The sequence below is a fragment of the Macaca nemestrina genome, chromosome 14 (assembly GCF_043159975.1).
Source record: "Macaca nemestrina isolate mMacNem1 chromosome 14, mMacNem.hap1, whole genome shotgun sequence".
Taxonomy (NCBI): Eukaryota; Metazoa; Chordata; class Mammalia; order Primates; family Cercopithecidae; genus Macaca; species Macaca nemestrina.
This window is the reverse complement of record NC_092138.1, coordinates 14,997,294-15,123,896: the sequence shown is the minus strand read 5'-3', so window position 1 is coordinate 15,123,896 and position 126,603 is coordinate 14,997,294. Positions and strand designations below refer to the sequence as shown.

General features: G+C 40.1%; 1 protein-coding gene and 1 long non-coding RNA gene across 16 annotated transcripts; one reads left to right on the top strand and one right to left on the bottom strand.

Moving 5' to 3' along the window:
* Positions 1-37,332: 37,332 nt before the first annotated feature.
* Positions 37,333-118,310, bottom strand: LOC105498744 (RAS and EF-hand domain containing). Of its 8 annotated transcripts, none has more exons than XM_071077626.1 (19): positions 117,733-118,280; positions 87,493-87,639; positions 84,051-84,141; positions 77,494-77,589; positions 74,067-74,144; positions 71,289-71,404; positions 69,068-69,136; positions 67,353-67,437; positions 66,312-66,400; positions 62,702-62,936; positions 62,261-62,398; positions 61,998-62,145; positions 60,222-60,303; positions 58,867-58,981; positions 54,792-54,911; positions 52,294-52,370; positions 41,319-44,720; positions 39,939-40,036; positions 37,333-39,050 (listed from the first exon to the last, which is right to left on the bottom strand). In XM_071077626.1, the coding sequence occupies exons 1-17, from the start codon at positions 118,170-118,172 to the stop codon at positions 44,615-44,617; spliced, it is 2,232 nt and encodes a 743-aa protein (XP_070933727.1). In that variant the 5' UTR covers positions 118,173-118,280; the 3' UTR covers positions 37,333-39,050; positions 39,939-40,036; positions 41,319-44,614. The 8 variants fall into 8 exon arrangements, with proteins under 8 accessions (XP_070933727.1, XP_070933729.1, XP_070933728.1 ...); XM_071077628.1 differs by having other exon boundaries at positions 37,336-39,050; positions 44,433-44,720; positions 117,733-118,310; XM_071077627.1 differs by having other exon boundaries at positions 37,336-38,563.
* LOC139358094 (uncharacterized) lies at positions 118,233-125,662 on the top strand. Of its 8 annotated transcripts, none has more exons than XR_011612386.1 (5): positions 118,233-118,370; positions 120,059-120,194; positions 121,823-121,889; positions 123,242-123,316; positions 123,406-125,662. It is a non-coding gene; the product is annotated as an uncharacterized lncRNA (long non-coding RNA). The 8 variants fall into 8 exon arrangements; XR_011612385.1 differs by lacking the exon at positions 118,233-118,370 and adding an exon at positions 118,372-118,725 and having other exon boundaries at positions 123,406-124,494; XR_011612387.1 differs by lacking the exon at positions 120,059-120,194 and having other exon boundaries at positions 118,236-118,370; positions 123,406-125,661.
* The last annotated feature ends 941 nt before the right edge of the window (positions 125,663-126,603 follow it).

The following is a 126,603-nucleotide window of genomic DNA, read 5'->3' as shown; positions in this document are numbered from 1 at the left end:
CATAGATATCAGAAAGTGAACATGGTTAACCATTTGTAATCATCAGAAAATAAGAAAGGAAAATAAATAAAATAAAATAGAAATGGTAGAAATCAGCACTTGAATCATAACACTTGCAGTTATGAAAACTAGACTAATAACATGTATCAATCAGAAATTCTTGCATTACAGTTTTTAAAACTTCCCTGAAAAGCCACAGGAAAAAGGCACCTTTTATTTGAACTATGGAATGATCTTTATTGCCAACAATATACTTAGCCTTCCAATGAAAATAAATTAGTCCTATGAAAACAATGTCTATGAAAACATGCTTAAACGTCATACATTATACCTTGATACATTATATTTTCAAGGTATAGGAACCTATAAAAATGTGCCAATATGGTTTTCCTTAAGTGTCATAATTTACATGATCTTATTTATTTAAGCAATTTCAATCAACTCATTGAAAGCTTTGAGTGGTTCTTACTTCACCAAACCAGAGGACAAGCATATGTTTCAAGAAGCCAGCGAGTGACAAGCCTCCAGGAAGATGCACCACAGCATCACAGGCAGCTGTCCTCACATGTCTATCTTGGCATCTCACAATTCACATCACTTGCCCAACTCCTGGCAAAAGTCTACTTTTACGTGGAAACGAATCTCTATTTGCTCCTGATCACACAATTAAATAAGCTGGCCATTCCCAAATAATTCTGAATGTTTTCTCAAAAAGGTTATGCTTTCCTAATTTTGACTCTTAGGAATTTCCTAATTGTACCAAAAGCAAAGATGGTGTTTTCTCTTTTAAAAAGTTGCTCCAGAACAATCATTTTCAGCTGAGTTACTATATCCGGTAGGAAACTACTTTTTGCCATAACATTGCCAGAACCTAAACATGTTTCCCACTATGAGAAGCAATAGCACTGAAATGAATGTCATCGTGAACAAACACAAAAAGATTGAATGGGAACAGTTTGTATAAAAGCATACACTGGACATTTCTAACCTAGTCATACAGATTAAGAGGATGCCCATCGATGTAAATCAATTCAAAGGTTGAATCTGACTTTCTCGTCCCTTGAGGAACGAGTTGCAGGTATTGGCTGGCCTTTTGTTTGAGTTTGACTGTTACTTCACACTGTACTTGTAATTTGTCTTTTGAAACACTAAAACATATTTCTTTTCCAGTCAGGTTTATTGAGGCATAATTTATAGCCAGTAAAATTCACCCTTCTAGTCCTAGAAGTTTTCACAATTAGATACAGTCATGCAGCAACCACCAAGGTCAAGATTAAGAATGGTTTCATCATACTGAAAAGTTTCCCAGGCTCCTCCAAAGTCAACCACTGGCCCCTGGCAACCATGACTATGTTTTCTGTCCCGATAGTTTTGTCTAGAAAGTCATATAAACATAATTAGAGAGTGTGTAACATTTTGAGTTTGGCATCTTTCACTTTAAGATTCATCTATGTCGGCTGGGCGCCGGCCAGGCACAGTGGCTCACACCTGTAATCCCAGCACTTTGGGAGGCCAAGGTGTTTTGGATTGCTTGAGGTCGAGAGTTCAAGACCAGCCTGGCCAACATGGTGAAACCCCCATCTCTACTAAAAACACAAAATTAGCCGGGTGTGGTGACAGGTGCCTGCAATCCCAGCTACTTGGGATGCTGAGGCAGGAGAATTGCTTGAACCTGGGAGGCAGAGGGTGCAGTGACTCCACTCCAGCCTGGGCTACAAAGTGAGACTCCTCCCCGCACCCCCCACCCCCAGAAAAAGATTTATCTATGTCCTTATGTGTATCAGTCATTCAAGAAGTGTGGATTAGGATATTTTCCTTTAGGGTCTCTCTTATTTTCTAAAGCCAAAGACAATACGAAAAACCTGAATCTGGCCATTTATAGTGTTATCTGTAGTTATGAAGATAAGGATGTAAGTATGGCTAGTTTCCTTGGCATGCCAGGGTAAGTAAGGATAAATACTCTTAGGGCATAATCATAATATGTGGTTATCACAGGCACTAAATCTCATGCTCATAAGATCTAAGCCTTGATGAGTCAAATGATTAGGCACTAAATTTAATCCGGAGACACCAGGCAGAGCTTGGATATGGTTTCCATTATTTTTTCTTTATTGTGATGATACTGTCATATATATTGATGACTTCAGAGTATAACACGTTAGATTTCTTATCTGACCTGTCTCTCACAAAATGAATTACTGTTGAAGCAAAGGAATTAGCAGACAGTCCTCTTAACAGGAGTAGGGGACAATGGATAGAGGCCCCTGTTTCTCAAACTTGAGTCATTCAAGTGCCACCTTCATGATTTGGGTTCTACCCACACATCAAATCAAATTATCATTATTTAGCATTTTATATTGTATGTTTCACAGTTTTACTAAAATAAATGTCTTTTTAAAAGGACTTTTTCTCCTACTATGGCTAATAGAAAGCCATTGTCAAATATATAAGGTAACTATGAAAAATACAACAATTTAAGAGCTCTACTTATGTGAGTCCATGTATCACCCCACATCCTGCTGAGTTCTTGAGTATGAGGAGGGGAGTGCACACACACACACACATATGGTTTTAGAAACACTGCAATTACAGTAGATGTTTTTGGCTGAGCAAGGCAAAGGCCAGTGAGATTCAGCCACATTCTCCCTCCATTAGGTTACAGTTGGCGTGTGGTCTATATCTCCTTACCTTAGATGAAAACATGAAATAAAACTTTGGCCCCAAAAGACTTAAAGAATTTATTCACCAAAGGACATATTCATATTTCATGCTAGTATAATCTTCTTATATAGCTGAGGGGTATTATAGAAATCTGTGCAGAGAAGCATCATATTTTCTAAAAAAAATGCGTCATTGGAATCTCTTCTGACGCATGGTCACTGTGCCCTTTGACAACTAACCTTCACAATGTTAATCATCTCATCTGTTGGAAAGGGACTAAAATGCTTGTTCCATTTACTGTTTAATAATGCTATCAAAAGGATTAATGAGAGAAAACCTCTAGAATACTTTAAACTCTTTCCAAAAAGACAGCAGTAAAACAGCAGGTGCCTCTTGTGAACACACATTTGTCTTCTTCCCATAAACTCATCCTGAAGGACATCAGACTTCCAGCTTATATTTAATTGGCTGATTATGTTGTCACTCTTGAAGCTCCTTGCCAAGTTACAGGGAAGAGTTTTCTTGGAAACTGTAGTTTCCAAACTTTCTCCAGCTATGCAGTTTAATTACATCAAGCAAAATGACAACAGAGCTCATAATTAGCCTGGAGATTAATTACTGCTGAATCAGTCCAAACATCACAGCTACCAAACTCAACACAGGTGCTTAGGCAAAGAGAAAAGAGTTTTCTCAATACCCAGCAGAAGGTGGACATGGAAGATGTACTTTATGACTGTCTTCCCATGAGCTTAAACACACAACCTGTGCAAAATGCCTTGTGTCTTTGTAGCCAGGATGTCCCTAAGTATTTTTAAAAGAACCAGATCCAAAAACACTCCAAACAGTGACACCATCAATACTGTAATGCACAATGACTGAAACAAATCTTTTTTTCTATGCAAATTTCTCAAACCTAGAGCTCCCTTTCCCCCTCTCATTTCTTATCTGATTATTGAGGAGTCTAAAAATCCTACATCATTCTTCTACTGCTTTCAGAATTAAAAATGAAAGAGCAATAGGGAGATGTGGTTCAATTGGTATAAAGTTTCAGTTATGCAAGATGAGTAAGTTCTAGAGATCTGCTATACAACATACTGTCTGTAGTTAACAATACTAAATTGTGCGTGTTGTAATTTAAGAGGGTGGATCTCATGTCAAATACTCTTACCACTGAACAAAGGGACAGAAGGACATTTTTGGAAGTGATGAATATATCTGCTACTTTGATGGTGGCAATGGTTTCATGAGTGTATGCATATGTCCAAGTTCATCAGATTGTATACATTAAATATGTGCAGCTTTTTGTTTGTTTATTTTTTGAGATGGAGTCTCGCACTATCTCCCAGGCTGGAGTACAGTGGCACGATCTTGGCTCACTGCAACCTCCACCTCCCGGGTTCAAGCAATTCTCCTTCCTCAGCCTCCCAAGTAGCTGGGATTACAAGCACCCGCCACAACGCCCAGCTGATTTTTTGTATTTTATTTTTTAGAGATGGGGTTTCGCTATGTTGGCTAGGCTGGTCTCAAACCCCTGACCTCGTGATCCCCCCACCTCGGCCTCCCAAAGGCAGTTTTTAAATATATCAATTATACCTCAGTAAAGCTGCTTTTTTTTTAAAAAAAGAGAAAAACAAGTGAAAAACCTGTACCTTGTGTTCATCCTGTGGCTCCTGAAAGTGAGTAAGCTCTGGAGTGAGCCAGCACGCTCCCACACAGAGTGTTGAAGCACTGCCAGATCAAACACCCTCAAGTCAACAAACACCCACCTGGAGCCTTCTATTACCTCTCGGAGAACTACCGGAAGAAGAAAAGGTTGAGTTAGGAAGGCAGAAAAGAGGAAGCTGGTCTTATTTACAAATGCTGCCCTTTCTTATTTCCTTTTACCTACAAGTCATTTGAGATACCTTTAAATATATGTAAATCTGGGATACAACAAGGACAAACTATATCCCCAAGCGATTTTAAGGTGCAACTAGAGTTGATAACGGGTCTGGAGGAGCCTCAAAGAGATTGGCCACATTATATAACTGCTTTCGATTCGTAGGAACAGGCAGCCACGTAGTGGAGAAGTAGGGAGGAAGAACGAGGCCAGAATACAGGAAACAGAGAGAATGAAGAGACACAAATCAGGATCCCAGAAGCTTGTCTACAAAAGAAATTAAAGGTGTGTAGTAATACACAAATACGTGATTCTTAAACCATGTAAGAAACAAGCATGTTTGTCTCTGAATTAGAAGTTGATGAGGATTGCGAAGAAGCATTTTTAATGGGTTTATTGGATACAGGGGTTGTTGGTTTGATTTTCTGTTTGCTTATTTATTTGTGCATTCAGAGGACTGGGGATTTCTTTGTTATTTTTAAAAACCTAATATTGACTAAAAAGAATAAACTGTGTTCATGCATCCCAAAGGGAAATCCATGGAAAGAAAAGAGGAAATGAAATGTGGAACAGACCTTGTGGAGTGATTTAAATAAATGAAATGTCTGCAAATGCATAGGTAGGCCTAATGCTTGTATCCTAACCTACACCGAGACGTGAGGGAAGCGGCTGCAAAGCCATTTGCTTGCACAAGACTGGAGGAGAGAGTACATGGCTGCCAGGAGAGGAATGTTGTCAGAGCGACTTCAAATGAGCACAGCCAAGCTCTTCAACGCTGAGAGGCCGACCACTGTGCAACCAGCCGCACCACCATCTGCCCAGGCTGCCTTCTCGGTGCTGGGCCAAGTCAAGAGCAGTTCCCCCACCCCACTTTGGAGGAACCAGGGCAGGTAAGGCTCTAGAACACAGTTCTGCTGAAGGAGTGCAGGGGTGGGAGGCCCCAGAGACAAAGACCTCCTGAGATAGCCTCGGTGTGTGCAAGCACATATCCCCACATCCATGTGTGTCCTTGCTATGGTAGGAAACAGTGCTCGATGAGGATGTTTCTCCTGTCCCCTTCATACTCAGATCTCCGGATTTCCAGGTGGGATGGCTCAGGTCTGCTTGGTGTAGCTGTGATGTAAAATCTGAAGCTTATGCATTCAAAACTCAACTCTACATCTTACTTACTGGCTAATCACTGGTAAATCATTTCATTTTTGTGAGACCCAGTTTCCTCACTTGTAAAGAGGGCAGTGTAGAGTATTAGAGGCCTCTTTGTCTATCCATACCATTTTACAGCTAAAGAAATCGGGAACTAGAGAATACAAAGTAAATTCCCAACTTCACCCAGCTAACTGACCGCTATGCAGAATCACCACCCAAATTTCCTGGCTTGAGTCATTTTCTTCCCCAACTGTACTCCTCTGCTTGAGTATCTCTCCTAACTCTTTTTCAAGAGATGATCTTAGGAGACAGTGAGAGCTTATGGTTCAAGATACTCGACTGACTACACACATCATCCTCCACTGCCTCCCAAAAGCCTATTGGATTCATGGAAAAGATTTTTAAGAGGAGAAAGAGGATGGGAAGCGGGGAAAAGTCACCAGCTATAAACCATAAAGTCTGAACAAAATGTGGAAGGTAGAAGGAACATTGAGATTGGATTGAGGGAGAAAAAATTTCAAAAGCAAAAATTTAAAAAACTGGTTTAAGTTAAAAGGGGTACCCTCAATAAGAACTTTATTAAATATATAGTATATAGATTATGCATTAAATAAGGTACATAATATTACACTTTAATATTAAATTTATTAAATACATGTAATTTGTATATAATATGTAATATGACATATATTAAAGTTTACAGACATGATAGACTACTGTGAAGCCTTTCTAATACATAGTGGTGAAAATATATATTGGCATGAAGGGATGTCAATATAATGTCAAAAGGAGAAACTCAACATTAAAACTGTGTGAATAGCCGGGCGCAGTGGTTCACGCCTGTAATCCCAGCACTCTGGGAGGCCAAGGCGGGCAGATCACAAGGTCAGGAGATTGAGACCATCCTGGCTAACACAGTGAAACCCCGTCTCTACTAAAAATACAGAAAATTAGCCAGGTATGGTGGCACGCACCTGTGGTCCCAGCTACTCAGGAGGCTGAAGCAGGAGAATCACTTGAACCCGGGAGGCAGAGGTTGCAGTGAGCTAAGATCGTGTCACTGTACTCCAGCCTAGGCAACAGAGTGAGACTCCGTCTCAAAAAAAAAAAAAAAAAAAAGGCTGTGTGAATTACATAAATCTACTTGATGTGTGCATGTAATACACATTTGTGTAGTAAAAATGCTAGCACTTACACAGTAAATGTAATGCCTATGTAAATGCCTACAACACTGCCATTAGCACCATTATAAACAGAAGGAAATTGAGACACAGAGAGGTTAAGCAATTTGCCCAAGGTCACAGAGCTACAGTAAATAAGTGGAAGGTCTAGGGCACAAATCAAGGCCACCTGCTCCTGAGTCAATGTCTCACAGGTGACTCTCAGCTTGTCAGCAGAACACAGAGAGCTCTGAAAGAGTACCCACCCAAGTCTGACTTCCCAGAGAGGTGATGGATGAAGCATTTCCATTTTATTTTTATATTTCCCTATTGTTTAATAGCCTTCAATAAGAGTCCTTTTTTTTTCATTTTGTTTTTAAAAGTATTATACCATGAAATTGGCTTTTTTCAATGCACGACTCTATGAATTATTACACATGTATGGATTCATGTGAGCACCAGCGTAATCAGGATACAAGACTGATTCATTTTGCCCAAAAAACTCCTTCTTGTTCTCCTTTGTACTCACACACTCCCCTCATCCCGAACCCCTGGCAAACACATGACTTCTTGAGGAGATTATGCAGTATGTAGTCTTTTGAGATTGGCTTCTTTCACTCAGCATAATGCCTTTTACTTGAAAATTTATCCAAGTAGTTACATGAACTCATCATTTGTTTATTTTTTATTACTGAGTAGTATTCCATCATATGGCTGTACCAGTTTGTTTATTCATTCACCAGCTGAAGGACATTCAGGCCGTTTCTAAATTTGAGTGATTATGAATAGAGCTACTATCGGCATTGGTTTCTGTAGGAACACATATTTCCATTTCTCTTGGGTAAATACCTAAGAATGTGCTTGCAAGGTGTTATGATAAGTGAATATTTAACTTTATGCAAAACTGCCAAACTGTTTTCCAGAGTTGCTGTACCATTTTGCATATCCACCAGCAATGGATGAGAGTTCCAGTTGTTCTACATCTTCATCAACACTTGGAATCTTCAGTGTTTTTTTCATTATAGCCATTCATGTAGGTGTGTAGGAAGAATCTATGCCTTTTTAAATTAAAAAGAAATGTAAAAGAATTGTACACCATTGGCAAATGTAAGGCAAAGAGTTTATATCCTAAGCCACTAGTAGATGGAAATATAAATAAGAATTATATTACAAATTTTATTAGTTTATTAAATATTTTAAGCATCTAATATGTACCTGCTGTGCTCCTCATATGCATTAATTTCAAAGCCTTAGGGATGTTCATGTGCTTTATAATTTTTCTTTTAATTTGTCATTCCTACTTTCTATGTATTTACAACGTTCTCAGTTTGTTTTTATAATCCAACACTAAAATGTAATAAAAAAGAATAGAGAACAGAAAAGGTAATATATTTAATTCTAAATAATTATTATTTATATTAATAATTTGTTATTCAGGAAAATATTTTCCTCTACGGATATACAAGTTAAGATAAGAGGAAGCTCACACGGAGTTTACTCAGTTATAGAATTTCGGCTATTTGCTCCACCTTGAATCCTTATTTGTTTTGTCATATATCAAAAGCATTGTAACAGGCGGAAGAGTTTGTTTACTTCCTACAAATGTCTTGTGAATGCTTGACAATGAGAAATTAATTAGAGAAGATATAAAGGCCAATTGATTTTCTGGCTGCCAATTGTCCACTTCGCAGATTATTTATGGAGCCAGAAAGAAAATAGAAAAAAAGGTAAAGAAGTGTGCCTGGGCTAGAAGGCAGCAAAGGGGCTGCCCAGGAAATCAATTACAGTCATCCCTGCTGGTTCAGGATTTCCACTGAGTCTTTGCCATGTCCTCCTTGCCAAACCTGAGCCACACGGGCCAAGCAACTATGAGTGGAATGCATCAGCATCCAAGGACCTCTTTCTCCCAATTTTGTGTAGATTTCCAACAACATCTTCAATGATGTAGAGAGCAGATGCAGGAAATCACCTTTGCAAATCAAAACCCGTATTACAAACAGGCTGACCAACATGGCCCTTGTCTGAAGGAAAACGGGAAATACTCCCGGAAATTACATTGACCTAAGGAAAGTACTATATTCAAGGAAAGACTTGCACTTCTACCCTAGAGCAGTCTCATGATGGTTCCTGACCCCAGTTCTTCTAAACCACTTCAAATTAAACTAATTAGTTAGAAATGCTTTTCGTAATTCTTTTGTGCAGGGTCCTAATTTTTGAGGAGTAGAATTTTAAGTTTGGTTGGATATATGATTTTATATTTTAGTCTAGATTTCACAGATAAGATACTGAGGCCTAGGGAAGGGAAATGGACTTGCTTTAAGACAAAACAATGTCAGAGCAGAATCATGACAAGAAAAAAAAGCTTTCGCATAACCCCACAACACGGATCAAATTTATTTTTTCTGCGTATTTATTATGCCTCCTGAAGGAAAGTTATTAAAATACATTGCTTTGGGAGATTACTGTCATCATCTATGACAAATTGCGTTTGTTAATGACGTTTCCTTGCAGAAATACCACTCAAGAAAGAAAAAGTGGGAAGAGAAGGACAAGGAGGAGATCAAGGAGGAGGAAGAAAAGAAGGAACAAGAGGAGGTAGAGAAAGAAAATCCTCAAAATGCACATTAAAAACTACTACAAAGTGATTGGGTCAGACTGCTTTTTGATTAAAGTTGTTTTTAAGAATAAGCTCTCATTCTTCATGAGTCCCAGCTGATTCTAAAATTTTTACAGTTTCATCATATCTTAATTGTATTCTAGTATTCATGTCATATGAAAAAGATGCATTATACAACTGCAAATTAATTTCAATTCCTCAATCAAATTTTAAAGGATGAAATTCAGCCACTCTACTTTGGCCATTATTATTTATCCAGGAACAACTAATGTGGAATTGGCCTTCAAAGTGAGTGAGAATGAAAAAGGATCCAAGAAAATGGCTGAGATTTCTGGAAGCAAAGATAAGTAATGGATTTTCTGTTTCCAAAGAGTTCATTTCTTGGCTCTATGAAAATACATTTAAGTTCGTTTATGAGTACTTAAATTCTATCTAATACCCGTAGTTAAGGTATCCCCAAAAATAATACATCCTGATGTGATCTGGCTTCCCTGGGTACCAGCAGAGTGACCTCAAATGCTGGTTAAATTGCCCTGGTTCAGCCACCTCTCTTTAAAACACCTAAATGGATACTTTTAGTTTAGGATTTCATAAGTAATAATCATAACTAGTAATTATTAAGCCTTAACGTTGTATCATGCACTCTTTTAAGTGAATAATGCATGCTAGTTCATTTAATCCTTGAACCCTATAAGGTAGATACTACTGTTATCCCCATTTTACAGCTAAAGAAACTGAAGCAAAGGAGACTAAGATACAGATGGTAAAAGTCTCACAGCATATATACAAGTGGAGCAGGCAAATAAGCCTGTGCTTGTGAAGAAACAAAACCCATTTATGGGTGAATTATGTAGGGTTTATTAAAGAGTTAATTTAAGGACATACATGAATAGATAAGGATTTTCAGTAAATTACAAAGTGTTAGCATGGCTAAGCATAGTCTGGGTTTGTTGTTAATTTCACTTCACTAGGCTTTTGTTAGAGCTATTAGCAAAAAGTGATTAGAAGCAGATCTTTATCCTGGGTGACACTCCTGTCTTCTTGCCTGGTGCTAATTCTCTCTCTCCTGCTTCTAGTAGTTCAACATCTGATACTCATTCATGTCACCATTGTTTGGACAGGTCTTTCATAACCAGTATCTATTGAGAAGCATTTTAACTCCTTTCTATTATTGCACAAATTTCAACCTTTAAAAGAGAGAGCTTTGTTGTCTTAAATCTAAAAATTTCATGTGAATTTCTATTGCACTAGCTCCAGGTTGGTGCAAAAGTTATTGCGGTTTTTGCCATTCCTTTCAATTTGCACTAACCTAATACATACTTCTGTCTTCACCAGCATTACATGTATAATTCCTTTAACTGCCATGCCCTCTGCAAATGCCTGCTGAGAAACTGTGAATCTCTTCTGGGTTTTATGGGTCTCCCTGGCTTTGGATACTCCCTGAGTATCACTTAGTTTAAGGGCCTTACATATACCAGAGCCTCTTAAACTCTAGCGTTTCTATATCTCACCTGCGGATTTCATTGAACTGCAGATTCTGGAACCTGGGATTCTGAATTTCTAACGAGCTCCCAGGGGAAGCTTATGCTACTTCACAGACCATACTTTGAGTGGCAATGACCTAAGAGATTTTTCATTCCTTCCTTACCAATTTCTTGTATCCTCCTCCCATTTCCTGCCCCAGCTACAATATCCAGGTTATATTATTTTCACATGCAACCAGTGTTTTCTTACCAGGTTTTTGGATTTTTTTCCCTCAATTTCTATGGTCACTAACATGTATGTTTCTATGTTCTCCTAAGGACCATATAATCTAGAAATTTTCTCAAGGTTGTAATTCGGGGTAAGGTATAAGAATAAAAAACCACCTCTGTTGCCCTTAGAAATATTTAATCTATAAATAGACAGGCTGTGAAGTTGCTCTCACCTCATTTTGTATTTATCCTCCTCTAGCAGCTGAAAGTAGAACTCAGAGGAAATGGAAAATAGATGAGGGGAGGGCATTGCCCGAGACAGCTTTCATCAGTAAAGTACCAAAGTAATTACTGCACCTGACAAATTTCTACTCCTTGTTTTAGCCCAGTTTTAATAAAAGAAAGATTCAACAATGGTTTATATTACCTGGCATTGCCTTTAATTTTATCAAGCTCCAGTATGAAGACTCTCCACGTTTACACTAAAACTGCTTTTTCTCCTGAAGTTCATTTGTGAAGGCAGCCACTGGGGCTTTAATCATCTTTTCTTCCATCTTTCATTTCTAACACACTGTGATTGATAATGGCTCTCCCAGGCCCCCCTGTGAACCAGGCAAATTCTCCATCATGTCAGACCCAGGTAGTCAGTGGTAGAGAAAGCATCCACTAATTAAGAACAGAAAGGCCATTTCAAATACTCTGGCTATAACGAGTTAGCATTTCACATTCACGGTGGGCTGCATTCAAAGGTAAGGTCCTCTGACCCGATGGACCTGGCTATATTTCACCAAGCTTGGGAACAGTAGGCAAACCCTTGGCATTTCAAAAGTTCTGTTGAAATCTAAGGTAATGAAATGCTGCTTGTGTCTGAGAGCTCAAAGCCCTTAAAATAACCTTGTCAGTATTAAGCAGATCACAGGAGTTCAAATCTCAATCACTAAGGTGCCATTGTCTCAAGGAGCACTTAGGAAGACCTTGAAAATGTTTTATACCTCCAGGATAACTCTTTTAACATTGATGCTACTTAAAAAGTTCATTTCCTATTACTTTCTATAAAAACCTATAGATGATCATTTTTTGGATCATTTTAAAGGAGTCTGAAAACTCAGTCTAATTTGTAGGCAAGATATTTCAAAATCTATATTGCAGAAGTATGAGTCAGTAATTGAAATGCATTTGAAATGTGACTTCTATGATGTGTATGGCATAAAAATACTCAAATGCACCTCATTACAAAATGCTAGGACACAGTGGAAGTGTACCTAATATGTTCTTACAGTGCTGCTTTAAGAATTGTGGCTGATGACTGATGTAAATCTTCTAAACCAGGAACTGGCCAGATTCTAAGGCAATGCCTCAGACCTCTGCTCTCAAAGTATGAGGTTCAGAACTTTGCACACTAAGGATAGAAATGACCCCCACTAAATGCTCACCTCCAACCAGGCAAAAAATAATCTCCCTATTCCTGAGGTCTGATAACAGGTGTTTTAGTGAAATACCGAAGAATGAGATAGGAACTAGACAGATCATCTCCAAAAAATCCTGCCCAGCAAGAAGAGCAGGAGCGTGGGATGGCCACAAACTGGAGAATCACCAGAACAAAGAACTGTAAGGATGTTAAGACAGAAGAGGCAACAAGGAGTTGCTTTCATGGGACTGATGATCGTACTTTAAACAAACACTCATTGGGGAACTATTTGGATAAGGCCCAGAAACTCAACAGTTGATATTCGACATATATACCTGGCCAAATACATCTAGCAATTTATGAGTGCCTTGAATTGCCTTTGGTTTCTGCTTGTGAGCATAAATTAAAAAATGTTGGTAAGCAAAAAATTGCTGATTTGTTATAGCTCTGTCTTCCTGCAGCACTTTATTCTCTCTATCTATGCACATGCTAAATCTTCCCAGTACTTTCTTGGGACCCTCAGAGACGTCTTGCCTGGGTTTCAAACACAGATTTCATTTGTTCTTCCACTTTGGCAGCCCCTGGCATGTCAGGTGTCAGCAAAGCTGTCTGAGGATGGCTCTGCAACCCGGAAGCTGCTACTGTGCCCTCCTTGAAGACAGCCACCTCCACTAGCTCTTAGTCTTCCAGGAAACCAAGAGTGGTTCATGCCCTGAAGATGACAGGACAGCCCTGCATGTCCTTTACTCTTGTTTGAGCCATGTTCCATGCAGAAATGCAGAGGTGCTCTCTCTTTCCTTAGGACACAAAGCTAGTGTCAGGGACTGAGCTGAGGAGCCAAACCTTCTGGCCACCTCCACCTCTGTATCTCTGCATTAAGGTATTTGAAGCAAAATCATTCCAGAATCCAAGTGCATTTGTGAAATGCATATATGTAATGTTGAGCTTGAGATTAAGAAAGTGGCTTAAAATTTTCTTCTTAGAGCTTAAATTTTGGGAGAGATTACCAGAATGGAAACTAATATGCAGATCAATGGACATGTTTTCAAGGTTAGTGGACAGTTCTATTTTGAGTAGTTTGCCACATTAAAAAAAAAACTAGTCTTCAGACAATGTAAAAATAAAATAAATAGAGTGCCATGGAGCAAGGAGTACAGCAACGCTTAGCAGGGCCACATGCAAACCAGACGAGAAGAACATATATGCTTTTGAATCCTATTTTCTTTCTTTTATAATAATGTAGAAAAATTTGCAAAAGAATGTGAATTTTGAAGTGTTCCTTGAGGCAAATGTACTGTACATTTTCATATTTGAATATAATGTTAAATGTATTCTGTACTTAAATTCTTTCCTAGGTAACAGAACACAAGTCCATACCTATGCAAAATGACAGCTCTCCCAAGACAGACACTATCTCTGGAGAGTGCCAGCACCCAGCCTTCAGCTGGGATTGCCCTGTACTGACTGGCAGGATATTCACGAGTGAGCAGGTAGTGAAGGATACTGGGGAAGCAGGTAAGAGTTCTCCCTCCTGCCCATGACAGAGAGGGCTCACCAATATGTGGGCTTTTCTACAACAAAAACACCTACCTATTTTCTAAAAGGTATTTAGTGACTGAGACAAAACCTAAACATTTCTTCTGACCTAATTATACATATTCATAAACAAATCCCCAAGAAAAAAGACCCTCTGTAAAGCAAATGCTCTCTCCCCTCTCCCCCAGCAAATTTTCTCATCTTCACTTGAAATGAATGTGGTATTAACAGTTGTATTGTTGTATGGAGAATCTGAGCATAAAGAGACCACAAAAATAAATAAAGTGTAGTCCAAGAATTCTCAAGAATGGACACCATGAGACTATTGACCTCTTGGTAGCTTGAATCATTATTTGCAATTATTACCCATAAATTTAATTCTATGTATCCACGCCTTTTGCCATGTGACTTAGAATTCTTGCCCTGCTGCAGTTGTGTTGAGCTTGACCATGTAATTGTCAATGGGTTGTGGGTGAGAGATAGTGAGAGAGTCCAAGGCTGAGGCCTCTGGTGGTGCTTTGTTTCCATTTGCTCTCTTGAACTCTTGCCATTTGCCATATGAAGGGGAGGCTCTGGATAGTTGCCGGTCCAAGGAGGATGAGAAACTCACGGAGCTGATCCAAACCCAACATGTGCCACAGCCTGGGTCCTGGAGCCTGGATCCCAGAGTCTAGACTCACCCAGAGTGCACAAGACCCATAGACCTGTGAGCAAATTTTAAGGATGTTCAAAATGCAACACTGTTGCAGAAATAGCTGAGTAATACATTCCACACACCTGCTCCTGGTATGGATGTATGTACATACACATGGTTCTTCACTACAAGTTGTTGAGTTCATAGAGTATAACTGGAATCTATTGATGATCTACCTAAAACAGTCTAGAAGCATCTTTCTAAATTTATGCAGCAGTGGGCAACATCTTGCTTCTTTAATTCTACAGCACAAACTTGCAAAGTAGTACAGAAATTTCCCATATAATTGTCTGTTTGTTTCCACTTTGTGCCAGGATACAAATTTTCTTCATCTCTCTCTTACTAGCTGATCATGAGATTACATGATCACTTAGCACATCAATTCTTCAAAGGGGGCAATTTCAATTACATGGAAGCCTCCCAACATTGTCATTAAGAAGGAAACGTAGTAGGCGGCAAAATCCCAGGCTAGACAAGCATATGGGAGAACTAATGATTACCTCCAAAGTCCACATTTCCTTAATTATAGCATCATGTTCAGTAAAGTTAAGGCTTTGTCAGTCGTCTGCTAGAATCTCTGAGCTTGAAAGGTTTATGCATTTATGGGGGATGGGAATCTGTATTATTTAAAATTGATATGTTGTACAAGGGGAGGCTACCATCAAAACAGAATGAAATAGATTACACTGCAGTCTTCTTTTTTCAAATAACACATTCTTTTGAAAGAGAGAAAATAAATAGAAGAGCAAATCATCTCTTTCATCACACATTTCTAAATCCTGTGCTTTTATGGTACCCAAGCGGAATTCACTCTACAGAGTGTACATTCAAACATGACACAGCTTGATTGCTAACCCTGACAATTGCGTAGATTAGTAACAACTCTCCACCAAAAAAAAAAAAAAAAAAAAAAAGCAAACTCAATGATGTTTCAAAACAATGTCTAATTTTTTTTTCAGGGCCCAGATAAGATAAAATAAATAATTTCAGCAAGTGTTTCTTGAGCTAGATGTGAAAAGCTATGCCCTTAAATGGAAAGAAATACTCTTCTGTGATGATTTTTTTGTCTCTGAAGGATAAAATAAATCTAATCTAATCTTTTACAAAACTACTTTATTAAGCTGGGTTCAGTAGCTCTATAACAGAAAGGACTGATGCCTGGGACTGGGGGATGGGAGGAGAGTGGGGGTGAAAGAAGAGAGGAAATGCATCCTACTGAGAATGATGGACATGAAAAAGTTATTCGGTCTTTTTTTGTTAGTTCCAGGTGACCCTGTCACTCAAATGGTCCATATTTTCCTTCTATGTTTGTGAACGGAGTAGGAAATGGGAGAAATATTTGCCAGGGAAAGGATTCTAGCTAAAGCAATATTAGACAGTGCAGTTCAATGGAAAAGGATATCAGACTGGGGCGGAGACACCTTGGTTCTTATCCTAGTTTCACTCTTAATTTTCCCTGGAGCTTTGGAGATGTCAGAGCTTTTAGAATGACCAAGGTTATTAGAATGACAGAGATTCAAACCAGCTTCTGGGTCTCCATTTTATCACCTGTGAAATGAATAACACCTAAACTACCTACTTCCACTGGGTGTAGATAACCAGTACTAAAAAGACATGTAAGGCAATGCTATGCAAACAATATTATTCTTTCCACACCTCTATTTGTATTTATGATTTGATCATATATTTTATTACTAATATGGTATGTAATACTGGCCAAGAGGCGAATGAGTTACTCTAAATTGTTCTAACTAATGCTTACCAGAAACTATTTTTCAAAAACAGATGTCAAACAAGTTTTACAATCTGCCTCAATTTAGATTTCTGGAGTCATTCTCCCAAACCATTCACCATGTGTCTAGTTACCACAAATGGTTGTCATATCTCAACTATTTACCTTCTATATTGACTCATGCTAGTTTCCTTGCCTAAATCCCTTCCCCATCATAGTCCCTGACAAAAGGTCTTTGGAAGGTATCCTCTCTCCTAATACACACTTCTTGAATGCTTCCCTATGTCTTATATTCCCCTTGCTCCCCAAATCCTCTCAGCTTCTCCTGCAGTATCCTCTTTCAGTCTTCCCTATGAATGTCACCAGCCATCTATCAGGACATACCAAACTTACTCCCACCCTGCCACCCACCCACCCACAGAATAACAGAGGTTCAGACCAGCTCATTCCATGCCCCCTATACACGAGTGCTTTTGGCTTTACCTGGTACCAATGGAGGCTTCTGCAGACTCAGTCTGGGGAGAAAGAGTGGATTCTACTTGGGAAGAAGAGTGTGATTTAACTCCGTTCACCTCCCTCTACCAGCTTTACTAGAAGGGGTGAAGGGGTGCGTGTGGGGGGTGGCAGTTCTTTCTAAGAAACCCAGAGGCAAACATAGCTGGTCTCCATCCTAAGTCATCTTCTGGAGACCAGTTGGCCTGGTATATCTGAAGACTGCCCTCCCTACCCACATCCAACCCAGGCAGCAACTCATAGGACTGATCTTGTAAACCTAACTTCAACCCAACACCCAGTGACAATTCCTCCTGACCATATTATTCTGAAGGTTCACTTGCTGTCTTTCTGGGTCAGCTTTTATTTGACAGAAATCAGTATAAACTCCTGGAGACAGCTAAGATGATGACTGATGCAAAGTTCATACCATCTCTCTGATTACCAGGTTTCTGCCCTGGGAGAGGGACTGGGGGATTCATTTCATGCCTCTAACAAGAAATCATTTAACACAAAGGTGTGTGTTTCATAGGAAGCACAAGACCACAATGAATTGCACATATAACCAAAGTTTCACAAAGAGAGAAAGAGAGAGAGAGAGAGAGAAAAAAAAAAAAAAAGAGGAAAAATACCTGCTTGTGAATTCTAACAAGAGCCCTTGATGAATTGAGAGTCCCAGTAGATTCATCAAGGGTGTGAGTGTCTCAGAAGAGTCTGGATAATGTGATTCACCTTATCTGACTCTTTCCCATCGAATTAATGGAGGATTTAATTTAGATTGTGAATATGTAATCGAAATATTCTTATTCACAGAATGATCCCATAAAAATAAATTCATTGCTACATCATACAAATCTGAGATAGACAACTCTAAACCTTTTTATCGACCTTGTGCCCATCATCATAGGAACAAAGAAGGCAAAAAGAGTATTTCTGTATCTTTCTCAGAGAGTGGAAACAGATGCTTTACGCACAGGCATTCCATAAGTACTACCGTCTTCACAGATACGTAAATATAGGCTCAATGGTGAAGGGGTTAATTATCTCTTTACTATCCCTGTTATATACTTACTTTGCCTTTCTAACTTTGTCATTTCATCTCTCTTTTTTTTCTACTACAAAAATTCAATCTTTGGAGTCCCGAAATACAAGAATCTGTGAGGCACTGGCAAGTGTCCTGGACTTTCAGGACTTGTTTTTAATGCTTTAGGATAGACTCCATCTGAGATAAAACTCTCCGATCCAGACTTGATTGTTAACCACCTTCAACATGTGACCCTGGGTACATCACTTACCCTCTTGCTGCTGTGTTTCTTCATCTGGAAAATGAAGGCACCGTAATGAGGCTCCCTGTCTCAGAGGGCTGTAAGGAAGGGTCATGATTAACTCATTTCCCAGACGCAAAACCAGAATCATACCACACAGTAATAAAACAGAAGCAATGAAGACACAGATATTTTAGGATTCTTAAACTAATGAGATGTATGTATTTATTTAGCTTTCAAATGCGATGAAATACATATTTCAAAACTTGGGTATTACTAAACTTTAAACTGGGAGGCAGATACTCATGGAGAGAGCATAGGGTCGGGCATCCTAGGATTCTTTTTTTTTTTTTTTTTTTGAGATGTAGTCTTGCTCAGTCACCCAGGCTGGAGTGCTGTGGTGCGATCTCAGCTCACTGCAAGCTCCGCCTCCCGGGTTCACGCCATTCTCCTGCCTCAGCCTCCTGAGTAACTGGGACTACAGGCGCCCGCCACCACGTCCGGCTAATTTTTTTTTGTATTTTAGTAGAGACGGGGTTTCACCGTGTTAGCCAGGGTGGTCTCGATCTCCTGACCTCATGATCCGCCCATCTCGGCCTCCCAAAGTGCTGGGATTACAGGCATGAGCCACCGCGCCCAGCATCCTAGGAGTCTTGACCTCACTATTGCCTTCTCCTCACCAGCTGACTGCATGAGCTTGGGAAAGATGTTAACTCCATCAGTCTTTCATTCTCCCCATGTTCATTGGATATGCTGTCGCCAAGTTCCCTGCCATGCCAGCAGCTCACAAATTTCTATTGTGGTGAAGGGTCTTCTCCTTTCTTCCATAAACATCAGTAGACATTGCTTCCTTTTACCTTATGGCTCATATTTCAGTGGCCAGGTATGCAATGATAGACCAGAATTACATCTATATATGCCAAGTTGGGACCCTTTTTGAAATAAAATATTTTGTTTATCACATTATAAAATAAATTCCAAAATAAAATTATATGGAAATGTTTTTAGAAAGGAGGCAGTTTTTGACAAAAATTTGGTCGTTTCCTTCATAGTTTTATGAGAATACAAATTAATATATTCTTTTCACCATTCATATTTTAATAAATACAGGTTTACAGTATATATACCATATTAGTCTGTTCTCATGCTCCTCATAAAGATATATGTGAGACTGAGTAATGTATAAAGGAAAGAGGTTTAATTGACTCACAGTTCCACATTGCTGGGGAGGCCTCACAATCGTGGTGGAAGGCGAAGGAGGAGCAAAGTCACATCTTACATGGTGACAGGCAAGACAGCATGTGCTGGGGAACCGCCCTTTATAAAACCATCAGCTCTTGTGAGACCCAGTCACCATCACCAGAACAGCACAGACAAGACACGCCTCCATGATTCAATCACCTCCCACCAGCATCCCTCCCACAACATGTGGAAATCATGGGAGCTACAGTTCAAGATGAGATTTGGGTGGGGACACAGCCAAACCATATCACATACCTATTGCGAGACTGTCTTTGTTTTTAGAAATCCTTCCTGGCCTGGCCAGCAAGTATAAATCTATTTTATTCGTTTTTAGCAGCTGTATTATATTCCACTATGAGCTTCTACCATAATATGGGCAGCCTTTGGACACATTTTTGTGTCTAATTTTTCTCAATCAAAAATATTCTGTTCAGGGCCAGGCGCGGTAGCTCATGCCTGCAATCCCAGCACTTTGTGAGGCCGAGGCAGGCGGATCACCTGAGGTCTGGCTAATACAAAAATTAGCCTGGCGTGTTGGTGCATGCCTGTAGTCCCAGCTACTCAGGAGGCTGAGGCAGGAGAATCACTTGAACCCAGAAGGCATAGGTTACAGTGAGCCGAGATCGTGCCCCTGCACTCTAGCCTGGGTGACAGAGCGACACTCTACCTCAAAAAGAAAAAAAAAAAAAAAAAGTTCATTTTAGATCATGGGCATATAGGGTAGGAGGATAGTTACCAGAGGCTGGGAAGGGTAGTGGGGAGCTGGAGGGGAGGTGGGGATGGCTAACGGATACAATAAAATAGAAAGAATGAATAAGACCTACTATTTGATCACATAACAGGGTGACTACAGTCAATAATAATTTAATTATACATTTTGAAATAAAGACTGTAATCGGATGGTTTGTAACCCAAAGGATAAAAGCTTGAGAGGATGAAGGCCCCATTCTCCATGATGTGCTCATTTCACATTGCATGCCTCATGCAATGTATCCCATAAATTATCTCATGTACCCCATAAATATATACACTTACTATGTACCCACAACAATTTTTTTAATTAAAAAATCACTTTTAAAAAAAGTATTGGCCAGGCGCAGTGGCTCACACCTGTAATCCCAGCACTTTGGGAGGCCAAGGCGGGCAGATCATGAGGTCAGGAGCTCGAGACCATCCTGGCTAACACAGTGAAACCCCGTCTCTACTGAAAAAAATACAAAAATTAGCCAGGTGTGGTGGTGTGCGCCTGTAGTCCCAGCTACTTGGGAGGCTGAGGCAGGAGAATCGCTTGAACCCAGGAGGCAGAGCTTGCAGTGAGCCGAGATCATGCCACTGCAGTCCAGCCTGGGTGACAGAAGCAAGACTCTGTCTCAAAAAAAAAAAAAAAATTATCTGTTTAGAATATCCTTATACCTATATCTTTACACATGTAAATGACCATTGCAGAATAATTAACTCAAATTAGTAGCTTGAAATCATATTTTGGGATGTGTTTCAGTTTTTAATAAGCCTACATGTCAGTATGCACAACTTACTCAAATACGGCCCAACACCCCATCCTATAAGGCAAATGAAGAATGTATAAAACGTAAGTTATTGTAGATGATAAAAACTTAATTAGCCATTTGCCTCAAAACCATTATATCTTTCTAAAAATGTCTGCCTCCTTTGTTTGCTATAAATATTCATTTAAATACATAAAATATACGAAGTAGCATTTTGTCTGCATCCCATCAAGCAAATTCATTGAGGCGTAAGGGCTGTATAAGCAGTGGGGCGGAAGACCATGCTATTACATGGATAAATGCTCCAGAGTTACTGAAGCAAGACAGAAACAATTGCAGGAACATGGGGCTCAGAATACGCTGAGGCAACCATGTTTGTGGGCAGGGGGAAAAGGAAGGCGGTTGCTCAGAAATAGGAAAACCAGGGATCCCGTGATATTCCATAAAATTAAGTTCCAGTATTTAGCTTGATTCAGATAAATCATTCCTGTTATGCCATCTGCCTATCAGATATTTTACATTCATCAGGAAGCCATGGCCATTTAACAGACGTATATAATGGGACGCTTTATAGGATGATTTTCTTTTAATCACCCAAAGGTCTAATAGGGTGGTTGGCCTGCTTCCCTAATAAAATTTAAATAGCTTTTGCCTCAGGTCAAAGTGAAGTCGTCTGTCCTAAGAGGAGTTCATCTGTGACATGCATAATAGCTGCCCAGTCTCAAGAGGCCATTTGAGATTACTGCTTCTGTCGGGAAAATAAATAATCACCACACACACACACACACCAGAGGCATTGCAAGCAGCAGTTCACTAACCAAAGCAAATTGCGGCCTATAGTCGTGTCTTTGCCCTACTAAAGCCCCAGAGAGCAGCACAACCTCCTTGTACATCCCCCTGGCTTGGCACACCTCCTGATTCTTCCGTCTCCCACTACAGAGGCAGCCCTGTGGAAGAGCCCCAGCCAGATTCCAGCAGCTCAGGGACTCTGCAGGCTCCGTTCTTAGCTCTCAAGCCCTCAGGCTGTGGCCTTATATCTCCAGTGTGGTTCTGTGGCTTCCCTCCCATTTCCTACCACGCTGCAGCTTCATCCAGCCTTCTGTTGTATTTTCTGTTTGGCTTTTAGTGGTGGCTTCAACCTTAAATTCTGACTTGGGAATCACCCCTCAGGTCCATTCTCCAATGCTGAGCCCAGACCCCAGGTCCCAAGGCCCTTATCTGGAAGGAAATTGGGCCTACCAGGTGATGAGCATCTAACTGGTTAATCACATAATAGAAGTGTGTATGCACACATACACACAAGTTAATACATGTTTCCAACTATTTATGGTTGAGTCTGCCCAGTTACTTTTACAAGTAAAGCTCAAAAGACTTCCCCTGGACTTGCCTCCTCTGCCTCCACATCTTGGATCCATTTTCTCATCATGAATATCTTTCTATCCTTGTGGCATTAAAGTAATAGCTAAGGCTGCTCTAGTACATTTGAGTTCAAGTCCAGCACGAAAAAGTCTCTATGTCTGTTCCTAAATTCCAAGGAACATATTTGATTGTATTTTACTGACTTTAAATCTATCTCATGACATCATGTAAACCAATTGTTGTGGGCAGAAAATTTTTAAACAATGATACCTCCAAATTTCACCTGAAGCACATATATTTTAAGGATTGGAGAGAATCTCCGAGGAAACTCTACCTATGTTGCTGGAAGAAGAGAGAATAACTGACCAATTGCTTTATATTTTTGTGCCAATTATTTAGATTAAGAAGTAGTTCAATCCAACAGTTCCTAAACCCTCACAAAATCAGATAGTGAGAAGCCTTAGCAATTATCTAGCTCCTAGCTATTCAAAATGTTCCTCATGGACCAGCCACAATATCATCACCAGGAAGCTTGTTAGAACTGCAGCATCTCAGAAACCCTGGACCTACTGAATCAGAATCTGCATTTTACCAAGGTGTCTAATTTATATAGTAAAGTTGAAAGTTAATGATACAGACTTAAATCTCAACGTAGAGCTCTGGAAACTGGGGTGAAGCTAATGAACAGTCTTGCTCAAAGCCATACAACTATTAAGTGGGTGGAACTGGCACCAGAAATAGAATCTAGGTCTCTTGTCCTTTAGACATGGTTTCACTTCAAGTTGACATTACTTTGCATGATGAGCTTTCTTTCTTTCAATTATAATGTTTTTAATTATGTTTTAGTTATCAAGACATGCAAATCAGGGTATAAATCATTATGCATTTAGCATAGTGGTTCAGAAATACAATCAAAGAGGCCTGAATTTGAACCTCAGGTCTAGTATTTGCTACCTCACAAATTTGGGAATGTTATTCAACCTCTGAAAATACAGTTCCCTTATGCACCTGCCTCAAAGATTATTCTAAGAATTGAAAGAGACAAGGCATCTATGTATATTATATATGTTTGAAACTTCATTAGCATCAGAGCACATAGAGCTCAAAAACATTATTGTTATTATTTTCCATAGGATAACATTTTTCATCATTTCATTTTTCTTCATCCATGTCTTTTTAGGGATCAGCAATACAAAATAGATAAAACTGATTACCTCCCATCAAGGAGGATATACTCTATCAGAAGAGATAGAGGAGCTACAAATTGAGCTGTGACAAACCCAAAGCCATCAGCATGAACATAGCACCTCCAAAGCACAGAGAGGAAGCAATTAATTTTGTCTAGAAAAGGAGAATAAGACTTCACAGAAAAAATTACAAGAGCCTGCCCCTTGATGTGAGCCTGGGAGTTCTTCGAGGTATTCCATTTAATTTAGTTTTTGAGGAATTAACAAGCCATTTGGTGTTAACAGTTGGGAGCATTAAAAAGTTAATAAGATTGTCTCTCCATCAGGATCATAGAATCCTAAAATGCAGAAATGACAGTGATTTATGATGGAGGCTGAGATGTCTGCCGAATATTTCCCCACTCCCTTACAGTGAAGTGGGCACCTGTCATTGGTTGTCAGGGACGAGCTGGGGGCAGAAGTGATATGTATGGGTTCCAGAACAAAGTCCAGAAGAGAAAGTCCAAGAACCCTTAGTCCACGTGGTGCACTTACAAGATGGTAGCATTTCAGTGACTGTGAAGCAGAGTCACCCACGGCCCAAGTCAGACAGGCTGTACAAATGAGAAATACATTCTGGTGGTGTTAAGTCATCAGATTTGGGGCTCACTTGTTGCCATAGCATGATGCAGGCAATCCTGACTTAACATCTGATGTTAATGTTCATGGAAAGTGACTCTTCATTTTACAGTGGACGGAAGGATGGCCTAGAAGAAGGGGCGGGGAAAGAGACTGGCCTCAGATGAAGTGGAGGACCCGGGTTATCGCTAAACCTATCTAAATTTTTTACTAAGTAGCAATGTATAATAATATTTTATCTACTCACACGACAGTATTTTTAGAATGTAATCTTGAAATCCTCATAAGGACATGCACTCTGGTGCGGCCCATGAAACCTCAGCCTGTCATTGGGTCATAATGCATTTCAGTATTACAAAAACAGTTATGAATTGCCTTAAGCAAAACAAACCCATCTGTGTGTCTTTGCATGCTACTTCAAAGCCACCCAACCATCTAAAACCAAACTTCTGAGGAATAAATAGGCAACAAGGTTGAGTCCCAGAGAGTGTCATTTTTAACCTCCAGCATATTTTTGCAGCTGAGTGGTAAACTCCTCCCAAACATTTCTAATGGGAGGCTGACAGACTTCTAACAAAAGCAGTTCCAATGTGCCACTATAATAACCTACTTCTTTTGATTGCATTTATTTTTAATGATTATTTTCCCTGTATGCCAATCCAACCTATGCTGCCAACCCAGAGAGGGGGGGAGGGGAGGAAGCCGAGGACCCAGTACGTTGTCTTGGGCTGCACTGCCACCTAGAGGTAGTAGGATAACCAACCAACTGCTGCCAGGCCAGCGGCAACTGTGGAGTTAACAGGGCACCTTTCTTCCACTGCATGGGGCTGGGTAAAAGAACCTACATTGTTCCCTCAGTTTCACTTAAACAAAGCCGATTATGAAATCAAAAAGCATGACCATGGGTATGTTCGTGAAAATTATGATTGGCCTGAAAGTGGGAGGTCCTTTAAGGAATGGTTGCGAGGGACAACTGGAAAACGGTTTTCTCTGCGGTTCTTTTTATTACAGAGGTTGGATTTGATTTGCAGCTTGAACTGAATTGGCAGAAAATCATTTAGAAATGGAATGTTACAAAAGTCTGAATAGGTCCATATGGTCAGAACTGCAATTCGATTGCAAAAATGGAATGTATTTGAAAGTTACTAGGGATCAACTCAGAGCACAAGAAGTATTGTGGGGACAGAAAAATGGACAAAGCCAATGACAACTTGTTGCATACTTAAGTTCTGGAAATGACAGAATTGGACAGATATATTCTTGATAACTGTCACTATCTTGAGGGCAAATTCAAAAGCCTTCTTGTTGATAAGGTCTTTATTTGGCTTTCTCCTCAGGCAATGTCAGTGTGTGCACAAATGCAAACCATTTTAAATAAACATGAGACATTTGTATTTGATGAAGAAGTTATTGCAACAGTATTAATACAAACACAAGTTCAGGGAAAAGATAATTTCGGTAGGCTTTTGCAAAGATAATGATTTAGTCAACATTATTAATGATACTTGTGATAAGAAACAGGCAAAAAATGGAAACAAATCATTCCTGACCTCAGGGATTTTCAACTGCAACCTCTTCATGACATTTTAAGCCAGTAATAAAGGCTCCTCCTTGAACTTAAGGAGCATATGTACATCAGTAACGCATTCCAGGGACTACAGACCATGTGGCTGCCTTTGTTTGTATAAATTCTGTGAGAGCGAAAAATGATGTGGAAAGGACAGCAAAGCAAATCCACAGAAAAGGGAAAAAAGTATTTTGCAGTGCAAAAATTTCAGAGCACAAAATTCAAAACTAGGCAAATTAACAATCTCACTCCTTGGAAGACATGGTCGTTTTCAGAAGGGCAAAACTTGCCACAGTTAACTGTTTGTATTTTTGAGGACTCACTAGGGTTCTGGTGCCGGCTCAGTTATATACTCATTTTGTCCTGAAACAAGCACATGTGATGAGTCCTATTGTATTTCCATCTTACAGAAGAGGATTGGGAGGCACAGAGAGGCTAAGCAAACTTGGAGGTAAAGCCTGGATCCCCACCCAGGTAGGTAGTGTGTCTCCAGAGTATTTATTTGAGTCTTCAGTCTCCTAAGTTGCTAGGACTACAGATGGATGTCACCACGCCTGGCTTTTTTTTTTTTTTTTTTGGTTTTTTTTTTTTTTTTTTTTTTAGATGAGTTCTCACTATATTGCCCAGGCTGGTCTCCAACTCCTGGCCTCAAGAAATTCTCCCACCTTGGCCTCTCAAAATGCTGACATTACAAGTGTGTGCCACCAAGCCCAGGCTCAAGTCTGTACTCTGAAATACTAAATTTAACACTGTCTCCTTAAAAGATATTTTCTATAGGACAAGTCAAGAGACTGTAATGCTTTTTTCTGTGCAGTTGTTCAAGATGGTGTCTCCAAAAGGTGATTTTATGAAGGTCATTGCTTGTATCTGCTGCCATTCTAAAGACTTTCTTTGCTTCTTGGATTCTAGTTCAGGTCAGATCAACTAGCTAGTAACAAGGGCCATAAACCCTTATCAGTGTTCTTAGACCCAATGTTTGTTTCTCCTGGATCCTTCTCTGCTTGGACCTGAACGAAGCCATTTTTCAGTCAACCCATGAGGAATTTCCTTTTCTCAGCCAGCATTCCTGTATACTTCCCCCTCCCAGGCTTGGGCAAAGGGGACTTTTCTGAGGTCAATTCGTGTACCAGGTCTGAGGTAGGTGTTCGATAAATATTTGAATAGAATCAATGGAGGCGTTTCCGAAGCTTAATCAAGCCAGAGGCATTTTTCAATATTGATGGGGTCCCCAGCAGCACTTCTAACCTCTTCCTAGGTCCCAGGTGGTTGAAGACAGAAAGTGGTCAGTTGGCTACAGGCATTCATTGTTCCTCCCAAGGTGCCCTCTGAGAGAACTGAAACCCTGAAAAGACGCAATAATAAGATTTAAAAAAAAAAATCAGCCAAGGGAAATAAGGCTCATCTGCAAATGTCACTAAACTGAATGCCTCTTTGTTGTACCTTGTAGATCCTTCTAGTTAGTGAGGGTGAAAGGGAGGTCCCTATCAATCCTCGAAGCTGCCACTGTTCATACAACATATTCAGTTGGCAATAGCTTTAATTATTGTCTCATGCTATCAGGATATAATAAAATCTAAATTATCCATTGGGTTGGAGAAAAGGAAAATGGAGGAATATGAAATCTGGAGGTATACTCCTAATACTAATCCCATTGGACGGTAGCTTTTGTTCCTCTCATTCAGAAGTATTGACTGAATGACTGAAAAAAGAACTAACAGATCAACCAATGAGGAAACAAGTAAATGAAGAAACCAACATGTCCCCGGCCAATCAAAGGTAAATGTTGACATACAGGTAGCCCTGCTTATACCTCTATGCAATGGACAACCAAGTAGTCCATTTTCTCCTTGTACATAGGCAGTGTCTGGAGCCAGGATGTATAAGCTAACTAGTGACCTAGCTGGCCTGATCAGGAGTGGGCGGCTCCAGCAAGCCTAACTGCACAGAGCCAGAGAGCATTCATAGCCTCGTGTCCAGGGGAGCGTGCCAGCGATGGAAGCCAGAGGTGTGCATCTGCAACGAGTTGTCAAGATAAATGAGGTGTCAAGATAAATGAGGTTGGTGGTAGGTATTGGAAATCAAAAGAAAGAGCCAAGGTGAAGATCCAAGAGGTTAGAGAGCCACAGAAGGTGAGCCAAGCAGATTAGAGTAGGTGGGCAGGAGGGCAGCCTGTGCCAGCACCGGAGACCACAAGTATTTTGCTTGGCTGGGCTTTCTTTTGGTTTTGTATTTCTTTTTTAAATGGGTAATACATGTACATGAAGCCAATCTCAGAAGGTTCCAAAACGGATACCAAGCAGTAATCTCATTCTCACTCTTGTCTCCCAATTCCCCAATTATCCTCTCCTGAAGTTCTTCTGTATCCTTCCTTAGATAGCCTATGCATAAGTAAGCATATGTGTATTCACATCCTTTATACCATAAACCACATCATGGTATACATATCAGTCGGTAGCTTTCTTTTTCACTTGACAATACATCTTAGACATGGTTCCAGAGCAGTATATATAGAGCTGTTTCATTCTTCCTTGAGGCCTCATAGTACTCCATTGTATACATGTACCATAATATATTTAACTCATTTTTAAATGAATATTTAGGTTGTATTCCAATAATGCTGTAATGATAAGGCATTTTGGATATGTGTAGACATATCTGTGAAAGTGAAGTGCTGGGTTACAGAATATATGCACCTTAAATTGTGATAGATATTGCCAAATCACCCCCCAAATGGGTGATATCAGTTAATACTCCAAACTACGCATGTGTATAGAAATACTTCCCAATGCAATTTACTATCAAACTTTTTGCAATTGCCAAGTTAATCATTAGGAAAACTAATATATCATTATGGTTTTAATATGCACTTTTCTTATAATGTATGATATTGAGAAACTTCTTATGATAAAAATTGACAGAGATGAAAATGTATTAGGACCCCTTTAAGAGGCCTCCAGTCGAAGGGGCCAATATTCTGGGAACCAAGAGACCTGGGTTTGACGTTTGAGATACTGTCTCACTGATGAAGCACTTACAATGTGCAGATATATTTGCTCCTCAGGCAGAATTTTGCTGTTCCACAGTGCTGTTATTTATCAGAAACAAACCTGATTAAATGATTTTTCTAAAGCTACCTTTCTGATAAGGGGAAGAGCTAGATCCATGTCCCAGTCAATTGGACTGCACATCCTGTGCTTTTTCCAAGTCCTGGTTTTACTAACTGCTACCTTGGAACCAAAAGACCAGTGGATCTGAGATCAGAAAACCTGGGTGTGTACATCAGTCTGCTACTCACAAGCCATGTGACCTTGAGTAAATAACTTAACCTCTTTGGTGGGGTCTCAGTTTTCTCAACTGATTTATCATAAAAACTGTAGTTGTTACCTGAAAGTCCTTTCAGGTCTCAGACTTTTAAGACTTTGTAATACGGCAAAAATTCTGATGTCTTATTGGTAAAAGAAAAGCAAGTGTCCTGGATTATCCAAATGCATCATCACCTCATCTCCTAGAAATTGAGAGCTGATATATGTAAACACCTCATTTAGAAAATGACTACCACCTTAAGCTCCTTCCTAGACACCACCTGCATTGTGAAGGAAGCACTTTTCTGCTTTTGTTCATCTCTTTAGAACTATTCCTTTATCACTCCTTTTTCTCTCTTTTTTTTTTTTTCCTTTTTCCCATTACCCATGTACAGAGTCACCTTAGGCTAAGGAAACACAACTGAAGAGAAATTAATTTTTTTCTATACTATGGTTCATCTGAGTGTTGTTTCTTTGTTTTTAACATTTTAAAGCAGTCTGCAGCCTCCTCTCCAGCGTAAGGACAGGCTGGTGAGAGGAAACAGAGACAGAGCTTCCCAATGGCCCAAGGCTCCCAGGTGAGCAAATCCCTTTAGAGAATACAGTTGTCATGCTCTTTATCTGTAAGATTCTTTACGAAGAAAAAACAAATCTCTGCAAATTAGTTGCTCACATTTGTATCACTCCTTGACCTAACTAGCACATACTTCACTTCATTTGGTGTTCATTTAGTGTTCTATGCAGAGAGTGAGGAAAACAGCCTGGCAAATAACTAGAAAGAACATCCACTCTGATCATGGGCCAGGTGTCAAGCAATGTGCAAAACACTTAACTTTCTTTACTTTTTAATCTAAATAGTCTTTAATATAGATAAGACAGATGTGGAAACTAAAACTCAAGATATGTTTGTAAGTTGCCCAAGGTCACAGAATTAGGAAGTGGCAGAAGTGGAATTCAAGGCCAGGTCTGTCAGATTCCTAAGCCCATCTGTATACAATATTGGGTACAATGACCTCTGTTCCAACTCAGCAATTCCTAGGTCTTGGAAGTCATCTAGATGTGAATTCTCAAGGGGGATGATATTATCCCCAAGAGGGGAAAATTGTTTCTCTTGGAGGGGAGGGTGGGAGGGACCTTAACTTTTTAAATATATAAAGCACAGCTATGTGCACAGTTCATAAACATACATGTAATATATCTGTGGCATTAACATTTCCTGGGCAGAGGGCAATTAGGAAAATATGTCTAAAAAGAATTTTTTGTGGGAAATTAAAACTTGAGAAACACTGATCTAGACATATCCCTAATGCAGCTCTTGAGTGCCTCGTGCTGTGTCGTGCTGCCTCCTCTTTGTCTACTCATCTCTTTCCATCAGACATATAAACCTCTTCAGAAGGTTATATGTCTTCTGAACAGGATTGCTAAATTTGACATTATCAATCAGTGGGCAGCTACTTTTAAAATTGTAGCCACCCCTAGTTATTTTATAAAGGAGAGGTTGGAAAGCATTCAGGTTGGGCTCTATCAAGGTGTGAGCCCACCTCCAAGTGTCCACAAGGCTGAAGCAGGCTGGCCACCACCATCTGATTGGGTTCCAACTATCTCCTCAACCTGCTCTTGCTGCTCCTTGCTCTTCCACTCTCCCCAGACTTCCACTCTCCTTTCTCCATCTTCTTCTTTTTCATCTCCTCTAAAGTTCATAAAGGAAATGGCCTGACCTTGACTTTAGAGGATGAGACCCACCTGGGTATGTTCACTGGCACAAAAGTTAGGCCACTGTGGTTCCCCACCTCTCTTCACCAGCTCAGCTGTCCTGTGTAAAATAAGATCTGGGGAAATGACTACACCTTAATTCAACCCAACCTGAATATGTAAAGTACATGAAAGAAGCGGGAAGGGTTGATGTTGAAGAAATGGCATATGATCCAGATCTCCAAGGAGCTGATGCTCTCTGCACCCCGTTTTCCCCTAAACATATGTTCAGACAGAACTTTCCTACCTTTTTCTATTTGATTTCTCCAGTCTTCTTCATCTTGGTTAAGGACCCCGAAACAACTCAAAACAGAAATCCTAAATCTTTTCAAAATTCCTTAAGTAATTTAAAAAATTGGCCTTCTCAATTTCTACCTACAGTACTCTAAAGATTACTAATATTTCCTCTCCTTGCAGTTTTTCCTGCAATCAGTTTCCTCACTGAAAGTGGAACAGGTGTATATAGCCATAGAGGTCACCTGCCCTCGACTGCTGTTCTGAAAGTGGAGACACCTGTGGGTAAAGTGGAACGCTCACAAAGTCTCTTAACGTTACTGCTAGACTGTGAGATCCTAGAGGGCACCAGCTGTGTTTTGTTCATCTGGTCCTCTCCTCCTGACTACACACACACACACACACACACACACACACACACACACACACACACACACACACACACACACACACACACACACACACACACACACACACACACACACACACACACACACACACACACACACACACACACACACACACACACACACACACACACACACACACACACACACACACACACACACACACACACCTCAAAGCACCTGGCTGTAGCAGGAATTCTGGAAATGTCTAGTGACTGTAGTAGTTTCCTAGGAAAACAGTAACAAATTATTATGAACTGGGTGGCTTAAAGCAACAGAAATTGATCTTCTCCCAGTTCTGTAAATCAGAAGTCTAAAATCAAGGTGTTGACAGGGCCAGGCACCCCTGAAGACTCCAGGGAGAATCCGTTTGATCCCCTTCTCTTGGCTGTTGGTGTTGCCGGCAGCCCTTGGCATTCCTTGTCTTGAAGACACATCACTCCAGTCTGTCACATGGTGTCCTCCCTGTGTGTGCCTCTACATGTTTTCCCCTCTTCATGTATGGACACCAGTCACATAGTATTAGGGCCCACCCTAGTCAAACATGACCTCCTTGTATTTTGAGTACATCTTCAAAAACCTTGCTTCCAAATTAGGTCATATTCACTGCTAATGGAATTTAGGTTTTGACATATATTTTAGGAGATGTAATTCAATTTACAACAATGCTTTCATTAAAAAATGAGTAAATAAGTACATACTTCACAGAATAAAGGACGAAAACAGGGAAGGAGGGAAGGAAGGAGGGAAGAAGGGAAGAAAGGAAGGAAGAAGGGAGGGAGGGAGGGAAGGAAGGAAGGCGAGTTTTCATAATATTTTAAGTATTCTATCAAGAGAAAAATAGCCATCTCAGCTGGGTTTCCTGAGTTTGTGTTCTGATGAGTCATTATGTGCTTTGTATTCCTTTGTAAAACTGTCTCACATGAACAAGTCTTTTCCCCTAAGTCTAGTGATTAATTTCCTATCTTTATGCCTATTAGGGTTCTTTTTAAAAAGAAAACTACCTGATAGTCAGTGCTGTGCATTAAATGCCATTAGTAGCTTAGGTTAGGATCTTGTTTACTTGTTTGTTCATGAGAGAAATAATTTTATTTCTATGCTTAAGAGACTCACTAGTAACCAAGTCACGTGCATCTAGTTCTTCTTCCCTTCTCTGACTTGAAGCTTAGCCCTATGTCCCTCTGTACCCACCAAAAAGAAAGAAAAAAATACAAAGAAGGAAGGAAGGAAAGAAGGAAGGATGGAAGAATGGAAGGAAGGAAAAAGAGAGAAAAAAACAAAACAAAAAAAGAAAGACAGAGTGGAGGAAAGCAACCCCACACTGTCGGGTTTTGTTGCTTCAAAGCAAGAGGAAGTATGGCATCTTGAACTATCAGTCTGAAGACAAGAGGCCTGGGTCCTGGGTCCGGTTCTGACACCACAATGACAACCACAGGCTACCCCTGATTACCAGCTACTTCACCAATTAAAACAAGTGTGTGGATAATCTCCGAACTCATTCTCAGCACTAGTGCTTGATAACTCTATCCAGAGAGTCTGCTCATGGACTGAATCTATGGAGATGAGAAAGTTTCTCCCCGACTCTGCTCCCACCACTGCCCATTGAATTGGCAAATCAAGAATTAGTTCTTAGGAGAACTGCAGAATTTCCAATAGCCAAGACTAATGGGAAAAAAAGACCCTATAGAAACTATAGTCTTACTAAAACAAGAACTGCAAGAGTCCTGATCCACCCCAAGGAAAAGACCATTGAGATGGTTGCCTTGAATTTGAAACAGAACATTAGCCACCTTACATTGCCATCCCCTCCTTCCAAGCACTTCAACCCGATGAGTTCAGACAGCAGAAAGGGAAGTTGTTTCCTGGGTTTTTTTTTTTTTTTTTTTTTTAAACACACATTATAATCATCAAGTCATGAGATATTTTCTTCTCCAAGAGTATTAAGACTTAAAAGTCTGAGTGATCTATTTTTTGTTTAACTTTTATTTTTATTTATTTATTTTTTAAATTTAATTTTATTTTAAGTTCTAGGATACTGTGCAGGATATGCAAGTTTGTTACATAGGTAAATGTGTGCCATGGTGGTTTGCTGCAACTATCAACCCAACACCTAGGTATTAAGCACTGCGTGCATTAGCTCTTTATCTTAATGCTCTCCCCCCAACTCCACCACCTCCTGACAGGCCTGGTCGTGTGTTGTTCCCCTCCCTGTGTCCATGTGGTCTCATTGTTCAGCTCCCACTTATGACTGAGAGCATGTAGTGTTTGGTTTTCTGTTCTTGCTTGTGTTAGTTTGCTGAGGATGATGGCTTCCAGCATCATCCATGGCCCTGCAAAGGACATGATCTCATCCTTTTTCCATGGCTGGGTGATCTTTAAGACATGCATTGGCTAAGACAGGGTACTGTAGTGCAAAGATTCTACCAGACCTAGGTTTGAGTCCCAGCTCTGTCATGTTGGCCCTGAATTAACTTTGCTAAGCCACTTGACTTGGCTAAGCCTGTTTCCTTCTCTGTTAAAACAGGAGTTATTGCAAGCATAACATGAGAAAACACGTCAAAAGCTTGTAGGACACAGTAAACACTTGGGAAATACTAGCTTTCCTGTCTACAGTAAGAAATAGATATCTGTGCCTTCCAGAATATGAGCTAAGCACAAGTCTGATTGATACTCTGTGGGTGGATTTCTAGCATCCTTTATGATAGACCATCAGCACACGGTCAGTTGTATATGCCTCCATGTATGTTAGTAATTCCCCTGTGTGCTTGATCAGTACTCCCATTGACATTTCACTGAGTCTAAAATCTCAGGAGTTATAAACTTCTCAAAAGGCCATATATGTTTATAGCCATTTGAACAGCTTCTAAAACATTAAGAAGTATGGAGCAGACAAACCAGTGGCTGGTGGGGAAATCCTGTGGGAACCCACATTCTCCTGCTGGTAAACAGCTGGAATTTACTACTGCTTCTATTTTCTCCAGTTGATGAGAAGATAGCCTTTTCTATGATCTTGTGAACTAACCAATATGTTCTTCAAGAATAAGAAGTATACCTTCCTTTTTAAAATTTTCTCTCCAGCAGTTCAAAGACTTCTCTTCCTAATCAGTGCTGTATAAGTGTTTAGTTGGCCAAGTCAAGTTGTGGTCATTTACAGAAATTTAATGTTTGAAATGGCAAGTTGCTCGCTTACTGCTCTCAAAGGATACTTAGGAATTTTTAAAAATCACCAACACACCTCATTAGAAGGTTAAAAAGAAAAATATTAAAGAATAAAACTTTCTTCCTTTAAAAAATGTATGTCACCTAGTAACATGAAAATTGTGACAATAAAAAGATAATCATATATAATTATTGCAGATATTGCAAAAAACAGAATCATGGATCCCCAAAGTACAAATCCACAGAAACTGTGAATATGTTACCTTACTGTGAAAAGGAATGTTGCAGATGTAATTTAGGATCTTGAGATGGAAGACTCTCTTGGATTATTCAGGTAATCTCAATCCCGTCACAAGGGTCCTTGTAAGGGAAAGAAGGAGGCAGGAGTGTCAGGGTCTGAGGAGATGTGAAGACAGAAGCTGAAACTGGAATGACACCATGGCTGGAAGGGGCCATAAGCCAAGGATTTCAGGTGGCCTCTTAGCAGCTGGAAAAGACAAGGAAGGGACTCTTCCTTAGAGCCTCTAGAAGGAAGGCCATTCTGCTGACACCTTGATTTTAGCGCATAAGACTCATTTTTGTATTGCTGCCCTTACGAACTTGCTTTGTTTTAAGTCATAAAGTTTGTGAGGACTCATTAGAGAACAATAGGAAAGTAATACAGATCAAGTAGAAAAATAAGACCTATATAACAGACTAATTTTTTGGCTTTTTGATTGATTCATGGATGAATTGTATATATAAATACACACTATATATATATATATACACACACACACACTATATATATATTTTGGAGCCGGAGTCTCACTCTGTTGCCCAGGCTGGAGTGTCATGGTATGATCTGGGCTCACTGCAACCTCCACCTCCCTGGTTCAAGAGATTCTCCTGCCTCAGCCTCCTGAGCAGCTGGAATTGCAGGTGTCCACCACCATGCCTGGCTAATTTTTGTATTTTTAGTAGAGACGAGGTTTCATCATGTTGGCCAGGCTGGTCTCAAACTCCTAACCTCAGGTGATCCGCTCACCTTGGCCTCCCAAAGTGCTGAGATTACAGGCATGAGCCACCAAGCCCGGTCTATATTGTGTTTTATTTTTGAACCTTAGCAAAATGATCTCATCCAAAGGCCAATGGGTAACTTACAGAATTGACAGGAAGCCTTGACAGAACCCCGTGCGGATTACAAACAATAAGCTTCGGAATCCCAGGGGGTATAGCTAACGCCACGTCCCAGAGAGTCTAGAGTCCAGTCAGGATGTTCCTCGTGCTGGCCTGCCACTACAGCACCATGATGTGAGTGACTCAATACCTGCCCTTCAAGTCTGCATTGTTCCTTTAGAGCTGGGTGCTGGGCGCAGGCATGGTCTGTGCTAAGTCTAGGTTACACACCTAAACCCCAGGTTCAGGAGACAGGCAGAGGCAGTGTTCTTTCCTTTCAGCTTCTCTAGTGATATATAGAGTTCTGCTTCCCACTAATATTCACAGAGAGACTCCCCTTAAAGAAAAGGGTGTCCAGATGCCAGGAAAAAAAAAAAAAAAGAAGTGGCAAATGTCTACCACAGGGTCTGATCATCTGAGTCATTTAATTTCTTATTAACCAATACATTTAAAATATGATGAAGACTCATTTGCCTGTAGTTATTAAAAACACAGGCAAGTGACATAAAAGTGTTTTAATAAAATGCAAATATATGTTAGAGAAAGTTTTCTTTTCTTTTTTGTTTTTGAGACAGAGTCTCACTCTGTCACCCAGTCTGGAATGCAATGGCTCAATCTCGACTCACTGCAAGGTTCTGCTCACTGCAAGATTCAAGTGATTTTCCTGCCTCAACCTCCCAAGTAGCTGTGATTACAGGCATCCACCACCACGCCTGGCTAATTTTTTTGTATTTTTAGTAGAGACAAGGTTTCACCATGTTGGCCAGGCTGGTCTGGAACTCCTGACCTCAGGCCATCCACCCACCTCTGCCTCCCAAAGTGCTAGGATTACAGGTGTGAGCCACCACGCCCTGCTGAGAAAGTTTACAAATTGCTTTCCATAGAACATTAGTCTTCCTCTTCCCTCCCTCTCTTCCTTTCTTCTTTCCTACCTTCACTCTTTTCCTCATTTTTTCCTTTATTTCCTGAGAATAAGCTTAATTTTAGCTTCCTAAGATTTTGTAAGAGACCCTCTGGGTGTATCAGTTGAAAATCGATGGGTTCGTTTTTGGAAACAGGACTCACCAGAGATGGGCAACCTGGGAAGATGAGTGTGAGCTGAGCACTGGACATCCAGCAGCAACATAGGCAGGAAGAGTGTGCCACTTTGTGATTCTTTTATTCCTTTCTTTTCTTTCCCTTCTTTTCCTCCTCCCTTCCCTCCTTCCCTCCTTTCCCTCTTCCTTCCTTCCCTTCCAGTTCTCTTTTCTCTTTCTTTCTCTCCATGGCCAAACACTTTCTCTTGGGACAGCTAAAACCAGAATGCAGTATCACGTAAAAAAGACTGCATTGACATACTTAAATTCCCAGGACCCTCGGTTCTTTAGGGATGCCTAATGGCTGGTATCATTGCTTACCAAAGTCTTGAACTTGATGGAGCTTATGTTGAAAACTAAAGTTTATATTTTTAATTTTTATCTTTCAATTCTGTTTTTCCACACTTTTTTTTTTTTTTTTTTTTGAGATGGAGTTTCACTCTTTGTTGCCCAGGCTGGAGAGCAGTGGCGCGATCTCGGCTCACTGAACCTCTGCCTCCCGGGTTCAAGCGATTCTCCTGTCTCAGCCTCCCAAGGAGCTGGGGTTACAGGCACCTGCTACCACGCCTGGCTAATTTTTGTATTTTTAGTACAGACGGGGTTTCACCATATTGGCCAAGCTGGTCTCAAACTCCTGACCTCAGGTGATCCACCCGCCTTGGTCTCCCAAAGTGCCAGGACTACAGGTGTGAGTCACTGCGCCTGGCCTCCACAAACTTTTTGAAGTCCTCTCATATAGCGTAGGAGAGATCAGGTTTTTTGAGACTTTAAATATCTTGAAAATGTCATTATTATTCACATTTTATTAGTATTTTGGTTGGGTGTAGAATTACAAGTTGGAAACAATTTTCCTTCAGAAATTGGAAGGCATTGCTTCACTGTCTTCTTTCTTTCTGTGTTTCTGTTGAGATCTATACAACCATTCTAATTCCTGTTTCCTAATTTGTTTTCCTTTTTTTCTGGAAACTTGGAGAGTATTTTTCTCCAGACATAGGGCTCTAATGACAGTATACTCTATTTCCGTCCATTCTCCTGTGTTCTAGGTAGGCTGTTTCAATGTAGCAACTCACACTCTTTAGTTCTGGATATTTTGTCTTGAATAATTTATGATTAGGCCATCCTATTTTCTCCATTGTATCCTTCTGGAACAGTTGTTTTTGGACATCGGACATCCTTCCTCTCCTGTCTTCTCTTTGTGCTCTTCTTTCTGCAAGGTGCCCCAAATTTATCTTCCAAAGTTTATTTAGTTGTTGTTGTTAGTAACTTCTATCATGTTTTTAATTTCTAAAAGCTTATTTTTGCTCTATGAATGTCCTTATTGATAATACCTTGTTCTTGTTTCATGGCTGCAATAGTTACATCTATCTCTCTGAATACATTGATAGATTTTTTTTTTCCTCTCTGCATATGTTCTGTTTCCCTGTGCTGATATTTTTCTGTTTTGTTTGTTTGTTTTGGTCTGCATTTTCCATGTTAAGAGGCTTTCCACAAATATCCAGTGATCCTTGGATTGCTCAGGGGAGCTAATAACCTGATTTAAAGTTCTGAATGTAGGGAAGAACTTGTCAACTTTGAACTTTACTGTAGGGTGATCAGGGGAGCCATTTGTTGTAAACATACCTGATGTATCTTTAGGGCTTTCCTCTTGTTAGGGCAGCACTTCGGAGAAAAGTCTCTCAATCTCTGGAGGATAAAGGATCAGTGTTCTGAAAGCTGAGTGGGGAGTATTAGCATTTAGCATTTGGCACTCAGAATAGATGATGTCATCAATTCCACCAAATTTTGAACAGCACCAACACATTCGACTGCATCCAGTGGCATCCATAACTCTAGAAGCCCTCTATTTTTCTCACTCAAGAAAACACATCACCAGACTTTACACAGGGTAATAACGGTGTAGCATGAGAGAATAATCTGTAAGGACAGAGTTGCTTCTCAAACTGCATTCACACCACTTTGCCTCACAGCACCATTTGAGGTACCTAATTCTATCACTTTCTGAGCCTTCTGAGAAATCCAGGATATATATCTGAATTGTTCACAACTCTCTCCCAGGACTGACCTAGGATTCAGCTTTCTTGGGTCTGTTAACTCAGAACTCAATTATCTCAATATTCAGTTATCCATCTGCTTTCCAGCTTCACAATTTTGGTGGTTTTGTCTTCTGTTCTTGTGGATAGATTTAAAACTCCCTTTGACTCTATTATTAATGGGATTTTAGGGAGGAGAGAAATGATATGCTATGTCACCCTAGAAAGCATTCAATAAATCTGATTCTTTACCAAATGACTCTCAATCTTATGTACAGTTTGCTAATCTGTGGATGTTTTGCTTTTACCTTTTACCAACAGCGAATGTTGCTCAACAGCAATTGTTGCTGCCTGATCGTTCCTCTGGAAGCTTCCTCTCAGAGGGGTACCCAGCCATGTGAGGTGTCAGTCTGCCCCTACTGGGGGATGCCTCCGGGTTAGGCTACTCGGGGGTCAGGGACCCACTTGAGGAGGCAGTCTGTCCATTCTCAGATCTCAAACTCCATGCTGGGAGAACCACTACTGTCTTCAAAGCTGTCAGACAGGGACATTTAAATCTGCAGAGGTTTCTGCTGCCTTTTGTTTGGCTATGTCCTGTCCCTAGATGTGGAGTCTACAGAGGCAGGCAGGACTCTTTAAGTTGTGGTGGGCTCCACCCAGTTTGACCTTCCTGGCCACTTTGTTTACCTACTCAAGCCTCAGCAATGGCAGGCGCCCCTCCCCCAGCCTTGCTGCCACCTTGAAGTCAGATCTTAGACTGCTGTGCTAGCAATGAGGGAGGCCCCGTGGACGTGGGACCATCTGAGTCAGGCATGGGATATAATCTGGTGTGCCGTTTGCTAAGACCCTTGGAAAAGCGCAGTGTTAGGGTGGGAGTGACCCTGTTTTCCAGGTGCTGTGTGTCACGATTTCCCTGGCTAGGAAAGGGAATTCCCTTACCCCTTTGCTTTTCCTGATTGCCTCGCCCTGCTTCGGCTCTCACTGGGTGGGCTGTACCCACTGTCCTGCACCCACTGTCCAACATGCCCCAGTACCTCAGTTGGAAATGCAGAAATCACCTGTCTTCTGTGTCGCTCACGCTGGGAGCTGTAGCCTGGAGCTGTTCCTATTCGGCCATCTTGGAACCATCCTCGGAAATATATTTCCATGCTGATATCTGAAAAGAAAAGTTGTTCTTTTTATTTTAAATCTTGCAAAATGATATGCTTTCCTGGGGATTCATTCCCATTATGTGGATTTGGGGATATATCTATGGGCAATCTTTCTTTCTTTTTCAACAAGCTATTAAGTTCAGTTTCCATTGAGTTAGAGAATTCCATTATCCCACTACCACTTTTGCTATCATTTAGATTCAAAATCCCAGTCAGGCTCCAATATTTTCCTCGTCCCTTCCACTACTTGATCCTATCAGCCATTAGTAAATGGAGATCCTACCCTAATCACGATTCCATTCACACTTTTCCATTCTAACTTTCAGACCCTTCTCTCTCCTCAATTGTTTCCTCCTCTGTTAATCCACCCTTTACAATAACCTATCCTATATGATACCCCAACTTTGTGTCCATTGAAACACCAAGAACGTACGTGGAAGGTAGTCAATGAACTTATGTCAAAGAGAATCCTCTAACATGTTCTATCCCCAGTGTGACTTGGCATACTCCTGGAGGTCTGTTATTCATTGGTGGCAGTATCCAGGGTCTTGAACAAGACCAATGCAGCCAACGGTGCTGCAAAGTGATTTGTTTTTTTTAATTGAGGGCAATCACAGTGTCAGGCATGATTCAAGACCTTTACATACATTAACTCATTTAGTTCTCAGAACAACTCCACAAGAAAGGTACTGTTATCATTCTTATTTTACAAATAAAGAAGCTGGGATACATAGAGGTTAAGTCCCTTGCTCACAGTTACCCTACTACATGTGAGGCCGGGTTCAAACCAGGCAGGCTGGCCTCAGAGCTCATAACCATGGATATTATACTGCCTCTTACTTATATTGTCCATCATCATCATGCATGTGTGTCTATGTGTGTGTGTTGGTGGTGGTAGGGGTGTTGGCAGACTCTTTGCAAAGCCTACCTTATTTAACTAGTTAATTCTTTGACCATCCATTCAACAATTAGGACGATTAAAGTATCAAGCACTGCACACAACAGAAGGGAGGTGGTAGCAGACAAAGTGGCTAAGGGCAGGGGGCATCTGTCTATGCAATAAGTATAAGGGCAACAAGGATGTTGACAAATTTTAAAAAGGTACTATAGGAGTGAGGGCAGGTAGCCTCAGCCTACTGGGGTGCATGGGAATGTGGGGGTAGAAAGAAAGGGGTGAGAATCAGGGAAAAGGTCTAACTCCTCAGAGGACATGAGGATGGCCAGAGTACTGACATTCTTCTACAAAAGCCTCACTATTCCTGGCTGTCCTGCCCCAGGCTGGTCTACCTGCTGCCCCGTTGGCCAGGATGACTTGTCTGTGCCACAGCACTGAACACCAGGCGTGTATTCTTCTCTCCCAAAACTCGGCTCACCATGGCCAGAAAAGGCAAGTGTTTTAGAGGTATGGTTTCAGGCAGACACATCCTAGAATTAAAATTACTTCAGGGATATCTGCAGTAAAGTTGAAGGAAACAGTCAAAAGGCCAAAGGAAGCAAGCTTTATTGAATTTACAATGTAGAAAACATTTGTAGTTCCTTAGACATTTGCATTGCTATAAAAATTACACTTTATTTTTATAATTATTAATGGTTTGAAGAGAAATAAACAGTATAAACAAAATATGGCTCACACAATGAAAATGTAAACCATATAAATCAAAATCATAAAACAATTATTCAATACTCAGAGGCCTACTTAATATATACATATGAAATTTCTTACACACACATCCAATAAAAGCTCACAAAAATCATCACTCTGAAGCCGATCACTGTACCAATATGAAAATAAATCTTTATCTTTAACCTCAATTTTATCTTCAGCAGGAGGGCTGTGCAACTTGGGTTTATGCAAATCCCATGAAGTATTAAATAATCAAATGTCACATATGTCATATAAAGCAGCAAGCGAAAAAAATAAATTATGAAAATGCATGGGCTAAAAGTTAACAGTGAAAAATATCTCCTTATCCAACATTATTTTCCATAATAAAATTAAAATATTTTACAATGTATCAGGATACATTTTATAAAGGACTACAGTGTAACTGTGATTTTAAAAGCTCTTAAAGAAAAACAGGGACAAGGTGAATAACTTCAACAGTAATATGCAAATGTATTAAGTCTAAGATAAAAACATTAAATATTTTTGTTCTTACTGAAAATGTGCTTTAAATTTGAGAACACCTTCATGATATCAAAACGCTGGTAATAATCAGGATCTCCCAGCACTGCAGCATACATTAAGAAGCTTCTCTTGAAACATGATTGCTAACCAGAGCTCTAAGTCTCTAATTTGGATGATGTTACCAAAATATTTATCAGGGCTCAAATAGTTAAAGACGATTGGTTGATGATCAAAGGCACTGGTGTAATCTCATCAACGTCGGGTACGTTGACGGGACAATCCAGAGACAAAGACTATGAAAATACTTCTGCATTACAGGTATACTCTTTTACAGATTGTAAAACAAATAAAAAGAGACACTTTGGAGAGAATAAATAAAGGCAACACAGTAACATATAAACTAACACAGTTTTGTGCAACTGCACCAAAACCTAAACATGTGTCCCATATATCAGCATCTATATCAGATCCAATCTCACCAATCTCATCAAAATATGCCACTAAGACAAACAGCCATGGTAAAACTTTTGCTTCGTCGTGCCACATAAATAATACCCCCTTTATTTTGAAAAATTTCCCATACGCAAGACATTCTTTCTGATTAGAAATGTAATCTTTTCTTTTTCTGGAACCAGGAAACAGGAATTCATGGCAGAGTTGCTGAGGATAGATCCAACTTTCCAGCAAAAATATCAGATGTCTTCAATAGGGAGAAGGTATGTTTACAAAAGTTAAATGATGTTGTAGCTGTTTATAATCTTTGCCTGTAACATATCTGGTCAATTCCCGTTTTTTAAAAAACTGACGCTTGCGGAATATAAGGTTCTATCACAAACATCGTGAACAGAAAAAGTATTGCTACATGGAATTGTTTTGATTCAACAAAAATAAATGTTTTTAGCTTATATAATACAATAAATAACAGCTATTTTTTTAAGTTCCTTCAGGAAGCGACTTAGGGCCTGGACCCAGATGAAGCAAGGTAAATTAGAATTCTGTGTTGTAGCCCCACCCTAGGCTCAGCTGTTGACTCCTTTGGCTCTTAGAGACATCTCAGTGGGGAGGTCTGGGAAGCAATGCAGATTCTGGAAGGAGAGTAGGCCCAACCAGGTCATTGGTGATGATGAGGGACTAGTCACATTAAACAAAGGACCCTGACTCACCTTTCCTAATGGCAATTCCTCTTTTAAAGACGTTATTTCAAAACCATACATAGTATTTCTTTCATTGATTATTACTTAAGGAAGTTAATGTTAGCAACTAGGGAGTTAGGGGACTTGGATTACATTACAGGTTACGCTTCTAAACCATGGGAAGGTTTGAAATCAGCAGGGATATTTTCATTTTGCAACATGTTAAATCACTCTAAGTACTAGTATTTTTTTTAGTGAGATAATTCACAACCATAAAATTCACCCTTTCAAAGTATACCATTCAGTGGTTCCTAGTATATTCAAACAGTTATGCAACTATTACCCCTATTTGAATTCCACAACACTCTCATCATCCCTCAAAGAAACCACATACCCTGTCCTCCCTTTCTCAGCCCCTGGCAACCACTCCCTTAAGTGAAGAGTAACAACTTTCCTGGGCATTGTGCTTTCAGCAGTATGTGGCTTTACATGTTTTCATTACAATTTTTAACACCAAATTTAAACAATGGGCTTTGTAACTATTCTGAGATTATGAAATATCCTCTTTTATATACAACTATTTTTGTCTCAAGCATGTTTCTTTATACATAAAAAATAGATGTTTCCATTTTTTTTCTCAATTAAATTCTGTCCTTATTTCAGAATTGAGAAAAATCAATACTCCAATATTAAAAAAGCAGGAATAACCACAGTTCTTATTATTAGCTGTGGGCCACCACACTCTCCTTCCTACTGCTTCCTACAGAATCTGAGGTGCCAAGGGCTGCAAGGCCTTTGAGGGCAAGCTGTGCATTTTACAGATGAAGAAACAGATCTGACATGGGCTTGTGACATGTCCAAGATCACAAGGCCAGTTAACAGCAAACCTAGGATGAGAACCCCTTTTTACTAGAACTTTAATATCAAATATTTAAATGCTGACTTTGTGGGACCTAATTCAGCTACCACATGAATCTAATTATGTGAGTTTCCTCTACAGCTTTGATGTGAGCATGTGATTTTTTCTTTTTCTTTTCTTTTTTTTTTTTTTTTACCATTTTAGAAAACATTTACATGTTAACTTTTAAGACCTGTAAGGACATGACTAGTCTATTTAACCAGAGGGCCCAAACCACTCACTGAGACAAAACAAAGAAGAGCCAAAGTTCCAGAGGGACCTGAGAGCAGGGTTCGGGTTTCCTGCACTGTAACTCTCCATATGACAGTGTCAGTAGGATATGCCACTCTGTCAACAGCCAAATAAGTCACACAAATTCAGTATTCTGGAAATGAAGACTTCACAGGTCAAGGATGTTTGGGACTTAGCCATTGCAACAATTCTTCATCTGTGGTGACTTTTTGGAATTGGTCCCGGTGAGATTGGTAATGGATTTGCTGTCATCTTTGTCAGTTCTCTTTTTCACTTCTCTGAGAGAGAGAGAGAGAGAGAGAAAGAGAGAGGATTACTGAGGTATAAAAACTAAGCCACAGATGGTTCTGTAGAAATAAAAATAGCCATGCTGAGTGTCTGCATGGCCTTCTAGACATTGTTTTAAATGCTTTATAGGTGTTGACTTAATCTTCATAAGAACCATATAAATTTGCTGTGCCCCATTTTGTATGTGAGGAAATGAGGGCAAACAGAGGTTAAGACAGTTCCCTTAGGTCACATGACTACAGAAGTGGGATTCAAACCACACAGGCTGGCTCCAGCACCTGTTTTCTGAGCGCCAGGCCACACACACACACACACACACACACACACACACATACACCCTCCTCCCCTCACTGTCTCCAAGGTTTCAGGATGCTGCAGAACCTGTGATACACACAGCTTGCTCCTTAACACTCTGGAACCTGGTTTCCAGCTTCATGTAATGCTTGCTGAGCTTAAGAAAAGCAATGGTGATCATGGAGGTAACAATGGATTTATCACCATCCTTTTCTGTCATCATAAGTTTCTTCCAGTATTAACTGCTAGAGGCAAGACTCACAGAAAAATGTCTTACTCTCCAAGATGTTATAAAAACCCCCTAGGGAAGTATCCTTCCAGGTGTAGCCACTGGGGATGCTTGTGAAATATGAAGACCAGAAGTCTCACCTTAGACAAGCTGAATGGCTATCTCTGTGGGCGAGATGAGTGCCTCCCCAAGATGGCCCCAAATAATTCTGCCCTTCCTTGTCAGTGCCTGATGCCTCTCCCATCAAGAGGTGAAGGTTTGCCTCCCTACCCTCTTGGTCAGAGCTGGTTCTCTACCTGCTTTGACCAATAGAATATGGAGGAAATGGTATTCTGTGACTTCTAAGCCCAAGTGTTTATAATGCGGGGCTGCATCAACCGCTACCCCTTTTGAAGTCTAGGGTTCAAGAAGTCCAGGGTTCCTCAATGGAGAGAGGCCACCAGAGTGGCCCTGGGGACTGAGATGCCACATGGAGTGAAGCCACAAGGAGAAGCACCCTGGTGGCTGACATCCAGCCCGAGCCACAGCCCTGGTGGCCATCTGACTGCAAACATAGGAGATACCCACACGAGAGCAGTCGGGAAACTTTCTGGCTGAGATCCAACCACCTTTGCCAATTGTGAGAAATAAAATTTGGTTGTTGTTTTGGGCAACTACATTTTGGGATGGTTTAAGATGAAGCACTTAACTGAAACTACCAGGAGTCTGTGTGTCTCCAGCAGAGCCACAGTGCTCGACAGAAATACAATGGGATCCATACATGTCAGTTTGAATTACTTAGTAGCCAGATTTTTAAAAGGTAAAAAGAAATAGGTAAAATTAATTTTATTAATATATTTTATTTAACCCAGTATAGCAAAAATATGGTCATTCCGGCATGTGGTCAATAAAAACACTATTAATGAGATAATGTGTCGAAGGCCTTCAAAATCCAGTCTATACTGATTGCATACAGCACATCTGAATTGGATTAGCCACATTGTGAGTGGCTAGTGGCTACCAAACTGGTCAGCATAGCTGCAGAAGGTGCCGATAAATCCTACCTTTTGAAAACCACTGCACTGTCAGTTGGAAAGAGGACATCTCAGCAGGGAAAAAAATAAGCTCATTCTAGCTGTAGGCCAGCTGGTAAATGCAATATACATGTTTTTCATATTTGATATATACCCCAAACACACACACCCGACAGGAGATGGGTGAGTAGTACTATCCTCACCTCACAAATGAGGCAACAGAGACTCAGGAGAAGAAAGAGGAGACACAGTTCAAACCCAAACACCTGGGAAGACTCATTTCAGGCTGCTGACCTCCAAAATTGTCAGATAATAAATTTGCATTATTTAAGCCTCTGCATCTGTGGGAGTTTGTTACAAGGACGACAGAAAATTAACACAACTTCCAAATGCAAAATCTCGGTCATTCTGTCATTGAATAAATGCCCAACTTATGCCAGGCTCTGGGACCTTCAGCTAGTGAGCGTTGAGGGAGAGTCAGATGTCTAAATAAATAATCTCATGGTCCTGAGACAGCAGCTACCACAGATGCACTCTGTGCCCACAGATGTGTTGTGGGCTTCACAGAGATGGGGCTTCATAGAGACTTTTGATATTGGAGAGACCTTTTGAAAGAACAGAAAAGGAGACTCCAGGTGCAGGGAATGGCATGCAGAAAGGCAGAGGCATAAAAGAGCCTGGCCATGATTGGATGAAGTTTGCTGTGTCTACAGATTATCATTCATTTGGGAAAAAGAGATAGAAATTCAACCAGAAAGGTAGCTGAGGTCAGGGCATTTGCTTTCACGCTGCTGATAAAAACACCCGAAACTGGGAACGAAAAGAGGTTTAATTCGACTTAGAGTTCCACATGGCTGGGGAGGCCTCAGCATCATGGAGGGAAGCAAAAGGCACTTCTTACATGGCGGCAGAAAGAGAAAAATGAGGGAGAAGCAAAAGTGGAAACCCCTGATAATCCCATCAGATCTCGTGAGACTTACTCACTATCAAAAGAACAGCAGAGGAAAGACCGGCCCCCATGATTCAATTACCTCCCCCGGGGTCCTTCCGACAACACATGGGAATTCTGAGAGATACAATTCAAGTTGAGATTTGGGTGGGGACACAGTCAAACCATATCAGGCTGTGATGGGCTATCAGCCACATGCTAAGAAGCTGGGACTCTGTGTTGTCGGTAGGACACCAATGTGGGGTTGGATGCAAGAAAGTAAATATTAACTGGATCTTTATTTATAAAGATTACCTGATTACACGGTAGAGGATGAACTGATATTAGAGAAACTCTGAGGCAGAAATTCTTGCACTAGCCCAGGTAGGGAATTTTGAGGCCTGAACCAAAGCAGAAAAAGGGAGAAAGCGAGAAAAACGCATGGATTCAAAAGAGACTGAAAAATGACCTTCAGAAGCCACTGGAGGCAAGGCGTGAAGCAAGAGAGAAAAGGAATCAAGACTGACTCCAGGTGACTATTGTTTAATTGTAATTTTGGTAGACTCCTGAGAAAGGGAATGCAGACTGAGGAACACGTTTAAAGCCACATGGACACACTAGGATTTGGATATGCAGAGTCACCATGGCTATGGAGCTTCCAGTGGGGAGTTCACTCTCGGCTTATGGAATTTTAAAGAGGTGGGGGGTTAAAAAATACAAAAACTGGAAGTTACCAGGTAGAGATGGTTCCAGAAGCTGTGTGGATGGAAGATGTAGGCAGACAGAGAGCGAAAAGAAAGAGACAACAGCCGGAGACCATGAGATTACCAACATTTAAGCAGCAAGCCAGTGATCCAGGTTGGTGGTGAAGAGTCCTCACGCTGCCACTTACTAGCTGTGTCACTGAGCAAGCTGATTAAGTATTCTAATTTCCAATTTCCTCATCTGTAAAATGGGTACAATAACCATAGCATCTTCACTGAACAATTCACATCTCTCTCTTCCTGTAGATCCAATGGCCTCTATCAGCTACGTACCATATAGCTGCCTGGTCATATATCGTCATTTTTTTTTCTGTAATGTTAAATTGCAAGGCCAGTCTTTTAATCCCTTGATGTCTCTACTGAACACAGCATGGGACTATGCACATGCTCAGTGCCCATAATGCAGACATTATTGAACCTGAAAGCAACTATTAAGGGGGAAAGTATATACCCACACTTTCATCTGGCCTTCAGCCAAAAATGCAGGCATGCTCCACTTTAAGGAAATTGTAAAGATACAATTCCAAACATCTAAAACAGATTTAAGGCTGGGAAAATTAGGGTTCACCAAAATCTACCATACGCTTAACGACTGTAGTTTAAATGGCTCAGTCTTATGGACAGATTTATACCCAATGGGCTCAGCTCTGATGCTGAAATGATACATCAGCCTAAGTTTTTTTGTGTTTTCTCCAATTTCAGGCAACTGATAATTAAATGGCTCTTGAACTTGAATCTATTGCAAAATGTTTACAGCCTGTGGTTCTGGTGATGGCAAATTTACTTGCTAATGGGACAATGGTCATGAACGACGGCCTATCAGCACTACACGGAAACTGCGTTTCTAGGAGAAACTCTTCCTGGGATTGAGAGATTTTCCAAGAAAATGCAGAGTAGTTCAGTTGTTAACCAAATATTTATGGCATCCCTTTAAAAATAAATTGTTTCAGACAGTGCAAACCCATACCTTCTCCTAGTTTTATGCCATTATATGATCTCACCCTATGAAATCTAAATTGAGAACATACATGTTTTGCATTACCCATAAATTTCCCAAGGTTGTAAAATTTGAACAAATGATAATTTTACCTGTGGAGACTATAACATTTCCATTTAAAGGTTGGGTAATTTGATAAGAAAATCTGAAGGCTAAGTATAAAGCAACTGAAGTCTTCATATGTTTGCTTTATTTATAATTTTTATATTTAACACATCACTAACATCACTAGAAGCCCAAAGCCAGGCCATAATGCAATAACAATAAAACAAAAACCTCTATGCGAAATGATTTTCAAGAAGCTTATCTGATTTCTTTACTTGTCTAAAGCTTTTTAAAATAAATATAACCTATCCATTATGCAGCTGAAATAACCCAGTTATCAAAATGCTTTTGCATACCAGTTGTTTTAAGTAAACACACACAAGCTGGTGTCCAAGCTTCACTGTATGCAGGGCCAACACCTGGCTGACCCAACATGCCTCATAGGAGCAGATGGGGAAAAAGTCAAAGGAAACTTACGGCCTCTCCCATCTTTATGACATAATAAAGAGATCGATTCTTCACCGGGGCACTTTGGAACCATTTAACTTTAATATGACCCCGTAAGACAATTGAGCATTAAACAGTGATTAAGATATTCAGTGGAGTACAGGCTGTCACATATAGAGTCTATACAGAGTCACAGACTGTTAGAATTAGAAAGGACCTCTGAGGTCATTTTCTTCGGCCCCCTCCCTCATTTTACAAATTAGAGTTGCCAAAAGAAAGACAGGGACTTGTTCAAGACCTCATAGCTATTTAGAAAGAGATTTAAGAACGGACTTGGAGCCTCGTGACACCATAATCCTCCAATATGCTAGGGAGCAGCCAGTAACCACATGCAAGGCTTGACCCGCCGCATCCATTACTGCTGCATGGGAGCAGCAATGCAGTGCTCCGTTGACCAAGGCTAAGGCATCCCAGGGATGCTCCAAAGACCTGCAGATCCTTCCCTGCTGCCATCTGCCCCAGCAACTAGATCACTTCCATTCAGCAGTTCTCAGCAACATATGAATGAAACACCAACACAACCATTTGAAAAGTAAAACCCTGACAATTCAACAGTTATTTGATCTTTAGTGAAGTCAAATTCTGCATTTTACTGAACACTCCCCTCTTTACTGAATGTAGCTTGTTTGGCCAAACAGCTGGTGTTCCCTGTGTACCCACAAGTGCGTGGAATCTGTTATTCAACCCGATAGATAAAAGTTTTACTCTGACTCTTTTTTCACGAATGTGATATTAGCCCATGATTCTCCTACTATTCACAGCCAAAAACAAACCAACAAACAAAAAAACCCAAGAAACCCCATCTAATTTAGTTGAATGTATGAGTGTTCAAATATTTGCTTTTTTTTTTCTTTTAAAAGATGAAATGGTTTGGAGGTTTGTCCCCTCCAAATCTCATGTGGAAATCTGACCTTCAGTGTTAGAGGTGGGGCCTCGTGGGAGGTATTGAATCAAGCTGGTGGATCTCTCATGAATGGCATAGCTCCATCCCTTGTGATGAGTGAGTTCTCGCTCTGAGTTCACAGGAGATCTGGTTGTTTAAAAGAGTGTAGCCCCTCCCCACTCCTCGCTCCATCGTCATGTGACACGCTGGCTCCCCTTCACCTTCCACCCTGAGATCTCACCAGAAGCCAAGCGGATGCCAGCACTAAGCTTCCTGTAAAGACTGCAGAACCCATGAGCCAATTAAACCTATTTTCTTTATAAATTGCAGTCTTGGGTATTCCTTTACAGAGATGCACAAAACAGCCTACTGCAAAAGGGAAAAATGTGCTAGGGCACATTCAAGGTTAGCACTGTTTTTGCTTGAAACAAAAATGATTTCCAGTGTTGTAGGGGGAGGTGGCTATCTTTCCTGGACTGATGTCAAAGAGGGAAATGTTCAAAGACTCTGAGTGTGAATATAGGGCATCTGCCAAGCCTGCCACAAACTAATGCCAAGCAGGACACCCAAAGTCCATATCCTGATTCTCTTAAGTGAGGGCAATAGTTTATCACGTGGCCCTAGTCCAAACATTCTATTAATAGAACTCTATTTTATTAAGCACTATAAATGCCAAGCCATTAATGTGTATATGTGTATGTTTGTGTGCAAATATATATATATATAGGGGTGTGTGTGTGTGTGTATATATATATATATATTTTTTTTTTTTAAATAAAGACAAGGTCTCACTATGTTGCCCAGGTTAGTTTCAAACTCCTGGGTTCAAGTGATCCTCCTGCCTTGCCTCTCATAAAAATGATAAAAATAATCACTCAGGAATTAAGTGTCCATCAAGAATCTGTTTCCTCTTGGCCAGCAACTAGCACGTCCTCCTTCCCGCTAACTTTTCCTTCCTGGATCCAGCAGCCTCCATATTGCTGAAACCAATGGGATCTGCTGGAATTACAGGTATGGGCCACTGCACCTGGCCCTAAGTCATTAATTGAAAAACAGCATTAAAAATATTGCAAAGTATTTTAACTATCAATGTTCACCAGCAGAAGAGGCCAATTATCATACTAAAATTGAGATTCTTATAAAACCTTACAAATAATCAGAAAAAGAATGACATGCCTAAAGTTATATTTTAACTTTGTCTGCAATTAAAGATGATTGCTCTGAATTTTGTAATGTACATTTTGATTTTTTTCCTTTTTTGATATTTAATCCCTTTAGGCCAGTAAATAATAATCTTTTCATTTATGGCAGAAAACTAGGTAGAAGGGAAAAATATAATGTATAATGTTATTTCCTAAGAAGTACTTCAAGGATTAAACCACATACATTTATATCCAAGTTCTTTAATAACGCCATTTTCGTTCTATTGTACTTCCCAAATGTTATTTATTATTAACACTATTGCTTTAGCTTAATAATTACCTAGGTAATAATTCTGACAAAGTGTTTCTAACTGGCATGACATACAATTTGCTTTGTTTTTCCCCCCTTTTGCCTGGGGAAATATCATAATTGACAGTTGTATTCATAATAGTCCCTTGTGTATAAAATCTGGTTCCTGGAAATGATTCATACAAGTCAACTATTAACTTTGTGGTGACATTTTTCAGAAATGTCAATGACACCTCAGATGCACCTCTTTTGTTTGGCAGTAAAGATATTTTGCCAGTGTTCACAGCAACGTTGCCAGTTTTTATAATATCCACATACTTATTTCTCCCACCATGACTGAAAGATAAGAGAGTGTTTTCCCGCATATATTCTATCTGCACATTCTGGACAAGAAATGTGACATATGCAACAAGCGAAAATTCAGTCCTACATCCATTTTCCCAAACATTACCGAGCAAGGTGCAGAACAGCTTCCACTATGTTAGAACCATCTTTGGCACTTGTTTCACAGAATAATGCCCCGTATGTCTGTAGAAAAGAAATATACACAATTAAATGAAGCCCTTCATTGAGTTTCCTGAAATTTTAGCTTTTAAAATCAGTAACATAAAAATATGTTCCTACTGAGCATGCTAAGAGTAACTAATAGCTAAGAAACTGAATTCAGAGTTCCCGTACTTACAAAGAAAATGATTTAAGCATAGTTACTCCAGGAACAGTTCCTAGTTGGAGGATTTTTACTTTACATTTAAAAAATAGAACATTTCATGTTTTAAGGTTTTTCTTTCCAACAGTCAAAACACATGCTACCAAAGGTTCTTTATCAAATATTCCGAGACAGATAAAAATGAGTTCAAGATAACCACTCAGGATTTACATGTCCATCAAGAGTCTGTTTTCTCTTGGCCAGCAGCTAACACACCCTCCTTCCCGCTAACTTTTCCTTTCTGGCTCCAGCAGCCTCCATGTTTGCTGAAACCAAAGGACAACCTCTAGTCTTCTATTATGCAACCTCCCAGCCATAGTGCATACGATATCATGTCACTCTCCTGCTTCAAATCTTTCAATGCCTCCTGTTCCTCTTTAGATAATGTACAAATGCTTTTCCATGGCCAATGAGGCCCAGCTTCACGTGGCCCCAGGCAAGCTCCGAGCTTCACCTTTCACCTCACTCATCCCCCCTCACTCACAGAGCTGCAGTTTCCTCTGCCTTCCTCCAATTCTCCAGTGTCCACAAAGCCTTCGCACCTCGGAACCTTTGCACCTGCTCTTCCCATCACCTAGGTTCCCTCCACCCTCCACCAGTCTGACACCTACCTACTTTTGGGATTTTTAGGTAATGCTGCCTTGAAGTTAAGATTCAGTCGTTCCTAACCTGAAAAGTCTGTATTAGGACTTCCCATCGTAAACTTTCCGAGCACTCTCTGATCCTCCTGCACAGCAACTGCCACAATTATAATTGCTCAAGTTATTTTTGTGTATCTTTGTCTGACCAGCTGAAGCCGTTTTCTCTTAATAAAGGAGAACTAAGTGTTGTGGGCCTGGGTGTGGGTTAAACAGTCCTGTGTGGGACAAGGGAAGGAGGTGATACTTGCTCTAGAACAGAGAGAATGAGAAAAGCCAGGAAATGGGGAAAAATGCCACAATGGGAACTTTACCCATGAGCCCACAAATCCATACAAAATCTGCAAACACCACAAAGCAAATGCATTTCCGGTAGAAACCGTCAGTGCTGGTGTTGACCTCTACATCCAGGGCGATATGGGGTGAAACAGAGACTGCCTTTGAGGATGCGGGACTGTGGAGGTCACACGATGCATAAAGAAGCAAACTTTGGGAAATCGTGGAGAGGGAATAAAGCTGGCAGGCAGCCAAGAAGAACTAGATCTCAAAGTGGCTGTGTGGGACCGTGTCTAGCATGTGGATTTCATGAGCTTAACATCTGTCTCCCTCAGATAGTAAACAATACGAGGGCGAGGACTGTTTGCTGTGTTCTCTGCTCTTGGCCCAGCACATAATGAAGTGGTTTTTTACATGGTGGATACCAATAAACATGGATTGAATGAATCTCTTCTGCAATTCATTGCCTAGTTTTGACATTTATCACATTTGGTGTGCAGTTCTAAATTTTAAAACAAGAACGATTATTCCAGCTTAAAATATTAAAACTGAAACTTCCTTTTGAAGTTCACATACATATGCTACAGAGTAGTTCTTTCCTGGTGCTGATGACAGACAACACTATCAACATCAAATCAGACTGCTGCAATATGAATTTATTTGCCCCAAAGTGCATCTAAGTACTTGTATGGGTAAGACAGGTCAGAAGAGAGCCAGGTAGCATTCTGACATGATGACAGATGACACTGATGGGAGAATAAACACTGCCCATGACAACAATCTGAATAGGAATGAGTTTATTCCTGTATACAAATGCATACCCCAAAATGCGTATGCATTTGTATATGGGAATGATTTTTCATATCAACTAGACACAAATCTTAGAGAAGTCTTCCAATTCCCTTCCACACAGGTGAACACTGTACCATCTTCCACCTTTGGCATTATAACCCTCTGAAACCGCAGCCATCTTTTCAAAACAGGACACTATTTTCTTCCTTTACTTGGATTCCAGGACTAGAGAAAGTTTCTAGGAACTAGGTGAGAGGGAGGAGGAAGATGATGGGATTATTTAGGTTCCTTTTGTCAATGATACTCAATGGGAGAAAATGATTATGCGACTGTTTTACTTTCCCAAGGGACTTAATCCTTGGCATAAAAGAGGTGGGAGTCATGGCAGTTCTGCCTGTGGTAAGGACAGACGCCTCAGATGGGAGAGGTTTGTCAAAGGACCTCTCAAGCAAAGGTAGACAAAAGTGAAAGGTCACTGACTTCAAAGCCATCAAACCCCTATGTTCTCTTCCAACTCTGAGGCTTCCTCACTCTTACCATGGCTAGTTTCTCTCCAAAGTGCCCTGGGACACATTTTTGTCCCTCTGCAGCAGCAGTGTCACGAATGTCAGCCTTGTTTCCTACCAACATGATGGGAACAGTCTCATGGGCTGCATCCTACCAGGAAGAAAGAAAAATGGGGCACACATCAAACACTGGACACATTACGCTGACCACAGAACAACAGCAACAGCAATTACCATTTTCCCTTTGCCCCCTTTGTGCCAGATCCTATATAGAGGATATCTTTAAACCCCAACGCATCTCTAAAAACAGTCATACATTTTCCCATTTATAGAAGAGAAAACTGAAATTCGGAGACATTAAATAAGAAAGTATAAGGGTCAGGGCCTGGGTCCAAACTAACTCCATAACCCTTGCCTCTATACAATGCCCCATCCTTAGGTTAATGAAAAGGCTAAACGGCACCGGGATTAATCAGTTTTACGGCAAAGGAAACACATATCTGTTAATTTCTTATCTCTAGCACACAGAGCACAACAAGTCAATATAAACTCAAAAGGCATGACCACAGAATCGTATTTGGCTGTGGTGCCCACATAATTTTCTACAATTGTTACTTCAAACACTAGTGGTCACAAGTCAAGTTCATTATTACAGTTATAAAACACACAGTAATTCTTCAGCTATAATGAAACAAAAAGGCAGTTTGGAAGTTCCACACTCACTGCTCTCTGGTTTACAACAAAAGCAAAATATAAAAGTCCTGAAGGTCAACATTTTTCTAAGAAAGAGTCAAGGACCAATCTTTCAAAGTAATGGTTTCTAAGATAAGGCTCCCATGTCAGCCTATGCAATGGTCACAGGGTCCCAGAGTCACAGTGGAACTCATGGAGTGTGAGATGAGTGTGGCAGAGTCAAGTCTGAGACCCACCCCTCCACCAGTTTGGACCCACTGGCTGTGTGAGATCAGGCAAGCCTCCGCAGGTTTCCGCTGCAGTCTCCCTGTCTGTAAAATGAAGGACTGAATGAGGGCATACCCCATCTCAGCAGGCTATGATGAGAATACAAGAAGACAACCTGACTAGCACAGAAACACAAGTTTCTGGTTCCCAAATAAGAGAAGTGGCAGCCCTGAGGAAAACATGTGGAAATTACTCTTTGCAGTGACTAAAGATACCTGCGTACTCATTGGGTTTGGGGCTATTCCTGATGCAGGATCAAAAAACGTGCCACAACATGAAATTGTAATTGACTTCCTTTCTCTTCAGGCAACTTTCCTTGGACAGAAGGCTCCAGAGTGTAATAAAATCAAAGGAAAGACGGGAATGAATGGCCTTCTCCAAAATTAGCTGTTTCACTCATTCATGTGCTAGTTAATTGTCTTCTTTAATGATCTCAGGATGCAAGGGGCATCACTTGAAAGTTATTAGTCAAATATTCATTTCAGTAAGCCCAAGAATGCAGGCATCTAAATGACGCCTCAAAGCCACAGAGGTAAAGGGCACCTCCTTCAAGTCTCAACTTAAATATCTCCTTCGCAGTGAGGCTGCCTTGATGAAAACAGCAGCCCACTTCCTCATCGTCAGGCCTTTCAACCCGCTCTCATTTTGTTTCTATAACATTATCACCTTCTAGCATATCATTTCATTTACTGATCTATGTTTGCTGCTTTTCATCTGTCTCCCCTACTAGAACACAAGCTCCATAAGGATAGGGCTCTGTTTTCTTAACAGATATATTCCGAGAACCTAGACTGCTACACAGGGACCGGGTAGATAGTCAAAAAATATTTTTGAATGTGTTAAAGTTGGGAAGAGATCTTACATCTCAAGTATCTCCATTCAGCTTTTACCCAAATATTCAATCAATAAAATATTCATGCCAGGTAAATAAATGGCTATAATTTTACTTTATCCATAATTCTATTACAAGATTTTTTAACTCAGCAGTTTTCCATCGAAGTGTATCAATTATTAATTAAGAGGGTCTGTTCACCGCTGACAGTCTACTGCTTCTCAATCCTCTGGTCTATCCAGGTGATCACACCACTCATTTCTACCTATATTTACAGTAGCCATATAAACTGTCCCTGCAGGATTTCCTCAAATTAGAAAGAGTAAGCCCACTCTTTTTCTAAGGTGAAAGTCAAACGCCATTAGTAGTATCTAATTTTTCATCCAGAACAAATTTAAGAATTCATCTCTTCTACAGTTTTCTTCCTTTTCAGACCCTATGAAAAGGTGATACCAGTGGCAGAAAAGATATCTTAGCTCGTGAAGGTGCTTTGCAAATTATGGCAGTGCGCCACTTGACATAAGGGTTATTTCACAGTGGCTGCTCTAGGCTTTTGTGCCTCCTTTTCTTCGGCATAACCCAAAGATTTTAAATAAAGACTAATCCAAAAATGTCAACAATAAAACAATTTTGCTGTGGATTTTAAACACTAATATGGATGAGTTAGGGTTATCTGATATTCTCTGGACTTACTGCTCTATCCCAGGGATCTCCATTTGTTCATCTGCGTAGCCTCCACTCCTCTATGCTCTAATTACACCTTAGGATTCCTTTATATTTGAGATGGGGGTCTCGCTCTGTCACTCAGGCTGGAGTACAGTGCACAATCATGGCTCACTGCAGCCTCGACCTCCCAGGGCTCATATGATCCTCCCACTTCAGCCTCCCAAGTAGCTGGGACTAGAGGTCCATACTAACATACCCAGGTAATATTTGTATTATTTGTACAGATGGGGTCTCACTATGTTGCCCAGGCTGGTCTTGAACTCCTGGGCTCAAACCATCTGCCTGCCTTGACTACCCAAAGTGCTGGAATCACAGGCCTTGGGATTCCTTCTTGATGTCAGAGGCTTCTTCAAGTAATCTTCTGCTCACGCTGGTGCTTCATCAAAACGACAACCACTGTTGAATCAGGAGGTTTGGTGTAAGCCCCTATTCTATTCCTAACCACTAAATAAGTAAGCGCTACCTATGCTTTCTAGGCTTCAACTTTCTCACAAAATATTAGGATAATGTTTTTTATTTCATTTCTCAGATGCTAGAGAGATGACTATAACATGGGAAATTCTGTGAAGTAAAAATGTTACATAAATGTAAACACTCTTTCACTGTGTTTACAATCATTTTAAGTCATGATAAGTTGGTAGAACACAGTGCATATTTATTTATCACTGTTAAAGTCTTACTGCCAATTGCAATCAGTCATTTCTCACATTACTTCTTTAGTTAGAAAGTGAACAATAATGCCAGAAGCTAAACTGAGATCAGACAGCAACCAGTCCTCTGTTCAGCCACTACTGCAATTTGATGCCTGCTTAAATTATAGATAATATACTTACTTGAAAAGTTGGATTAGCCACTACTTTTATTTTTCAAGACAGCATGCTGAACCATAGCTTGAACTGTAGTGTTACGTTAATAACTGCTGGCAGCATGCTAAATGGGGTCAACATCATTTCCTACTTTTCAAAATTATTTACCATGAAAACAGAGGACAGGAACATTCCTCAGGTGAAAGACATCATCTTATTTAACCACAGAAAGCACAGAAGCTATGCTCATATTTAAAATACCAGTTGGTATTTCGGTAGTACCCTGAGACATCTAAAGATCCCAAATCACTACCAGAATAAGGTTGAGAAGAGAAGAGAGCTCCCATACAAATTGAACCTTGACACACACTCATATCCAGGTGGTGTTTCACCTGTACTTCCCATGCCCATGGATGCCCCTACATGCCCTCAACTACACTACACACCCAACCACACCATCTCCTTGTTTGTAATAGCTTCTTCCTAGGCTATCTGGAGTTTTACTTGCTTACAATGGGATTCTGATTTTATCTATAAGAAAACCTAGAAGTTTTATTCCCCAAAACTTCCTTCATTAGTGTCCTTGGCTTCAGGGAAACGTGCCCACATCCTGAGGAAGAGATGAATGCGGCCAGTTCTGCCTGTAGCATCCAATTCCTCCTGATGGCTTGGATCAACGGTTCCTAATCAAGTTTATTCCGACAAAGAAGAGCAACAGCATTTTCCAAGATGGCCTAAAACTTCCTCGTGTAATTTTCTGTTTCTCCATTGTGATTTCTTACCTCGATCATATCTACCCATTCTCGTATATTAAGAAAGCTTTTCTCACATGTAACATCATACAGCAGCAAAACACCATCTGCCTTTCTGAAGTAAGACTTGGCAATACTTCTGAATCTGAGAAAGAGAAAACCGCATAATCAGTCAGTTTGTGTTGCCTCATTCCTCTTCTCTTTTATGCTCATTTTTTCTCATCTTCTAAAATCAACCCCAAATTGAGAAGACTCTCACTGCAATATACGACTGAGAAATAGCCATTCCAAAGGTCTCGAATGACCCAATGAAAGGTAACAGGATGAGAGTCTGGGTGACCGACTTAGAAAATCCAATCCTTCTCCCTACCAAACAACCCCAAAAATGTCTACAATCCCCAGAGCATAACCAGGGCAAGGTTGAGAGCACAGTTTCCAAAAATTTCAACCTCAGCAACAAGCTACCAGAAGCCACATGTGGGACAGAGGAGGCTGGAAGGAGGTACAAACTAGAGAATATTTATTTTTGGTGGTGGTGGTCAGGGAGTGTTGTGGGTGGGTGGGTGGAGGAACTACCAGTGTGGAATGCCGTAACATACCAGGACTTTACATACATGGGGGTCAGGGGATTTGCCGTGGGAAGAGCACACCTCAACACACATGCCCTAACTCGAAACCCAGTGCAATATTTTATAAGTACTTTAAAAATACAGTCATGTCAACCACAAATATTTTTTAAATGTTGAAATTCCCAGTCTGCTAGAGAATGAGTGCCATGGGGGCAGGCATTCGTGCCTGTCTGTTCACCACTGAATCTTAGCATGCTGAATAATGCCTGGTACAGAGGCAGGCATCCCATACTTATGGGTTGAACAACTGAATGATTTTGTTTCCAAGGAGTTAGACAAGATTAAAATCGGTGCTGAATGCTCTGCTTATCGGTGAGGAATGCAAGGTAAGTTGCCATCACCAGATGCGAGTCCGCTATCTGGTTTGTGCCTCTGCCCTTAATCAAGGGGAGCTGACTGGTTCTCTTCTCCATCATTTATTGTTCTACAGCCAGGGAGCTCCTCAGGCTGTCACTGCACTCAAAAGTGCTGCCTCTCTTGTTAGCAAAGGACACTCTGTCTCAACTGAACATCGGTTCAAAAGAAGCTTAAAGATCCTCTTCTCACAGCAGTCATAGGTAAATGAAGGAGGAGAAGATGTGCGAAAAGATAAGCATTTTACAGTTATAATACACTGTATAATTATACATGTAATTATGCATATAATTATAAAGTATATTATAATTATAGAATTTTGAGTATGAAGAACATCAAGTGGCCTGCAAGGCTTGTTAGTGCAAACCCAGGAGAGCCCACAGCGCTGCGGAAAGCACTTGCCTTTCCTGACCAGCTGTGTCCCAGAGCTGCAGAACTGTCCGTTCTCCATCCACAATGAGGGTTTTCATTTGGAAATCAACTCCTGAAAAGGAACATGAGAGTGGAGAGCATGATGTAAATAATTCCATTGGCTTTTTACTTTCAAGCCCTCTTTAGATGAGGCAAAAGCCAATAAGCCACAGCTCAGCCAGGGAGGGAGGAATGAACATGACCTTTAAGGAGAGTGACCTTCAAATAGGAATGGCAAGTCAGACCACACGTGTGTGCAGAGGCACCATCTGCAGGTTGGCTGACTTGGGGAATGATTTAATTTATGAGCCAAGGGAAAAAAATCTATGTTTTATTTTCCCTGATGACTGGATGAACTCAGTCATATTTGTGTGTGTGTGTGGGCGTGTGTACATGTGTGTATGAGTGGGCATGCGTGAATGTGCAGGTGTATACATGTATGTATATGTGTAGGTGCAGATACATGTTTTGTGTATATGCATGTATGTGTATATGTAGGTATATGTGTATAAATGTATGTATATCTAAACATGTATACACGTGTGTGTATATATACACACGTTAGAGCACACACACACTTACATGCATCATGGTCTCTGACAACTGAACCAAATACTGTATGTAGTCTTTCTATGAATCAAATTGAAGTAAACTTTCGGCTTTGTTATCCTGAAGAGTGTGTCAGAGAACCATAAATTTACAAAGACACCCATTGTGAAGAGGACTGTTCTAACATTTCGGGTGATCAAAATAAGAATTCTTTAGACGAAGAAGAAAAATAAATGACAATTTGCATATCTTCAGCTCCTTTTACTGATTATTATGCACATTTGGGAAATCAGGATACTACTTGTTCTACTGTTCTGTTGTGAAGGTGGGGAACGGAGCATATGTCTGGCTATGGTTTTGACCATAATGACAAAGTGGCAATCCATATTTTCACTGTCGACATCAAATGATACCTTAGCAGAAAGGGTTTTCCTGGCCACTCTGTGTAAAACTGCACCACTCCCTAAACCTCTTTTTTGTACCCTTTCCCTCCATTGGGACGTAAGTGCAGTGCAGGCTGGGATTGTCACCCTTCTTCACTATGTATCCTTTGCACCTACAACAGCATCTTGCTTTTAGTGGGACTCAGGAAATCCATGCCGAATAAATGAATCTGATATCTCAGGCTCTAAATTTGATTTGATTCATCTGATTGGCTAAGCAGATAGCTTTTTTTTTTTTTTTTTTTTTTTTTTTTTTGTGGCAGGGTCTCACTCTGTCACCCAGGCTGAAGTGCAGTGGTGCGATCTCGGCTCACTGCAACCTCCGCCTCCCAGGTTCAAGCGACTCTCCAGCCTCAGCCTCCCGAGTTGCTGGGACAACCAGCACCCACCACCATGCCTGGCTAATTTTTGTATTTTTGGTAGAGATGGGCTTTCGCCATGTTGGCCAGGCTGGTCTTGAACTCCTGACCTCAAGTGATCCGCCTGGCTCGGCCTCCCAAAGTGCCGAGGCATGAGCCACCGCACCCAGCCAGATATCTCTGTCCTTTTAGTCTTCCTTTCCTAAAAGCAGGCCTTGGCCAAAACAAGAAGGACCTTTCCATAGACTAGGAGAGACACACACACACACACACACACACACACACATATCTACATATGTGCACATATACAGAGAAAGAGAAAACTGTTTAATTATCTGTGTATGTAATCCCTGAAGAAGAGAAAATCAAGCTAAGGAAGATCATTTTCCCCTTATCAACCAAAACAGGAGCCATACCCAGGGTGGCGCTTATATTTTCTCGAAATTCATTCTTGCAAAGTCTCATGAGGAAACTAGACTTCCCCACTGCAGCGTCCCCAGCAAGCACAATCTTGTAAGCCTTCTGTGAGCTAAAAGATTTAGCGTTGTCATCTACCAGGTCTGTCTGGGGGGAAAAGCCACAGTGAATGATAAAGGTATTGCCAGTTTTCATCCTAATAAGTAACACTGCACAGAAAATAAGCAGTGTTCATGAACAGGAGTGTCTCAGAGACACCTACCTGGGGGGAGAGTGCTGAGATGGGCTTTCTCGATGAACTAACAATGCTGCCTTCACTAACAGTTCCTTGGAGCTTCCAGTCTGAGATGGAAGCCACATCTTCCAAACCAAATGTCTCTTCATCCCTTATGTCAGGAACCTATTTTTTAAAAAAATGTCAGCAGTTAAGAAACAAAGCCTAAAATGTACGTATTATGGATTACAAAGAAGAAAACTATGCAGCTAAATCAACAGTCAATGCTATTAATATTCGGGAATAGAGTGACAGTGAATGGCAACCTATGAGAATTTCTCCCTAACTCTGTGGAGAAAAAAGCATTTTATTAACTAGGCTTTATGTTTGTGACCTTTAAAACAGATTCCCATAACAGACAGAAGGCAAATAAGGTGACAGATTTCAATCACGTAGAAGGCCTAGGAGAGCAGTGGTTTCTAGGCTTACATCCGTGTCTGAAGCATCACCTCCAAAGCTCTCCTGCACCCCGTGTGACCTCTGAAATCCCCTCTGGTGCTTGTATTCCACTTCTGAGTCATACTCATTGGGATCTCTCAAGGTAGACAAGCCGCTGTCGAAGCAGCTTTCAGGCAGGCTGTCAACTTCACAATTTGTCCTCTGCAGAGGATCACAGAGGGCCAGGGAGTCACAGTCCTCATCCACATAGGAAGAGCGGGATGACCTGGTAATAAAGGGGAAGACCAATTTACCTGAGGGCTGGGGATGCTCAAGAACGTACAGGCAATAGACCACATGCTATTAGATGGAATCAAGTAGGCCGACGTTCTCACTTTTGCTAAGAGCCGCAGTGTATTTCGTGATTAGGCATTAGGGGACATAAAATGCTCAAAGCAGCATCCGTTCATTCTATGCAGCAATCAGTTAAGATAAAGACCCTTACATCAAACACTTAACAAACAAGGCCATTTAAAAAATCATGTTATTTCCTGATACAAAAAGAATGAGGGTACCTAAGACATAAACACAATCTCAAGTTGTATTTATAAAAACGTATGCAGAACATATGAGCCTTTTTACTCTAAGGTGGTCAGACTATATTCTGAACACTGTGTCCATTTCTAGATAACATCTGTACTTAAAAGGGCTGCTGAGAGCCCAAATGGAAAAGGCAACCACAATGTCAGACTCAAGACCGTCAGATCTGAAAAGTAAGATTCGGTGTACTCAACTTAACCCTTAACGGTTTCTCTCTTCAAATACTTGAAGAGCTGATACATGAAGAAGACCACATCCTCTCAGGTTGCACAAGACAAAATAAGATAAGCTTTTCTGGGTGTCAGATTTCTAATCAACATGGCAAAAAATGATAGGCAATTAGAAACATCTGATGAAAATGATAAGCAATTAGAAACATTGCTGGAATGTATGATTTGACACATAAGTTTTCTGCCACTAAATGTTGACACACCGTCTGGAAACACCCCTCCGGGAAATGTTTCATAGGGAGGGAGGTGCCTCAGATAAAGGATTGAACTCCTGACTTCTATAGATCTTAACATTAGTGAAACTCTGGAAATGTTATAAGTGAGGGAGAAATTCACATCGAATAAGAGAATCAAAAGAAACTGTATACATCCCTGTTTACTTTTGCTTTTCCATTTAATTTCCATAAGAATCTAAGTTTACCAATGATGGTTACGACTTATTTACCACCCACTACACACCATGAGCACCATCCTACCAATACACTTACGTGAATCATTGGAAAGGGAGAATAAGCACGATACATAGGTCTTCAGATATGAGAAACAAGAAGTAGACATGCTTAGATGAGAGGTGAGCTTAATATAATTAAGTATGAGCCATGTAAATCTGAGAAGTCAAAAGTATTTTTATGCCATTAGCAAATGTTTAAAATTAACTAAAAAGATGATTTAACTTCCTCTCTCTCAATACTGCTCAATTATAAAGTCTTTATGCTGAGTCAAGAATTTTATATCATATCTCAATCTATGTAGCTAGCTAGGTGTGTGCACGTGTGCATGTGTGTGTTAATATATTGTTAATAACAATAATAAAATACATTAATATATTTTAATATTTATTGTTAATATGCATTATTAACAATAACATTGAAAATATATTGCTAACATATTATTGCATTATTTATAAAACTCTCCTTCTGAAACTGATTTTAGGTCCATCTGTAAAGTACATAAGAAAACCATTCTAGTTATAATCTACTACAAACTACTTCAGTTCCATGTCTTCACTACTGGTTATGATTTATTTTAAGCCCACTTGTATTTTGACAAGGAGCAAAGAAAACATGAAGTCCCAAATTAAGAATTCACCTGAATAAACATCTAGACTCTAAATTGAAAATATAGGCACACTCAGCATTACGTAATATACCCATGTAACGAATCTGTGCATGTACCCCCGAATCTAAAATAAAAGTTGAAAAATTTTTCAAAGTAAAAATAATAAAAATAAAAACACAGGTACAGGTCAAACTTTCTCAAACTCAATTGAACTGCATATCCTTTTCAAAGTCAACCATCTTGCCACCCCTCAATATTTTCATTATAATTAACTATGTAAAATTACAAAACAAATTAAATTTTTGTTAGAGTTCTTGCAAAAAACAAAGCCAACATAAATTTTAAAGATAAAACCAAATAAAGCTATAAAAACAATATAATTTTATTGTACATCTAATTTGATGTACATGCTTTTATTACATTTTTATATCAGCATCAAAAAGAAAATAAAATGTTAACTTCTTATATCAAAATAATCACCCCCCCACACACACATACACACCCAGAAAGGGCATGGTGTTGAGGCTATGGTGGTCTCTCGTTACAGCTCAAGGAAGTAGGCACATGAGTGCTACATCACTCAAACATGCTGGGGACGCGATGACTTTGTCCCGCAGAATGTTTTGTTGATGAGCTCTACTCCAGTTCTTATAAGCTTTTCATGGTGTCTAATCTTTTCAAAATGAATCACGGTGAAGTTTCTGAAATACTTTTCAGTTGTATACCTTTCCCCCCAATTTGCTTAGAATCATTTTAAATATTAGTCAAAAATGACATCACATCTACACATTTTTAAAAATCTGTTATTTCTCAATAACAGAATAGTCAGCTATCTATAAATCAAGCCATTAGATTTTTTTTATTGAGCAAATCAGTAAACAGTAGAAACAACTTAAACCTGATAGAATTTTCTTGGAAGTGGTCACCAATAAGCCTTCGTAACAGGTCTTCCTAAATGGCAACCTGACCATTTCTAACACCAGGATGTTAAGTACATTATTCTTGTTACCAAAAGTACCCCAATGAAAAGGGGATAAACATGAAGCTAAAAGTCACAAAGAAATAGAGAATTGGCAACTTTTTGTTTATGCTTTCACTTCCAATTTCAAATTTTTGACATATTACAAAATTAACTTTTAACTAGCAACACTGGACATATGTGTATAAACATACACATACACTCATGTAATCTCTAAGTGATTACTAGGTCTCACGTAATAAAAGGCCTAATATTTCAGTTCATTTGATTAAATGCAGGGCTAAATTCTAACTTTTGGTAAGCCTCTGTGACTCCTTCAATACAGTAGCTATTTTATAAGGATCTACTAGCCATATTTATATTTGCTTTGAAAGTTTCCCTTTTCTGCAACATAGCCACATAATATTATGCTGAGCTATTAAATATTTACAGATCATGCCAAAAGTTTCAACATTATACACCAGAAATACTGCAGCATCATATACCATAATTCTACTTGCATCCCTGAAACATCTCTTATTGAGTCTACTTCTAAGAAACAAGACATGATTAGAGATGAGGTAATGGTGAATATAAATAAAACCAACTCACAAAATCTTCAGGAAATAACTTTGCCTCTCTGAAACACTTTTAATTTTTACATGATTCATGTTTTAGAAACTTTTAACATCATGGAAAATATAAATTAGTGACCAAAATATATTCTATTATTTTAATCCACCTCCAAGGAAATTTACTTTCCTTTTAACTGTGATCCTGAACTCGAACAAAAAGTGAGGACGTGTTAACATACCTGTCATAGCCTAGAGGTTGAGGGGAATGACCAGTGAATTTGGGACTGCTTCTAGAAATGGTATTCCCTGGTGAGATATTATTTATACGCTGTAATATAGAAGTAATTATTTGTTAGTTCATGTAATTTTCATGTAAACACTTTACATACACACAGGCACACACAAACCCACTTTTTAAAACTGTATCACACTATTCAAACTTCTAGTATAACTAAAAGTTATATTACACTACCTGAGCAAATGTGAGCAAAAAAGTCAAGGGAAACATTGCGACAAAAATGACTGCCATAGTATGCTCGCCTCCTCATCCTATCTTACGTCCAAACCCTACTGCACATTCCATAAAGGAGTACTGTGGTTCCCCACATTGCCAGGACCGTGAACCACCAACTTCCTTGAACGTGTCTCTTCTTGAACCATAATTTGGCTTAGTGACTGACCCCTCCATATCCCAATATGACCCTGGAATCTCACACATGAAGCTGACTTCCACAAGTGGGATAAGAGGCCTTGTGACAAATGCAGTCTGGGAGAGGCCCTTACAATTCCAAATGAGCTAAGCTGATTTCTGTAGGAGGGTTTGAAATCCAAGACTCCCATTCTGAGCATCTCACTGGCATAAAGAATACTCACAAGTCTAAACTCACCCCTCAGACAGAAGCACTTTCTCCCAGCTCTCAACTGGGCAGTATTTTATTTTCACCTCTATGGGATTCTCCTATCTATCTGTGTACATCTTAACTTCCTACTACATGATAAACTCTTTCAGGCCAAAGATTACATTTTACACACCTATCTCTAGATCCCTAGAACATCTATAAAAAGAGTTGGTTAACATCAAGACACTTATTTCTTCAGAGGGGTAGTATACTTTTTAATTTGGAAGAATGCTGCCTCGTTTTATTTTACAGAAAGATCTTCTCATTATTGTAAGGACTTATGTGACATTCTCCTTTAAGAAATTACATTATTTTCATCAACACTGAAATACTCCACCACTAGAAAGAATGAAATACAGGATAAAAAACTACGTGGCATACCAAAGATCTGTTGAACTTGCTGTAACTGTTTTCAAGGGCACTTCTAAGGCCATCATTACTGTCATGTAGCTTCCGGTTAGCTGTTCTGCAGAGTAAAGAAACAAGCAGAAAGAGAGACAGGGAAAGTATCACTGGGGGGTCACTGCCATCACTTTCTTTTCTAGCTGTAACATTCAGAATGTGGAATAGCTTATCATCTTCTGCAACTTTCCACCACTTCCCTTCAAACCTCATAAACTGAGGTAATTCATTACTTAAAGTAGAAGACCTGAATCGATGACTCCTCTCTCCTTAAAAGTCGCAGGGCCTTACAGGAGTCACCTGTCTGAGCTGTGGAACTCACTCTTCCTTCACGCAGCCCCGCTGACTGAACAGATTTCATGCAGGTCTTCGAAAGCTCCCTAAATGCCTGAACCTGGCCAGCCAGTTCCCACATGTCAGAGGTCAGGGATGAATGCAGTGTATTGTATCTGGCCTCATGCTCCTGGCAGCTCCTGCATTCTATGCACGGCCTGGCACTGTTCCACCTGGCACTGTCGTGTAGCAGGTAAACACTTGGGTGATGATCTCAGTCGGATCTGGGTTCAAATCCTAACTTTTATTTCCATATGACTTAACAGAAGTCATTTAAGCTGTCAGAGCTTCAGCACCCTCTTGTACAGCACAGCTATGATTCCACAGCTCCTACCCCACAGAGTGGCCAACCTTCCCCAGCTTAAGGCTGGTTCACCCTTCGCATCTTAGCTCAATCCTCACTTCCTCCGGAACACTTCCTTGACCTTCTTTGATAGGCCAAAGCTCCCCTTAGGGGACATGTACCTTTCTTTTGCTGCATCTCTCTCATTTGGCCTTTCATATTTATTTCTATAATTATTGATCCATTTCTCTCTTCTCCTAGACTAGCCCCATAAGGAGAAAGAGATTTTTCACCCACTTCCCACTCTATCCTTTACTCCTGGCATACCTGGCCTGTAAGAAGTACTGACAAATCTGTTGAATGAATGAATGAATAAAATAACTCAAAGAATTACTGAAATACATGAACTCTACAACTGCCACAGGTGAGACTTAATAAGCATTCAAAAATGGTGGGAAAGAAAAAAGGTCAAACCTGACCTGACTTCATTGGCGGGAACTGAAACCAGAAGACAATGCGGCACGGGTGGAAAAGAAAGAAAGGGGAGGGAGAGAGCTAGGTTTTGTGGGGAAGACTCTCAGAGAATGGAACTGCTATAACCTAGTCATAAAGCTGACAGACTGGGTATATCTCTACTTGGGGAGAGGAAAAAAAACTAAGAAAAATATACTTCTAAGTAAACACAACAAACTGAGAAAGAATTGTGGAGGCAGAGCCCTGTGGCCCCACTAATAGGAGAAGCCTGAAAAACTCGCGGTACAGAACTCAGAGAAAGCTGAGTGCTCAGGGCTGTTCTTCTTTATACACGCATAATAAAGACACACTGGACATACCCCCTGACTTCCCAAGATGTTTAGAGATTTATACTCTGTTCTCCACATCTGGATAATTTATTTAGGATTATAAGCATCAGAAAGCTAAGAGGAGATGCCAAGTACACACCCTCAGAAGAAACACACACTGAGCCACAAATGCAGTCCTCAGAGCATGGCAAACTCACGTTCTATGTGTTATGTCTTTTATCAACAAAAAAATAAGTGAAATGTAAATGTAATGAGCATTTGATCTGATAACTTACTGGAGTATTTCAATTTGCCTCTCAAGACTATTTCGATCTTCTGTGTATCCTCGGATTATTTCCAGATCCCTGTAAAATTATATTTTATGTTTGAGTGAGAATTAGGTGTCAAGCCCTGCCTCATCTATACCTACCCTCCCAGACCCTTTTCCACCTTTTTCAAAGACGAGTGTCCTTGGCCACAGTTTTCTACATTTCCCATGCTCCTGCGCTGGGCCTCTGTAGCCTCAGCGGCCTCCTCTCCTTCTGCGACTCCACAAACACACTCACATCCTGTGCTTTCTCCTGTGAGGCTCCGCCCCACCTCTGACATCACAAGCCTAGAGATTCTCCTCCTCAGCCCATCGCAGCACCCACCAGCTCTTCCATCCCCACTCTCGCTGACCCAGCTCTGTTCTCCATGAGGGCTGAACCTCCTGGGTCCCTTCTCCTCAGGGCGTCTCAGAAACCGTGCCTTCAATCCTCTGAACCTTCCCTGCTCATCCTTATATAATCCCAACTCCATCTATTTTCTCCTTTCCTGTGATTCCTTCCTCTTTCCCTGTCTCACCCTACTCCTGCCCTCCCTCCTCTCCTTACCTAAACCACAGAGACCCCCAAAGAACCAGGCTTGCTAAGCTCATGAGACACTCACCCTGTGGCAATCCCTCTGTTGCTTTATGATGGAAGCTCTGGCTTCTTCCCCAAACTGCGCTCAGAACACCGGCCTCTCCTCCAACCCCTATCCCGCTGAGCACACAAACCTCATCACTAGCTTCCCAAAACGCCCAGGCTATCTTTGGTTCACAATAACCTGTCCATCCGCTCCCTGGATGATAAAAGTACACATTTCCTAATTGTCTCTAGGAATTTAAGTTCCTTAACCCAAAGTTCGGGGGCCTTCTATTATAACCTTAAACTAGCTTTTAAACTTCTTCATTTTTTTTTAAATTTTTGCTTTTCTATTCAAAATGTCTCTTTCTGCCCTGTGGTCTGATCACCTTTCCCCAAGCCGGATCCTTCCCTATGTTCTGGCCCCTGCTTTGGTTACTGCCTTACCTGGAACATCTCTGAGACTCTCTTTTCCCATCTGTAAAATGGACATAATGAAGGTCCCTGTCTCACTGGATGTTGTGTGCACTGGATCAGTTAATGCCTGTGAAGGACCAGGACAGTGCCTGGCAGGCAGCAGTGCCACCAGCTCTGAGTTGCTGATGGTGCCATCCTGGCTGCCTCTTCCCCCTTTCCCAGCACAGAGCTATCTTTCTACCTAGGCTTACCTCCAGCATCACCTCTTTAATACAGTTCTTCACCTCTTCTGAACTAAAACAAAATCTTTTTTGTGATCACACAGCAATTAACCCAAACCATGACTACGTTAGTGGCACTGCTTCTGATATTTTTTAGCTCTTCTGTTGTTAAACCCTATAATCTTTTTGCTTTATTTTCCCCAACTAAATTTTCTTTTCCCCAACTAAATAAATATATCATATGATATATGATATATGATATATATATGATGTGGGCTCTGTGTTTTGAGAATATATATATATACTCATAACTCCTTATCTAGTTCAGAGACTTGTATGTAGTAAACAATAATATTTCACTGTTTTCTAAGACCTTATAAGACCTTAATTCCGATTAAAGTTTGCAAAAAAACCCCAAAAAAGATATTTTTCCCAAGCATACATGTCCTAGGGGATACACACATATACACCTATCTATGCATTTTATATTTACCATCCATATAAAAATATACATGTCTATGTTCCTTATATATAAATACATGTCTGTGAGTGTATGTATATGTATTAGGATTTATTGTATTAACACCATACTGCAAAACTAACACACACAAAAATAGACTTGCCTACTTTTCCCTTTCTTATGGCCAGGATTTCCCTTCCCTTATTTATGGCTAGGATTTCTGACTTCAAAGCACTTTAATAAGCACTAACCCTTGACACTGTAGGTATATTCTTTTAGCTCCCAGCTAATTCAAACAGTTATTAAGCCCTACGCTAGCCTACGCAGACAATAATTATTCTATTTGCTTTAAAAAATTAAAAACATAAAAAACACTGGGAAATCTGATACTGAAAATAAAATCCTTAGAAAATAAAGACGATATTAGCAAAGTTACTAACTCTTCATTATTCCATAACTGAGCTTCTTCTTTTGCTCAGATGATCATCTCAATATTCTACTCAAACTAACAAATAAAATGCAAAGTTCATACCTTTCAGTATTCAGACTCTGATCAGCATAATCACTTTTCAAAGCATCTAATTCACTCTGAAGGAAGGCTATGTTTGTCTGTGCTTCTAAAAGCTCTTTCTTAACTTTCTGATTTTCCTGGATAAAAGGAAAAGTGGAGGTCATTAGATTCATATTTTCCTCTGGCTGGGAGAAATGAAGTAGTGTCGTGTCACCCTCCCACACCACTCTCACCCTTCCACAACTCTTCAAATCTCGGTGTTCAAAGAACTATTTGTCAGTTCAAGGTAGTTTGAAATCATTATAAATTAATAAAGTGTCAAAAATCTAAATTCTCCAAGTTGTTCTTCATTTTTCTATGCTTGATATTTGATACCAAACTACAACAGTCAAGGGTTTACCATGATGTATTTCAACACATTACTGGCAAATTTAACTGACACCAACCATTCGAGTGCCTGCTTTATTTCATGAGAGCTATAAAATTATTGATAAACATTTTGTGGAATCAATAGTACCTGTAGTACCTGGTAGGTACACTGGCTACTTTTTACAAATAAATTCTATCACTTAATATTTTAAGTTTTGCACTTAAAAATAAACCAGTGTGATCCGAAAATTTCTGTGTTTTCTTAAAATAATATTGGAGACGTCCGTTCAAGATGGTGGACGGAGCACATGAATTTGTCTTTTTCCCCTTCCAAAACCTCATTAAAATGAAATGCCAAAGGAAATGAACCAATAACAGCTAAAAGAATGGAAGAGGGGGCCAGAGCATTCAAGTGACTTAAACGCACTTCTAGAAAATGGAAACTGACGGAAATGTGTTGCCAAAGGGAAAAGAGTGGAGAAATGGAAGTCTAGAGGAAGTGTGTTCAAGGTTTTGACACAGAACCCAGGAGGAGACAAGTGACCAGGCCGAACTCCAGAAAGACGGAACCAGATATGGGGTTGGAAAGAGAGATTATAACTGTATAGTAAGGCACCCTTCCCACCAAGCCCATCCCCTGTCTTACCCTAGCAAGTAACAGTAGACAGCCAGAGTGGATTCTAAAGACAAGACAGAGATTATCTTTTTTAAAATTGAGTGGCTCCTGTAAAAAAAGCTAAGGCTTCTCTCTGAATATCCCTGCCCCACTCACGCTGGTACCTGAGGTCCCTTGCCAGCTTCACACACAGAGCTCCTAGGAAGACACTCTTTCGGGAGAGAGGCCTTCAGGTGATTCGATCTGTTCACACCCCACAGGATCCTACACGAGCTACCTCAAGTAACCAAGCTAGTCCTTCACTTTAAAATATGAACAGATCATCAACCACTGCCAGGTATTTGAAAAAAAAAAAATGGTACCGAGAAAGAATTAAATTAATAAATCCCAGAGGAGTCCCAGAAAAGCCTATTTATCTAGACAAACTTAATAAATTGTGAGGGGGAATGTAGACATTCTCAAATATTCAAAAACAGAGAAAATTTCTCTCTCACATGTTCTTTCTGAAGAAGTTTCTTGAGGATGTGCTATGGCGAAATGAGGATAACCCTCTCCTCCCAAAAAATTGCAATATGCAAAATGCTGCAATTCAGTGAAAAGCCCAGTGAAAAGAAATTGCAGAATGTATGGGTAGCAAGTTTAAAAAACAGTCCAATAAGAATTGAAATCGTGCCAGGTGTGGTGGCTCACGCCTATAATCCCAGCACTTTGGGAGGCCAAGGTGGGTGATCACGAGGTCAAGAGATCGAGACCATCCTGGCCAACGTGGTGAAACCCTGTCTTTATTAAAATTCAAAAAGTTAGCTGGGCGTGGTGGTGCATGCCTATAGTTCCAGCTACTTGGGAGGCTCAGGCAGGAGAATCACTGGAACACGGGTGATAGAGGTTGCAGTGAGCTGAGATCATGACACTGCAGTCCAGCCTGGCGACAGAGAGAGACTCCACCTCAAAAAAAAAAAAGAACTGAAATTTTATAGACTCCAAAATTAGTATTTTCAAGCAGAAAAACTAAACAAATTTCATGCATTGGAAAGAATAAGTCTTAAGGAATCAATGATATCATGAAAATAGTAGAGCTTCTTTTTGCAACAAGAAACCCAAGAAAAACAAATAACTCTACAAGAATGTCATTATCCAAATACAAAGCCAACTAAGATGTGGAAAAATCTGGAACTAGGAATTCATTTGACCACGAAGCTGGGAGCCTTCTAAGTGGAACAGAGATAATGAATGGAGAGAAAGAAATGCAAGCCTCATTCATTTCTTAGCTCTGCAGTGAAAATATTTAGAATCATAATAAAGAAAATGCTCTTTATTTGCTTTCAAATTTGGGAGTTAATCTAGAACCAAAATAAATAAAACTTAGTAAAGATAACAGAAGAGATGTAAATGTTATCCATTTTGTTAGTACTAAAAGTAAAGACGTGGCTGGCGTAAGACGGAAAAGCGACAGAAAAGAAAAAAAAAAACTTGGAGGAAGGGGCAAGGCACTAATATCCTCATCACAAAGCATCACATCCTACAGACCAGAGCTGATGTTGGAAGAATACAGGGTTTACCATGTTTTACAAAACTTAAACACTATGTCTTTACTACTTTGTAAGAAAAATAAGTTAAAGCTTTCACAATAAGTGGCATATTATTGAGGGAAAAGCCTGCATAAATAATATCTTTGATCAAACGTATTTTAAGGACTTTTTCTAACTATAGCATTAATTTCTCTTTAAGCTGGTCTTCCTGGAACACCGAAATAAGAGCATGATGATGTGGTCTAACAGGAAGTGCATTTCTGTAAGCGAAAAGGTAATTCTTACCATTGATAAATCATAAATTTGTTTTTTCAATGCAGCCACATCTTCCTTTTGACTTATGTGTTTTGACTGTTCTTCGAGCTGAAAGACCAAATAAAAGTTGTGTGCTTACAAACTCACTTTGAATTGCTTTAAGTTTAGGACTATCCTTGAATATACATATGAGAATTCTAGAAGTCACCAATTTTCAACATTATGCGACTTTATAAATCTTTAAACTACCTAAAATCCATAAGGATTTGAAATTTTGTTCTAAATAATTTAAACATTTGAAAAAGGGGGTTTGGTTGTGAAATGAACTTTTCTGGAAACAGCTGAAAAGCCCTTTTTGGAAATCATTCAACTATTAAGCAATCCAATTCTTGCTTTTACTCAGTTATGCTACATTGAAATCTGGATCTTTCTATTCTCCTTTGTATTACCTGCATTTAACACTTTCCACTCTGTATTACAATTATTTAGAAATGTCTTACCTTCCCTCCTAGAGAGCAAGATTTTTAAAGAGCAGAATTAGCGTCCGATTCACCTATATGTTCTCTTCATGGTGAGTTCAAGAAATGCTTACTAAATAACTAAAATCAATAAAATCTGAGTATAACATGAAGCTAGAGACACAAACACACTTGATTATATAAATACCTACATTTAAGCTTTGCTTGAGGATTAACTCACTTCTGCATGAGCTTTGCTTGCTGGTTGACTCATTTCTATTACAATTACATACTCGTTATGATTACCAGACTAAACTGGTTCCACAGCATTTATAACCTGGAGAACAACAACAACAAAATGCCTTTCCTACAAACAGCTTACATCCTCTGGGAATGGTGGGGATCTGCTGGGATTCATTTATGGAATGTTTATGCACTGATCAAAATGGATCCCACATTTCACCAAGTCTAAGTGCTTTGATTCTGGACCTTCTTCACCTTGCCAGATGCTATAAAGGGATAGTGTGTACATAAAAACGTCATGACTGCCACAAGGCTGACTATGACTGAGAAGAGCCATTGATTTAAACACGCATTTTGACTTCAGAGAAGAAAAACCACCTGGAAAAAATGAGTTTCTCAGAATCAAGGACACAGTTAGTGGCTATTGTAACAAATTAGTAAACTATAGCTCTTAACGTACTCTCAAATAAACATCTTGCTGTTTTGCATAACAACCACATCAGGTATGCAGGAAGTCTGGTATAAGTGAGAAAGCACAAACTGTGTAGTAACATGGCTCCATCAGTTATTAGCTGTGTGACTCTGAACAAGTTATTTAACCTCTCTGGAACTCAGTCCTCATCTCTAAAAGCAGGTTATTTATAGCCTCCTCAGAGAAAGTTTGAGAATTTGATTTTTTAAATCATGAAAAGGAGCTTAGTGAACTGCACAGTCAATAAAATATCAGTCATTATGGATAGGAAGGACAGTTTATTATTAATTGCATTTTACAGATCAGAAACTAAAAATCAGAAAGATGATCTGAACTGTCCCAGGTGCTTCAGGGAAAAAATGGGTACAGTTTTGACAAGGATTCAGGTCTCCCAACATATGGCCTTTCTTACTGTTCAGATCACTTGGCCCTCATCATTTGCAGCATCTCTTCTTGTAGACGTTCCCTTAGACTAAAGATTTGGGAAGCCACAAAAATAAGTCAGGGCACTGACTCGGTGAATTTGTGGCTCTAGCATAAACAGAAGACTGGTCTATTCAATTCTGTAATATAAGCATAGTATGCATGGCCTAATAACTTTTGAAAATTAGATATAAGGTTCAAATTGATGTTAATTTTCTAAGGAGGCTACTGGGGAGAATTCTTAATCATCCCAGAGGTTTACATTGCAATAGTGTATAAAATACAAAGTATAGCTAATTGTCACTTAATCTCATCACCATTTTCAGAAATGATTTTTTATGGCAGTGACATAATCATGGCTCACACTGCAGCCTTGCTCTCCCAGCTTCAAGTGATCTTCCCACTTCAGCCTGCTGACTCACTGGGACTACAGGCAAGTGCTATCACATGCAGTTAATCTTTTTAATTAATTAATTTATTTATTTTTACAGTGGTGGGATCTCAACTATGTCACCCACGCTGGTCTTGACCTCCTGAGCACAAGCAATTCTCCTGCCTCAGCCTTCCAAAGTGTTAGGATTACAGACATGAGCCACCATGCCCAGCAAGGATGATCCTTCTTTAATTATCCATTTTCATTTTAGCTAACACATTCCCATTAGTTATGGGAAAAACGAAAAACAGATCCAAGAAGTGTGTCTAGTACAGTGCTGGAGCCAGCCTGTATCGGCAGGTGAGAGTCTGCTTTAAGCATCTCTTCTCAACCTTAAATTCAGTGATATCAACTTGGTAGCATGAAATTAGTAATGACAGGAGTATTTATACCATGGAAGTTGACAAATGATACGCATCCCTCCCCTCCCCTCCCCTCCACTCCCTACAGAGCCACCTGGTAAACAACTGCCAGATATGACTGAGCCAAACAGAACCTGCTCATTAGAAACCAAATAGAGGAAAAGCCAAAAACTAACTACATTAAAAAAAAAAAAAAAAAAAAAACACTAATCACATCTTTGCTCACACTTCAACAAGTTCTGCTCTTCTTCAAAAACAGGTGACTCTTGGTGATCAGGGTACCCTAGATCTGAAATTTTCTACTTAGAAGAGCAATATTCATTTCATTTAATAAATATTCCCTAAATACTTACCATGCACTTTGCAATAAGCTAGGGATAGGGACACAGGGATATTTGACATGACCAAGAAAAACAGTCATGAGGCATGCAGTCCACTAGACACGAAGGACTTGAGTACTAAGCTGGTGAAGACCAAAGAAAGCAAACTGAAGTTTTACGGACAACGGTTGAAGGGATCAGAAAATATTTATCAGATCTATGAAAAAGACAGGTGGCCCCTGGAAAATAAAGAGGAACTCAAGGGGCTCTTAAAAGAAGGTCTTTCAGGCCGGGCGCAGTAATCCTAACACTTTGGGAGGCCAAGGTAGTCGGACCACCTGAGGTCAGGAGTTCGAGACCAGCCTGGCCAACATGGTGAAACCCTGCCTCTACTAAAAATACAAAAATTAGCCAGGCGTGGTGGCATGTGCCTGTAATCCCAGCTACTCAGGAGGCTGAGACAGGAAAATTGTTTGAACCCAGGAGGCAGAGGTTGCAGTGAGCCAAGATCTTGCCACTGCACTCCAGCCTGGTTGACAGAGCAAGACTCAGTCTCAAAAAAAAAAAAAAAAAAAGAAAAAGGAAAAAAAAAGAAAAGAAAAGAAGGTCTTTCCAAGGAATTCCTTGATTCTGAAATCTGATCTATGTGCCACTTCAATAGGATTCCAAATGTTTTTGGTTGTTAATGACTTAGATACACTGAGATGCTGAGGCTGTTCCTAAAAGTCCAGCTGCCACATGCCTACCTTTCTTAGCTTTTTAATGGTCACCTGCAGATCTCCTACTTCAGTTTCATACTGACGTCTGAGGTCACTGAGGGCTTCCTCAGCTTTGCGTTTTTCCTAAAGGAAAAAAATATATATTGTGTTCATTTAAATAGGTTCACCCTCTTAAACAACCTTCAAAACCCCACAGGTGAGAAACATTTTGTGTCAAATTAAGGCTGACTTCAGTTTTCCTACACAGGGAGGGTGAGAAGGGATATCAGAAGGAAATCAACTGACTTCAGAAGTACCGCAATTTTGGAATGGAGGCCTACAAAACTTACAGAAGAGCAGAATCCCACAACGTACATACACACCTCACCCAGGAGTGACACCTCTAAGACTATTACTCACATTGTGATAGAGGCCGTAACACACCAATCAATTAATTAATTATTGCTATAATTAGTTAAAAGATATGGCACAGTGAAGGGCTGCTATGCTTACTGGAATCCTATCATGTCATCAGGACTCAAGAAGGCATCCTGGGTGCATCCTTTTCCCTAGAGATGATCCCTTATCTAAACCCCAATCACATCACTGCAAATAGATACACAAAGTGCTTCCCTGTGGGCTGGTACTTTTCAGGGGTGTCCTTCTCTTCTGGAGCAGAGAATGGCAATAAGGCACCCCAGGAGGTCAGGGGATTGCCATTCAGAAGTTCCCATGGGCTGAAACATCTCTAAATTTCCTTTTCTCTTAATAAATTATATAATTTTATATCTTACATTCAGTATTCAAATAGTTTTATGTTGATAGCCAGTAAAATTCAGTGTACAAATATTCACTTATCACCAACCAATGGTTCTAAGGGACTGGGGACATGGGGACAGAGAGGGGGACAATAAAACTGATGTTCTCATGCATTCTAGTGGAGGAGACAGAAAGACAATTTCAGGAAATGATACAAAAAAAAAAAAAAGAAAGAAAACACAAGGAGATGTGGCAGGAAGTCAGTCTGCTAGAGGGTAAGGTAGGGCCTCTCTGACGAAGGCTCTGAAATACCTGCCAGAGGTAGTGTGTCTCACTGCCCACTCATTGGCTGTGGAGCCTGGGCAAGTTGCTAAACTTACCCATGCCTCCATTTTCTTTTTAACTATTGTAAGGATTAAATTAAATAATCCAAGTTAAATAATCTATATAAATTAAATAATCCATGTAAATTAAATAATCCATGTGAAATGCTTAGCAGAAGAGCAATATCTTCCCTTAAGGTAACTTTTTTTAAAAGCTGACTTCATCCAGCTTTACAGGTGAGACAACAAGTATTGCCTGCCTCACATGTGGATGAAGACACAGAGGTCTCACAATGAGGTACTAATGAGGCAGCCTTCCTGGCATCAAAATGGACTTGACTGCAAGTCTCTTCATTAGATCCACAGCCACAAACCCAAACATAAACATTTTAGGGTTTAGAAATACTTTATCTAGGCTGGGCGTGGTGACTCACACCTGCAATCCCAGCATTTTGGGAGGCTGAGGCGGGCAGATCATGAGGTCAGAAGATCTAGACCATCCTGGCTTACATGGTGAAACCCCGTCTCTACTAAAAAAAATACACAAAAATTAGCTGGGCGTGGTGGCGGGTGCCTGTAGTCCCAGCTACTGGAGAGGCTGAGGCAGGAGAAAGGCGTGAACCCGGGAGGCAGAGCTTGCAGTGAACCGAGATCACACCACTGCACTCCAGCCTGGGCGACAGAGCGAGACTCCATCTCAAAAAAAAAAAAGAAAAGAAAGATTTTATCAAGAGCTCAATAAAGGAAATGATCACTAGCCTATTTCATTCCAAACCTGCGACAGGTAGATGCTGAGAAATCAGATAAGGGATTGTTACAGTAATGCAGGTGAGGCATGGTAGTGGTTCAGGTCAACTCTTGACAAACTTCCAGTAAACTGGAATGGAGGGAACACGTCCCAACTCATTCTACGAGACCAGAATTTGCCTGATGCCAAAATCAGACAAAGGCATTAAAAATACAAACCAATATCTCTTCTGCATATGAATGCAAAAATATTAAGTAAAATTTAGCAAACTGAATTCAACAATCTATAGAAAGGATAGTACATCACCACTAATTATGGCCTATCTCAAGTGCAAGTTTGTTTTAATATTCAAAAATCAATCAATGTAATTCGCCACATTAACATTCTAAAAAAGAAAAAACATGATCGTAAGACAGAAAAAGTATTTGAGAAAATTCAACATCCATTCCTGATTAAAACAACAGCAACAATAATACTCAGCAAACTAGGAACAGAAGGGATTCTACTCCACTTATAAAGGCATCTATGAACACTACACTACTAACATCACATTCAATGTTCTCATCTCCTTTATTCTTCTAACCAGTGCAATAAGGCAAGAAAAATAAAAAGCTTCATCCAAATTCGAAAGACAAAACTGTTATTATTAATGTATTTCATAATCATCATCCTAGAAAATCTGACAAAATCTATCAACAAAAAGGCACTGTGTACAAACAATGTAAGCAATGCTACAGAATACAAGACAAATACTCAAACCTCAAATGTATTTCTATACATTCACAATGAACAATCGGAAATTGAAATTTTAAAAATACTATTTACAGGATCATCAAAATATGACATACTGAGTAAATCTAAGATGTACAAGATCTGTACAGTGAATAACACAAAACATTGCTAAAAGAAGACATAGATAAATCATATTTTCAATATTGTTAAGATGTCAATTCTACCCAAATTGATCTATAGATACAATGAAGTTCAGTCAAACTCCCTGCAGACTTTGAGTTTTTGTTTGCTTTTTTATAAAAAAAGAAATTGAAAGGCTGATTCTATGGAAATTAAAGCAATTAAAATAGCCAAAACAACTTTTCAAAAAAAGCACAAAGTTGAAGAACTAATACTAGTTGATTTCAAGACTTATTATAAACCAATAGGTATCAAGACATACTATAAACCAATAGGTATCAAGACAATGTAATATTAGCATAACAATAGACAAAGTAATCAATGGAACAGAACACCGAACCCAGAAATAAACCTACATCCATAGAATAAACTATTTTGGATAAAGTGCAGAAGCAATTCAGTGGAAAATGGTTACTCTTGTTTAATAAAGGTGTGGGAACAATTGGATATCTACATGCAAAAAACAAGTATGAACATTGATCCATATCTTGACACCAAATACAAAATAGATCCTAAATGTAACCTAAAACAATAAAGCTTATAGAACAAAACATAGGGGAAAATCTTTGTGAACTTGGGTTAAAGATTTTTAAAGACCACAAGAAAAGTATGATCCATGAAAAAAATTGGTAAATTACAATTAATCAAAATTAAAACTTTATACTCTTTAAAAGATACTGTTAGGAGAATGAAAAGACAGGTCACAGTGTGGGTGACAATATTTATAGATCAGGTATCTGATAGAAGACTTGCATTCAGAACATAAAAGAACTCTCAAAACATAGTATTTAAAAAAAAAAACTATATTTTTAATGAGCCAAAGATTTTTAACAAGACACTTCAGCAAAAAAAAAAAAAAAAAATTATACACATGGCAAATGAACCCAACAAAAGATTCTCCACACAACTATTCATTAGAGAGATGCAAGTTAAAACCACAATGAGATTCCTCTACACACCAATTAGAATGCTGAAAGAATGGGACTCTCATATACTGCTGATTGAAACACAACTGTACAACCACTCTGGAAATCAGGTTGGCGGTGTCTTACAAAAATACACAGTCATCTACACAGATGATCAACCCATTCCACTCCAGGAATTTACTCAAGAGGAATAAAAGTCTATGCCTCTATAAAGACTTGCACATGTATATTCATAGCAGCTTAATTTGCAATAGCCAAAACCTGGAAACAACTCAAAGGTCCTTCAACAGATGAATGGCTAAACACTGTGGTACCCCCACATGATGGAATACTACTCGGCAATGAAAAAGAACAAACTATTGATTACATGGATACGTCTCAAAATAATTATGTTGAGTGGAAGAAGCCAGACAAGAAATAGTATATACTGCATGATTCCATTTCTATACAGTTCTGAAAACTTCAAACTAATCTACAGTGACAGAAAATAGAACAATGATTATCTGGCAAAAAGGGGCAAAGAAAGGAGGAAGAAAGGCTTGTTATGCCTTCAAGGAGCATGAAGAAACTTCTAGGGTGGATAGCTATGCCTATGATCTTGCCTGTGGGAATGGTTTCACGGTGCGTACATATGTCCAAACTTCACATATACTGTACTTCATATGCAGTTTGTTGCATGCCAATTATACCTTCATAAAGCTGTTACAGTTAAAAAAAAAAAAAAAAAAAAAAAACTGAAGCAAGGCAATATATGCTATATATGCCATAGGAGTCCAGGTCAGGAAAAGGTGAATGCGGCTAGAGGAGCAGGGGAGGGCATCAAGAAGAAAGTGAGGGTTCCTCTGAGCTTTGCAGAATTTGGGAAGGAGGAAAGGATTGAGGAGATAATCATCAAGGCAAAGAAAACAGCTGGAGACAAAGCAGAGTCAGGCACAGCAAGGCCACTGGGCCAGAGCTGGGGGTGAAGAACCCTGGAGAGCTGAGGGCAGCCGTGTGGAATGGAAGGAAATGAGGGAAAATCTTGGACTGGCCTGGGCATGTTATTCCAGAGAAGCTATCTTTAGAAAGGTGTGAGGTGGACACTGGGATGGACAGGCAAACAAGTTTCCTCACAGTGCCAAAGCTGCTCAGCTGGCAGTGAGGTCCTGGACTGGCGTGCTGAGGTGTGGAGACCACGTGTATATGGTGACTTACAGGCCACATGTGTCATTGCTGTGGAATAGAGAAATGATGCCACAGATGCATGGGTTTGCCACCTCCGGGCTGAAGCCAAGGAAACTAAAGATGTTGTAATTAACAAAACATGAAGTTCTAAAAGGTGGGGGCCATGGTAATATCCTCATTACCAGCAACAAATTTGGGAGGCATTTATCTAGAAGAAGCAGTAACATATGACGACAGAATAACACATGTGCTTGATATGTGTTTGATGAATGAATGAGTGCACAGATGAAACACAGCAGATGGAGAGAGAAAAAAGGTAGAAAAATGATTTTACTCTTTCCTTTTTACCAAAAGGAAAGTGTTAGCAGAAGGGGTGATCCATTGCTCTGAAGCTGGACCATGAATCTTGAACCATTTATCTGGTTGAATATGATGTCCAGCTTCTTATTAAACTTTGTATAAGGAGACAAAGACACCCCAGGGTATATATGCAGTAAAGCCATTTAAGGTGAAGAATCTAAAAGGAATCAAGAATACACAGAGCCACAGGAAAGAGCAGGACAGTAACAACCAGGGTGCAGCCACCACATTGCAGGTACTGTGGCGGGCACTTCATATAGATCATCATGTTTAACTCCCGTGAAGGCAGGTAGGTTGCATTATCCCATTTTAGAGATGGAATAACAAAGGCTCAGAGGTTGGGTTATTTTCCCAATGTCACCTGGATACGATCAGGGCCAGGATGCAAACTGAGGTCTCCCAGATGCCAACGTTCAGGCCACTTGCACATTATTTTGCTGCCATTCAGTGTTAACAGGGTGAATGAATAAATAAAAGTGACATTTTTAACCTAGCATTGTCTATTTTCTGTTTTCAATAAACATTAATCACCCAAAAATATAAGAAAAAAATTATTTCTTCAATGGAAATCACTGAAGGTAACGTATCACTTTTAACTTTAAATGGTTCCTGTAATGCTGAATAATGGCATACAGTCAGCCCTTCATATCCACGGGTTCTGCATCTGCGAATTCAACCACTAAAGATTGAAAATATTTTAAGCAGTAAAAGAGATGCAGATAAAAATACGGTATAACAGCTCTTTACAAAGCATTTACATTGTGTTAAATACTAGGTATTATAAGTAATCCAGAGATGATTTAAAGTATACTGGAGGATATGCGTAGGTTGTATGTAAATATACATTATTTGTATAAAAACTTGAGCATGCAGATTTTGGTATGCCCGGTTGCGGGGGAGTCCTGGAACTAATCTCTTTGGGTACCAAGTGATGACTGTATTCCATTATAAAACACCCAAGTTTGAAGACAGAATTTTAATTTCACTCTAATCTAGATTTAAAGTGGGCAGCGGGTGTGGGCAGTGACACAGGTATGGAAAGTCAAGTCACCTTCTCTATGAAGGCTGCCTCTGCCTTCTCCCAAGGCTTTGTCTCTGATGTTACCCCTTCAAAGAGGCCTCTAACCCCCAACCTAAGCTGCCTCCTCTTCCAGTCACTATTGCACGTTATTTCTTTACTGTACTTGTCACTATCTGAACTTATTTGCTTTACTTTTTTATTTGATTATTATTTCTATTTCTTCTTACCCCATCCCCAAAAAACACCACCAGTAAAAATTCCTTTGCTGGGAGGATCTGCGGGAAGCTGGACTTGCTGTACCCATGCATGATACCCAGAAGAGTGTCTAGGCCCTCTCCACAGAAAGCACCTCATAAAGATCTGCTGAATGAATGGCCAACCCAGAAACTCACGTCTTTCCGTGTCTTATGTTCTGCAGCCTGAATCCTCTGATCCATTTCCTCTTCCAACTCACTCAGCTGCATAGCTGCCTTGTCCTGGGCTCTGAAATTCAAAAGGATGCACACCTTTTCATTACACTCTTGAACTTGAAACATGAAGAGAAACTTCAGACTCATCTATGTGAAGCCCCATATATTACAGATGAAGAGAAACACACCATTCAAAATTATATTCCCCATTCCATCTACATAACAAAATGAGATTGGCAATTTGACCATTTTGGTGTAAAATCATTTTAAAACTAGATACGGTCATGCATTCCTTAACAACTAGCTTACATTCTGAGAAATGTGTCTTTTGGAGATTTTTGTCATTGTGCAAGCATCACAGAGTATTCACACCAACCTAGCTGGTAGAGCCTACTTCACACCTAGGCTATACGGTATAGCATATTGCTCCTAGGCTGCAAACCTGAACAGCATGGACTGTACTGAATACTGCAAGTAACTGGAACACAATGGCCAGTATTGTGTACCTAAACACAGAATAGATACAGTAAAAATATAGGATTATATTCTTATGGGACCACTGTCATTTATGTGATCAAAACATCGTGATGTGGTACCTGACTATATCAAATAAATGAATACATTGGATAAAATGATATTAAACTAGATTGTGGCAAAGAATAAAGATATCAAAAGTGCTGGGAGGCTCTCAATAAATTCTGAATCTTTTTTTTTTTTTTTTCCTGTCATGACTGAGTTACAATCCTGGATTAAAAAAAGAACTCCGTGGCAAAGTGATGGTTAGATATAATTTTGAAATTTCACTATAAAAAACTCACAATGTTATATGTTAAAGTGAGAAGGGAAAAAAAGATCTCAATCATTATTTCTTATTTGTCCCCTAAAGTTCTAGAATGTATATAAGGTTACCTTTTAGAAAAATTTTGTTTCTGTTACGAGCGCGATTATAAATCACATCTCTATGGAGGCAAAGCACATTGATTTGCATCTAAACCATGAGCTTTAGAGGTGATTCATTTGGACAAATGACATGCTATTAATAAATGATAGGGCTTAAATAGAAGATTTTTGTCTTCTAGTTTGATGGGTCTCTGCTATAGCAACTTACCTGCTTTTGACTTATTTACTCCCTCACAACACAATTTATTCATGCATTGGTTCAACTTCCACATAAAACTCCAAGGAAATATTATGGGAGGAAAAAGACCCCAAAGTAAAGTTTTCAGTAACATTATTATTTTCTGTTCCTATTTACTTTTTCCTCAGCTTATAGCCTGTCTAAGGTTATGTTAACCAAACTTGGGAAATCAGTTCATTTCTGCTTATAAATACCTGCTATTTGAAGTCCAGAAATTATGTATCTCCATAGCAATGCCTGGTGGTTTTTTTGGTCAACTCTGGGACTGTAAATGGCTAAGGCACATATCCTTTCTCCCTTTGCTATGATCATTTCCCACCTACTTCTTCTAGCTATCCCATCCCACACATCTGGGACTGCTCCGTAATGGACTCTCTCTGCCCTTTTCACTTCTGAGCAACGTTTTTCTTCTTTTGCAAATCAAGGTGATGCATAATGACAGAGTGCTTGCCCCAGCAATTTCTAATTTCTAGTGAAATGTCTGCCCACTGTGACCTTAGTCCAGGGTTCCCACTAGGACACTGGGAACCCATTCTTCGGGTGCAGTGCAGAGCAAAATGGCCAAAACCCTCCCCCAATCCAAAATAGAGGTGAGGATGGATGGCTAAGAATGTAAGGAATGGTTTACAAGTAGCCATTTAAATACTTCCTGACGTCTCTGATAGCTAAGAAAGGAGCCTTCAGGAGACTTAGGCTCTGCATAGAGCCTGGCTCTGGATGGCCCCAGCAGCACAGAAGGGAGTGGATGGGGAAACCAATACAGCTCTAATTAATGTGATGTACTCACTCCACCGTGAAAAAGCAGCCTAGCTGGTAATGAGAACATCAAGCACGCCAGTCTGTTTTTTTCCCTCATAGGTGTACATGGTATTATATTCAGACGGGGGCATGTGTATGTGTGTATACCCACATACCTTTGTGTGGGTCTGTATATGTGTACCTATGTGTATACCTGTGAGTTTGTCTGTTTTAATACTTATTGGGTGCTCTGAAGAATCAATGTGTGTGTCTGCCTGTCACATGTCAAAAGAGGCCAACTCTGGGACTCTGATCCACACTCCAGCATGCTCTACAGAATTTGGAGTTCTGAGGACCACGCTTTATCCTACTGGAAGCCCCTAGAAGGCTAATTTGAGAGAAAAACGGTCAGTCAGGTACTAAAAATGTTCATAAGAAGTCCCTTGTGAATAGATTAACTTTTGCTTGATTCTAGGACTATAAGAAAGGTCCTATTTTGTATCAAGAATTTAAAATATTTTCTTTCCTACATTATAATGTCCTTTAGTTACTCCGAAGGTTCAGCTAGATAGTTTCAGCATCATGTGGATGGGAGGGATAAAGAGACAGCAGAATTGAAGACAAGTCACCCGCCCCTATGCAGACAGGGCAGCCTCCTATTAAAAGGGCTGCGTTTATAAGCTACAGGCAGAAACCAGCAGGGTGCACAGCATCTTGGGAGCTGCAGGTGGAGCACATGGCAGCAAGGAGCATCTGTGGGGCACAACACACCAGAACTGTGACAAGCACAATGCCCTCTTTTTCCCAATATATGCTAAAGGAATGCAGTTTTTCCAGGGGGCAAAGAGGCTGATGTTTGGACTGCACACATATAAATTCTTTTTTTGCATGATATAGCTGTTAACACCAATCAGATATCCTATGTAAGCTAGCTATGGCTTATATGAACTGTATTAGAGTAAGAGTTTAATAGTTCTTTGGCTTTCAGTTCAGAGGGGGAGGGCCAAGTGAGGAGGGCTAGAGAGTAGAGAGAGCCAAAGCAGTACTGCTGAGCACCCATGTGGTGGGCAGTGTGAGGGGCTCACCCATGACATCATCCACTAAGTCTTAACACCCAGAGGACGTGAAGATATTTATCCTCATTTTACAGATGCAGGAATTGAACTCAGGGAGATTAAGTAACCTGCTCGCAAAGTCTCATACATGTAGGTAACAAGGCCAGGCTTCAAATAGTGTTCCACCTACTTCTCTAGATAAAGTTTCTCCTGTGTGTTTTAAGCAGCAAGATGTAAGATACATCTCTTAATTGTTCTATATCAAGTCATTGATCCTGAAGAGTTTATATAATAGGATCATGATGACCTACTGATTGATTGGTAGCTGACCTACTTCTCCAGTGTTGGCTTAATTTTGAAAGCTCTAGACTCCTGAAGCTCAGTAAGTCCACCAATATCATAGCGTGACAATGCAGTTCAGTCCATTTGCCGCCCAGGTCAGAGAGCAAGTTAAAGCACCCACAGGCCACTTATAAAGGAAGGACTTCAATACCTCTTCACCGCAATGGCCAAATTTTCCATTTCTGTGCTTTGAAGTCTGATCTCACGGATGAAGTTCTTTATAACATGTTCATATGGTTGAATTAATCTCGGTTCCACAAGGTTGATGTTTTGGTACAAGGTACTAACTTGCTCTTCTCTGCCAAATAAAGAAAAATTAAACAAATTATAAAATGTTAAAGGTAACTCTGCAGGGGACTTTTAAGAAAGAGAAACATAAATGAAGAACTAAGGAAAGAAAAACCAGCAATCATACAATGATCGGAAGGAAGGGAAGACAGCAGTCAGGAGATATGGTTGGATTTTTTCCACAACAGGAGATGGGGACCTGTGAGGACAGTGAAAATGTACAGCAAGTGACTAATAAGGAAGGATTTTGTTGTTGTTCCTGCTGTGTTTTTTTTTTCTAAATTTTAATAGAAAGATAAATCAATTTATAGAACAATTAGGTAACATTAAATCAGTTACTTAATTCCATGTTTCACCCACCCCTAATAAGACATGTTTCAGCCTTTATGGTCATAACAGTGGGTGTATTAGTCCATTTTCACACTGCTATAAAGAAATACCCAAGACTGGGTGATTTATACATAAAAGAGGTTTTAACTGACCCACAGTTCCACATGACTGGGAGGCCTCAGGAAACTTACAATCATGGCGAAAGGGGAAGCAAGGATCTTCTTCACATGGTAACAGGAGAGAGAAGAGTGAGGAGTGAAGGAGGAAGAGCTCCTCCTTAAACCATCAGATCTCCTGAGACCTCTTTCACTATCATGAGAACAGCATGGGGGAAACCGCCCACATGATCCAAGCACCTCCCAACAGCTCTGTCCCTAGATGCATGGGGATTAAGGGGATTACCATTCAAGATGAGATGTGAGTGTGGACACAGTCAAACCACAGCAATGAATATAACTATTATGTTATGGTCAGCTAAAAATTACTTCATATAAATTCACATTTTTATATACATTTGCATTGATGTCAGTCACAATTCTCCTGACACCAAATGTGTGAATTTTTTCCTCATACCAACCAATTCTCCAACATTTCAGATACCAACTGAGTGTCCAACAATCCAATTTCATTCTGATACCACCCAGAGTTAGCACTGACCCCACAGGTTATGGGATCAGTTCCACAAGACTGCTCCCCACTTAGATGCCAGTCACAAGTTCCAGGTTGCCACCAACACTTCTGACCAATCACCTATAAATCAGGGGTTTCTGTGACCCCCCTCTTTAGGTTCCGTACTTTGCTTAAATGGCTCACAGAACTCAGGAAAACACTTGACTTAAGTTTACCAGTTTATCATAAATAATATAACTCAGGATGGCCAAACGGAAGAGATGCTTTGGGCAAGGTATGGGAGCAGAGTGTGGGTGCACAGAACTTCCATGCCTCCTCTGGGAACAGCACCCTCCCAGCACCTCGGTATGTTCACCAACCCAGCAACAATCCAAACACTATTGTTTTGGGGGCTTTATGGTGATTCTACCGCACAGATGTGAGAGATTACATCACTGGCCACTGGTGATTACCTCAATTTTCAGCTTCTCTCTCCTCCCTAGAGGTCAGGGATGGGGCTGAAAGTTCCAACCTTCTAATCATGTCAGTCTTTCTTAGTCTTAATCATGTCCAATCCCCTCTTGAAGGTCTAGGGGCTCCCAGCTACCAGCCTTCTCACTACCATACAAAAGACACTCAACGCTCTGGAGATTCCAAGGGTTTTAGGAGCTGTATTCCAGGAAGCTGGGACAAAGCCCAACTACATATTTCTTATTGTATCACACTCTTTATTTGTGACAGTCCTCATAGTTACTATTTAAAACCTTTTAATAAAAGACAAACATTTTTAGAGGTATTTCAAAAGAAAAATTAACCAGATTCAGTAGCTGATCTGATGGAGGATAAAGGAGCTCGTTGGTGAGGCTGGTGGTGTCCTTGACTCACAGTTTAAGAGCTCATTCACTAAGAGTGATCTAGCATGATCTATGAATAATATGCCCTTTGTGTCTAGTTAATGAAGCCTGTGTAACTCATCTGCTATGGATGGATACTATAGCCATGTGTAGACTTAATAAGCACACTATTCCCCAGCATATCCAAGCTTCTCCGGATTGATGGGCTGCATACTGGCCTCCTTGACAACTTATATCAGAGACTCTGCAATCTGGCCGCCTTCTTCTGATCCTACTGGATCCCTGCTTGCTAGTACTTAACACAGGTTGTGACTGGGTTGTGACAGTAGCAGCACTTTTTTAAAGCAAAGAACATTTATACCAGTTGAAACAAGAAATACCAAAAATTTAGAGAAGAGTCAATTCTTTAGGCATGAGATGATAACTTACCATAAAACCAGCATCAAATAATTCCATTGATTCTCATTAAGCCTAGAAATGTTGGGGATAGCTAATAATTGCAGGAAAGTCAACCACTTTGACAAACTGCCTGATTTAAAAATTGCCTCCAATGTGTGGATAATTCTTATGTTTGGTGATCTGGTTCTGTGATTTTACAGTTACTCCCCCGACAATGCACAACGACTTCTGTCTCCTGTCCCTGACATGGAGAGATTACTCTTCTCCAGGTCCTTTTCTAGTTTTTGGGCAGGCCACTCCAGGAACCAGGAAATCTGAGAGCATTTCACAGCCATCTATGGTGTGACACCACAGTGACACCAAAGCAACAGCCACAGAAGACCACTCAGAAATCCTGAGCACAAAATTCATACCCATCCACTTGATCAACATTCCTTGGGCTTTTGCCCTATTATTCTGTGGAAGGCAGCATTTTAAGATGCTATGAGGGCGCAAGAAAGACGACAATAATCCCAGGCCTCAGTAATTGAAAAGCCATGCAGAGAGCCATCTCACAACTGGAAAAGAAGACATAGACAGATAGAATACACTTTATAATTGTAATAAAAATAGTTATATGTAGCGAGTAGTCACCATATTCCTGGTAATGTGTGAGGAAACGTGTATGCATCCTCTCTTCAAATGCTCACAACAACATCATGAAGCACCTTTCTTATCCCAGTATTTCAGAATGTGACTATATTTGGAAATGGGTCTTTAAAGAGGTAATTAAGTTAAAATGTGGTCATTAGAGTAGCTCCAAATCCAATCTTACTGGTCACCTTATAAAAAGAGATTTGAACCCAGACACACACACACACAGAAGATCATGTAAAGACACAGGAAATGACAGCCATCTGCAAGTCAAGGAGACAGGCCCCAGAAGAAACCAACCCTGTTGATACCATCTCAGACTTCTAGCCTCCAGAACTGTGAGAAAATAAACTTCTGTTATTTAAGCCACCCAGTTTGTGATGCTTCTTACCACAAATACCTAGGCAGCCCTAGCAAACACATACTGTATAGGGCCCATGGTAACACGGTGGTTAAGTGGCAGAATAAGGATTCAAACTCAGTTTCACGCTGTGGGCCACCTGATCAACCATAATATCATATTGCTTCCCTAAGTGTTAAATAGCTAAACTCTGGCAGAAGAAATGGGATTCGAAATCAATCCATAGATCTAGGAAACACTGAAAAACATAAGGTACATATTAACTCTGAAGCTTAGTTAAGCACAGCCCCAAGGTGTGTCCATGTGGCTGTAAACTCTCCCAGGCTTGCTCTTTTTCTTTTCCTTTTTTTTTTTTGAGACAGAGTCTCACTCTGTCACCCAGGCTGGAGTACAGTGGTGTGATCTCAGCTCACTGCAACCTCCGCTTCCCAGGTTCAAGCAATTCTCCTACCTCAGCCTCCCAAGTAGCTGGGATTACAGGTGCCCACCACCATGCCCAGCTAAATTTTTTTTTTTTTTTTTTTTTGTATTTTTAGTAGAGACAGGGTTTCACCATGTCTCTGAGACCATGCTGGTCTCAAACTCCTGACCTCAGGTGATCCACCCGCCTCACCCTCCCAAAGTGCTGGGATTACAGGCCTGTGCCATCACACCTGGCCCCAGGCTTACTCTTATAAACAAACTGCTTGATCTGTACAGAGGCCAATATGATTCAAAAGAACTGCTCAAGGAAAATATTATTAATAAACCTGCAGTAGTAAGTCTCCTCATTTGGTGGTATAAGACACAGAAAACTGCCATTATCTTTCCCATCAGAACTGAGTACAAATTCTGGTTGCAACAGTAAGACATATTTATTAGGGGGCAATAAAAGAAAAATCTCTACTCGTAGATTGTCCGACGTAATTTCAATGGATCATTAACTTCTTTGCACCTTTGTCATTTACTGACTACCAGGAAGGTGCAAAGCATAAAAACCTGCTCTTTAATAGAATCCTGCCTGTCAGGAGGAGATTAAGATACCGTCATCTAGCCCAGGTGCAGTGGTTCATGCTTGTAATCCCAGCACTTTGGTGGGTAGATCGCCTGAGGTTAGGAGTTCAAGACCAGCCTGACCAATATGGTAAAACCTTATCTCTACTAAAAATACAAAAATTAGCCAGGTGTGGTGGTGAGCGCCTGTAATCCCAGTTTCTCGGGAGGCTGAGACAGGAGAATCGCTTGAACCCGGGAGGCAGAGGTTGCGGTGAGCCAAGATCGTGTTACTGCACTCCAGCCTGGGTGACAGAGTGAGACTCCATCACACACACACACACAAAAAGATATCGTCACCTCAAATCCTTGTTTGCTGGCTATCTGTACAACATCAAAATGTTCAGAAGTAGACATCTGAGTAGATTCCCTCACTTTCTACAAATTTCTAAAATGAGAAAGAAACATAATGATTTGTAAATTCTTGGGTCATTTATTGGTCCCGGAATTCATTACAGAGAATTTAAAAAATAGTTTACAGTGAAGTATACAAATAGAATAATTATAGGAAATATCTGCCACTAACAGAAAATACGTCACATGGTTACCTGTTGTGCCAGGACTCTACCATGGAAACTCAACTATCTTGCTTTGCATTACAGGGCACACAGGGAGATCTGATTCCCAAGAACCCTTGGCCAATAGTTGGAGTCATGTGACTAGTTCTAGAAAATGGAGTAGGTACAGAAATGTTATGTGTTTGCCACCTCCAGGCTTGACCTCTAAAATCGCTTACAAAATCTTCAGCACATTTTCCTTCATTCTTTCTTTTTTCTTTCTTTCTCACTTTCTTTCTCAATTTCTCTCTCTTCCTTTTCCACCTTCTCCTTCTTTCTCCCTTTCCCACCTTTCTCTCTCTTTCACTCTCTCCCACTTTCTCCCTCATCCTCATCACTGAAGTGAAAAACTCCAATATGGCTAACCCTCGTGATAGAACATGCTTGGATCCCTGAATCACCACATGGTAGAAGACTGCTCAGGAGAGCTACCTGATCACCTCCATCTGTCAGATACATAAGAAAAAAAATGTTTGCATTGCATGAAGCCAGTAAGACTTGTTCTTTGTTACAAAGCCAGTTCTTTGTTACAGTCAGCTTAAGCTTAGAAAGTTGGCATTATGGTTTCCTCTCTGGGTATTTTATCATCTTCTTCCATATTAACATACTTCCTTACCTCCTTACTTGATAGCTTGACACCATAAGTATGCAATAAAACTTTTATGATCAGGTAAGTCTTAACAATCACTACCCACTCTTTTTAGAAGGGAACAAAAGGTTATTCTGAAGCATTCATATGCCAAAGCAGACATTTATCAATCACCTTATATATGTAGTCGAGGTGCCGATTTAAGCCTTTACATATATTATTCATTTAATTCTCATGATAACTCTATGAAGATGTTATCACTAGTATCCTATTTACTGAGGAGGAGACTTAGGCAAGTATGTCCCGTCAGCAGAGGTAGGATTCCCACTCAATCCATCTGGCTCCAGAGTTGGGCTCTCCAGGGAAGAACTAGCTCTTCACACCAAAAGTAAGTGCTGAGCCAGTTTTCAGGGGTCTTAAGTACATACCTCCATTTAGGAATATGTAATATAACAAGATTTTTTAAAAATTACTTTGGAAGAGGACATGTTTTACTGCTACAAGGATTACCCACATTACAAGAGGACTCCTTAAAAGAACGAAAGCATGAATAAGATAAAAATGAGATAACCTTATACAATTTAGTTTACTTAAAGCTATTTGGGGGAAGGACTATTACATGCAGCGGGCAGAGTCCCACCTTCCATCCCTGACCCCATCTGCCTGTGTGCTTCGCTTGGTCTATACTGTGGAAATGATGCACCTTCGGGGTTATGCCAAGAGACTGTAACATAACGCTTTTGGCGATTCTCACACCTGATAGAAAAAGGAAAAACAAAAGAAACAAAAAATACTTCATCATAGCAAAAGATAATACCTGGTCCCTCTACGTAAGATTTATATGCTGTGCCTCACCTGGGCAGCTAAATGCCTGTGGATTTCCCAACTCAATAAACTTGGCACCATTACTTGGTGCCAAGATAATCTTTTGTTCCTCGCCAAGGGTGTAGTAGTTACTGGCCTCTTCCGGTGTCCTAGCTTCTGACGTCAAAAGTTAAACAAGCAGAAACGATACAATGGCCAGACACACAGCTCTGTTTTCTTCTGGGCCTGACCCAGTTGGCACAAGTGAGTACTGAGAAGGGTGACGAGCAGTGACAAGGCTTGAAAGCATTTTGAATTCATGAGGGACCCAGGGGCTCATCTAAAGCAATTACACCTGCACTCTCAAATACCACGCAGATCTGTTTACAGGTGTACTTGACAAACACCAGGTAAAGAAAGATCAAGGATCAAGTCGTAAGCATTAGCCAGTCAAGAAAAAAGCAGTCTCTACTTCTGTGCTGAGAGAGCAACCAACACTAATACATCTAATTTGTGTCTGAAGATATCAAGTGAAATGTAATGAGAGAAAAATGTACCTTGAATTATCAATGTTTTAGATGTTATTTATCTTCTTGTTCAATAAATTATATGATGATTTGTATGAATGACAGTAGCAATGGCTAATTACTGATGAAAACTTCACAACTTAAAATTTTTAAAGGATCCCTGGGAAATAACCTTAAATAGCAAATATTCCCATTGAAGCTGAGAGGGAAATTACATGTATTTGAAGAGAAAACAGGTATACTTAAGATATACAGAAATTTTTAAAGGTCACGCATTTTCATAAGATTAACATTTTACTCAGAAGATGACATATATATATTTGTGTTTATATATCTGGAATGCAGTAGGGCTGGTATGTAGAAAGCTTGGAAACAGCTGATCTCAGGACATCTCTGGAAACCAGTTAAGTACAGAAAACTTCACTCCACACTAAGAAACACAGTGATCCAGTAGGGGGCTTAGGAAAACTGGCCCTCAGATCCCAAGTCTTACTGATTTAAGCATTAAAATAGGGCGCTAAATTATTCAAACTGTATGTTTTATGTATCTAAAACCCAAAAAGCACACAGTATTAAATGCCAATGTCTTCATCATTCTACACTAAGGAATGCCACAAGAACATTGATGCTGAGATCCTAGCATCTGAACATGAGACATTAAAACATGCATGCAATCCAAGAGGCACCATGTGAGATCCTGAAAATAAAATGCTAGGAAGCTGAGTTCCTGCCTGCATAAAGCTCACACGTGATTGAAAAGTTCCGTGAGGATTAAGTACAAGATGTGCTGACAGCATAGAACAGGTGAACGTCACCAGTCCTTGGGGTATTCCCTGAAGCGTGTATAGACGTCAACGAGGCAGAGAGGCGGTGCAGTAGGGGGTGGTCTCTTCCAGGTATCAATAGCCATAGGCTGTGCACAGCCTCAGGCAGGAGAGCTGGGGCTGGAGAAGTTAGCAGGAGCCCGATGAGCACATCCTCAAGGACCAAAAGCGTATTGAAGGGGGTCGGCGGGGATATCCCGAAAGGATGGGAAGCCATGGCAAGATTTAAAGCAAGAGGTGTCATGATCGAGTTTGCATTTTCACAGTTTTGGCTGAAGCAAGGAATTAAACAAAGGACTTTGAAATAAATGTGCAGAGATAAAGATAAATCTAAGGCCATTATCATTTAATCCAGAAATGTAGAACTTCAGGAGTTGTAACTAGTTTTTACTCCAGAATAGGTAAAATTACAGACAACTAAAATCTGATAGTATAATTATTTCTCTTTTTGGGTACGAACAAGGAGTACGTTCTTACTAATGTAATACCAGTTCACCTACTTCGTTCAATGCCCCGAACGAATCACAGTTGTTTCGTCAGTAAGTGCAAAGGTTTATCCTTTTTCTCCCATACAAGTTAAATAAAAAGTACTCTTTTAAAAATGTATTTTTATTACATAGTATGCATGCTTCCAGAATAAACCCCAAATTAACTAGAAAATAAATTCTAAGGGCCAAATCCAGCTATGCTACTAGAACAGAGCAATATTAATTCCCTTTCTAAAATTTAAGTCTTGCTTTCTAGACAGGATGACTTCTTCCCACTAACAGAGTTGCCTACGATTGGCTGTGGTCTCAATCTGCATACAGAATGGCTATCCAGCTCTCCAATCTAGAGAAAACAAACAATGGTCTCCTCAACTTGGCCCCAGCAACTAGCAGACTTGGAAAGACAACGTGGTCCAGGGGCTGAGGCTTCTCTGGCTTCGGTTTTGTGGCTGTCTGATCAGAGGAGTTTCTAATCTACGTTTTAAACCACCAGTGCCTCACTCAGGCCCCCTTAACCACATACATCTCCTGCAGGTGAAAGTCTTTCTGGGTTTGTGTCATCTAGAGAAATATTACTTACCTAAGTACCTATTTTTATAACTTTCACCAAAAGGTATTAAAATGAAAATTTCCTGGAAGATGAGAGAGTTAACTAGATCCATTCAATGTCTAGAAACAATCCAGATTGCAAATTGCTTCCTATTTTCAATCACTGATATTTAGTTACTGGGAGTTCGCCAATGGAGGCAGGAAGGTAGAAACAGCAGAAAGCATCGTGCTGAAGGTTTACTGCAGGCACAGCCTCAAAACAACTAGGGCTTCTGGAGTCATAAATGAATACAGCACGGGATAAGTGGAATGGCCTGGGCAGATTTCAATGCTTCCTCCACCACATCTAAGCTTTATGACTCAGAGCCAAACACTTTACCTCTCCAGCTTCAGCTTCCTCAACCGTAAAGTGGGTATAACAATAGAAGCTATTACCTAAGGGTAGCTGTGAGGTACAATCTTGGTAATCAGTAAGTGCCAGCCATTGTTCCCATCCATTATTACTCCTGACTCCACTCCCCAACTGAGTTAAAAAGAAGTAGATGGTTGTCTCCTGTCCACGTCTGGGTGGTGTTTCAAAAGGGGCTCAAAGGAAGAAAACCTTGTAGTATGGGAGCTCCATGAACAGAAATGTCTTATGGGTGGCAGTACTCTGGGAACTGAAAAGGGAGAATTAAATTAGGTCATGTTCAAGGTCAGTCTGCAAAAGTTACAGTCCCTGGGTAAGTAATATCTTCTCTGTGAAGTACCATGTAGAAAATACTTCAGGCTTTGCAGGACATACTATCTCTTGCAAATATTTAGCCCTATCACTGCAGTGTGAAAGCAGCCTAGACAATGCATAAATGAATAAGTTTGGCTGTGTTTCAATAAAACTTTATTTACAGTAATAGGCAGAGGGATAGATGAGCCTTGCTGTGGTGACCCCTGTTACCATCTATTAACATAAGGCCCTGAGTGTAGCAATGTGCACGGGACAATGCAGACCTTACTCTTCCACACTCAGATAAACAGGCTTTTATTCACATCCTGCCCCAAGTCCAGATCAAACTTTTTCATATACAGAAGTTCATTTTGTTGATATTATAGTATGTATGTGCTATATGTGTATACATGTATATATAAGAATATACAGCTCTTTAAGAGCACTTGTCTTGCAATGCACATTTGCTCTCCCTGTATTTCTCTTCTATCAACTTAACCTGAGTCAAGTTAAATGTAGGCATAATCTAGTAGTGTTAGTGCAAGTCGGTATATTATAGCTATTTTTCATGGAAAAAAATACTTCTACTTTGGTTAAAAAGAAAAAAGATAGGCGCTGAGGAGAAAATAAGGAGTACAGTATCCATTTTTATGTAAAATTTCTCTTTAGATGACATGTCACCTTCCCAGATTGACACACACTCCCAGTTTATGCTCGTTGTCCTGTATCCTGTCCACGGTAAGCATCTAACTAGAATTTCCCTTTCACTGTAATCAAAAAGTTGCATTAACATGTATTACCTGTTCTTAAACTGCATACCAACTGTGCATTTAAGCTTATTAACAGTTGCATTAAAATAATCCAGGGTGAATTTGTTGCATCTCTACTTTCACTTTCACTTTTTAGTGTGTGAGACATCCATGCCAGGGAAAAGATAGAATAATACGTGGCTAAATCAGAAGATAATCAGGAATAAACCCATCTCTCCTTTCCTGACCCTTACCAGAAACTTTCGTTTCAGGGGCAGGAAACAGAACACTCACACTCACTGATAAAACAAATCAAGCTTGGACAAGAGAAGCTGGAGACAGAAAACTCCTTCAGGACTCAGACAGTGGTGGAGAAAGACTGGAAGCAGTTGCCTCGGCCAACCATCTCGAAAGTCAGTCAGTTGTGCTCCTATCTGCAAGATGTGCGAAATGCTGCCAGGCAGCCGTGTGGTCAAGTCAGTGGGAAAATGGAAATTTACAAGCATAGCGCACATGAAATATGTACAGAAAACAGAAGTTGGACAGGCCTGCCTCAGAGCGATGGACAGTACCTCGGATGCTCTTGCTACAGTAAGCTGATGCTTTTTATATGGCTTAAGTGTATATCTAGTTATTTTATTGGATGGCAATGCTTTTATCTTTTGCAGTAAACCCTTCTGGCAGCAACAACCTCAAAAAATAAACAAAAAAAGGGTGCACGCTTAATAAAAAGTTGAGTACTCAATTTGCTTTCCTCAAGAAAGTAGATAAATGCATAACTGCTCCAAATGGTTAACTGTCATAGCCAAGAGGAGCATAAGGAGACATGACAACGAAATGGAACGTGGTGTTCTAAATGGATGCTAGAACAACAACAGAAAAGGGACTTTGGGGAAAAACTGAGGAAATCCAAATATGGACTTCAGTTAATAACAGTGAATCAATAATCAGTTCATTAACTGTAACAACTGCACTGTACCAAAGCAAGATATTAATAAGGAGAAGTGAGTACATGTTACACAGGAATACTATACCACCTTTTTTTCAAAAAAAGCTTCTCGATATTATCCTCCACCATGGTGCACCATGGTGCCCTACAGTGATGTCATGGTGCCCTATAGTGGCATCATTAGCAATATGAAAACCAGAAAATATAAAGCTCCTGAAGAAGCAGCAGGATCTACGTCTTTTAAGACAACCATATTCTTCAGAGTCTACAATTTTCCTCATGCAGCTGCAGAAGGCTTACTTACATACCACCTGTGAAACATGACTTTTTTCTTAGGTCAAGAGACTGTTGTTTCAAATTAATTCTGCACAAATTTTTATTACCGATTATCTTGTAAAAATGCAAAGAGTGAAATGATAGCTGTGTTTATTGTCTGCATTAGCAGAAAAAGAACTTCACTACAAAGGTAAATCAGGCTAGTTTTATATCAGTGCAATGAGATGCTTCAAAAAAAGCAGATGGAATCAAAGTTCAAGAAGTTCATTCTGTCAAAGACAAAACATTCAATCTTATTATTACAAATGCTATCATAAATTCAGTGAAAAATAAAAGAATAAAGCATTGTAGTAAAAATTGTATTTTTAGCAAATCAAGAAATCTGTGAAGCAGAAACGCATTGGAATTGGTGGCACATATAACTGAATCCAAATACACTTTAATATTCTGCAGACTAAAAGTCAAAATTTCAAATATATTTACACACATAATTACATTATCTAAACATTTTTTGCAATTGTCATTTTCTCTCTTTGTGGCTTATCACCATTCAGATTTTGGAAATCTCTGGACCTTTGAAGAACTACTTAGCAAATCATCCTAAATGTCCTACGTCATTTTGTAAACTAGTCCTCTAAGTTTTCATTACATTTTCTTCAAAATCAGTTGGAAAACTTTAATCAAATCACTCAACAATGGGAACTATAAAGGCTACCATCCATTTTTCAAGCTTTTTGCAGATTGAAGTTAATTGAAAAGTAAGCCTGAAAACAGGAAGATGCTAAGGAATTAAACAGATTAAATGATGAGAGTTCAAATGTATAAATGAAATTCTGTAATTATTATTTGGAATATCTGAACTTATGAGAAAAATTTTTTGATGGTCTTCCTATCTTTATTGATTAAATTTATATTCTGTAACAATAGGATAGAATTGAGAAGTCCTACAATTTTGATGTATCTAAGTATTGGAAAACATTTAAAAGAAACATAAACGAACACAACTTGATAAGTCTTGTCTTATAAATGTTAATAAATTTGTCAAAGTATTTGTTAAAGGAAGTATTTTGAAAGGCGGCAAAGACATAGAACCTGTGGCAATCGTGGACTAAATTATTCACATATGTTAATATTTACATGTCAATACCAAGACAAAAAAGAACTAACGATATCCTCCACTTAGAATTTACTCTACAATTATAGTTCAACACTTGAGAGTGTTTTCTTAATTTAAAAAAAAATTATGATCTACACAGAAGAGTCAACTGCTGATATCAACAATTTCAAATTTAGTAGTCAAAAAATGAAACCATAACTCTAAATATTACAAGCGATATTATAGAAAAAATTAAGAATACGACCACATTGGAAGATGTATTCTTCAGAAAAGTACCACTAATTCTGGCATTAGAGATAGATATAGGTAATTAACATTAAAATACATGAATATGTTCCAGTACTATTTTGCACATGAAATTTTTAATGTTCACATAAGTGATAAGAAAATTTTTACTTCAATGTACATCAACCTTTTACATATTTTACAAATAACTTTACTTTTAAAATTTTTGACTAGCACTAGTATATAGGACCACCATATAATGAAAACAATTTGTTAGATAATAAAATAGTATTTTGATAAAATTACATAATTTAAAGTAAATTAGTTCGCCTCATTTTATTCTCAAACAAATCCTGGTTTAGGGAATCAATTCTACGGCCACTCTAGTTTCCTATCTCATTTCCTTCATTCTTTTTCCATCCTTAGGTGCTCAATGTCCTCAAGTATTTTGTAGAGGGCTCAATACAAAATATGTTACTTTTCAACAAAGGAGACAAGGTTCAGATGAAGCATGTTTTCTTGACTGATTTCATATCACTGTTCTGTGTGTGTGTGTGTGTGTGTGTGTTTCCAATTTTTGAGACTGCAGAAGTTGAGAAACAAATTCTTTCCTCCCTGGTCAAAGTACATTTTAATCTGAGTCTTTGATCAGAATCTAAGCCTTTCATATATGCTATGTAGAAGCCAAATCCTACACATCAGTCAAGGCTTTCCCAAAAGTCACCTCTGAAAATCAGCCCTGAATACTCCAGTCACAGGGAAATCCCTCTCCTCCTACCCCCACCACACTTTATTATCTGAGTTCTGTGTATTGAGTTTTCTGTGGATGTTCTACCTTCCCGGTTACCCTATCAGTCTCATATCACTTGCAGCAGACAGTACCTATAGGTTTGACCTGGAGCAGCTTCTCCATTAATGAATGAATGAAGGAGGCAGGAGGTCTGGGAAGAAGGGTTCAACATGAACTGATGTGGAGAAGGTGGAGTTTTGTACTGGATTTGCGACAGGCTCAGAACTCTGACTCACAGAGAATAAAGAGGGCAATGGTGGGAAGGAGTGAGCAGGTGAGCCTTGCCTGCACAGGGTTAGGGAGAGGGCGAACTATGGGAAACATGATTGCCAAGATAAAAAGGGTCTCCCCTGCTGAACACAGTGAGAAAGCAGGAGATTCTAGAAAGCACACCAGATTCCATCTGAACTTTACACGCACCAGTATGCACCAGTCTTCAGCGTGCTGCTGCCTTCTCCGCTATTTTTTCCCTTTTCTCCTTTCACATTGTTTTCAATGGGGATGCGCCCACTATTTACCATATAACACATGCTAAAAATGCTGAAAATAAGTCCAACTCAAGAAACTGTCTGTCTTGCTGCTATCTGGAACTATTTCTGATATGCAAAGTCCCCTTCATTTTGTTCCATGATATGGTTTGGCTGTGTCCCCAGCCAAATCTCATCTTAACTGTAGCTCCCATAATTCCCATGTGTCATGGGAGGTACCCGGTGGAAGGTAATTGAATCATGGGGGCAGGTTTTTCTGTGCTGTTCTACTGATAGTGAATAAGTCTCATGAGATCTGATGGTTTTATAAAGGACAGTTCCCCTACACATTCTTGCCTGCAGCCATGTGAGATGTGCCTTTGCTCCTCCCTTGCCTCCCAGCCATGTGGAACTGTGAGTCCCTTAAACCTCTTTTTCTTTATAAATTACCCAGTCTCGGGTATTTCTTCAAAGCAGTATGAAAATGGACGAATACATTCCACCTCAGATTTGTGTTTTTGTGAGCTGAGGTTGCTGAAATCTCAACATCAGGTGAATGGCTAAACCCATGTATCAAATCTTGAATATATTTTGAATATACTTCAATAATAAATGTGGGGGCATTTTTAACAAAATAATATTTATATTTGTTAATAGCATATATGAGTTCCAAAAATAAATTAAATTACATGATTCTATGGAGATCAACAAAGACAATATATTGCATACATAGATAACTCACCATTAGCTTCTACAAAAGATAAGGATTTGCTTGTCATTCTAAAATCTCCAAATGATTTATTAATATACTACAGAATCATGAATACCAGTAAAGAACACTTTTTCTTTCGAAATCAGTACATTGCGGAATATGTAAGTGCATTCTACTTGCTCATTCAATAGCAAATATATTTCCTGAATTAGCACTTATTATATATTGAATACCTACCATTGATTATTAAATCATTGGCATTTAATTCTGAATTATTACTGGTATCATGGAAAGATAACTGTTTGGTTCCTCATCACATTTTGTTAACAGTTAAATAAACCTTATGCTTGAATATACATGACACTGGCAAGAAAATTTGTTAGAATTCTACAAAACCTGCTTTGGCCTTTTTATTTTACTTTAAATATATTTTTTGAGACAGAGTTTCACTCTTGTCACCCAGGCTAGAGTGCAATGGCACAATCTCAGCTCACTGCAACCTCTGCCTCCTGGGTTCAAATGATTCTCCCGCCTCAGCCTCCCAAGTTTATAGGCATGCACCACCATGCCTGGCTAATTTTTTGTATTTAGTAGAGATATGTTATTCAGGCTGGTCTTGAACTCCTGACCTCAGGTGATCTACCTGCCTGGGCCTCCCAAAGTGCTGGGATTACAGGTGTGTGCCACTGTGCCTGGTGCTCTGGCCCTTTTAAAAGCCTATTTCAAAGGTTACATTAGTTTGCTATGACAGTTAATGTAATTAAGCGTGATATTATTGTCTATTACATCTTTGAATTATGTTAAAACTACTTATATATGTGATATTATTTCTTTAGTGTCCCAAAAGACATGTCACAGAATTTTATAATCTACTTTTAAGAATCACTGATTTTTACCTACCTACCCTGCTACCTAACCATCAAACACAAAGATAAATCAATAACAGTGTTCCAGTCTGTTTTATGAAAAGATACAAAAATAGATCAAACATATCAAACCAAGTAAAATTAGCTGTAGAGATTTTCTTATGAATTTCTTAAACACATTTCCCCTCAGAAATAAAATGTTGCTGACATCTCTAATTTGACATTTCAACAGTTAAGACCCTTTGAGAGGCTCCCGGTCTCACTCCATGGTGCTTGGGATACATTTTCCACAAGGCAGAAGCCTCCTGAGACAGACCCCACTGCCCATCATCTGTCCACTCCACTGCTTTCCCAGCAACCTGCTGGAACGTTTAATTACTTTTTCATTTGATTCTCTCCAGAACAGAAGGGTGACTTTCTGAAATGTGTTTTTTAAAAAAAGGTAGCCAAAAATCTCATTAAAATCCGACTTTTGCACATTATTCAAGGATCAGTAGTCCTGCCACTGGTCCACTTTTGTGCTCCCAGAGCCAGAGTTCACTAAAAGAGCAAACAGCCTTCAGATCTGCAAACACCATCTGCCAACAGAGTCTGACCTCAACCTCCAAGAAAAGTCAAGAAAAGAAAAACCAGTCTTCCCTTAATTGAGTCATCATCTTAACTCACTGGTTCATCAGATAAGGAAAAAGCAATTTCAGTAAGCTGTATATTTACATTTATCTCAGTTTATATTTTTTTATCCCAAACCTTTAACATTCCCTTGGTTTCCAGTTCTGTTTCCCTGTGGTCTGAGCCGCACTCCTCTCTCACCTGCTTGGATAATAAGATACCCTCTGGGCAGCAAAACGAATGCAAAAGCTACTGAAGAAAATGGAAATAAATGCCTAATTGTTGCTTTAAATCCCAGTACTATACAGAAAGTTGTCATAAAGTTATTACAATAATTTGCTCGAGTGGACAAGGAGAATCCACAAAGCAGTAGTATTTGTTTATCTTGGTGTGTAATTTTTTAAGCATTCCCCTAAGTCTCAAAAGAGAACGGATTAAAAATAATTTCAGTGACCAACATATGAAGTGCCTGACTCCAGTGGATTCATTCAGCGTGAACCATGCCCACTCCCGGCTGGGCACCTACTTCTTATTTGTATTCAAAATAATATAAGTCCATGTTTTGTGCTTATCTCTCTCTAAGTGGCTGAATTTCTAAAAAGATAATTTAGAACCACAGTGTCTACTTGAGGAACCTCCAAATACACAAAATTGAAAAAGGAGTTAATGTATGAATAAAAATGGAACAGGAGTAAAGCTACAAATAATCATAATATTATAATTTCAAAATGATGGCAGCACTCCAGCTATCTGAAACTCAGGTATCTGATGCCAAGAAGAATCCAAAAGGAGGCTGGAATGTCAGAAAAAAAAAAGAAAAACAGCTTCTGAGACACTCCTGCTTGGTATAGGAATCATTTACATTCAAACGGGGCTTTTAAAAAACACGATTCTAATGTATCTGATAATCTGTTTTCCAAAACTTCAACAGACAAAGACCCAGAAAGGAAGGAAGTACTGAGAATAGTAAAACGTCATCTGGCAGCCTGATGGCAAGGACAGACACTCCACACAGTAACTTCAAAAGCCAAGCTGAACCACCATCTCCACAAATCCCTGGGGATATCATTCTACTACCTCCCAGAGTAAAACTAGACTTCATGTGATGACCCTGAATTAGCACGGAAACCTTCAAGATTTTGCAAACAATTTTTCTGACCAATGCGTTGCCCACGTCCATATGCTTACCAAAAGTCTTGTGACAGATGATCACTGCAGTACTAGGTGTGACATCCGTGAAGTAGAAATTATCCAAATGGACATTTTTAGTAAACTGGATAAATCGATTGTGGTATTTTCACACTGCGGAAGAGTCTACATCAATGAAAATAAAAGTTTTAAACTACAAGCTCCCAAACATCACGGTGACTGAAAGAAGCCAGATGCACTGCACGAACCTATGTATGTAACATCAACACAGAGGCAAAGGACAATGACTCCTCTGGAAAGAGGGGTCTGCAGTGATTGAGGGGGGAACCTGGGCTTCTGCAATGTAGTGAAATGTTCTGTTTCTTCACCTGCATTCTGATTTATTCAAGCATTCCATCTGAAAACCCAGCAAGCTATACGCTTCCGCTCCGTGTGCTTTTTCTGCATGTGTTTTGTCTTTGAAGAATACATTCACAAAATACACAAAGTACTTGATGGAGTATAAAGGACTGTATCCTCAAGGTAAACTCAGTCATGAACATCTCGAAATTCAGGTATCAAATAACCAGAAGCACCCCAAGACAACATTTTGAAGTCAGCGAAGTTTCTCTCTTCTACTTCAGTTCAGCGATTTTTTTCTGGGTCTTTTCTGCCTTTTGGAAACATCTGCCCAGCAGATGTGGCCACATCCCACACTCTCACTTCTCATTTTCTCAGCAGAGTTTACTACACACACAAACCATTCAGGGATTCTGTTAAAATACAGATGCTTTGGTAAGTCTGCGGTGGGCCCTGGGAGTTTGCATTTCTAGAAACGCCCTTGACTAGCAGAGAGAAGACGTGATTTACCACCAGTGCCCACTGAGCTGCTGAATAATGAATCTAGCAGCTCTCTTGTGGCTGCTTTAGGACCTATACCTGGTGGAACACTTCTGGCTTCCCTGTGCTCTCATATTACACCCTGTAAGCAACTTCCAACTCAGGGACAAAAACTAGTAGTTGGACACAGCAGATAAGAACCCACTCCTACTGGAAAGAATTTCTTCCTGTACCTCATTAAAATGTCAGCCTTTGGACTTCTTGGCACAATGCCTTCCTTTCACAGAGCATGTGCAGAAAGGAGGGAAGGAAGGCATGAGAAGGAAGGAGAAGAAGAAAGGAAGCCAGAAAGCAGTGAATTTGCCCAGGAAAGTCCAGCAAAGCATAATGTTTGTGTGGCTTGCTGGATGGCTATGCTCAAATCCAAGATGTAGCTTCCGTGAGGTGCTCAGTTTGAAGTTACAACTATTTTGATGAAGAAATGGATTGTAGAGTGAGGGTGGAGGGGTAGGAACAAGGCTGAATAGTAAGACCTCTTCTCCCAGAGGGGCATCTCACAGCCATAAGCAGATGTAGGGCAAGCCTTTTCTTGGAAGATGAAAAATATTAATAACTTTAAAGTTGACTTAGGTACTTTGTTGTGGAGTGTTGAGGCATTTGGAAGGTGGGGGGATATAATATATGTATAGGAATTTTTCCTGATTAAAATAGTTTGAATTTTTCTGTTACTTACAAGCTAGAAGCATTCAAAAATGCTCAGTGATCTTCTCAAAACTGAGAATATCTAAAAAACTCTCTTAGTGGCTATGATGGTGAATTTTATTTATGTCAACTTGTCTAGGCCACAGCAGCCAGATAGTTGCTCAAACATGTGAGTATGTTGCTGTGAAGGTATTCTATACATGAGATTAACATTTAAATCAGCAGACTTTGAGTAAAGCAGTTTACCCTCCATAATGTGGGTAGGTGAGCCTCATCCATTCAGTAAAGACCTAGAACAAAGACTGATCTCCCAGGAAGAAGAGGGAATTCTGCTAGCAGATGACCTTTTTACCAGGACTGCAACCTCAACCCCTCTCTGGGTCTCCAGCCTGCCATCCTGCCCTGCAGAGTTTGGACTTACCAGCCTCCATAGTCACATGAGTCAATTCCCTAAAATCAATCTCTCTCAACTCTCTCTTTCTAAATAATATGTCAAGACATATGTGTATACATATGGTATATACATAACACATATATTTTATATGTATGTCTGTGTTTATGTACATTATGCACACATACACACATCTTATTGGTTCTGTTTCTCTGGAGAACTCTAATACAAATGTCTAAAATCACTGCACTTTCATTGGGGTTAATCAATGTAGACCAATGTGCCAGCCTCACAGTGAATGTAAGTCAGGACTGATGAAAAGAGCTGAATAAGAACTTTAATTGTTACTGATAAAAACCTTAATGTCAAATATCATTCAACAGAGTAGGTCACTTCCCAAGGCTCCAAGTGCTCAGCTATCCCATCATATTTTCATTTTAGCCAGGACTATTAGGACTCTAACAACCTAATAGATTTCTAAACTTTTGTGGACTGATGGACTTTTATTATCCTGAAGAGAGCTCATTTGGTATAATCTCTTAGGAGAGAGGTGATGCATTATCCTTTTAGACCAACACAAAACCTTGAATCTGTGTACACAGAATCAATCTGACATTCATTTCTGTCTTTGTGCCTTGCTGGAGCTTCCCATGAGTTCTGTACTCAAGATGTTTTTTTAGGATTTCTCTGCCATAATGCAGGTACCTGCAGCATCAGTTAGTTCACTCCCTAGGTTAGTAAGTGAAGGATGCTAAAGTGGAAATGACTTTTCCCAGTGTGTTAATGCTTTATGCCCCCAAGCAACAGCCACTGAAATGCAAGTCCATTAACAGCTGCACGCCGCAGGCTACAAAGGAATGCAGTGTGGACCTGATGCCATTTCGCACCGTGATCGTCCTCTTAGCACAGACTGTCCACTTGCGTTGTCTGGGTTCTCTTGGATCCTTGTGCATTTTGTCCTTGCCCCACTAACTAAAAGCAGCTGCAACCCCACATCTCCATCAAGCTACCTTCACCTTCGGAAAAAAAAAAAAAAAAAACCCTGCAAAATCCTATATTTTCATGTTTAAACAGTTTTTCAGATTATTTTTTAACTCTTATTTTAGGCTCAGGGGTACATGTGCAGGTTTGTTGTACAGGTAAACTTGTATCATGAGGCTCTGTTGTACAGATTATTTCATGACCCAGGTACTAAGCCTAGTACCCAATAGCTACCATTTTTAAGATACCTACAGGTATTATGGAATACTGTATTTCTATGTCTATTAAGAATCTAGCATGACTTTTTTTTTTTTTTACTGTGCTAGTATTTTATGATTGTTACTGCTTATTTGAGTATTCTCATTACAGAAGTATAGCTATCGAGTGGTCTGCACCATTTCTACTTTTTTTTCCAAATGCCCTGTGTATGTTTGCAGAACACTAGGCTTTTCTGGAATGTATACACTGTGTTCAAGCAGAAATGCCTGTAGGGTAATTCATTCATTAGCATCCCCAAGCAAACCATATCTGCCAGTTGGAAGTACATGCTATACCAAGAGATCCCCAAGGAGGAAAAGAAAAAGTATTCTGCACTACAAACACTAACACTAGTTTACAGCATTCCCATCAGAAAACATGACACAGGAGTACCCTAAAATGGACTTTCTAAACAAATGTGTGTTGGCTCTTCATGAATTCTTCCACCTCAGCCCAGAGGAGACTGTAACTCTGTTTGACAGAAGCAAGAATTATGAAGTGACTGTGTTATCCCAGGGGACGAAATGGTAAAGTCCACAATGCTAGGCAGATGGGTAACAAATCAGGAAATGCTACCTAAACCTCCCATAAGCCCTTCGCCCTCGCACCAGGTAGCTACAGGCAGCTAACAATAGGTGATACTTTCACCACTGCACTCGGATTTCAGAATAAATAACTCCTTATGTACTTCTCTTCTTTCTATCTAGATACTTAAAAGATATACTTGATCAAAGATACTATTATAACAGAATGGCCATCTGAGCATGCACCGTACTTTTATAGTTGTAATGATCACAGAGGGTATCAAGGCTGAACATTCCCCGAAGACACCCCAAAACTAAATTTTAAAAATTGAAATTAAAGATAGCGGCTGCTCTTGGTGTGCACTTGGTGGGGAGGAGCTCTCAGAACATGCCATTACCTTGAGTGTTTCCGCCTGGCCACTTAAAAATGGAAGACAAGGACAGATACATGTGAGAACATTTAAGGAATAAAGCTTGACTGAACCTGTATGAGACTACTCCAAGACAAAATAAAAAAAGACAGAAAATGAAAAAAAGAAAGAAAGAGGAAAAGAAACCCAGACACACAGCTGTTATGGCTGTTCAAATTTCTTAGCCCTAAAATACAACGGTGCCTAACGGACGAAGAATTCCAACAATGAAAGAAAATAATACTACAATACCAGAAAATATGACCCCTTATAATTCCCTTAATTTTCATCACAAATCATTTCATTCCAATTGATTTTTTACATGTCTTAAAAACTGTGACAGCCAAGTACTTCCAGCTTCAGACGAAGAGAAAGAAAAATATTAGAGTAATAGGTATCTTAGACATCCCAATGCATTCATAGTTCAGCCCTCCTCCCCTGGGACATACGCATTAGGGCAGCATAACCTGGAAGTAGAAAATATTGTACAACAACATCTGTTGAGCCTGAGCGAGATAACTCTGCAAAGTACAATAACATCTAAGAGCAAACAAGAAAGTAAAGATAAACTGTCATTGGGTCAAAAGGGTATCCCACAAACTTAGAGGGGAAATAAGTAACACCATTAAAGTTCTAAGTTAGGATGTCATGGAACGACACGCTCAAATCAACAGGGATCTTCAAAATGAGATCGAACCTAACATTTGAATTAACCAGGGCACATTCACAGGTTGCACACTGGAAATGCTGTCTCTTTAGCTATGCAAAACTGGAAATTGGCACTTAAAATCCAGCATCACTGTCAACATTGGACCCACATCCTGCACGGCAGCTGCTGTCTGGAGCTGAAAAGTAGCCAAGCTGAGAAGTGGCTTTCCTCCCAGCATACAAAGCAGAGGCTCTTACTGGCCATAGAGTCCACATCACTGGGTCAATGTTACCTGCCTGGCTCTGGAGGCCTCCATGTTTGTGAACCCTCCTCCATTAATCACAGCCCACGGTGTATGTAGTAAGAGCGGAAGGAGCTTGGAGGTCATTTGACAGGGACCTGCAGTCCTACTCATGCTGGACTACAAAAGAAAGAAGTTTTGGCACACTTCAGCCTTGCAAGGGAAGGCGTGAAGGCTTCACTTCTCTGTGGTAGAGGGGAGGAAACTCCCTGAGTGTAGCTGGTCTGTTTGATTTCTGACCACCACTGAGAGCTGGACCCAGGCCATCTACCTCGTGATTCTCGCCACTTTATATCCTCACTGATGTCACCACCTTCTGAATAGAGAGAAACCAGCTAAGCAACTTGGACTTTTGGCAGGAGACTATTTCTAAGTACTCAGTGCCTCGTGCAGTCCTGGGCATACAGTGGACAAAAAAAAAAAAAAAAAAATGTGTTTAGTGAAGGAATGAACGAGTAAATAAATGAATGAATGAATGAAAAATAGGAAAAAGGGCGAGAAGAGTTTCCTCTGTGGGAAAATAACACAGATCTTCCTTGCTTAGGATTGGGAGATTTAAGATGTACTTTTTCCATAGTGTTATGCCCTCAATTTAAATGACAGAGGAGATAAATGCATACTGAGAAATGAAACACGCGTGTTTACAGTCCTATATAGTTCTTGAGGATTTCAAGTCCCATTAGAATAATATTTCTCATACTTAGATTAACAGGTAGACTACTGTGAGGCTATGCACAGTGGCTCACGCCTGTCATCCCAGCACTTCGGGAGGCTGAGGAGGGCGGATCACCTGAGTCCAGGAGTTCAAGACCAGCATGGCCAACATAGTACTATCTGTACTAAAAATACAAAAATTAGCCGGGTATGGTAGTGCACACCTGTGATCCCAGCTACTCAAGAGGCTGAGGCAGGAGAATCAATTGAACCCGGAAGGCAAAGGTTGCAGTGAGCTGAGATTGAGCCACTGCACTCCAGCCCGGGTGACAGAGCAAGACTCCGTTTCAAAAAAAAAAAAAAACAAGACTCCTGTGAACTCCACAGTTAACTTAAATATTGCTTCTAACACATTACACTTAACTATGAACAAACACAAATCGGATATAAACTCCTTATACCAATAGCATCAGTACATTTCTAACACTGACACACATTTACAAAATCAGTGAAATCAGAATTAGTAATAGTCAGCTAATCTGACAGGGCATGCAGTTTTCCAAGCTAAATCTACACAGTCAATGTCAGTGTGGGACTGGCTCATACATGGCTATCTGGAGCACATTTCTATGATCAAAACCCCATTCTCCCATCACTTTTATATTGAGACTACAGAAAATCCAGGACTCTGTTGTCAGTCACCTTCGGATTATGTGGAAACATGGCTCACACGCACAGCCCACCTTTCGGCCTTCCTTCTTAGCTCATGACAATGCGCACAGTGTTACGGGATGCCTCACGAACACAAAGGCAGTTTTGACATTCCATACCCAAATCTGTAATGCAAGAGTCATCCGAATCTGTAATGCAGGTGATCTGGAATGAGCTCACATCAATTTATTTTACATTATCGCCAAAATGAAAATAAGAATATTTGGTCTCCTAAAACTCCCGAAGATATATGTAATGACCACGAAGGGTCTATGGCTCCCAATTTGAGAAACATTCGATGTGAAACATCCATAGTCCAGAATGAGTGGTGTTTCGGTGCGCCAGGAGGAATTTTCCCATTCATTATTCCACACCCCAGGTCCTTCAGGTGTCAGAAACTCCTGAGTATTTAAGAAGGCAAGAAACAAGGTCAGGGTCAGGTATGCATAGTGCCTAGTGAGATGTCAAGGGCAATGTCAATATTGGGTGAACTAGAGAAAGGATCAAAGAAACATTTGCACTACTGGAACTGTATATCCTGTTTTTATAAGACATATAGACTAAGGCCTTAAAGGTTAAAATTCACTCTTCTTTTCTTATAATTACTCTGAGAAAAGCAATTATCATTTGGAAGACCCTGAATATTTACAAGTTGAAGCAATGAACTTGTTTGTTAGACAAAGTAATTCTAAAGAAATGCTATGTGTCATAGATAAATTCCACCATTAGAACTTCCCTCCGGGAGACAGACAGTGTTTACTTTCCATTTTACAATCTCACATGAGACTAATACAGTCAGGTGAGGCATCCTTGACCACTCAGAATAAATATTCTCTTCCCATTTCCCTCTTCTGACTGTATACTGCACTCAAGTGCTACCTAAATTGTAATAAGTTATATACATGAAGCAAGAATGTATACTGTATATACCCTCTGAGGAGAGAAAAAGGATTCGAAACACATTTGGAATCACCATGGCACACTAACCATTCCCCACATGATGCAGCCACTTTCATTTTACAAATGAAAAAAGATTGGATAACACGGGCAGAAAACAAGAAACAGATAAAGATTGTTACACGCTTAAAGAGATAGGGGTAGTGTAACTGAATTTAACAGTAATTTTAGAGAAGAGTAAATCCCAAGTTCAGGTTCGAGGAAAAGCTAGAGAAGAGTCTGTAGATCTGGCAGTAAACTTTCCCTGATAACACTAAGTTTTAAGACTTTTTCTTTTTAAGCCTTTGATTTTTGCACAAACCAGAATGACAGAATAAATCATCTTTCTTCAAATTCTGAGAGCAAAGCTCTGAGCAATCAGTGAATTCTGAGGGTTACAGCAGGCCACTGCCCAGGTGGCTAACAGAGAGCCTTCTAAGGACTAGAAGGCCAGAATACTTTTCCCAAATCTGAAAGCCAAAAAGAAATTACTACCTTGAGATTAAATTCAAATATCAGAACCAGAAGTGGCCACCACCCAGCAAGTAGAGCCCATAAAACCTAAGGCTTGCACAGATTCACACAAGGCCCAGGAGGAAGGATCAAAGGTTCATTCCCCCTAAATTCTGGAGCAAGGCAAGGATGCCCGCTCTTACCACTCCTACTCAATACAGTACTGGAAGTCCCAGCCAGAGCAATCAGGCAAGAGAAAGAAAGAAACCCATCCAAACTGGAAAAGAGGAAGTCAAATTATCTCTGTTGGCTGACAATATAATCTTATATCTAGAAAACCCTAAAGACTCCTATAAAAGACTCCTAAGCTTTGATAAACGAATTCAGTTAATTCTCAGGATACAAAAATCAATGTACACAAATCGGTAGCATTTCTATACACCAATAATGAGCTGTAGTTATTAAGAGACAGGTTTCTCCCAGTCAGCAGAGTAATGATACACATAACTGTGACAGAGGACACATTAAAGAGAAAAAGCAAAAAGCTACAGAATAGCAACAGTTAGAAAACAAGGAGATCCAGGTACAGACATAAACAGAGACACAGACGTTAGGATCCTGGTTCAGAATCCGGAAAAGGTAAAGAAACCTCCAGAAAACCTATGGTGAGCACAGTGACAGATCCCAAAGCTGGTACTCAAGGTAAATACCCTTGATATCTAGGACTTGGGTGCAGCCCACCACCATGTTGCAAGGCTAGAACACATCTTCTCTTCTTGGATGAGAATCGGATGTGACGTGGTTACACAAGAGAATTTGGGAGGGCAGTTGCTACAAGGCTAAGAAAAGTCCTGAAAGTAGGAAGAAAATGTGTGGGTGTTGTACTCATCCTTCATGGATGAGGACCATGAGCATGAAAATATATATATATATATCTTTACATACCACAAACACATCACAAAGCACCAAGATGCTCACATGTGGAAGATATTCAAGAGCTGAGATCAAAGAGAGAAGAGCTGATTTGCCTTTTCTCATCTCAAGGTGGCTCGGGGCCATAGGCTCACTGAGTGTAAAGAGGGGAAACCGAGGCAAGATGGAATCCATCAGTCTCTCTTCCTTTCCCCTCCATCCAATCTCTGCGTTTCACTCCCTCTCACCATTTCCCCCTCTGCCACTCTATCTCTGGCCCTCTCTCTTGCTCTCTGGCTCACTCCTGATGTAGTTATGTCTTTCTTTGCCTCTGTCTCTCCCCTCCCTTTTCTATCTTGTCAAGCACCGTATCATGTAAATTAAGGGAGCTGTGAAGCAACTACACTATTACAAAACAAGGCAATCATTCTGAAAAGGGCTAAACTAGCACCCAAGAAGAGGAAATGGAGAAGCAACCCTCACCAGTACTGAAACTTTGCCTCTGCTTACCGGCAACTACTTGTTTTTCAAAATTTCCCAATTAAATAGGATTGCTGTCCGATGGGGGAGCCTTTCCTCTTGAGTTTAATAAGGTAAGCCGTTTTGCCAATCTCTATACAATTCACATATGGAAAGTTTTGGCTCCTCTCAATTAAATGTGTTTTTAAATTACCAAATAAAAGAATCCCCTTCAACATGGTGCATGTAGAAACACCGCACACTATGCGAAACAGCTAACGGTGCTGATTTTGACGTCCCAACAAATCCTAGCCCAGCACCACCTGGCAGGTCACCCATCACTGATACCTGTCACACAGCAGGTACCTGACCTGAGGGTGTCCCTGCTTTGGACACTTTTGGGATACCTGTGCCCACTCACAGGCCCATGATGGTTCCAGTGCCAGCTGCACCCTCACGTTGCTGTTTGTGAGAATGTGGGGTTTTCCAAGTTAATTTATCAGCATGAATCAATTCACAGATAACACTCAAAATTGCTGCAAATGGAGTTGAGAAAACACTGAAAAGCTTCAGCTCTGACTAGAGGTCAGAGAAGAGACCCTCATCTCTCCTCTCAGCCATCCATCAAATGCTCTATACACACACACATACACACACACACACACACACACACACACACACAGCCTATTTCCTTCTCTTGGCAATCTCTAAACACCATGACCGGCTCACAACAGTAACTGGAAAAAAAAAAAAAGTGAGAAAATCTGCAAAAGCTCACAGCATGAACTACACTTTCTCTCAAAATGCAGATATCTGAAACAAGAATCAAAGATTACTGGTATCTTCTATTCATTCAGCAAACATTTGCTGACTATTTACTGAGTATCTCCTGAGTATGAAACTCCCGGTCACCAAGACAATGACCCAGGCATCAGAAACTGGCAAGGCTACATTATAAGTTTGCTCTCTGCCCTGCCCCTCCACCCTCAACACCCACACATTTTCTTCCTGCTTCCAGGACTTTTCTTAGCCTTGTAGCAACTGCCCTCCCAAATTCCCCCATGTAACCACGTCGCATTGTCCTGCTGCCTTCACCTGTTGGCCGACCTTATCAAACTGATCAGGAAGTGGTCAAGGTCCACCTTGCAGACCCTTCACACCTGCCAGGCTCAGCTTACCATGTCACACAGCTCCTTGGACACTCCTTCCTCAGCCTTCAAAAGAAAAAGTCCCTCAAATTTCTAAGAGAAAATGAACTCAAGAATGACACACATCCCAAAGGCCACTTTCATCCCTTCATGATGCCGTATTATCTTCCCTCTAACATCACAATTACTGATGACTGGGGAGTTTAACCCAAAATTGCTTAATATTTTGCTTGAAAGATCCTTTAAATGAAAATCAACAGTGTCATGCTTTACCTTTATAGGAACCAAACATTTTCCTATTTAATATCCGTTATTCTCAAACTGGATGTGAACACTCCCCAGGATAGCCCTGGGGCAGGCTGTCCCCAGGGATAAGATTGAGTGCCAGGTGGGAAACAAAGCCACAAGTTGGAATGGCACACTTCCTGGAAAGACAACTCTCCCTTCAGAAGAAACTACTTTATATTAAAACAAGTCCCAAAATAATGTGTACAAACATGAGCAACTTAATGACTTTTTACAGAAAATTCTTGCTTGCAGCCGTCTGTTGAGCTATGTCCACAATACAGAGAGTTTCCTACAAATTTCCTTTGGCTTTAAATGTTCTTCAATGAAGTTGTTGGAAAAATGTTTCATCTACACCATGAGCATCTTGAAGGCATGAACTACATACCATCCTTCTCTTTGTCCCCAGTGACCTAGGACAGTACCTAAGCCGGTATCTCACATACGGCAGGCTATTGGTAATGTTTGTGGAATAAATTTGGCTGAAATAATGCCGACAGCATTATCAATAACAAAAAAAAAATTTAAATCACATTTGGATGGATGGAAGAAAAGGTGAACAGCTGTATGAGGAAGTGAAGTAGAATTAATCCAATTTACCAAAACAGCGGATGGCTGCCATGGTAACAATCTGATGCAGCAACGCAGTTTAGATCTCTTCCACTTGAACATGAGAGGAAGACAAATATTGTACTTGTTAATCTCAAATCAGGAGGTGAGGTGAGGCTTAGGACACAAGTCTACCAGGTGACACCAGTGCCCATTAAACGTAGTAATCTCTGAAGAGTTTGGAAAGGCAACATGATAATAATAATTCCACCAACAATATTAAGTCCTGGTTTGTACACTGATCCAGGTCATTTCAATCATTTAAGGTTGTATGTGAAATATTTGTTGCTGAGACTAGACAGCTGTGAAAAACAGATCCACATGTATGCATACATCATATCCAATATGATATGCACTCACCTTGCCTCATTCCTAAAATTCTTACCTTTTTAAACTAGCTGCACCCAAACTAAGTTACAGATGAAAGATGACTCAAAGAAAGAGTATAGGTTGTGGCAGTGTTTTAATTTTGTACTTCCCTGGTTGGGGAGTAACTCATCTGTAAACAATAGAAAAGATAGTTACACACCCACTTTCTCTACACAACCCTTCTATGGCAGTGAGTCACTCTCCATGCCCAATATTCCCCTCACTTTCCAAGCTGGAGGGAGAAGTTGGGAGGAGGAGGAAGTGAGGACTTCCAATGAACAAGCACACTGACAACCTTCCAGGGATACTTCCTTTTCAATCTCCCATCTCAGATGTGCCAACTGCCAACCAAAATGATGCCTTTCAGAGCGTCTTAATAACGACAGCCAGAGCTCAATAAAATTTCAGCTAAACTCCAAACATAAAGCAGAAAAACACTTACAGGACTGAAATGTGTGTATCGCCGGGGAATGAAGTGAAAAATAGCAGCTGGAGACACCCACCACGCCAAGGGATGGACAAATGCAAACGAAGCTCAAAGAAGAAAAACTGAGCCTCTCTCCCTCCAGGCCCTGAAATCCCACCTGCAGGCATCCTCTTACCTCCTGATAATTAAGTCCGTGACTTGACACGTTATTTATTTCTGTCACAGCAATAAGAGCAGATAATATAATGTCATTTTTTCATTTTATTCCGTCACATAAAAAGTGAGTTTTTCAGTTCACAAAATGTGGGGTCGAATCTCTGCTGCTTAACTGGGCAAGTCCCTTAACGTCTGTCTAATTTCTAAGTCTAAGTTCAGAAATAAGCTAGCCTACCTTCTAGGGATGTTATGAAAATTAAACGTGTGAACTCTGTAAAATGCCTAGCAGGTACATCAATGAATATTTGTGTCCAGCAATATAAAAACTCAACATTTCCTTTTCTATACAGTCTTAGGAAAACAACAAATCAGAAAACTATTACAGAGGACGCCAAATTGGCAAACAGCCCGGGCCCCAGCCCTGGGGTGCGAGCCTAAGGCCTGGGGTAGAAGGTGACGTAACCAGGACGCGGTGAGATGTGGGGCGCGCGCCTAAACCCGCGCGGGGCGCCAGCGGCTGCAGATTTCAGGAGAGCTCCTGTAATTAACACGCTGCCCTTTGCAGGCTCAGGATTCAGCACGTAAAACTTTCTCCCCAAACGCTGACTCTCTCCCTTTTCTTAACTCTAGCGGATCTTGGAAAAGCAAAGCGAGTAGGTGAAGGAAGACAAGCAACTCACAGAGAAGTGTCAAGTGCATTGGGTCTGCACACCTGCAAGAAAGTGGGAAGAAGAAAGGAGGAAGCGCCAGGATCACCTCCCGCCCCAGCTCACACTCGCACCTGGGAATGAACTTGGCTTCCTCCCCGAGTCGCGCCTGGAAATCCTGCCAAGCCGGGTCGGGACTCGCCGGGCCCCACGAGGTGGCCAGCGCCGCCTCCGCGTCCTCGTCGCCCTCGTCGCCCTCGTCCTCCTCGCTGTCGGGGGTCTCGGGCCCCGCCTCAGCCACGGCCAGCGCAGGACCCAGCAGACCCCAGTCCTGGCGCCGCCCCCCGCGGAGGGCCCCGCGGAAGCCACGTGCGAACTCCTGGAATGTGATGGCGCCGTCATGGTCGGCGTCGAGCCGCTGGAATACGGCCTCGGCGTCGGCCGGCCGCACCCGCAGCTCCGCGCACAGTGACCCGAACTCCTCGCGCTCCAGGCGTCCCGAGCGGTTAGCGTCGCAGGCGGCGAAGACCGAGCGCAGTCGGGCCAGCTGCTCTCCGTCCCCGTCCGCCTCCATCCCGCCTGGCGGGGGCGGCCGAGAGGGCTCCGGAGCGCCGCGGGGCGCACGGCCCTCCCTGGAAGGACGGGGCCACCTGCTGCTGCCGGGAGACCCGGCGAGTTTGGCTTGTCCGGCTGGTTTGGCCACTTGCGGGAACGTCGGGCGGGGCGAGGGACGTCGGGGGTTGCCGGGCTGCTCCCTTCGACGACGGTTCGGGTCAGTCTCCAACAGGTCCCGGGGGCGGTGGGGTGTGCTCTGGCTCCGGGCACCGCGAAGAAGCGCCTCTCCCTACTGAGCGCCCGCGCGCCGCGGTGGCCCTCACCACTCTCCCGGCGGGTGCGGCTCCGCCCATCCAGGGAGGAGGAGCGCGCGCCTTCGCTTCTCTAGTTCCCACGCCCCGGAGCCCGCCGCTGCTTTCCGCGTAGGAAGGGGAGACCTGGTTGGCCTGAACGGTGGTGCGGGGGGAGCATTGCCCTTCCGCGTAATCGCTGCTCGGGTAGAGCCCAGCGCCCCGCTTCTCCACAGAGAGGGTGCCGGCGCGCGCGTGAGAAGCTAACCGGCCAGAGGTAAGGTAGGTAGGGGTAGGAATCCGAATGGGTTAAGTGCATTTTATTATCTTATTCCCGAAACTTGGTAAACTTCTTTACATACAAGTTTCTTACAAACCAGAGTACAAGATTTACCAGAAGACCCCATTCTCAGTTTTACTGGCTTTCGTTAACGCATTTCTGTGCGTCTAACGTTAAGGTCCCACTGCTTAAACACAGATCTTCCAGATCTCCAATTCCACATTTTTTCTCAATCCTTGTCTCCTAAACCTGAGAAAAAATTTAATAAACAAAATCGCTTGGCAGGCAGCATTGTTTAAACAAAGGTCGTTTTGGAGGTTTTTTTCTTTAAACAAACTTCATGGAAATTATATATCCAAAGGTATGTTACTCTTTGGTTTTAAACACTTTTTTCGACAATACTATTGTTTCTTTAATACTGATTGCTTAATGGATATGAGATCTTTAAAATCCACCCATTTTGATCCTTTTAAACACTTTTGTCCATCCATTTCCAGGAGACCCTCAGTCTGTCTTACGGCTTGTGTAACCGTGCCTTTAGGCGATTCTCACAGCCTGTGAAGATACATTTGGCTCATTTTTACTTTATTTACGTTATCCATTTCCTCCACATTTTAGACTTTCTGATTCTGTGTTTTTCTTTTATCTCATTCTGGATTCTCTTTATCGTTTTTTACTTTGATTTTTTAAAAATATGATCATTAAGTAAGGGATATTACTAACACGTTCCTACCAGGCTAGTGTTCTTAAACATAGAGCTAAGTGCTAAACATCTGAGACCTATTTCCTCTTGAATTGTACAATAAACATGTTCAACGCTAACAGCTTCTATTAAACTGTAACTACTACTGATAACCCCCACCTGCAAATTTAACTGGTAAATTATGAGAGGCATTCCATTAGAAGTCCTGGTCTTACCAACCTAATTGTTAAGTGAATATAGTTGTATACAGTTGGACAGCTGCTACATTGAAATGAATCTTATCATTAGTGCAATATAAGTTGTTATTGATTTTGAGCTTATGTGCTTTCCTGTTTATTCTAAAGATTGATTTTCCATATGAATTAAAAAGTGGCTAGTTTGGTAATGCCTTTAAAGCTTTACAAATATACTTATTAAACTAAATCTTTGAACTATTATTATATTTCTACTGTTAGCAATTAATGGATATCTATGTCTTTCAAAATAGATGCTTTCATGTTTTTAACTGCTTAGGCAGAAGTGCTTTTTTGAAGACTGCTTGCACAAGTTTATTCCTGAATTTTCACTCTGACCTTTGTGCTCATTATTTCTGAATTTTTATGTTCTGTGACTTGCTTTGCCCTTTCCCTAAGCCCCTTCATTGAAGAGTCATCAAGAAACATGAATTGGCCTGGCACGGTGGTTCATGCCTGTAATCCCAGCACTTTGGGAGGCTGAAGTCAGTGGATCACTTGAGGTTGGGAGTTCGAGACCAGCCTGACCAACATGGTGAAAGCCTGTCTCTACTAAAATTACAAAAAATTAGCTGGGCGTGGTGGCGGGCATCTTTAGTCCCAGCTGCTTGGGAGGTGAGGCAGGAGAATCACTCGAACCCAGGAGGCAGAGGTTGCAGTGAGCTGAGATCACACCACTGCACTCCAGCCTGGGCAATAGAGCAAGACTACGTCAAAAAACAAAACAACAACAAAAAAAACACGAATTATTCCAAATGTCTTGTGCATGCATTTTCTTATACTTATTTCTACCAATGTTAATATACTTCAGACCTACGATATCAGTTATTTATCACTGCATAACAGCAGTAGTGATTTAAAAGTGCTACCATTTTATTTGTTCATAATTCCATTATCATCAGTTTGGGCAGGGCTCAGCTAGGTGGTTTGTCTGCTAGCTGACCTGGGATCTCTTAGGTGGCTTTCTTGTTGACTCAATTGGGGCTGAATGGTTATAGAGCCTCACTCATTTTTCTGGAAGCTAGTGCTGGCTGTTGGCTGGGCCATGCGTCTTCAGGAAGCTAGCATGGGTTTTGTCACATGGTGGCAGTGTTCCAAGCCAGTAAGCCCCAATGTACAAGTGCTCTTCAAGCTTTAGCTTGTGTCATATTTGCTGATATTCCATTGACAAGACACATTGGCAAGTCACATGGCCAAGCCCTAAGTCAACGTGGGAGGGGACTACAAAAAAACAGGGATACAGAGAAATGTACTTCATTGGAGGCCCTTACTGTTACAATATACCACACCTAAGGTAAAGAGACAGCCTCTAATATATTCTGCCAGGCTCTTGTCCTGCCATCCTCCTGTTTATTCTGCACAACCACAGCTGGACAGTCCTTCTTAAACACCAATTATTTTGTCATTCTTCAGCTCTTTAATTCTCAATCAGGTAACAATTTTGTTTCCCAGGAGACATTTGGCAGTGTCTGATGACATTTTTGGCTGTCTTAATTTGATAAGGGGGAGATGCTCCTGGCATCTAGTAGATAGCTGCAGGGATGCTGCGGAATATCCTATAATGCACAGGCCAGAGCCTCCTCTCCTTCCCATTACAAAGAATTATCTGGCCAAAAACACCAATTGTGCTGAGGTTGAGGAAGCCTGTACCCTAACTCATAAACCCCCAGTGGTGCTCCAATAAAAAGAGAACTAAGGGTAAACTCTTCATCTGAGCATCCAGAGCCCTCTGTAATTTGCTGCCACCACATAGATCAAATATTTCACCCTTTAGTCTCTCTCAGGGCTTTTACTGTCCCCCAAATAAGCCACACTTCATCACATGATTAAGTTAGTAGCTCCTTATTATCAGGACAAAATGTGAATATCAAGCAGATCTTTTAGCTTTTCTCTCTTCTGTCCAACCAAACCATTTCCCGGCTTAAGTAAAAGAATTGGATCCTGCTTTTTCTACAAACGTTTACACAATTGCATTGTGACCTGCCACTCACAAACACATCACTTAGTGTGTATGTCAGTTCAGGTATCAAGCAGCAGGAATGTTTTTGAATAACCCAAGATATACTCAGGGGAAAGCCACTGTCATATAATCTGTCTCTAATTATTTTCAAGAAACAGCAAAGAGAAAAGAAAGAAATAGGAGGTGCTTCTTTTTTATTTTAGCATCCAGAAACAGCTAGCCAGGAACTGGAGATAACAGAGCAGCCTTTGAGAGCCAGTGAATTATTAGGTAAGGAGAGCTTGCCCATGATTGTCATCATGACTTTTTGAAAGATCAGCTTCCTCTCTGCCTGCTCAAAGATTTTAAAAATCAGAGATAATCTTGTTAGAGCATGTTTCTCAAAGCAGTGAAAAGACATCTTTGGAAAGAAAGAGTTTTGTGATCAGATACATTTGTAAAACACAAATAAATTTTAGAAAGAATCCTATATTCCTTTGAGATAAAGCTGTTCGATCGAATATTTCCTAAACGTATTTGACTATGGTAACTTTGAGTTTTGGGTTTTGGTTTGGTTTGGTTTCAATTTCCGTGAGCTTTCCACAGACTTAGTGCTCTCAAAACATACTTGAGGTGATCTCATCTTAGACAGTGACTAGGGTGGTGAGTCATGAGAAGTGATCCCTTGCTCCTACATCATAAATTGGCCCAACTTCCCATAACGGGAAGGAGCAACACCACTGTAACCTGCTTTTCATCTGGTAAATGGGGAAAGCTTTTAGTGGAAGCCTATTGTAATCCACCCCGTAAAATTTTCTTCGGGTATGAGAGTGCTTCTCAGAGTATGACTTAACACTGCAGTTACTTTGCCCCAGAAAGATCCGAAATGCCATTTAAAATGGAACTAGATATCTTAGTAATGGCATACCACTGAGGCACCAACTAGTAGGTTCAGGAACACTCTGAAACATACATACCCCTGTAAGAGCTGAGTCTTAGTTTCTCATGAATATATACTCAGAGCTTACTATTCCTAAGGAAGTTACAGGAAAAATGTAGGAGATTTTGCAAAAAGGAATGTGTCAGCATATATCATAATGATCTACTTACCCTTTATGTAAGGCATGAAAAAGAGAAAATAATAACACTTATATACTGCTATCCATAATTAGCAAATGTGAACATCCTATTCTATTTTCCTCAGATCTATTTTTTTTAAATAAAGCATTAGAGACCCAGTTGAACTTCCCCTTTGACTGCATATTGTTTCTATAATTGATTTATAGCATTGCTGTATAGGTATTGTGTTGACAGTTACCAGATTTTGCAAATTTTAAAAAATTTTTTAAACTTAAGTATCGTTTTAAATTTTAAAAAATTTTTTAAAATTAAGTATCTCTGTAAGGCTCCAAACAATATCAAATACCATTTCATGTCTCGAGCCAGAGCAGAGTTGGTGTTCATTATTAGAACTGAGCAAGAAGTGTTGTATTTCAAACTTCTGATTCCATTTTGTGATGACTAAGCAAAACTCATATCATTTTTCCACATTAGCAAACTGTGTCTCATCCATCTTGCTCCTCTCAGTTAAGACAAAAGTCTGTGTTTTTATTTATTATTTATGTATTTATTTTTTGTGACAGGGTCTCACTCTCTCGCAGGCTGGAGTGCAGTGGTGTGATCACGGCTCACTGCAGCCTCAACCTCCCTGGGCTCAGGTAATCCTCCCATCTCAGTCGCTGGAGTCACTGGGACTATAGGCACGCACCACTACTCCCAGCTAACTTTTTTTTTGTATTTTTTGTAGAGCTGGGGTTTCTCCCTGTTGCCCAGGCTGGTCTCAAACACCTTGGCTGGTGATCCACCTGCCTCGGCCTTCTGAAGTGCTAAGATTACAGGCGTGAGCCACCATACCTGGCTGCTGTTTCATATTATATATGAAACAAGTTGAGAAATCAAATCTAATAAAAATAAGTGGACCTCAGTTCACTTTTGGACAGCAGAAAAAGCAAACTGTGGTAAGCAGAATTCTACAATGGCACCCTGGTTCCCACCCCTTGGTGTACATACTCTGCACAGTCCCCTTTGAAGTGAGCAGGACCTGTGAATATGATGGGATAATCACTCCTGTGATGACATTATATGATTCCATTCCCCTCCTGGCTTTGAAGAAGTGAGCTGCCGTGTCATGAGAACACCAGGTGGCTAGGACCTGAAGATAGCCTCTAAGGAGCTGAGGATGTCACCCTGCTGACACCCAGCAAGGAAATGGGTACCTCAGTCCTGTCGCTGCAAGGAATTGAAACCTGCCAACAACCTGAATGAGCTTGGCAGAGGACTCTGAGCTTGCGATGAGAACACATCCCCAGCTTGAAATCAAATCGACATATTGATTTTGGCATTGTGAGATACTGAGCTGAGAACACAGTTCAGCTGTTCCTGGACTTTTGAACCACAGAACTGAGATGATAAATGGTGTTTTAAGTTGCTAAGTTTGTGGTCATTTGTTTACAGTAATTGTAAACTAATACACAAGTGTAAGTTTGTTTTCTTAAAGAAGAAATAAAACGGGGAAGAAGGTAAGTGTTAAAGGATCAAAACTCTGACAAAAGGCCGGTTGCAGAACATGACAGGTTGTTGTACTGAAAACTATTTGCCATGCAAGTTTATGTTAAAATACAGTAGCTTTTGAGGACTTTAATTTTTGGTCTTGTAAACGTGCCATTTAATATTGTCCAACTGTAACTGATAATACTTTTTGCAAACAGAAACTGTTAAAACCTTTAAAGCAAATACTACTTTAGAGAAGAAGTAATGTGTTATGAAACTCTGAGGATACCTAAGAAAGATCCTACTTAAGTTTCTTCAGCATAAATAAACTTGAGAGTTTCGACCACTGTTACTGAGAATGAAATTATTTATTAATCACTTTTAATGAGGTAAAATTTACATACAATAAAATGTACCCATTTTAAAGTATAGTTTAGTGAACTTGCACAGATGTAAATATCTGTTTAACTTCCACTTAACCAAGATGTAGAATATTTCCACAATGCCAAAATTGTCATTGACTCCCTTCCCATCAATCTTTCACCCAACTGCAGACCCCAGTTCACCACCAACCTACTCTTGCTCAATACAGATTTAATATGATGGTGTCTTTTCTAGAGTTTTATACTATGTCAGTAGTATTCTACACTATGCACTCTTCCATGCATGGCTTTCTTTGCTCAGCAGAAGGTGTTTAGATTAATTCAGTAGTTCATTTCTTTGTAGTAATGAGTAGGATCACATTATACATTATACTACAGAGTGTGCATCCATTACTTTGTTGATTGACATTTGGGTCATTTCCAGGTTTTGCTATTGTGAATAAAACTGCCTTGACTATTCCTGTACAAGTCTTTGTATTAAGGAACATACGTTTTATTTTCTCTTGAGGAATTTCTTAGCAGTAAGATTGCTGGGTCATATGGCAGATATATATTTAGCTTTATAAGCAACTAAGTGCTTTCCAAAGTGACTGTACAATTTAACATTCCCACCTGAAATGTAAGAGAATTCTAGTTGCTCCACATTCTTGTCAACCCTTGGTAGCATCAGTCTCTTTAAGAATTCTAATTCTTAAAGCATCAGTCTCTTTAAGCATTCTAATTCTTAAATTAGATATGTAATGTGGACTGTAGGTTTAATTTGCATTTCTCTGTTGACTAATGATGTTGCACAGCTTTTCATATGTTTTCAACCATTCTTGCATCTTCTTTTGTGAAATGTCTGTTCAAATCATTTGTCCACTTTTTACTGTATCATTTTATTCAGTTTTATAAGAGTTCTTTACATATTCTGGAAACAAGTCCTCTGTCACATATATAGGTACTTTGAAAATCTCCTGTGCTTTGCCTTTTCATTTTTTCAATGGTAACTTTTTAAGAGTAGTTTTCGTTTTGATGAAGTTCAACTTACCAGTTTTTCTTTTATGGTGTGTATTTTTGTGACCCATTTAAGAAGCATCTGTCTACCCAGAGTTGCAAAGATATCCCTTTTCTTACTAGAAATATTAAAGTTTTATTTACCATTGCTTTTATGATACATTTTAAGTTAATTTTTGTGTATTAAGTGAATAAAAAGTTAAAGTTCACTTTATATGGATATTCAGTTCTTCCAGCGTTATTTTAAAAAATAGAAAACACTATCCCCTCCCTGTTGAATCACCTTTGTTAGAAATCAAATGACTACATATGTGTGGGTTTATTTCTGGGCTCTACATTACATTCCTTTCTGTTGATTTCTCATCTGTTCTTTCACGAACACCATATGGTCTTGATTACATAGCCTGATAATAAGGTGAATATAAGTTGCAAAATCAAGTAGTATCAGTCTTCCAAATTTGTTATTCTTTTTCAAAGTTGTTTTAGATACTCCTGGTCCTAGGTATTACCATAGAAATTTTAAGATCAGTTTGTCAATTTACACAAAAATACATTCTGTAGATATCATGATTGTGTTGAATCTTATAGCTTAATTTTGGGAGAATTGATAACAGTATTGAATCTGCCCATCAGTGAGATTGTATCTCTCTGTTTAATTTTATTTTCTCTCAACAGTGTTGTGTAGGTTATGATTTATAGGTCTTTCACATATTTTGTTAAATTTATCCCTAAGTATATTCTGATTTTTATGCTATTGTAAAAGACATAACACTGTAATTTCAATCTCCAATTGCTAACAGTATATAAAAATTCAGTTGATTTTTATAATGATGAACTTATATTCTGAGACCTTGCTAAACTCACTTTTTAATTCTGGTGGCTGTTTTATAGACTTCTTAGAATTTTCTCCATACACAATTATGTCATCTATAGGGAAGAAAAGATGGTTTGCCTTCTTCATTTTCAATCTGTATGTCTTTTATTTCTTTTTCTTGCTTTGTTGCACTGGTTTTGGACTTCTAATACAAGGTAGAATTGCAATAGTAAGAACAGATAGTCTTGATTTATTCCTAGTC

Coding starts and splice junctions, on each gene's coding strand:
- LOC105498744 (XM_071077628.1), bottom strand. CDS start 118,172: ATGGAGGCGGACGGGGACGGAGAGCAGCTGGCCCGACTGCGCTCGGTC. Junction 66,401..67,352: donor GCAAGTTCAACAGATCTTTG/GTATGCCACGTA, acceptor TCTATATTACAG/CGTATAAATAATATCTCACC. Junction 44,721..52,293: donor GCTGTTCTGCACCTTGCTCG/GTAATGTTTGGG, acceptor TCTCTCTCTCAG/AGAAGTGAAAAAGAGAACTG.